The sequence below is a fragment of the Chenopodium quinoa genome, unplaced genomic scaffold (genome assembly GCF_001683475.1).
Source record: "Chenopodium quinoa cultivar QQ74 unplaced genomic scaffold, ASM168347v1, whole genome shotgun sequence".
Classification (NCBI taxonomy): Eukaryota; Viridiplantae; Streptophyta; class Magnoliopsida; order Caryophyllales; family Amaranthaceae; genus Chenopodium; species Chenopodium quinoa.
Window position 1 is genome coordinate 13,165,980 of NW_018743292.1, and position 144,179 is coordinate 13,310,158.

The 144,179-nt window shown below is 36.1% G+C and overlaps 4 protein-coding genes, 2 long non-coding RNA genes and 2 pseudogenes across 9 annotated transcripts; 3 read left to right on the forward strand and 5 right to left on the reverse strand.

Moving 5' to 3' along the window:
- Positions 1-11,238: 11,238 nt before the first annotated feature.
- LOC110736082 lies at positions 11,239-13,369 on the reverse strand. The gene is made up of 2 exons (XM_021916221.1): positions 12,290-13,369; positions 11,239-11,879 (listed from the first exon to the last, which is right to left on the reverse strand). The coding sequence occupies exons 1-2, from the start codon at positions 12,852-12,854 to the stop codon at positions 11,800-11,802; spliced, it is 645 nt and encodes a 214-aa protein (XP_021771913.1). The 5' UTR covers positions 12,855-13,369; the 3' UTR covers positions 11,239-11,799.
- Positions 13,370-19,410: 6,041 nt separating this feature from the next.
- Positions 19,411-32,451, forward strand: LOC110737128 (ankyrin-1-like). The gene is made up of 13 exons (XM_021917497.1): positions 19,411-19,601; positions 19,696-19,758; positions 19,844-20,014; positions 20,837-20,968; positions 21,156-21,295; positions 27,163-27,249; positions 27,729-27,854; positions 28,020-28,172; positions 29,108-29,179; positions 30,414-30,515; positions 31,509-31,679; positions 31,774-31,853; positions 31,984-32,451. The coding sequence occupies exons 1-13, from the start codon at positions 19,571-19,573 to the stop codon at positions 32,033-32,035; spliced, it is 1,380 nt and encodes a 459-aa protein (XP_021773189.1). The 5' UTR covers positions 19,411-19,570; the 3' UTR covers positions 32,036-32,451.
- Positions 32,452-40,383: 7,932 nt separating this feature from the next.
- Positions 40,384-41,973, reverse strand: LOC110735990 (annotated as a pseudogene).
- A 4,758-nt stretch (positions 41,974-46,731) lies between these two features.
- On the reverse strand, positions 46,732-66,624 carry LOC110737130 (renalase-like). 4 transcript variants are annotated; one of them, XM_021917501.1, is made up of 10 exons: positions 65,973-66,624; positions 65,267-65,536; positions 62,243-62,369; positions 61,502-61,563; positions 61,093-61,305; positions 59,316-59,437; positions 57,787-57,925; positions 56,848-56,973; positions 56,589-56,690; positions 46,732-47,535 (listed from the first exon to the last, which is right to left on the reverse strand). In XM_021917501.1, the coding sequence occupies exons 1-9, from the start codon at positions 66,318-66,320 to the stop codon at positions 56,658-56,660; spliced, it is 1,440 nt and encodes a 479-aa protein (XP_021773193.1). In that variant the 5' UTR covers positions 66,321-66,624; the 3' UTR covers positions 46,732-47,535; positions 56,589-56,657. The 4 variants fall into 4 exon arrangements, with proteins under 4 accessions (XP_021773193.1, XP_021773191.1, XP_021773192.1 ...); XM_021917499.1 differs by lacking the exon at positions 46,732-47,535 and adding an exon at positions 49,940-50,011; XM_021917500.1 differs by lacking the exon at positions 46,732-47,535 and adding an exon at positions 55,886-55,958.
- Positions 66,625-67,023: 399 nt separating this feature from the next.
- LOC110737129 lies at positions 67,024-72,807 on the reverse strand (annotated as a pseudogene).
- A 19,547-nt stretch (positions 72,808-92,354) lies between these two features.
- Positions 92,355-96,697, forward strand: LOC110737131. Its single transcript, XR_002514341.1, has 3 exons — positions 92,355-93,024; positions 94,282-94,343; positions 95,435-96,697. It is a non-coding gene; the product is annotated as an uncharacterized LOC110737131 (long non-coding RNA).
- Positions 96,698-110,992: 14,295 nt separating this feature from the next.
- Positions 110,993-117,239, reverse strand: LOC110737132 (protein WAVE-DAMPENED 2-like). Its single transcript, XM_021917502.1, has 7 exons — positions 116,942-117,239; positions 114,522-114,984; positions 113,583-113,650; positions 113,030-113,111; positions 112,872-112,943; positions 112,645-112,755; positions 110,993-111,675 (listed from the first exon to the last, which is right to left on the reverse strand). Exons 2-7 carry the CDS (start codon positions 114,978-114,980, stop codon positions 111,406-111,408), a joined length of 1,062 nt encoding a protein of 353 aa, XP_021773194.1. The 5' UTR covers positions 114,981-114,984; positions 116,942-117,239; the 3' UTR covers positions 110,993-111,405.
- Positions 117,240-120,949: 3,710 nt separating this feature from the next.
- Positions 120,950-122,917, forward strand: LOC110737133. The gene is made up of 2 exons (XR_002514342.1): positions 120,950-121,619; positions 122,532-122,917. It is a non-coding gene; the product is annotated as an uncharacterized LOC110737133 (long non-coding RNA).
- The last annotated feature ends 21,262 nt before the right edge of the window (positions 122,918-144,179 follow it).

Here is a 144,179-nt window from a genome sequence, read left to right on the forward strand (position 1 = left end):
TCATCGCGGACCAGATGGTCATTATATGAATCCCAATGGTGGTGCAATCATGGAGAATGCTAGTATTAGTGCATATCCCTTCATGGCCTAGTGTTGAACTGTTAATATATATAGTTATACACAGTCTTGGAAGTTATTAAGGTAAAGGTAGGTGTAATGGTTTTGAAGCCCTCTTCATTTGCTTAGATACTACCAAAAAGGTTGATTACTAGCTCATCTAAAATTATAGAATGCATGGTTGGTATGTCATCTTCCTGACCACCATTTCCGACCGTTCATGTATACAAGATTTGATTATAAGTTTTTGCTAGATTATACAATTTTTATTTACGGAGTTGTGTTATTTATTGAGTACTATTTCTTGTAAAGATAAATAGATAATGACCAATGAATTGTCAACCATCTGAGCTTAATGATCATTGCTTAATTACAGCTAGGATTTAAAGAATATAACAAGTTATCTGCTTTAAATTATGACCCATTGAAAACTAAGCCAAAGTATAAGTTTATAACCACATTCACATCCAAGACTACATCAATAGCCATCTGCATAAAATCCTATTGTCATATTAATAGCTGTTTGAACATGCAGAACAGATACGATAATTGCCAAACTCAAGTCCGAACTTGTGGTATTGGTGTTACATTGCCATCTTCACAGGAATAACGGGATGAACTAATAAGATCATTGATAAATATTAATCAATACACTCTCTAATTTACAAAAGAATAACAGCGCTAGGTTCTAGCCCTGCATCCAAATAGTAGTTAAGTAATCAATATCAACTTGTATGAAATATATGAGAAAATATAACAAGTACCTTATAAAGTAATGCTAGACTATCTAAGTACTGCTGATATGCCAATTAACCAGAAATCACCGAACTTACAATTTATCGAAATCTTGAACCAAGGCCAACAAAGGGCATACCGGATTGCCTTTGGGGCAGTTTCAAGCTTACCCTCAATACTATAATTATGACGCATAAGGAAACTTCACGAGCAGAACCTCTAACCACAGTAGCCTATGAAGGAAAGCTTCAGTTTTCGTGTTCACAATCCCTGCACTAAATGCCCTCTTATAAGTCTCCTCATGTCACTTATTACAAACATTGTTTGACTTGTGAAATTCTATACGTTGATAAATTAATGGATTCAATTATCTTTAGGAACTAGGCACAAAAGTGTGTAACAACTCTCAATAAAGATCTTCCTCCAAATGAGCAATTTGTTTCAGATTTTGAACGAGTTCTGAGGCAATTTGCTGTGAGTTTTAGCTAGGATTTATGATATAAGAATAGCTCACATAAGAGTTTCTTGCTAGACTTGACTTTATTTTAATGTTGTCAAATATTATTTCAGGATCTAAAGCAACTTCATCTGGTAATAGAAATTGTTCTGAATTTTCTAGTTCAGTGCAGTTAGCCATTCTCCATGAGCAGATTTAATTTCTTCTGTTTTCTTTGAGAACCTTGTGCCGTATAGAGCATAAATTGGATACTTTTTTTTTTACCATCCCTTCTCACTGCAGTGTCCTCTGCAGAGATGTCATTTGGTCAAGGTAGTCAAGCTACAACTGCTGCCGCTTCAACAAATGTATCTCAACCTGGTATGTTTTCATCGCAAACACTATATACATCATCATTAATCTCAGCTCAGGATATAGTATAGGATCCCCTGCTCAGTCTGCTAACAAACCATCATCTGGCCCTTATGTCGTCTCCAGTAAAACCGAATAAGTTCTCTAGCAAACTCTAACAGTCATCCTTAATGGTTAGCTCAGCAGTAAGGGATAGTGCCATAAGCAGTCTGCGCTAGCTCTGGTGTAAAATTAATTAATCTAATAAGTCTAGATTCCACTTCATAACTTGCTACAGGCTGAAATCTTATGTCACATGCAAACTCGGCTGGTCAATTGGGATGAAAGACATCAATTCAATGATGATTCTGATATCATAAAATCATGGGGACATGACAAGGCTCTCATTCACTGGCTTCATAGTTGTTTGGACGCTATTTGGTTGTAGGTCAGGAGGACAAATGCTGGATACCTGTTAATTAGTTAACTATTCAGCTGATTACAGTTTATTGAAAGCATACCAGATGTTGAGTCCTTGTTTACACTTATAAAGGAGATTCACCGAGGACATGGCATGATGGCTAGGTATATGCAAATGTTAAACCAACACCTATACTAGGCCAATTTTCGATTTTCACCCATCACATGAATTGTTTAGGGGAAGCTATTGCATGGTGAAGTGGTCATATCGAGCAATGCTATTGTAAACTAAATTTCTCTTTCAACACATTTTCTGTGTTAATTTATGAAAGTTTTGCATAAATTCCTGTTCCAACAGCTTAACTATTAGTTTATGTCATCAAGGACTGAGTTTTGTTTAGATTATCTTGTATGAAAAATTATCTCTGATTTGTTTATTCAATGGAAAATTAGCCTTAAGGGTAGCTCTTGTCATGTTCAGCTTTACTATCTTTACTCTATAATTTCCTGCTAGACCACTTGCCTGGTAAACTAACTTCTTTGTAAGTTGCATGTTATTTGGCCTTCGCAATTTTAATTTGATTTTTCATTTTTTTTCCTTCTGTTGCTATCGGCTAGCCTCACTGTTGTTAAGTCAGAAATATGCTGGAGTTTAATTTTTGGTGGATCACTAAATTCTTTTTAATGTTTCTATAGATTTTTTTTTTTTCGGATTTCTAACAACCGCACACACAAATATTATAAAGCAAAGTTATCTAGTGACAGTGATTTTATAAATTATAATGCTTTCTATCATAATAAAAAGCTATTATGGAAACAGGACACAAATGTGATAATAAGGAACTTACCAATTCATGCTAAGGATCTTAAATCTCCAACCTTTTGCATTGCCATGTGTATTGGGTATGTATGAATGTGTTAATGCATCTCTGATGCAAAGAGGAGGGTTTCCCTAAAGAATGAAGATATTTGACACGTATTCACTCTATCATGTAATTGCTGTACAAACTACAAATTCAATTCACGATGAAAATGGGTAATAACAGGCAGAATTGGTGTTTGTAATTTGTATATCAGATATAAAATTTTATCCTTCCCTGCACGGGTGAACAGATGCTGGATTACATGAATATAAATGACTGATCGATTGTAAATCTTTGGAGTTGTATCTTACACTGTGGCACGGCCTGCTTGTGAGATGGTGTTGAATTGGCTTAATGCTGCTGCCTGCTGGTACAGAATTACTTCCAGATTCTGGTGTACAATCCGAATCCGATTCGTTTAGTAATCGAACCCTAGACTCGAATCTGAATCTGAATCCGAAAAGTCTGAGTCCGATCCGACTTGTATTTTTTGGTAATGTATGATGCACCTGTAATTGCTTGTATTGTCTCTATTAAATTTTATTTCTTATATCACATTTGTGCATAATCAATTAGATAAAATTAAGGGTATAGTATAAAGTCTAAAAATAAAATAATTAAATTATGAATTAAGTTACGTAACAAAAATTTGATACAAACAAGCAAGCAATTGTCCCAACCTATAAAGCATATCCTCATACCTAGATTCGTACTCAGGTCGAATTCGGTCGGACATTGCACTGGGTCCAAGTCCAATCCGCCTCCTATTCGGATTCGAACATATGATATCATATCATTTATTTATATAATAATGTATTTTTGGTAGTTTTGTTTGTAAATAATCTATGTCATTAAAAACTTGAATTTTTTTATATTGAACTAAAATTATATTTTGCCAAGAATAACACAATGTTTCAACTGTCTTTCAAAAATGGGACTACCTTTGAACTATTTCAAAATGAAACGACCTTTGACACAAATCTGCCAAGAATGAAACGTGACCGGTTGGTAAACTATTTAATATGTTACATGTGACATGTGTCACAATGTCATTGGCTAGGTTTTTCAACAATTTTGCTTTTGAAAAAATCCTTAAAATTTATTTTATAAAAACTTAAGATTAAAAAAAAATGAAAGAAAACCCTCCTAACCAACCCCCCCCCCAAAAAAAAAAAACCACCACTAATCAGCCCCCCAACCCCACCAGACCACGTCCCCCATCGGAAACCACCCTTGCCCCTATCCCAGTTTCTGACCCCTCCCCTTCTCGTCCCTATTTCCGACCTCCCCGTCCTCAGCTCTATTCCGGCACCCTCCCCTTCATGCAAGGTGGGCTTCATTTTCCGGCATGTGAGGATTTGGTTTCGGGTTTGGGTATGATTTGGGTGTGGGTTTTAGGTACGATGAGCATCGAATCGTGGGAGGAAGGGGTGGGGGTTCGTTTCCGGGAGGAGGTCGTTCAAGGGTGTTGGGTGGGTGTCATCAGTGGGGGAGGGCCGGGGTACACGGCTCAGGGTGGGGAGGGGGAGGGATTGTGGCTGTCTAGGCAATGAGAGAAGGGGAGGGCTGGTAGCAGCCGGCAAGGGGGCTGGGTAAGGGAGTGGAACCAAGTACATGGTTGTGGAACTGGTTCTAATTTGTCATCTAAGACGGATTCCAAATATTTGGGAACCAGTTTAACCTGTTTGGTTCTTAGGTCCAAAGAACCCAACCGGTTACCCGGGTATGCTCACCTCTATAACATACTAATATAAGCTTAAATAAGGAGTCCCTATATACTAATGTATTACGATGAAAAGAATGCTTGATTACATTACACTATATCAATCACTATTTGGAAACCACCACTTTTAATTGTGAGAAAAGGGAGTGATTGACCTAATAATTTGTGAGATATTATTACATTATTATTTCTTATTATATATATATATGTATATGTATGTATGTATATGTGTGTGTGTGCGCGCGCGCGCGCGCATGGGCGGATATAGCGTGGGTTCAAGTGGGTTCATTGAACCCACTGAATTTTTGAAAAAAATTAAAAAGTTTTTTGTTTGTAAGAAAAAATGTGAAATAGGTTTAAATAGAATATTTGTGTATTAAATAGCAACAAGTGAAGCTGTAGCCCAATGGTATTTTTTACTTCCCATCACACAAGAGTTGTGGGTTCAAAACCCATAACTCACACTTTTTTTTTTCTTTTTGTTCCTGTTTTCGTCAAAACTTAGAATGCTTACTGGCTTCCCTCTTCCTCATTCCCCCAAATTGCAAACCCAAACTTATTCCTCCTTCTCTTCCCGACTTCCCGTGTTCCAGAGTACCGGACTTCCGGCTGTCCGCACTCCGCCGCAGCCGAGCAACGCAGCCTCGCAGTCGCAGCCCCTCAGCCTCGCAGAGCCCCTCAGTCTGGTAGTGTCGTACAGCCGTAGTGAGGTAAGGGATTAAGTGAATTTGGGGATTTTTTTTGCTAATGTAATTTACTCTCAATTTGTGGATTTTTTTGCTAAATCGTTAATTTCATATGCTAATATAGTAATATACATTACGAATTTACTTCTCAAGTTCTCAATTTGGGGATTTTTTTTTGCTAAATCGTTAATTTCATATTTTCATATGCTAATATAGTAATATACATTACGAATTTACTTCTCAAGTTCTCAATTTGGGGATTTGTTTTGCTAAATTGTAGAATTTCATATGCTATTTGACCGTATATTTGACTAATTTGAGTATATGAGCCGTAATGCCGTATAACAGTATAATTTCTGTTTAATTTATACTGATTTATTACTTGATTATTTCTGATATTCTTTTTCATTGATTATTTGATATTGTCATATTGATTATTGAATTTATCATTCATTCATTGATTTCATTCTGCAATCTGCATTTATCATGTGTGAGTAGGACTGTAGCAGACTAGCAGTATATGCCATTATACCATGAGTTTAGAGTCATTTTGGAAACGTGCCGGGAAGTCACAAAAGTCTTCAACTTGTTCTTCACCTACTTAATTACAATTTCAAACTTCCGAAGTTTCGAACCCACACTTCAAAAATCCTGGAGACGCCACTGTGTGTGTGTGTGTGCGTGTGTGTGTGTGTGTGTATACTCCTTGTACAGTACATATCACTTGTAACATTTTACATATACCTTCAATAATAGATTTTTCCCCTGTTTCTCTGTTTTCTCTCGTTCCTTCTTTTCTTCTTCTAAAGTTCATATGGTATCAGAGCCATTTTCAATCTGAGATTGCAATTTTTTGGTTTTGATCAATTGATTTTGTTGATTCTTGCCCCATTCCTTCCCAATTTAAGGTCGCGATTGAATTCGAAGTTTCTACTTCTTGATTTTCCAATCGATTGCTTGAAGATCTGATTAATTGAGGTGAATCAAATGGCTTCTGGAAATGTTAATGGAGGTGATATTGGCGGCATTCATGGCGGAAATAATGATGATCCTTACTTCATTTCTAATTCGGATAATCCGAATTCTTCTCTTGTACCTGTTGTGTTTACTGGCGTCAATTATATGCGTTGGCGATGGAATGTGTTGCGAGCACTTGGAGAGAAGAATAAGATTGGGTTTGTCGATGGATCGATTCCAGAACCTGCTGTGAATGATTCTTTGTTTCCTAAGTGGAAACGTTGTGATTACATGGTTATGAGTTGGTTGCTGAGCTCAATGAGTGCTGATATTGCTAATGATTTTGCGTATGTTGAGAGTGCTGCAGAGTTATGGAGTGAAATCAAGGAGCGATTTGGTCAATTAAATGGTCCTTTGATTTATCAGCTTAAGAAAGAGATTAACAATCTCAAACAGGATAATCTCTCAATTTTGGCTTATTATGGTAAAATGAAGAGATTATGGGATGAAATGCAGAGTTTGCGTTGTTTTCCGACTTGTAGTTGTGGTGCTTTGGCTGGATGTAGTTGTGAATTTCTCAAGAAACTTCAAGATTTAGAGAGTGAAGAGAAATTGATGCAGTTTTTGCTTGGATTAAATGGAGGTTATGATAATGCTATTACTAATATTCTGACACAAGATCCTCTTCCTTCTATAAATCGAGCATATTCGATTGCACGGCAAATTGAGAAGCAGAAGGAGGTGAGTGGGAGTAATGATGTTGCATAGAGCAGTGTTATGGAAGCTCAACGTTTTTTAAGGAGTTCTTCTCAGCATCACGGTTCTGGTGCGATGATCAAGATAGATTAGAAGAAGGAAAAATTCAATCGTGTGTGTAACCATTGTAAAGCTAAAGGTCATACTATGGACCAATGCTTTAAACTCATTGGTTATCCTGACTAGTATAATGCGGTTAAGGCTAACAAATCTGTTGGTTCAAGAATGGTAGCTAATGTTGCTGCTAAAGATGGTATGGTTGATAGTCCTTTCGATCAGGGTAACACTGGAGATTCTATCAATTCTGTTGTTGTGGCTTCGATATGTGAGGAGGTAATAAAAGCGATGAAGGATAAGTAAGGCTCAGATGGAGGATCTTGTTATGTTAATTTTGCTGCAAATGCTACAGGTATTACTTCTTATGCTCTTCATTGTGGTTCTGTTAAAGTTTTGAACAAGAATCTTTGGATCGTTGATTCTGGAGCTACTGATCATATGGTATTTGATGAGTCCATTCTGGTGAATAAGGTGGTTTTAGATAAATCTGTGAAAGTTGGATTGCCTGATGGTAGTGTTAAATATGTGAACATTATTGGCACAGTGCGTTTAACATATTCTATTGTGCTTCATAATGTGATGTTAGTAAAGGGTTTAAAGCATAACTTGTTGTCTATTGGGAAATTGATTGCTTAGAGTGGAGTTGGTGTTGTGTTTGATACTGGAGGTTGCAAATTTCAGGACCTTACTTCTGAAAAGTTGCTGGCTGTTGGACAAAAGTGTGGTGGTTTGTGCTATTTTTCTGTTGATCATCCTCAAGTTGATATTTCTTTTAAGCACAGTTATTTGGCATGTAAGAAAGCTACTCATGTGGTATTAGCAAATTCTATTTTGTCTGATAATGTGAATAATGAGAGTCAGACTAGGAGTTTTGACTTGGTTAAGGGTTAGAATAAGGCATTTATTGTCAACAATTGTAAGCTTGATTCCTTGAATATAATGCATGCAAGACTTGGGCATGTTTCTTTGTCAAAAATGAAACATATTTCTGCTTGTCAATGTTCTGGAGTGCATGATTATAAGTGTGAAACATGTGTGTTGGCTAAACATCATAAGTTGCCTTTTACCAGAAGTGAAAATAGAGTTGTGACTAGGTTTGATTTAATTTGGTACACATGGATTTATGGGGTCCTTATAAAATCACTGAAATTAGAGGTGCTAAATATTTTTTTACCATACTTAATTGATGACCATAGTAGAACTACTTGGACCTTCTTGATACAGAATAAAGAGCAAGTTGAGAGGGTTGTTGCAAATTTTCTTGTGATGGTGGAAACACAATTTGGTTTAAATGTGAAGTGCATACAGTCTGATAATGGGACAGAATTTTTAAAGTCTCAATGCACTCAGTTGCTTCAGGCTAAAGGGATTATACATCAAAGGAGTGTAGTTGGTGTACCTCAACAAAATGGTAGAGTAGAAAGAAAACATAGGCATTTGCTTGAAGTGGCTTGGGGAATTAGATTGCATGCTAATTTGCCTAAGAAGTTTTGGGGAGATTGTATCTTAACTGCTACTCACTTGATTAATAAATTAAACTTCCTACAAAAATTTTAGATTGGAAGAGTCCTTTTGAGGTTTTGTATGGAAAGGTGCCTGCTTGTGATGAGTTAAAGGTGTTTGGATGTCTTTGTAATGCCTATAACAGAGATAAAACAAGGGATAAATTTGACCCTAGAGCCAAGAAATGTATATTTCTAGGCTATCCTTTTGGACAGAAAGCTTATAAGGTTTATGACCTTGAATCTCATACTACATTTATTTCTAGAGATGTAATATTCCATGAAATCATTTTTCCCTTCAAAGAATCTTCATCTAATGATTCTCGTGTTCCTGTTATTCCTCCCCAAGTCATCTTTAGTAATGATAATCCAGAACACATACATATTCATTCTTCTCAACCTTCATTACAATCCACACCCTATTATATCTTCTTCTTCTTCTTCTTCTTCTTCTTCTTCTTCTTCTTCTTCTTCTTCTTCTTCTTCTTCTTCTTCTTCTTCTTCTTCTTCTTACTCTTCTCCTAATAATTACTTTTTCTCTGAAAATTCCTTGAATATAAATTCTACCATTGATTCCGTCATGCAGAATCTTTCAGACACTTTCATGGATTTTCACACTAGTTTTGAACCTGTAATTCCTATATAAACCAGAACTTCCACTAGAATTACAAAAATTCCCAACAAACTACAAAATTATGTTGTTCCTTATGCACCTCATAAGCAACATAATTCACTTCCTTCGTCTTCATCAGCCACCTCAGAATCCATGTCTTTTGCTGTTACTTCAGATATAACAGGGCTTAAGACTTATGCAAAGGCTGCAAAGCATATTGGATGGCAAGAGGCCATGCAAAAGGAGTTAGATGCTTTAGAGAAGAATGAAACTTGGATTGTTACTGATCTGCTTGAAGGTAAAAGAGCAATTAGGTCAAAATGGGTTTTTAAAACTAAGTTGAATCCAGATGGGAGTATATAACGATGAAAGGAAGGGTGGTAGAAATTGGTTATCAAAAAATTGAAGGAAAAGATTTCACACAAACCTTTTCCCCGGTTGCAAAACTTGCTACAGTGAGAATTGTCATTACTTTGACTGCTATATATAACTAGACTTTATGTCAGTTAGATGTGAATAACGCCTTTTTGCATGGTATGCTTGATGAAGAAGTCTACATGGTGCCTTCTGCTGGTTACACTAAAGCTAAATCCGGGTTGCAAGTTGCAAAAATCGGTATATGGCCTAAGAAAAGCTTCTAGATAGTGGAACAAAGAGCTGAAAAAATTTCTGCACTCGATTGGTTTCAATCGGTCTACTCAAGATTATTCAATGTTTACCAGGCTTCAAGATGGGGAGTTCTTGGTTATTCTTATTTATGTGGATGACATGCTAATAACTGGTTCTTCTATGACACAAATTACTCGAGTCAAGCAACAGTTAGATGATGCTTTTACCATCAAAGACTTGGGCGAACTGACTTATTTTTTGGGCATAGAGCTGCACAGGAATAAAAATGGTATTTTTCTATCTCAAAGGAAATATATCAGGGATATAGTAAAAGATTCGAATTTGGACGATTGTAATACTACCAATGCACCTTTACCTATTGGTCCGAAGTTGTCTATTGATTCAGGTGAGTTGCTAAGTGATCCCGAAGTTTACAGGAGGTTTAGTGGGAAGGTTGTTGTATCTTGGCATTACTCGTCCTGATCTTTCTTATGCAACTCAGCATCTTAGTCAGTTTTTGCATCAACCACGAGTACCACACCTCAGAGCTGCTCTACATGTTTTGAAGTATCTGAAAGGTACCTTAGATATGGGAATATTTTATTCCTGTAATTCTAAGTTGGAGGTTTCTGCATATTCAGATGCGGACTAGAGTGGTTGTCAATTCAGCAGTAGATCTTTGAGTTCTTATGCTGTATTTCTTGAAGATAATCTTGTATCTAGGAAAACAAAAAAGCAAGCAACAGTAAGCAAATCTTCCGCTGAAGTAGAGTATAGAAGCATGTCCTTTGCTGCTAGTGAGTTAGTTTGGGCAGAAGGATTATTGTAGGACTTGCAAGTTCAGGTGCCTCTACCCATCACTATGTATTGCGACAACAAGTCTGCAGAACATATGGCTCACAATCCTGTGTTTCATGACAAGACTAAACATTTGAAGAGAGACATGCATTATATAAGGGAGCAGGTTGAATTGGGATTTATTTCAACTGTTCATGTTGCAAGTCATGCTCAACTTGCAGATTTATTTACAAAAGCTCTTACTTCAACCCAGCATCAGGAATTATGTTCCTAGCTTAGACTGATTTCCCAGTCTCAGCTTGAGGGGGAATATGAGATATTATTACATTATTATTTCTTATTATACACACACACACTTATATATATATATATATATATATATATATATATATATATATATATATATATATATATATATATACTCTCCTTGTATAGTACATATCACTTGTACCATTTTACATATACCTTCAATAATAGATTTTTCCCTTTTTCTCTGTTTTCTCTCGTTCCTTCTTTTCTTCTTCTAAAGTTCATATAATTCATGCAAAAAATAATCGAAAGAAATAAGAGCAACCTTTATATATAGAAGCTATTATTAATTTCATATATCAAAGTCATCACTTGTGTACATTTGTGTCGTAATAAAATTATCTAGCATCTTGATTTATGGAGATAATGCAAACATCAAAATGAACAAATTAAAAATGCGGGAAAATGTATTTATCAATCCATTAATGACATAGTTGCAAATCTTTTACATGACTTTGGAAATTAAAGTAGCCTAATTAAACTACAAAACTGTTTTTTTACAAATGATACATGCAAGTTGATGCAACTACTACAAGAACAATCTTTTACATTGCAAATTACAAATTAATTAATTATGATTTGGAAAGATAAATATATCTACTCCTCGGAAAATTAATAAATAAATAATTAATAAATAAATAATCTTTTCCTTTGATCACTAATTAATTGTGCCCTCATAGTGATCAGAATAAATAGTAGAACTATAATAACCCCGGTTGTGCAAGAACATGCATACATGACCATTTAGATCATGTAGCTTAACCTACGTAGATGTTAAATTTCTTGTTATCCATCTCAGTTGTTATAATCATTCTATCAATCTTTCCCTCTCGGCTCTCCTTTCTCCTCTGTGGTTGTACTTGACAATTCATTCAATCTTGTTTGATCTTCTTTACTTAAAGTTTGTGAAGGTTGTTGATCAATTCATTAAGAGGATTGCATTACAGAACAAGCGACGGCTTGAGCCCAATGTCGCAACTTGGTCTTTACTTGTTGTGGATCATCTCCTGCGAATAATCATTACAATTTATCTAGTCGTATTATTATTAAATAGGCTCACACGTTTAAGGGAAAACATTTTTATAATTACAACGCCAAAATAATTGTTATATTTTCTATAGTAGAGCTATAAATGTATAAATTTTAAGTACTACACATAATTTTTTTTCATAGAGCAACCTTGTAAAGTTTTGATATAACGAATCATAGTAAGAGGGTGTTGTAATTTCGGACCTTAATATTATTAATATTTTAACTTGCATGCTTACAAGTAAATTTTCTAAATGATTGTTATCAAGCTTGTGAAATGCACTCAATATTCATTATAACAAGTTAGTATTAAAAAGTAGTAATGTATAATGTATTAATTGGTGATATATATTCGCATATGATAATTAAGAAAAGAGTAATGTCAAACCTGGACTGCATATTTTCCAAGAATCTTCACTTCTTGGACTATTTTCAAATGAGGAGGATCTTGCCCCCATGGAGCTAGTTGATGCTTGGCTATGGGGTGAAGACAATGGACTCGGCGACAATTGTCGATTAACGGCAAAGTACAAGTCCAAAGCTGGCAAGGTATTGCAGAGCTTTTGGCCTGCCTCTTCATTAAAGCCAAACCCAAGCTCAATAGATCCTTTTAACTCATGTAAATCCTCGTCTGTTAAATCATCCACTTCAAGAACCAAGCTCTTTTTCTTCTCTTGTCTTAATTTTTGACGACGTCTTTTCTCCCATGCAACATCCCTATGAGTTTCACACATGGACAATTGCTTAGACAACCTCTTTTTGCTCTTCCAAAATGGAGGAGCATGAACTAGTCGTTGTAGCTCCTCGGATTCTGACGACTCAAGTGAGGAGGTATCAATCTTCAATGATGAAAATCGAGAACGATTGGTGGGAGGTGGTGGTGGAGGAGGTGGTGGAGAAGATTTTAATTTCGAGTCCATGTAAAGCATGCTCATATTGTCCCAAGAATGCATGAAATTAATATTGCAGCTTGGTAATAAGGAGGCAGATGGAGAAGTTTGGTGTAGGGCCGTGGCAGCAAAAAGCTGCCGCGGCCTAATTAGAGAAGGAAAAAAAGTTGAAATGACTGTTATGCCTAAATTTTAATTGATAAATAATGATATCTCCGGGGAAATTGATTATACTACTATAATATTGTGTTGCTAGATTTATGTGAGAATAAAAAGGGGTGAGGGCACAACAACTATCCCAACTAACTTGGGAGGAGGAGGAGATAGATAGAAAGAAAGGGAATAATGGAGGGATTTGGAGTATTTGTAAGGAAAGCGTTAGTTGTGGTTATCCATTGAGATGTATAAGTGCTACTACCATTCATTTTGGTAGCAATTATAGACAATACATGTAAGGGAGTGTTAAATTTAGAGGGTGTTGGTGTTGGAAACTTAATTTTAGGAAAAACTTCATGTAAGTGCATATGTTATTCTTGGAATGTTGGTAATAAAACCTTCCTATATCTAACATATAGTTATTCTTGTGTGTGGTATAATTTTATTAGCATATACCTTTTTTTTATAGGCATGTGATTATATGAAAATGTAACCTTATAGAATACATGCACTCCTCTGTACAGAATTAACCAACTTAGAGTTTGTTCAACACACGAGATTATAAAATCAGTAATTTGACAATAACTTATATAAACACACAGTTCTAATAGTAATTTATTAAAAATATTAAACCGTATGATGAACATTAAAGATTCCATAGATTCAATGAACATACATAGTGTATGGAACAATATAACTTAGAGTTCTAATAGAATCCATAGATTCAATGAACATACATAGTGGAGACTTTAAAAGTAATCTTGTTGTATGAATAACCAATCGATTTTTTATTTGCTCGCAATTCTCACAAGTCTTTTCAGCGCCAAAATTTGATGATGTCTTATATTTTGTCACATACATTATTATAGAAGCAAAAGTATTAAATCAATATTATAAAGATGTCTCCCAAAAATGATACTACAATTGTAAAAAAAAAAAAAAAAAAAAAAAGCCAAAATACCCTTGCATCCAAGCACCATTTCGATAGAGTACTTATAGTTTAGACCTTTTAATGAAGGAACAATTCGTAATCTCAATACCCTATCTTGTTCATTCAAATATTTCTTTGGAATAGCTCAAGTTTGTGCCTTTTTCATTGTGTTTATAATTCATTAATATGTGTTTATTATTAAAAATTTTATAACAACTAAGTGGTACGATGATTTATTTTATGTTTTTTATGATAAGGAAATTAAAATATCTTGCGTCATTGTTTGGTGTTATGTTTGGATTTATACAAGTACAATATTTTGGTGAAAAATTGACAATATTTTGTCGAAAAGTTATATGGTGTATTCCTTTATAATCATAGAACTAACACCTTCTACAAAGAATAATTCCTCTATTTTTTTATTATGTTTTTCACATTTGCTTTTTGCACATTTCTAATTTATTTAATAAAAACTTTCAAGCTACGTATGAAAATATATGAAATTACAATATAGGGAAAAAAAAAATTCAAACAAGATCTATTTGACAATGTTTTTTGAAGTATAGAAAATCATTGAATTATTATAATAAACAATTTATCTATCATATATCATGGGACAACATTCCTTGAAAATATGTCATGACGTCATGTGTCAATTCTTCTTCTTAATACGTATTAGTGTTTAGGACAATATATGTCCAAATGTTGCACTTGTTTAAAAAAAAAAGAGGACATACAATTGTACATTTGTTGTGCAAATTTTTTGTATTTTTTATCTATATATATATCTATACTATATATTAAAAGGCGTTCCTACTCAAGGATACACGGCACGTGTCACCCCTCTCTTCACCAAGATGATGCCACGTCACTAAGGAGAATTGATACATGTCAATTAAAAATTGTTTATGTCAAGAATTGAACTTGGGTCCATTAAATTATAAATAAGAAGTCATACCATATTTGTTATCTAATATTTTTGTTTATTTATTCTTCTTAAATATACTTAGGGCCTGTTCTGATATATTGAGCTGAGCTGAATTGAACTGAACTGAACTGAACTGAATAGAGTTGAAATGAATTGTTTATGAGAGAAGGAAATTAGGAGCTGAGGTGAACTGAACTGAACTGATAGGAGTTGAACTAAACTGAACTGAACTGAAATTAAGCTGAAGAGAACAGGCCCTTAATGTAGGGCACGAGTCTTTTTTTTTTTTTTACAAATCATTTTCTTCAATTAGATCTATAATAAAAGTATTTAAGATTATTATAATACATGAAAACTATGATACGAAGTGAAGAATATTTAATTTATAGACCCGGGGCATCGCCCGAGCTAAACACTAGTTATCTTTAAAATTGTGCAACCTTCTCTAGCCATTAATAACTAGAAAGATTGAACACAATTTTTTGTATGTGGCTGGCCACATGGTTTGACCAGCTACAATGTAAGGCCCATGGCCATTCAGGCCCAATAAATTACGGATTCCAAATAAAAAATAACGGACCCAATTAAATATCTCGTTATCTTTAGAATTTCAACCGTTTTATTTGAACTTCCAACTTTGAAGAAACCCTTCTTTGAAATGTTGTCGTTTCCATCTCAAGAATCTTTCAAATGGTGGTGCAAAGCTTCTGCAACTAAGAGTAAGCCAAACTCCTCTGAAAAAGTTAAGAAAAACCATTAATCACTAATTAATGTCAATTTTAATGAAATGTTTAGGAATTGAAAGTTCGGGGTTACAGGAACAAATAACAATTGGAGGAGGAAAGCACATGGGACAACGACAGCATATGGATAGTGGAGGAGATCCAAAGCATCAATTATAGGATTGATTTTAGGGCTAAAGAAGAGTTAAGAAAAGAAGGGAAACTCAGAATTTGTTCCAGCAAAATTCTAGGTTTTGTACCAGGTCATAAGGTAGGAGACCTATTCGAGTTTCGAGTTGAACTCAATATTATTGCATTTTATGGTAGAGTTAAACATGGAATTGGTTACATGGAGTATTTGAATCGGTTTTGTTTTTAGTTTCTTTAATTTTTAGTTTCTTTTGTATTTGTTTTGTGAATTTTGACCTAAGTTTTGAATCGGTTTTATTTTTGTGTCATTTTGTTTCATGTTCTAAATTATTTATAAATGAGTTACTTGAAATCAGGGGTTACTTATAATATGGGTTAACTGTTGAGGGCCTACTAATAGTACTTGTTACTTTAAATTAAGGGAAATTTATAATATGGGTTACTTGTTTTTGTTTTATGTTTTGGGTATGTTATAATATGGGTTACTTGAAATTAAGGGTTACTTAAAATATGGGTTACTTGAAATTAGGGGTTACTAATTGAAAATATGGGTTACTTGAAATTAGGGGTTACTTATAATATGGATTACTTGAAATTAGGGGTTACCTGAAATTAGGAGTTACCTGAAAATTGCGCGTGAGTGTCAGACTCTGTTATGCGCGTCAGACTCCAATATTTTTGCTAAGTTGGCAGCAAGCCACACGGTGTGGCATGCTGCACCAAAAAGGCATTGTGACAAGAATAATGCGAAGTTTCACCAATCCACTAAAATATAACAACCTTCTAATTATCCTAAAAATAGGGTGGCTTGCGCAAACCATGGCTAGTAATGTCCGGGAAGCTCTTTTAGTTGGCAACATAGTGAGGTTTTTTTTAGGGATTAAATGTCCACACAATATTTCTAAGAATCTATTACATACTACTAAAAGCGAATAAAAAAAGACACTTGTCAATATTGCATTAAAAACTAGCTAAAATCCCGTGCCATGCACGGTTATCTTAAATTTTATATCGAAATATTATTTTTGTATATAATGTATTAACAAAAAAAAATTATTTTTTACCAATGCGAATCACTTAAATTAAATCTATATCCAATACCATAGACATCAAAGTTATTACCCTTCGTGTTTTTTTTTACATACTTCGTGTATGTTATCAAAATAATTTTTTTAATGAAATGAATTCTATAGCCAAAAAATAAAGTTTGAGAAAAAAGAATGATAATATAGCGTAGGTAAATTCTAATTATATAATAGTATATATAAAAATTTACCTAGTATATTATTGAAGATATGTACAAAAATTCTAGTTAATTGTATACAGATTAAATATGATTACCAAAATGAGAAGAAAATAATATAGATTATGAATTGAGATTTTTAATTTGATATACACTTTTGTAGGTTTTATTATTATTATTTTTTTCGGTGTTCCACCCGGTTTCTCCATTTTGGCTAATCTAGATTCAGATCGAAGATCAGTTCAGGGTGGTTAGGTTCTAATCCCCTCCCAATTGTTGTTACGGGGTATCGAACACGGGTCCTCCCATCCCTATCTACCAAGTGCAGTCCCAATCACCACTACACCAACAACCAATTGGTATATTATTGTAATATACGTTGTATGTATAAGTGAATCAATTGTAATTATTTAAAATTATTTTGTTTAATAGATTTTCCTTAATAACATAGAAGACATTGCATTTATTTTCTTTTAAAAAAATACAGTATCCGGTGAATAATTATATAGTATGTACTCGTATAATGTTAGTCAATGGTTTTCTGATTTGGTAAATATATACTCCCTCTATCCTTTTATTTTTGCCCCATTGTCATTTTTTGGGTCAAACTTTGTAAATTTTGACCGTAAATTACCGTTAATGTACAAAAGATAACACAGTCATGAGTGATCTTGTTAGATTTGGCACATTGCATATTTTATTAATATTACGTTTTTATAATTTTTACGTGTATGGAAATGAAGATATGTGCGTTCTAAGTAGCGTCTTGGAAATCGTGAAAAGTCAAATGGGGCAAAAGAATAGGGACAGAAGGAGTATATGGTAAATATTTTTTTTGAATAAATATATGGAAAATCTTGTGTATCAATGGATAATTAAAAAAAAATTAGATTTTATTTTTAAAGTTGGAGGGAAAAAATAGCACCAGGAATTGACACGTGTCATTCCTTATGTCTGTTTTAATATTATGTATTATTGATTTTCCCTCCAAAAGTACCTTCTTAAAATAAATCATTGTTACTTAGGGAAAAAAATCAATTACATACTATTACACGCTACTAAAAGCGAATAAAAAAAGACACTTGTCAATATTGCATTAAAAAATTTCACTCCAAAAGTACCTTCTTAAAATAAATCATTGTTACTTAGAGAAAAAAAATTGTATCTAAATTATGACATTTGTTTTATATAAAATATAATTCCTTTCCAAAAATATTAAACTGTCCATTATAACTGTTACATGTAATTTAAATATTTTCCCTTGCTTCTTTTTATTTTTAATACACAACATATTTTTAATACTCAAGTCATTCTATTTATATAATTTTTACAATATTATATTTAAAAGTATTTAACAACCGTGCATTGCACGTGATTTAACCTAGTTTTAAAAGAATAAGACAATTAACATTGATGATGGTAAATAAGTAAATAATTAAACATTTTTTAGCTTATAATTGTTTAACATTAAATCATACAAGGAAAAGAGACCATTAACATCATATCAATAATGATATATAGGTAAACAAACATTTTAATGATATAATAATCCTCACACTATTCATAGGTGTTCACTCATAATTTTTAAAAGGTAGGGATTAATATAAAATACTCCGTATCACATTGGGGGGGGGGGGTTGCTTTAGAAAAATCATGACCGACTGAAAACCGGTTTTAGCAAGTTATGTAACACATGTCACTATTTAATTGATTTGATATTTTAATTTTAATTTTTATGACTTAACTCCAAAATAAATTTATTAGAAAAAAATCTTTAACTCTCTCCTCCACCAGCATTCTTGCTTGCCATCCACAATCACCGGCCACCTCCGATCCTTTTCGGCCTTTACGACTGCACCTTCATCGATACATCTCGACCGGAGCACCATCCCTCAAACACTATTTTTTGATTTTACCACCCAACTCTATCTTGGCTGGCGACACAGTATGGCCGGGGTTATTTGATCGGTCAGGGTTACTCGGTCGGGGTTGTGTAGTCGAGGTTACTCAAATGGTCAGGGGTTACCAGATCACTGTTTTGATGTATATCAACTTGTCGCATGGTATAACTAACCAAAAAAAAAAAAATAGATTTCTCCGGCTAAAGCTGGGCACCGTGCCGTGCCGGCCATTTCCACAAGTCGGCCCACGGCACGGCACGGCCCACGTGCCTAGCGTACCGTGTCGTATCGGCCCCCTGTGCCGCCCATTTTTTTTTTATATTTGCTTTATTATTTTGTTAAAAAAATATTAATTTTATTATAAAAGTATCGTGCTTGGCGGGCCGTGCCAACGGGACGGTGTTCGTATCGCCCGCCGTGCTCATGCCAAATTTCAATTTTCTTGTTCATGGCACGGCCCACGGCCCACCGGCCGATCTCGTGCCGGACTGGGCCATCTGGCGTGCCGTGCCGGGCAGCCCATGTGCCAGCCCGGCCCATGCCCAGCTAATTCTCCCCTACGTAATGAGGATTCTAGGAGTCATTCGCTCATTCACCATCGCCGTTACATGTAGTTTGGTGTTACACATAGCTAGAAGCATCGTTTGAAATCATCTCTGTAAACTAAACTCAAAAAGTTGTTCTTCCCTCTTCTCTTCAAACTACTCTACTCTGCTCTGCTCAACTAGGGTTTTCTTCTTCTCCATCAATGGCTGCCGACGGTTCTGTAGCTCTCGCAGGTCCTCTTTCTCTTCCCCCTTTTTCTCTCTCCTCTTTTTGCTATTAATTCGACAAAATTATAATTTGTTTCCATTGTTTTTCTCTGATTAACAGTAAAGCAACAGGTGCAGGATTTCTTAAATGCTGCTCTTACTGGGAACCTTGATTTCTTCAAGAGTAAGTTTTTCTCAATTTGGTTAATTTCTTGGCTTATTCAATAAATTGATGGTGTGAATTTGAGCTTAAAGTTTGTTGATTGTAGAAATGGCGGAGAAATTGGATGATGGGCAAGGGTTGTCGAAGACAGTGGCGGATGTTAAGGATGCTAATGATCGAACCGCCCTTCATTTCGCGGCCAGAGAAGGGCAGACTGAAGTTTGCAAGTATTTGTTGGAGGAATTGAAACTTGATGTTAATGTGAAAGATGCAGATGGTATGGATGATTTGTATTCTCAATTCTAACAATTGCAATTCAGTGAATTAGAAATGTCTGTTCTTGAAAGTTATTGAATTTTTCGTTGTAGTTATTGTTGATGAGGGAAATTTTAGCATTTTAGTTTAGATTAGTTACTCAATGATTTTGTGTAGCTCTAGAATTGAATGCAGTTTATTTTGAGCATGTTGGGTTTTTTGGCGAATGATTTTTTAGTAGTTTGGCTTGTGTAAACTTAAACTTGTTTGATGGTGCGATTCCGTCTTCCTTAGATGCCTACCAATGTTAAATATATTGTAAATGGGGTGTAGATGTGTAGGTGACACTTTCGTTGGCTGAAATTGTTTTAAATTATTAGCTAGTTATTTTGAAATTATTACTCTAGAGATGTGCTGAATATGTAATGCTGTATAGGTTACCCTTTTGTCATTGCATGCAAATTTTTTTGTGTTCCTAAAAGATTGCTCCATATGCCAAAATTGAACGTCCCTAAAAGATTGCTCCATATGCCATTATTGGATGTCCCTAAAAGAATGCCCCTTACCTGTTTTGGTAAAATTTCCCATCCACTCTCTCAATCTCTTTCCTCACCAAAATTGTGCCCACCCATTTGCACAAATTTGTTTTGATTCTTAAGGAAGTAAAATTTGGGTTGGGGTCAATATTGTAGGGATGAAAATAGGTGTAAGTAATTAGAGAACTTGCAGGAGCATTTTAGCTAGAATAAAAAAAAAAAAAACCAAATTGAGGCCATTCTTTTAATAGTTAACAATGATTGGATTTGAAGTACTTAGAATTAATATTGTTCTCTTGATGGGGCAGGAGAGACTCCTCTAGTTCATGCAGCCAGACAAGGGCACATTGCTACTGTGAGTTATCTTCTTGATCATGGTGCAGATCCTGCAATTGCTAGTGATTTAGGGGCTACAGCTTTACACCATGCCGCTGGAATAGGTATGCTTTTGTAATATTTGTCAAACTATGTTTCACAGGTAGAATGATAGAGATTGCCTAGAAGTGTAAAGGATTCTGTAACTTGACTAATGATTCTTCTAAGAAGAACTATCCTGTCCACCGCCTCTTAAAGTTTCTTATGGCTCCATGCTTTCAGTTTGATGTGTTCATTGGAAAGCTAATGTAGGAAATATTGAATTGATGAAAGTACTACTTTCCAAGGGTGCTCCTGTTGATTCGCAAAGTGATTCTGGCACTCCGTTGATTTGGGCTGCTGGGCATGAACAAAAAGAGGCTGTAGAGGTTCTGTTAGAGCACCATGCTAATGTAAGTATGCAGCTGTTAGTAAATGTAAATGCCTTTAAGCTTACTAAAGCTGTATAAGGGCTTAGTTAATGTGTTGTCAGCTTTCTCCATTGGTTTGATATCTTGATTGTGCATGTTCGGCCTTTAAAGTCTTCTGATCATGCTTTCTGCCCAATTGTGTTGTTTTCTTGTTGTTGAGAATTGAGAGGCAACTTTGAAATTGCTCACTAACGATGAATTTAGCATGGCAACACTTAATATTGTGTAACTTAAGTGTAAAATGTTCTTTTATTATACTTAGCATTTTGATTACGTATATAATTATAATGGTATGTCAGTTTTGTAGCCCTAAACTAGAGTTTATCGCTAGACATAACATCTTCCATATCAAATCGTGTGACAACCCAGTAAAAGATTTAAAGAACGGATTTTTCAGCATATAACCATGAATGTTCAACTTGTTCACGTCCCCAACTTTCTAAAATCCATCATATTCCTCTCCATTTTGTGAATATGTACCCATCAGTAATGACTACATCTGCCAACTCTATTAGCTAAGCAATTTCTAATTAACTGTAATTCTTTCTTCTATCTTCCATTAACCCCTATTTAACCTGTTGCTCTATTAATTCACTCAATAAAGTCTAGTCAAACCAGAAAATAATTAAATTATGTGGGAAATTAATTAGGGTTTAAAGAGAGATAAGGCAGACCTAGAATTAACACCAGTAAATAATGGGAGAAAGTATGCCAATTTAGAGTTAATTAGTGTTAATAAGAGACGTTAGTGGTTGTTTGGAGAAGGAGGATTTGGATGTGGAAGGTGAACCCCTTTGCTCTTGGCATGACATGACTATATCTTGATGTAGGGATGAGATTAAAGGCAGTGATCACAATCATTAGATATTACATAAGGATAGGAGCTTTTAACATAAAATTTGTCTAACATGTTTCAATTCAATTCTTGTAGAGGTCCATTAGTGAGGCTTTTAAGACTATGAATCGAAAAGAGCATGTATACCATGTTCGTCACTTTGATCCCAAAAATGATCGGTTTAAGAGAGTGAGGGTATTTTGTTTCTTCTGATAATGTTGTTCCGTTATGTGTATAACTATGAAAGATGCTCGGAAATCTGGTTTAAGATGATTATTCCTAGTACTACTTTGAAGCAAAGTGGTTTTATTTTTGTGTTGCCAATAAGGTGGTGGAAGATGTTCAGAGGAGAGATGAGAAAGGTGTAACCTTCGAACTGAATTTTAGAGAAAGTTTGTGATAGGTTGAAGGTTAATAGATAAACGTTAAGAAGTATTAAGGGTTTGAAAGTCAATGGAGACAAAATCTTGGAGGACTTCAACGATTATTTGTGGAACAATACTTGGAGTTTGTTTTTCACGTATCATGAGTCCATGATTAGTGACTCCTTGTCTTCCATTTTTGTTTAGTTTGTGACCGACACGTTTGAATATAAAGTTATGAAGTGTGCCAACTGCCAAAGTGTAGTTATTCCAAGGCTTTGAGAAAGGTTAGAAGAGCTTGCAGTGATGGTTTCTTAATTAGAGTTTAGATAACCATGCTTAAGATTGTGCTTACTTTTCTACTCCCTCCGTTAATTTTTATTTGCAACTTTTGCCATTTTAGTCCGCTAACCATTATGTGCAACTTTCTATTTTATTTCTATTTTTAGTACATAAAAACCCTAAAAATTACAAATTTACCCTTAATTAAAAATTCTGATTTTAATAATTTTACTAGTGGGTGGGCCAACTTTCTCTCTCCAAATACTTTAATCACTTCCATTTGCTAGTGGGTGGGCCAACTTTCTCTCTCCAAACACTTTAATCACTTTCATTTACTCTCATTAATGTTTGCCCCTTAAATTTTGCCTCGTAAACCGCAAAACCCCCTAAAGTTGCAAATAAAAATTAACGGAGGCAGTATATATAATTTGCACTACTGCAAATATTTTCTCTATGAAAGGTTTGTTGATGCGGAAATTTTAGATATTGCTTACTATTATGTGAACAATAATTAATACTTCTTCCGTTCTCCTAATATTGCAACAAGGGGGGAAGACACGGAATTTAAGATGAGGAGAGGGATAGAGAGAAATTAAGATAGGGATCCATGTGATGAGAAGAGAGATAAAGAGAAAGCATGTTAGAATATTTGATTATTGTACTATTAGGGGAATAGAGGAAGCAACAATTAAGGAAAACTAAGCAATCAAACCAACCAACCATGAAGAAGAAAGTGCAATAGAGACACAAGACATGCCGTGGGAAACCCCATTTCAATAATCAATCTAAGCCTTAATCCCATAATTGGGTCGGCTACATGAACCATCAGTTCCGTAAAGTCATCCACAAAAATCTTCCTCCATCTCTTGCGATCAAATACCTCATTCTCATGCAAGCCTATTTACTTCATATCTTTCCTAACTCCTTCCAACTAAATTAATTTCGGTTTTCCTCTACCTCGTTTAAACTCTCCATGATCCCACTTTTTCACTCTTTGTACCTGTGCACCCTGTGTCTCAGTCTTACATGCTCGAAAACCTAAACTAACACAAATGATTTTCCCTTAGTTTGTCTGCAATGCCTGGAACACCCACTTTTTTGCAAATAACTTCCTTTCTGATTCTCTCTCTTAGAGTGTTCCCGTACATCTATCTTAACATGTGCATTTCCGCAACCTCCATCTTTTTAACGTGCTTCTCCCAACATTCTGTACCCTAAAGCAACATTGGTCTTATGGCAATCCTATAGAATTTCCCCTTCAATGCTTTGGTCACATGATACTTTCATGGGTATTGCTCGCTCTCCATTTAAGCCACCCCGACTTAATCCCATGAGCCAAGTCTTAATCAATGTCACCATTTTTCTGGATGATCCACCAAATATATTTAAAACACTCACTCATGGTTAAATCCTTTCTGTCTAAACTCATTATATCATTGCCTGCTTCATCTGTGTATCAAAACGGCATACTAAATATTCCGTCTTACTTCGACTTAGCTTAAACCTATAGATTCCAATCTTTGCCTTCATTGCTCCAATTTGGCATTAACCCCATCTTTAGTTTCATCCACCCGATATCATCCGCAAACAACATACACTATGGGACCTCATCTTGAATTGCCTTGTTACTTCATCTAGAACCCTAACTCTTGGTAAAAATCTACTGACATGCACTATGGAGTAAATTGATGAAATTTGCAAGCATTCAATTGGCCTTTAAATTCTCTCTTTATAAACTATACTTAAGTAGCCAAAACCGGCTAAAAAGGGGTATTTATACCAGGTTACGTAAAGCATTAATGAACAAAATCGACAGACATGCCAAGTTTCAAAACATCAAAGTGGAAACACAAGTTTGCACGGATGTGCAGCATCTGTGCACCAAATTCTGCATGGACGTGCTCTTGCTACTTCAATATTCCTTGCGTGCACCAAATTAAGTTCCCCTCGGAGCCAACTTCCATGGACATGCACATATCAGCATAACATGCTTTACATTCCATTGTTTCTTTTTTAAATCAAACCCAAACAATCTTCCACCTAAATATTAGTTTAAAGCTTTAAACAAGAGCCATCCATTGAACCTCATAAGTACCAAGCACATCATCATCCAACTTTGTACTTTAGCATATTGCGTTGCCCAACTTAGAATTTTCAGTGCAAAACTCTTGTGTGCCTCCTTCTTCACCTTGTTCATTATCAAATAAACATTCATCATAGAGACACTGAATTTCCCACCATGGTTCTCCTGCAATGACCAATATTTATAGCATTTCAACCAAACACTTTTTGTGAAGCTATAGCTCCCTCATGACCACCTTTGTTGCATTTCTTGTGGTGTACAATGTTCCACTTCTTGCCCATAAGCTACCATTGTAGTTCCCTTGGTAATTTCAAAGAATCACCATTAAACATAATCTTATAACTATGACTTGTCAAGTTGACTAACAAATCACTTGGCATCCTTCAAAGCCAACAAGTCTCATTCCATAAGTTTTGCACTCACATCACCCTTACCATTCTGTCTTATGACTAAGGCAAAGTTGACTACAAAATCAATGCTTTGTATCAACTAAAGATAATTGTTCGACAGTCAAATTAAACTTATTTATGTGTTCGGTGGCTTGAACTATCATCATTCTCCTCCTAATTAAACGAAAGACATTTCAAATATACCTTGGTCATTGCCAGAGGTTTCTCATACATATTTGATAAGGTTTTATCAAATCAGACATTGTTGCCTCATCCTTGACATTAAAATCCTCACTTTGGGCTAATCTCAACCTGACTACACCTATTGCTGGCTTATCTAACATAATCCAACCCTCCATATTATTTAATCTCTTTTGCTTAAGAGGTAAGTAGATATACTTTTGTTACAACTAATCCTCAATTTGCATTTTCCAAAGTTAAATAATATCTCCCAATCAAAGTTTCTCCCTCAATTTTTCCACTTTTGTTGTGTATAATTTATGTAACCACCAATGCTCACAACTTTGATTTCCAACACTTAAATTAAAACTTCAACACTAAAGATTCAACCTTTGACTTATCAACCACAAACAGCTAATATACCAACCATCTAACATTTCTAACCCAAACCTACACCAACTTAACCTTAGCTCTAATACACTTGTTAGGATTTAGAGAGTGCTAATTTGTAGTTACTTGCAATTAACTATAATTAAGGGAAACAAAGCAATTAAACTGACTATTTTGATGATAATGCAAGAGAGACATGGAAATTACAATAAAAACTACCAAAGTGCACTATGGAGTAATCTACGGATAATCAACGGTGATTTACAAGCATTTAATTGAGTGGAATGCTCCTAGTAATCTTTCTCCTCTCAAGAAACCCTAGCAAATTTGTTTAAGCATCTAAAATCCAACCAAAACCGGCTACTAGGGGTTATTTATACTAGGTTACATCAAGCATTAATGAACTGGTGGATATGTGATGCGTGTCCAATTATTCCAGGTGCGTGCCAAGTCTTAAAACGCCAACCAGTAGCTTCTTCGGATATCTGGAAACACAAGCTGCATGGACGTGCTACTTAGCACTGTCTCACCAAATTGTGCATGGACCAGGCTTGCTTTTGATCTTTTCTGTTCCCCTGGAGCCATCCAGCCTGCACTAACGCGATTTCAGGTTATAGGACACTTTTTTGCTTTCCATTGACTTAAACCCAAGCCAACCATCCTTACTTGCTCTGAACTATCTCTATTAATTATTAAACCCAATAGCTGACTAATATGGTACAATGGTAGATCCAAATACATATGATTCTCATTTTCAAAACAATAAGATTAGTGAACTTCAGATGATTTTGGGCTTTTGAAATTGAAGGAAAGTAGCATACTTTATATGTACACATTCAGTATTCCTGCTGTATATTAGCGTAGTGCACATGATTCATGATAGCTTGCCTGTTATGTCTTACTTGCTGCTTGTATATTTTTTTGTAGAGCTGATGTGTTAGCTTCTTATAGGAGTATGTATTGTATATAAGTCAGGCTAACCTAGGTTGTAAGGCATTGAGCCAAAAACACAGCAATCAAATATCGATTCTGTAAACAAATTGCGGCGCACTCAAAACACAAAATCAAAAAGCGAAAGTTTCAACCTTTCATTCAAAACCCAGATTTTCTCAGAAATTGTTTCAGAGTATTGTTGATGGCATTGCTGTTTATATGATGTGTAATCTTTTATCATTTCTTTGCCCTTTGTTTGCTAAGATATTGTAACTTCATTTCAGTACAATTTGTGATTTTGTTTTCCTTTCCATGCATCCATTGAGAGTGATTCATGAGGCCAACATTCATGGATATTTGGGCGGATCATAATAATCAGTGCATTCCTTTTGCAGCCAAATTCTGAAACTGATGAAGGTATAACACCATTGTTGTCATCTGTGGCGGCTGGTTCGCTGGAATGCTTAGAGCAATTAATTCAGGTCTGCTTGATATAGTTTGTGAAGTTTGCTTGTACAATGGTATTCTGTTAGTGTGTTCATTAATCATTATTATGGCGTGGGTCCCCCCCTCCCCCTACCCCACACACACCACCACCACCACCACCACAGGAAAACGATACTTGAATAGCTGAATTATAATCTGGTACCGCTAAACTCAGTAGAAATACTACTCCGCTGTTCTTTTATAGTTGACACATTTTGAATATTGACAGTATTCACAATTTGTAGTTTGACTAGCTTTTGTGATTTATAGCTACGATAAAACATAGTCATGTGGGATATTGTTTGAGGTATTCCAACTGTAAATTTTAGTACATCAACTTTTTATGATTTTACATTTTGATAATTAGAGATATCGTTAAAACTGTGCGTTGTCAAACGTGTCAACTAAAAAAGAATGAAGTACTGTTTTTTCATGCCATTATTGTTATTCTTCTGCTGACTTTTACTTTCTCCAGGCAGGTGCAAAGGCCAATATCTCTGCAGGTGGAACGACACCATTACATATTGCTTCTGATCTTGGTAGTATCGATCTTATCAATTGCTTATTGAAAGCTGGAGCTGATCCAAATGCTACAGACGAGGTGAAGCCAACATATCTTTTTAGATATATAATATAGCTGTGAATCTGTGATGTTATATTCTGTTTTTATTTATTTATTTATTTATTTTCCTTTTTTTGGTCTGGATCGTTCACTTGTCATATTTTCTGATGTACTTCATGCTTACTTTAATTGTTTCATAAACAGGATGGCCAGAAGCCAGTGCAGGTTGCTGCTACACGAGGGAATAGAAATGCAGTTGAGATACTACTTCCCTTGACTACACCAGTTCAATCTATTCCTAACTGGACAATTGATGGAATTATCCAATATATGCAGTCTGAAACTCAAAAACAAGAGGTACCCATCTTCTTCCTATCATGTCTGCTTTTCCTGCTGTGGATAGTTTGGAAACTAACCCTGTGTGATCTTAAGGGGGGTAAGGCAGTGAGGCTGTGTACATCTTATGCATACGCACATTAACCTGTCCAACGTCATGACCTGGAATTTTCAATGCTCCGTAGGTTCTAAAATTTAGGCTTCAGTTTATACCTAAGGTTCTGACAGGCATATACCCTTTCTTGGTTGTGGTGGTACAATATGATTATGTGGGTGCAAAAGGGGGCGGGAGGGAGGAATTGGTGTAGCAGAAAGGGAGTTATTGAGCGTTTCTTCCTCTCTCAGTTTTTTCATTTTGTGTGTGCTCAAGATGCTGGCTTTCCATTTTTGAAACAGTAAGTAGTTAGTTAGGGTTCTAGGTTTTGAAGCGTAACATGCCGGTAGGTGGCAACACTATGAAATTCTATAATGGTTTAGCTAGTATTGAAGATGGACCAAGATCAAGGGGGAGTGAATAATGAATTTGCTCATTCGTCAGACATTTCTGCTTATACTGTAGTATGGCTATAGGATTCTGCCCATATTGATTCAGGGTAAGCCTTGCCTTGTGGAAATTGAATGTGGCATGAAGAGGTTGACAGAATCATGGTAAATAATGTAGTTTAAGTTATTCTGCTTTTGCTTTAGTATATTGAAGTTAATTTTAAAAGGCATATCCTTGGTATTACTTGTGGAGTGTACTGTTGCATCACTTGCGTAGTTGCGTGGCACTGTCTAGTGCTCATGGTCTTATTTAATCCATCTGTTGCTTTTGTGTCTTTTTTTCATCCATCATTTGCCTAAGTCTTTATCTATTTTTCAAATATATACCATTGTAAACTGTTGTTAGTTGTATTGCTCTACTTGAACCTGCTATCACTTACTAGAGCAGGGATTGATTTGCACTGTTATTGTAGGAGCTTGCCCGAAGTTTCAAAGAACTTAATTCACAAAAGAATACCAACTTATCAAGGCAGGATTTGCCCGAGGTACATTACTCAGCTATCATTTCATGTTTAATTATTCCTAGTTCCTATTAGTATTAGTTCTTTTGTGATGGAACTTATGGTTCAGTGCCTCCTTAGCATAACATCAGAAACTGCCAGAGTGCCACTTATGCTCTTTCTTTGATTATTTTTCATCTTTAAGTTCCACGCGTGACATTTTTTGTATTTTACTATGACTCTTTAAGGTAAGCATACAAAATCAGTTTTTTTTTTTTTTTTTTTTTTTTTTTTTTTTTTTTTTTTTTTTAATAAATCTTTGCTGGTGAATGGTGTTGAAAGTGGTAAATGGAAAGAATTATGTCCATTTGTTTGCTGCGATTAAGCATAATCTAAAACAATCATGGTGCAAATTTTTATGCGATTATGTACTACCTCCTTTTCTTTTTATTTCACCCATTTTGACTTTTCACGCTTGTCGAGGCTTTAATTTGACCATTTGTATCTTAAATAGTTCCTCCATTCTAATATTGCACCACTTGCCTTTTAAGGAAGTTTCACAAGTATTGCACCATACCCATTTTTGGGAAAAAAATGTCTATTCAAAATGCAAATACCCACGATACCTTTACTTTTTAACACATGTTTCTTTAGTTTTTGCTTACAATAACATGGGCAATTTTGTATTTTTCCTCTCTTTCCTTCCACTACAAAAAAAATAAAAAAAAATAAAAAAAAAATGAATTGTGCCCTCCCCCCATGGTGCAATTTTAATAGAACAAAAGTATTAAATAAGAAAAAATTATTAAAGTTAATATTCAGAAACAATACATTGAGACGATTCTAACAAATTCCCTGGAAAAAATTGTTTTTTTTTTTTTTTTTCTTATACATGAATCAACACTGTTCAATAGTGTAAAAAGTCAAAATGGTAAACTATAAAAATTGGAGTATTTAACTACATAAGGAAGTTTTTTTTGTACATAGTGCAACTTAAGAGTTACAACTACATCGCTCTCTCAGTCTCATCTTTAAGTCTTACCACATTCATTTTTTAGGTGGGTGTACTGTGCTGCCATGCCTGCCAAACATCTGAGAATTAATTTTTTTTTTTTTTTTGGAAGTTGGAGTTTTCTCTTACGTCAGTCTGCCCTATATTTTCTCTCTGGAGTTTGCATATGTGGTGTTATGCTGATGTTACATGTTTACATGAGTTTGGGCAAGCTGTTTTGTACTTTGGTTTCATAATGCTACTGACATATTGTATTCAAATTAAAAGGTGACACCTGAGGCAAAGCAGAAAGCTGCAGAAGCAAAATCACGAGGTCATGAAGCTTTCAATAGGAAAGACTATGCATTGGCTACAGATGCGTACACACAGGTAAAGTCATGTCATTTCTTGTGTATGCGCATAAATTATAATTATTTTTTTATTTTTTTATTTAAATTTGATATACTATATCATAGACCAGCTTCTGCTATTGAATCTAGTACTTCGTAAGAATTTTATTGTGTCTGTGTCTTCATAATTATGCCTGTGTCTTCATAATGTACTCAGCTGCAGTTTTTAATCTTCTCTGACCTAAGATATACAGTTTAGGCTGCTTGTCTTGTAAACCTGTCTGATACTGTCATATGAATTATTTTTTAATCTTTATTCCTCAAGGAACATTTTTGGCATGTTTTTGAAAGCACACAGTTTACTTGTACTCGAGCCCCTTTCCATAACCAATTATTAAGGGTAATCAAAGTTGTAGATTGCTAGAAAAGGTTTTGTTTGAGGTTTCTGGTTCTCATTATGGAGCTGTTTCAAAGAAAAGGGAATTCGTGCAGGTCTATCACTTTATCCTAGGTAAAAAGGTTTTAAAGATCATTTATTGGGTCAAAGCCTTGAGGAAATAGTGCAAATGTTTGAGGTATGAAACACCTATTGAGGTTCGGTACTGGAGATGCCTTGAGGAAATAGTGCAAATGTTTGATGAGCTACTCAAGTTGGAGGAAATATATTCTGGGACAGCTTATGTGTAGATTCCTGAGTTTGATCCATTACTGCTTTTGTTTCAAACTACTTTTAATTTCAACTTAATAGGCCAAATTTGGTATTTATGGACAAATCATTTGACTTTGTCATTTGTTTTCTATTATGTATAGTTGAAACAGAAAAATTATCTCCAAAAACTAATTGCAAAAAATCTAGATGATGTTTTCACATCTATACATTTTTATAGAAACTTATGGTCAAGATTGGCGAGGTTTGGCTATCAGAGTCAGATACAAGCTATTTTTTAACCCAACTTGTAAAAGAATTCTTAGCATTTACTTGTATAAGTCCTGATGTGATAACATATTTGTTGGTCTCTGGTGATTTTGACAGGCTATTGATCTAGATCCTTCTGATGCCACATTCTACTCGAATAGAAGTCTCTGTTGGTTTCTCCAGGGACAAGCTGAGCAAGCACTGGCTGATGCTAAGGCATGCAGATCACTTAGACCAAACTGGGCCAAGGCTGCCTATCGTGAGGGTGCTGCACTACGTCTCTTGGAGGTATGTTCCTTAAATATTATTCCGTTCAAAATACATATGTTATGACGAAGCTTCTAATAAGATTAGATTTAATCCCTTCTCTATGCTATTTTAGAGGTTTGAGGACGCTGCCAATGCATTTTATGAAGGCGTGCAACTTGACCCAGAAAATAGGGAGTTAGTTACTGCTTTTAGGTAATTTCCAAGTTCCTATTTGATTTTCCTTTTATGTGGTTCTGAAGTTTATTGGTCTTTCTGATCTTGAAAGCGATTCTTAAGTCTAATCTATGTCATTGCCAATATCTTGAATTCGTGATCTTCACAGGGAGGCAATTGAGGCAGGGAGGAAATTTCATGAGAGTAATCAAGCAAAATAAGCGGTATTGCGGCATTAATGTACCACAATTTTGTTCATAGGGAGAGAAGCTGTGAATTATCCAATACTTTGCCTATGTATATCTGCGTTTTTTTTACCCTTGGTCCAGCTTCTCTCAGTATTGCTAGCAATTTTAATGTCCCAAGGTGTGGTTTTTCAACATTTTTCCAGATTATTATATTGATCATTTTTTAGTTCTTGAATCTTGCACAACTGAAAGAATGGGTTGGAGGTTGTCCAAAAATTGCCTCATTTAGGAAGTGTTAATTAATTGACCTTTAATAGTGTTTAGAATGAAAAGTTTGGATCTTATGTGGTCTAGAGTGAGTTGAGCTAATAAGTATGGGAACTACTAAATACATTCAGTTCAAGCTTATTCATTAAAAAATTGAATAGAGAGTGAGGGATTATTGTTAATTGATGATATTAAGAATCAAGTTTGAATGGTAAGATTTACATTATGTTCCGATCTATTAACAATAATCAATCAACAATAATTATTCTATGAATCAAGTTTGAATTGTGAGATATTATGAATCAAGTTTGGATTGTAAGATTCATAAGTAAATTATGTGTAAATGGGTTCTACTCATTATGTTCTATGTTCTCTTTCATAAAGTAAATGTTAACTTATTATGTTCTTAGGAGCCTAGGAGCCGTAGGAAGTACTGGTAGATTGTAACTTGTTGCTTTTTACTAATGCTTGTTTGCTATACTAAGCTTGTTCAAACCTCGTTCAATCTTGTGTTTGAAATGCATACGATCAAGCTCGAGCAAGTATTTGATCAAGTTAAATAGGTCAACTCGAACAAAAAAAAACACAAAAGAATGTTGGTTCAAGTTAGAGCGTAATACTCGAACATTAATAATCTTTAACAAGCTGAGCTCGAACATGCAACAAGTAATTTTTTTGATTGGCGTTGCACCTTTTGCTTGGGTTAAACGTTAAATACACACTGAAAACTTGTTATATTCGTAATTTCGTTATTAAATCATAGATATACGAAGTGATACTTCAAATTGTCCTATTCTTAACATTTGACTTTACTTATTTAGTACTTGAGTAGGTTATTTTAGGGTATGAAAAGAAGTGATAAGATATTGTGACTTAAAACATGTAGTTAGAGAGCGTGTAGGTTATTTTGAGGTATGAAATGAACTGTAAAAAGACTCTTCTTCCTCACCCCAGTCACTTCCTGTCTTCCTCCTAGATGCCACTGGTTTTATGCATCTATATATGGATGACTCCAAGATTGTGACTTAAAACAAACTATAAATAGAAAATGTGTAAGTAATTTTGAGGTATGAAATGAACTGTAAAGAGATTGTGACTTAAAAAAAAAATGTAAATAGAGAAAGTTTAAGTGATTTTGGGGTATGAAATGAAGTAAAAAGAGATTGTGACTTTAAACAATATACTACAAAGTATAAATAGAGAATGTGTAGGTTATTTCGAGGTATAAAATGAAGTAAAAAGAGATTGTGATTTAAAACAAGACTAGTTTTTAGCCCGGTGATGTCCCGAATCATTATATGTATATTGAAAATGAACTTTTATAATAAAAATTATGTGATCAAATATAAATTCAGATTAAATTAGTTACATTTATTTCAATACTCGTACTATTTAAAATATATTTTTCAAATCATTATTGAAAATTAAAATATATTATCAATATCTAGTATCCTAAAATTGTTGTTTCAAAAAAAAAAGTATCCTAAAATTGTTAGTTTAATTCATTTTATATAATAAAAATATAGGTTTATTTTATGTATGAGCAAACAAAAGAAATTAGATTAATTTTTGTTATTATAGATTGTTGTTAGAAAAACAAAAAAAATTGTTGTTAAATATACATGTATAAAATTGAATATGAATATGATTAACTCTTTTTTATAAAACGTTGTAGACATAAGACGTGCCGTTGTGGTTGAAGGTAAAGTATAATGAACTATGAACATGAGGTTATAGTTTCAAACATTAATGCTAACAATTGTTAATTTTTTGTTAATGAATAATAATAATCGTATGACATGGCGCCACATCATCTACATAGTAATGATGACACGTGGCGCGATAATGTCTTTCCATTGCCCGAGCAATGCTCGGATAATCACAAGAAAAAGTTATTTTTATAAATTACTATAAACTTGTACGAAGTATCTATTTATGTTATCAATTATTATAGATTAGATACGGTAATGTAGAGTACTTATCTCTAATAATTTTAGTTTACTGACAGTTATGAATTTAAAATTGAGTTAAAACCCTTTATTTAAGTAGAAAACGAACAATACATTTAATATATTAACGATGAAAGATTCAAGGGAATATAATATACATTTTATAGATTAACGATTTTATTTATTTAAGTTGTTATTATTGTTCTATTTTTTAGGTTGTTTAGGCTGCATGTTCTTTATTATTATTATTATTATTATTATTATTATTATTATTATTATTATTATTATTATTATTATTATTATTATTATTATTATTATTATTATTATAAAAAACCTACAAAGTCAAATGATTTATAAGAAATTAGTGGGGAGCCGAGATACAATCTGGGCCCCCACCCCTCTAGCTATAGCGAATCCAATCCTGTTGAAGATGTGAGCAGTCGCACGAATGCCAATATCTTGAGTCCTAGCGAACGCTTGAATCCGCTTCAGCAACACAACAACATCCTTCTCTAATTCCCCCAATGAAGAAAAGGAGAAAGGAAGGAAACCATAGCCAATAGCCCTGCAACGCGCCCCATACTTGTCTCGCTTCCGCTGAACCGCAACCGACACAACACGACTAGGAACAAAGTCAGACAACCTAGATTGTGTCAAAGGAGATGACCCCGTCAAGTCAACACATACATCTAGGCCTCTATCCCAGGAGTAAAGCAACACATCTGCTGGTCGAAGAGCCCCGTCGTTCCCACCAATTAACCCAACATTAACCTCCTTTCTTGCGGAAATCCCAGAGCGGAAACAAATATCAACAAGGGTATCACGAACAACGTTGTGCCGATGTTTAATACCCACCATCCCAGCACAAGACACTGCATGATCCTCAAAAATATCCCCATCAAAAACCCTTGAGCAAGCAGAACAAGGTGTCGAAACAGAGAACAAGGGAACACCCAACCGGTAGCAAAGAACACAACGGTAAGTCTTACCATTCATAGTCTGATCCAAACCTGATATCGGGACTGCTCGCAGCCAGGCAGAAGTGTGATCCCCCTGCTGGAATTTCCATAAGGCAACCTGACGCGGAGATAAGGAGAAAGTAAATTCTATAGATAATAAACTTTTTAATTTTATTTAAATTATTATGGGTGTGCATCATTCCATTCCCTAAATATAAGGCTAAAACTTAACAAACTTCTTTCAATAATAATAATAATAAAAAAAAAAGTAACAAACTTTTTAGCGGGAAATTTTTTATGAGGTAATGACACGTGTAGTTTGGCTATAATTATGGGGATTACTTTAGTACATAGTATAGATATATAGATATAGATGTAAATAAAGAACATGTAAGTCATTTAGGGGTATGAAATGAAGTGAAAAGAGATTGTAACTTAAAACAAAATATAAATAAAAAGGCAAATATAAATAAAGATTGGTTATTTATTTATTTATTTATTTATTTTGAAAAAATTCAATTCATTAATCAAAAGCCATATGGCCCTACAAATGAAATCTAAATCAACAAATACATAGAATTAAATCAAATAATGATTTCCTTCATCAAAGCTACAATCGTTAAATAGGTATTGCACTATGGTACATCTCTCGCACACATTGCTGGAATATATAGCCTTTTCGGAGAGAAGGTATAACGATTTGTTGTAACCGTAAGAATGATTTTCATCTAATTCACTTGAATGCCTTTGAAGATTTGACGACCATTGCGATCTCGGACAACTCTTTACCAACGAACTGATAATAGGGCAAAAGATGATTACCTTTTTAATAAACCTAACACACAAAAAACCCTAAATAAAAACAAACAACAAAACTAACAAAATCTAACGACTCCACCATAGGGACACACTCCACCATAGGGAGACGTACAAATATCTATACTACTCGTGTAGATTTATTGAAAACTAAATTGCAAAACTAAAAGAAATTAAGGGAAAAGGGTCGGAAATTAAATAATCTAATTTCCGGCCTAAACGACTAAAAATTTGGAGAAACCCTAGAAGAGAGGAGGAGAGAAGAAGATTGGTTCTTTATTTAAAACTTTTTTTTAAGTACAAGAAAGGAAAAGAGTGGTTTTTGTTATAAATGCTCAGAAAGAAAAGATTTTTTTTTTTTTTTACAAAAATAAAAAATCCTACCATATTGTGTGCACTTTTATTTTAATTTTACTATACTTATGTAAGAAATTGCAATATCTAGTAACCCCGTTTATATTCATATCTATTAAATAATCTATACTAATCTATTAAAAGGCGTTCTAAAGTAAGTCTACGTGTCATGTGGAACCAAGTCAAACACTAGAAACATGCCATGTCATTCCTGATGCAAAATTAAATAAGAACTATTTACCATCTTAGCTACTTAATAATTGTGATTTCTTATTCCATTGAAATATATTCAACTTGGATTGAATGAGTGTTAATTTATACAAATTCTTTAATTTGATTTTATATTGATTGATAGTTTCCACTATAGGTAGTGTTGGCTGATTGCAAGAAAATGTTAACTTTTGATTTAATATTATTTTAATCGATAGTTTCCACTATATGTCATAAAATACCATGTATTATGTTCAATAGTCAATAATTACTAAACAACTAAAATAAATGTAAATAAAAAGGATACAAAGTAAAATCATTTGATATAATCATCAAACAACTAAAAAAAATAGGTTGAACTCTTTTATGTAACATTATCATTACAATATGATGTTTAATGTAGAAATCGGGGACATTGTCTCTGGGCCACATACTAGTTACTATTTTAAAATATGAAAGTTTGCTTACAAAATGCTATATATATCCCTCCTATCTCATATGTTTTTATTTTAGCTATTATTCAGGCACCCATGTACAACTCTTAAATGGACCTGTTTTACACTAATTTATTTGTGAACCACTAACATTAGGTTACTATATTAATAAAAATAAAAAATAAAAAAAAAAGTTACTATATTAAAATAAATGTTATTATGTTGAAATAAAAGTCATTTTGATATTATAATGATGTAAGAGGTCAATTTTGTTTAATGAAATTTTTTATATACCGGTCAATATGAATAATAAATGTCACTATGTTAAAATTAGGGTCATTATGTTCAACATAACGTCGTATTTCAGGTTCACATTAATATTAAAGGTCATACAAGTTTTAATAAAGGTTATCCTTTTAAAAATAAGGTTATTAGGTTAAAAATAAGGTTACTATGTTAAAATTAGGGCTGCTATCAAAGTTATTAAAATCGGGATTCTACTTTGAATTGGAAGGGGCTATTAGAATTGAATCGTAGAATCGTAAGATTATACCGACATGCATAATTAAGACGTTATATCTAAATTTAATTAAATATATTTAAATTATGAGTTTGAAACCTAATTATTGATAGAATATAGTTGTTACCTATTAAGCAACCAACAATTGACAAAATATATATATATATATATATATATATTTGCAATAATTATAATGAATAAATGAATATGTAATTTATAGGAAAAATGGAATTGCAAGAGGATGCTTTGATAGAGATCCAAGCTCGATTACCTGTGAAGTCGTTAATTCGATTTACTTGTGTATGTATTGGCTTAACACCATCTCATCACCTGAATTTGCAACCGAACACTATGCTACTCGTCTTTTGCAAAATCTTGATGAAAATGATTCATTATTGATCGTATATTCCCCAGCTTGTTAAATTGCAATTTTATCTTACAAAAACCTCGCCTTTAAACTTAGACCCGCTCCTGATAATGAACGACCTCAGTTTGATATCTATCATCGCGATGTAATTTCTGATATCCGTATTTACGGCCCTTGTAATGGCCTCTTCCTTTAGATGAACTTGTGTTTATTTTGTGGAACCCTGCTACTAGAGAAGTATTTAGACTCCCTGCTATAGATAATAATTTTTGATTTTGGGTTCGATAACATAACAAATGATTACAAAGTTGTTCTTATTGGTTCTTCCTATATCAATTGTTCTAGCGAGGTGCTATTGTACTCCCTTGCTGCTAACTCTTTGAGGTACATTGATACCGGTTTTGACTCGGGCGTGGTTATATTGATGAGAATTCATCCTCATCCTCGAATTGTCGTATGCACAATTGGATATATGCTGAAATTACTGATGTACTTTTGTGTAATATTTACAGTATTATCTCTTTTGACATGGTGGATGAAGTATTTGTGCTCACCCCAAGCCTTATGACTTATGAGTCAAAATTTTGCTGAGTTTTTGGATCAAGGCTCGAATCATATGTACCCGACCGTGTTCTATTTGGAAGACGGGATTGATGGTACAACGGTTATGGATATTTGGGTTTTACAGGAGTATGGTCCAACAGGGTTTTGGAACAAACAACAATCTATCACATTTTCCAAACATTTTATACTTAATAACCTACTGTTGTGGAAGAACAAGGCTATTGTGTCTTACAGTTATGGAGATCGGGAAGCAATAGTTTTGTATGATTTGACTACGCGGAAATGGAACCACCTCAAATTTCTGGATGCAACACTATTAACTATACAGAGAGTCTAATTTCTATTGCAAAAATCGTAGGCTGTTCACCACCACCACCGGATCATTTATTATCAGTTCAAAATGCGCTAAGGGGAATACTTCAGGATCATTTATCATCGGGGGGATTTCTTGGGTATCATGTATCAGTTGAAATTGCACCTGGGGAATTGCTTCAGGATCATCAAGAGGATTCATCCATTGAATTACCCTTGTTACAGCAACAACCACAGTATGCACCACCAGGAGTGCAACATGAGCATCATCAAGAGGATTCATCCATTGAATTGCCCTTGTTACAGCAACAACAGTATGCGCCACCAGGAGTGCAACATGAGCATCATCAAGAGGATTCTTCAGTAGAAAATGTGCATCAACAACTGCTGCAGCTTGAAGGAGAACTAAAACGAGAAAATGATGAAGACAGTGATGATTCGTCCACTGACAGCGCGTTCCAGGTGCCTCTTGGAAAACCTTTTCTAGAATACGACACCGATATGGAGATAGAGTTATATCCTTACCCTCTCAGAAAAAAAGAGTGGGAAAAACTATCCAAGCTGCCATATTGTCTTCGTGAAGTCGATCAACCAATTAGTTCGAACTCCTGCATATTTTAAGATTTCAATTAGGTAATAAATATTGAAATGTTTTTATAAGTATTATGTTTGTGCTTTTAATTTGGCACAACTATTATGATATCTTGATGTAAGAGGTATAAGACAACTTGCCTCTTCCTAGCAATACTTATTAACTTAAATTCTAAAATACAAGTCCAAAAGAATACAGCCTTTTGCTCGTTCCATTTCATTATTGCTGTGGTAAAATTCTTTGATTCAACATATATAATTGTTGTATTCACAGTTGTAATTATGATGGTATTAAGTAATTGAAAGTGTGATTATAGTGGTGTTTTTCTAAGTTGATTGTCCCAAGGGCCAAGGCGTTTCTTTAACTTCAGTCTTGTTCGTATGAAAATTACAAAAGCAAATGGGCGAATACCACTTTTGTTTCAGGGAGGTTATACACCCAAGGGTTGGTGTTATTTGTTAAGAACAGAGGAAATGTACTGGAGTACATGTCGATAATTTTGCCATATAATCATTCTTATTAATTAGGGTATGATTCCACTGCACTTAACCCCAAGACCCCAACATAAATTCGTAGTGTTAGTTATGTCAAAAGAAACCTTGTGATGAGGCTGGTAGATGGTGCTAGATATTATCGATTGCTCCTGAATGGTGCTCCGGTTGGCCCGAGCAGCATACATGCTCTGAAATTGTGCTCCCACCACCGTGTGCAGCACACATGTGAGCACCAAAGGAGGGGCACATTATAAAAATTGATCTGAATTGCTGCACAGTTCCAGCAAACACACAATTAGAGTACAAATTGATTTACAAAACACTTGATCAAGCATTTGCATTTTAGAACATTTTGACATTTACTTCATAAAGTTTTATTAATAAATCTAGCAATTCAAACATCAAAAGATAAAGAACAAGTATAAAACCTCCAAAATCATGGATTTTTCTTAACAATTGAAAAATCCCATAAAAAATTACCAATTAAACATCAATTGTTTGAAACTCATTAAGAATGGAAAATGAAAAAAAATTAATTTTCTCCTTATAAAAATACTAAAATGTACAAGGCTTGGAACTAATTGGTTGGTTGACTTCACGTATACAATAAGGCAGCTTAGATAACCTCCTAATCTCCTCATAATATTTCTCAAAGTGCTTGATTTCATCTTCTGTATAATCAACCCAATAACTATGTGGCTCCTGATCTTCTCTATTATGCGGAAAGTACGCGCTGTCTGTGGATGACTTATTGTCATCCTCATCATCTTCATGCCGTAGCTCATCTTCTTGTGGTAACGATTGTTGGACCGCCATTTCTAGGGACAATGAATAATTCTCTTGATGTTCTTCTTCTTGATGTACTCCTCTAGGCACATCGTTCAATCTTTGAACTAAGGGAATTTCAAGGGATGCATTCTCTTTTTCTACTCCACTAAGTATGTCATTCTGTCACGGAATCAAGCTCATTCCAAGAGATGAATCTTCTTGCTGCAGTACTCCTCCTCTAGGTCCATGCTCTGGTTGTTGGCGCACACATTTTGTAATCGAAACTAGACTCTCTGTATAACCAATAATACCGTGGAATGCAGGAATATGGAGTGATTTATTTTCCTGTGTCCTCAAATTATACAAAGTTATTTCATCTTGATTTCGATACCACTTCATTATGTCAGGATCTTGACAATTGATATACAAAACTCCCTCGTTTTTCCATAACACTACTTCATGGCCTAAACTTACTCCGTGGGAAGACTGATATAATGTTGTTTAACCAATATCCTGTCGGACCATACTCCTTTAGAACCCAAATATTTATACCTTTTATACAACTGCCGTCATCAAAACTATATAAGGTAGGGTACTTATCGTTGGAGCTCTGTTGCAAGAAGGCACGACGAAGTTCACTTGTTTCATCAGGCAAAGGAGTCTCCACGAAGATCTCATCAGCCATGTCGAAAGAAAGAAGAGAACAACTAAGATCGTATCCAACTTCATAATTCAATATCCAGCTGTGCATACGACCATTAGAAGTAGGATCAGACACAGATGTTTCCGGCGGCTGACCACCAAAATAAAAACCGGCATCAACCTGCTTCCAAGAATTCTCAGCAAGGGAGTACAATTGTACGATGCTGGAATTCATTGTGTCATCAAAATTAACAACCTTGTAATTGTTAGTTATATCATCAAACCCAACCCCGGCACAGGAGCTTTCAATACCATCTGTATCAGGGAGTTTAAAGACTTCTCTAGTAGCCGGGTTCCATAGCAAAAACACGGTTTCACCTACTTGATCATCAGTATCAGCTCTCCTCAATGTTACAAAGAAGAGTCCATTACAAGGGCCGTAAATGAAGCAAGATGATATTATATCATAATAACAAATACGAAGATGTGATACGGGTTCAGGGACAGCAGGTCTAATCTTGAACACAGTTTTAAGGCTAAGGTTTTCATAAAAAACATGGTAAAAGAAAGACCAGGAAGAAAATCGGACAACAGAGAATCGTGATCATATTGATCTTTTCGACTATTTATATGAGTCGTGTAATGTTTCATTGCAAACTCAGGAGATCTAATGAGAGAAAACCAATACTTACAAACACAAATAAATCGAATATGTTGTTCGATTTTTTAATTTTATATGGGAAAGAGCACACATTAGAAATAGCAAAGATTAGTTTTTTTTGGCAGGATACTGTTATGTTTGTTTCTCTCCGTTTCATAGTTTTATTTTAATGGCTGATTTATTTATTAAAAACGGAGCCAATCAGAACGTGCCACATGGCCTTGGTGACTAGAATCCATTTTTTCTTAAGAGATTTGCTATATCATTAAATCAAGGTCATTCGTTTATTTTGAGACATTCACTGGTGGAGGTTATCTTAAATTAACCTTATATAGTTTGAAATGATCTGTTCTTATACTACCTCCGGTTTGTATTATATGCAACTTTGGTGTATTATTTGTGATATATAAAAAATTCGAAATTCCAAAGTTGCATATAATATAAACCGAAGATAATATTACCAATAACCATAACAATGCCACCCTTCTCCACAAATCTTGGATCAAACATTGGCCAAGGACAAGAAATAAGACTTAAAATATGCATAAGAGCTCAAAGAACCTTAATATTGCATGAATGATTAAAATGAGTAATATGCTTGCAAAGTTATTATATAGTGCCCGTCAAATATCTGCCATTCAATCATTGATTATCGATGAGGCGGATTGGGTGGTGCTAGAATTCAATATTGATTGCTCTAAAATAGTGCTTCTAGCCTTCTACCACCGCGTGCAGCACACATGTGCGGTTTAAAGGGGGGGTACACTACAAAAATTGACCTGAATTGTTGCACATTTCCAGCAAACCCAAAATTCGAGTACAAATTCATTTACAAAATACTTGATCAAACATTAGATCATTTCAACCAGTTCAGCATCAAATTCAGCTTCTCATATGCTCAATTTACAAATCAAAACAACTTTCTGATTAACTTCAGCCAGCTATAAAAATGAAAATCTGGAACTCACAAACTCAATTTCTCAAGTGCTTAACTTACAAATCAAAACAACTTACTGATTAACCTCGAGCTTCAGAACAAATTAAAAGGTTGTTGGTCATAAAATCACAGCAAAAGTTCTCAAAAAACATCAAAGGTCTGAAATGAACATGAAAATCTGTACAATATAAAGGTCCTGAAACTTTCAAAATACAATGCTCTTTAACAACAGATAACAAGCTTCGGAGTCTCAATGTCTCTATTAATGCTTGGGAGTGGAGATTCCCTTACCTTCCCCCTACTCCTAAGCGTCAACCCGTGTAGCCGGACTGCCAGCGCCGATTCTATAGAGAGATTTTCTCCTTTGACAGAAAAGCTACAGATTACAAGTGTATCATTTTTTCCACGAGTAAAAATGCAAGATCAAGATCAAAAACAAAATTTTTTGATAGCAACAACAAGGCCTTAGTCCCAAAATGATTTGGGCTCGGCTAACATGAATCTGTCATAAGGAACAATACAATAAAAAGAAAGGGACCAAAAACAAAACTTTTGAGAGAATTTGGACAATTAAAACCACCAACAATTCATAAATTTGCACTTTCATAGCAACACAAATTACTGCTCTAAAAATAGTACTGCCAATTCAGACCAATAATACAAGTCACCGACAGCATAAATCTGTCAAATTCTAATCCATAAATCTAGCAATTCAATCATCAAAAGATAAAAAACAAGTATAAAACCTCCAAAATCATGGATTTTTCATAACAATTGAGAAATCCCATAAAAATTCTACCAATTAAACATCAATTACTATAAAATTCTAAATCAAAATTGCATCTTTTACTTCTACCTTCATCTATACTACAGTAGAAACCTATTTTTTTCCATGGATTTTCAACAAAGAATAGTAAAATTCCAACACCCATCAAACTAAATCAAAGCTAAATTTGATTGATTAATACAATATATAAGTGATATATTATATAAACTAATAATACAACAAAAATACCCGATTATCACCAATGCATGATGATCTAATTAAAGATCAATTTTAAAAATTAAAAAAAAAAACCCAGATCACTAACCAGATCTTAACCCACAAAGATTCAATCATTTAATCGATCTTCTTCTTCGCCGATCCCTCGGTTTCAAAGCCTGTAGAACAGAGTCATTGTATTTCAAGGGTACAGCCTTTGATCTTCGCTTTTGCGGCTTCTTCTTGGCAGCATTACTATTCTTATTAATCTTCTTCGGAATTTCGATCAAATCAGTAGTTTTAAAATCAACAACATTCTCATCATCTTCAACTAAATCCCCAACATCATTTTGATCGGAATTGATGACAAGATTAGCAAATCGAAGGGCGGGCTTACGACGACGAATAACCCGCCTTTGAATATAGGGAACACCGATCACAGACCCGGCAACGTAGTAGACGGCCTTGACGAGTAGATCGAGGCCGTGGCAGCGGGGATTGGCAGCGGAAAGAGAAGGAGAGGAAGAAGAGGAGGTGGAGTTAGAGGAGGAAGAAAGAGAGTGAGTTGAGATAGTAGAGTGAGATGAGAAGCAAGAAGAAGAGGAAGAACATGAAGAAGGTGAAGGTGAAAGGGTTGGAGGAGAAGAAGGGGAAACAGAGGAAGTTAAAGATCTTCTGATTCTCATTTTAATGGTGGGAAATTGATGGGTTTTCAGGGAATTGATCTGGGATTTTGGTGAATTTGAGGATGAGATTGAGAATTTGAGGAAGAAGAAGAAGAAGTGAAAATGGTGGTGGCAGAGAGAGAAGGGAGATGGGCTAGATTTGGGCTAACCGTGTAATGAGGAGAAAAGGGGGTGGAGGTGGGTGGGATTGATATTTAAGAAATGGTAAATGGGAAATGGGAGAAGTGGTAATATTGAGCTTTTTTGAGGTGAGCTGTTTGAGACTACTATAGCCTTGTCCACTTGGGTAGTGAGAATGTGAGATCATTCAACTCAATCTTCGAAAAAAAATAAAAAATAAAAAAAAATATATATATATAAGAACTTTCCTTGGAAGAGGGATGATAAATCTATGTTTGAAATTGAATGGTTTGATATTTTTTGTGTGCTAGTGTTAGGGTGGTAAATATTACTCCACCTGTTATACAATAATGTTTCCTACTTTAATCAAATTTGTCTCATAAAAAAACTCTAAATTAGAACATTATTGTGGAACGGAGGGAGTATCAAATTAAAGTAGAGAACTAGTTAAATGGTGAATTGTGAGATATTTATTGAGTTGGATACGCTGATGTGCTCCATTTTCTCCTCTATATTTCATTGATGAACTAGTTCTCCAATTAGTCTTTTTATCATCAGCGTGTTTGTTCAATACTTAACTATACTATGTTTTATGTCTAAAATTAAAACTACCACTAAATGTTAAGGGTGTTAACGAGCCAAGCCTACTCGTGCATTGCTTGAGAATCGTCTCAGTATAGACTTGACTCGACTTGAATTCGGATTCGGCTCAAAAGCTTGTGAACAAGCTCAAATATATATATATATATATATATATATATATATATATATATATATATATTATATATATATATATATATATATATATATTATATATATATATATATATATATATATATATTATATATATATATATATATATATTATATATATATATATATATATATATATTATATATATATATATATATATTATTATTATTAATTTTTTTTTGTAATAAATCAATCAGTAACATAAACTTTTGTTTCATATTTAGGACTTAGGAACTAATAATAATTTCCAAAACTCTAGTTTGTGTCCTCTCTGAGTGTTAGAGCTTTCGTTCATGTTATGTAGAAGATGAACCAACAAAAGATAAGAAAAAAAAAATAGTCCCTCATCAAAAGTTTGGAGCAAGTGATAGAATGTAAGAGTTATAAAAGCAAAATTTAATTGTTATTGAAACTATGATTATGGGCACCATTTGGGTCTTGCTGATTTGGGCTTTTCAAGCCTTGATCGAGCCTCGAGCCTTCACTTGACGAGCTTCAAGCTCAAGCCAAGCCTACCCAGGCTTGGTCTTGACTCGGTTGGTTAACAATTATGATTATGCAAGAAGTTGTTTCAACAAGTAGTTCTTTTGAGATCAAATTCAACTATAGAAACTTTAAGGGTGAATATTTTCAATGCCATTCACACTACCCTTGATAAACTAATTTGGTAATTTGGGTTTAATTAACTTGCATGAGGATTGTTTGTCATGGCAATCACCTTACCACTAAAAAAAATTAAAGAATCACAAAATAAAACACAATAAAGAATCGCATGATGATTTAACTAGGCCCGACTATTAATGAGTTTAAGTCCATTTAATCAACCCAAACTAAGAAATTAGATTCACATTCAAGCATGTGAACTTTAATATCCTCACAACTAATTCTATTCATGTTTACAATGTAGAAATTTCAACCATTGAGTAAAGTGCTCATGCCCTAAAAGTGACTACTCACCCCAATAGTCATTAAATTATTACAAAAAAGAATACAAAATAAATAATTCCAACCAAAGTCAGATATATTAAATTTGAGTTAAATATGAAAGTATAGACAAAAGATGGTAAGACCTATAACTTAATTATGGTTGGCCATGAGTCCAAAAACTATAAAAACTATGAATGATGTGGCATATTTCTAGTGCATGAGAAAGGTTCCATATAACACATACTTTCTTAAAAACTCACTTTAATATAGATTATAAATTATAGATTGAAACATCCAATGAAAAAATGTCCCTTTAAGGTAGTTTATACTCTCCTACACTTTTTATTCCAAAAAAAAATAAAAAAAATAAAAATAAAAATAAAAAATAAAAAATCCTCTTACACTTTAGTACCAAATTTTTTTTTTTTGGGGGGGGGGGGTTGTGTTTCAAAAGAAGTGGTCATATTAACCAATTTGAAGTTTGTCAAGTTAATTTTACGTGAACCATTTTGTAAAAATACACCTAAAAGTTGGGATCGTTTTAAAGCAAACAGTCTATGACTGGAATTGCTTTTTTTTTCTTTTACAAGAAGAGCTGATAAACAAACTAACCAACCAAACAAAGACCAAATTAAAAGGACAGATACAGAAAACATCGGCGACGAGCTCCCACAGCCAGCCAAGGAGCAGGAGAAACCCAAGTACGCAGGACTTTACAAATACGACAAGTAGCTAGGGAAAGATAATAGGGATGAACTATGAAGCAACCAGAAATATGAGATGTCATTTCAACGCCGTTGACAAATCAAAGAAATTAAAACTGCGCCGTCTGTGTAGATTAGCAAACGAAGAAAGCCTTTACGGCGAGCTTCATGGAGAGCCCAAAAGCAAGCATGTAACGAAGGGCAGAAGGAGATATGACCAAATAGAAGCCCATCAATGAACCTCACAGAAGATCCACCGACACTTGCAGTATTATCCAAACAATTCCAACCTCCATAAAAAATCTGGCAAACATCAAGAGAGTCCACGGGGAAGAGTCCTAGGAGCCGAAGGAGAGGTTCGAGTAAAATCTTGAGCTTGAATTCCTCAGTGGAGCCATTCACTAGAGAGATTGAAGATCAACTCCGGAGTACTTACAACCACCCTAATTACGAGAGAGTCATATGGCCCATAATAAAGAAAGAAAGGTGTAGTGATCAAGCCGTTCCAGTTCTTCACTACAATAAAAACACCAATTAGATCAAAAACCACTCATGAAAGGCTTATCATCCAAAATATTCCCGAGGAAACCTAAACGGACCACAAACCAGAATACGAGTGAAAGGACAATCGCGAATTGCAAATGTCAGTTCTTCCAAAACTTTATCATGTCAATAATGTTCATATCTCAATTGTTACCAAGATATCCACCTCTAGCTAATAGATGATTGAGGGTTAAGCACTAAAATTTTTAATAGGTTGAACATTGAACGAAAACTCTATAAGATTCAAGATGATTGTGATCAGTAACGAAAACTCTGTAAGATTCAAGATGATTGTGATCAGTAAAACACTTTCTATTAATTGGTTACTTCACAATTTTGTAATACATTCTCTTTCAAAGTACAACATTACTAACATACAAAACATACATGAGTTACAAATAAAATATAAAAAATCTAGACTTAAACTCATGCAAAAAGTGAGTCTGCTTGAAAAAGCTTGTATATCCAAAATTGTTGAGCCTTTTGGTTTTGATGGACAAATTGACAAACTCGACTAATGAATGTTTTGAGTCTTTGGTGAATAAAGGATTCAAGCAAAGTTCGTTCCGGAGTAGGAACTTGGATGCGGAGTAGCATTCTCTAAAAAGCCTCGTGCAAATCTCACGTTCTAGTTTTAATTGTGAGCACTCAATATTATAAAGTCGGAAAGGAACTCAATGACTTATGTTAAAAAGACTACTGGAATAAAAGTTAGTTTTAAAAGATAATTTCTTAAAGAAAAGATAATTTGTAAAAGTTTTAATAAAGATAATTATCGAAGATAATTATCTAGTTGTTTTAATAAATAATAAATTTATCTTTTCAAATAAAATCTTTTTAAACAAACTTTTGATAATCTTTTTAAACAAATATTTGATAAGGATAGCAAGCGGTTTTTCTGTGTGAAAATCTTTATACGGCTAATGATTATCAAGTTGTTTAAGATAGTGGACTAATTAGATAAGGCTAGGAAACCTCTTCATGATTACCATCTGTCAAGATAACTCCACAAGTTGTTAGTGGGTTGTTGGCATGTGGACGTGATTATAGTGGAGGTTAATGACTAAGCCTTCTCTATAAATACTCATGCAAACTATCTCAGAAAGATATAACTCTTGAGCATAAAAATTCCAGTAGCCATCTAATAACATAAAGAGAGTTATTTTCCTTCATATATTCTTGAGTGCAATAGGTATTTGTAATCACAGATTGTATTCAAGTACTTAGGGGTTGGGATTGTGAGTTTGTAAAGTGAGGTCAAGGAAGCTTCGTTGCTGAAGTCTTCTGTGAGAGTTGGGAACAAGTTCCTAATTTGTGGAACTTGTTAACGGGTTTGAATCTTCACTTGTAAAGAGTTTGATTACTTAGTGGAAATTTAGAAAAGCCTATATCTTCTCTCGTCACTATTTCATTTAGTTAAATTCCGCAAAAAGTTTTTAGATTTCACCTCAAATACAATTCACCCCCCCTCTTGTATTAGCCAGTTAGACTTTCAGTTGGTATCAGAGCAGGAACTCAGAACACGCAGGCAACCCTGTTGAGTAAGTTCCTGGAAAATGGCTTACACAGAGGAAAAGGAATTCGGGAGTACATCCATTCAAAGGCCTCCATACTTCAACGGCAAATTTTATCCTTATTGGAAGGATAAGATGGAAATCTTTATCCAAGCAGAGAATTATCAGGTATGGCGAATTATACAAGTAGGAGATTACGAAATTACGAAAACGAATGCTAATAATGAGGTAATCCCTAAACCTATGGATGAGTATGAAAAAAACTGATTTTGAAAAACTTGAAATGAATGCTACTGCCAAAAAGTTTTTAATTTGGGGACTTGGACCCGATGAACATACTCGTGTCAAAGGGTGCAAGTCCGCAAAGGAAATTTGGGATCTTCTGGAAGTTACACATGAAGGAACGTCAGATGTTAAACGTTCCAAAATAGACATTCTTTTGTCTCAGTATGAGCGCTTTGAAATGGGAAACAAAGAATCCATTAAAGACATGTTTACTCGATTTAAAGGTATTACTAACGAACTAACGTGTCTTGGCAAGATAATTCCTATAGATGAGCAGGTCAGAAAAGTCTTAAGAAGTCTTCCAGACAATGACAGATGGAGAGCAAAGGTTGCAGCGGTGCAGGAATCAAAAGACTTCACCAAGTTCAATCTGGAACATCTTGCGGGTTCCCTCATTACTCACGAGATCCAGTCGAACAATCGGACTCAGGAGACTGTCAAAAGTCAAGGGCTAGCATTAAGAGCTAATGAAGAATCTGAAGAAGAAGCTGCAATGTTGGTGAGAAGGCTGAAAAAATTCTACCGTAACAACAAGTTTTTAGACAAGAAGAAAGGATACAGTAAAAGAAATCAGGAACCCAAAGCCAAGTCTTCTTGTCACAAATGTGGAAGCACCAACCACTTCATCAAAGAGTGTCCATTATGGGAATCTGAGAAAGGCAAGGGAAAAGAAACTGATCAAAGCAGAAATTCCAAGCCTAACTTTTCTAAAACAAATTTCAGGAAAGCAATGATTTCCACGTGGGGAGAATCGAGTTCCGAAGAAGAGGAACAGGAACACACAGACGATGAAGTAGCCAATCTCTGTCTAATGGCAAAGCATGATGATGAGGTAGTCATTCAACCTAGTTATTTGAAATCTCTCTCAAAGGATAAATTAATCTCTTTATTGTTAGAAACCTTAGATGAATATAAAGAATTATGTGCAAAACTAAGGCAAGCCGAAAAGGCAACTGGAATTTGTAGAGATCATGTTAAGTATCTGAATAGCTTAAGAAATGATGTTCAAGGCAGATTCTTTGAATTGTTAGATAAAAATATTATGCTAAAAGAATCCCTTGAAAGAGTCAAGAGTGAGAATATCATGCTGAATATTGAATTGACTCAATATAAAATGTTGTGTACTAACATTGATTCTTGCAGGTCTACTGAAGTTCCTTTAATCATGTTTAATAATGAACTAGAGCATGTTAAGAAAGAGATAAAGGAAACCAATGATAAAAATGAGAAACTAGAAAAGGACCTAGAAATTGCAAGAAAAAGTAAAAATACAGCAAGCACGGGTGTTCCCAAGTGGGTAAAGGAAGCTCAGACAAAAAGAACAGAAGGTCTAGGCTATGTTCATAAGAAGAAGTCCACTGGAAAGAAAAAGAAATATGTGAACTTACCTAGTGAGACCGTTTGTTCTTTTTGTGGTAAAAAGGAACATCGCAGTGAAGAATGTACTAAGAAAGCAAATCTGTACAATAAGAATGTGAACTATGTTTGGCAGAAGAAATCTGATTTAAATGTGTCAACACAGGAACCCATGAATGAAAGGGTTCCTGCTACTAACCCTTAATTTCTTTTGCAGGTCGCAGTGAGGGGGAACAACCAGTGGTACCTCGATAGCGGTTGTTCTAAGCACATGACAGGAGATGAATCCAGATTTCTCTCACTGACGGCCTATACAGGGGGAACAGTGACCTTTGGAGACAATAAGAAAGGCAACATTGTTGCTGTTGGCAAAGTAGGAAGGTCAAGTTCCCATGCAATTGACAATGTATTTTTAGTCGAGGGTTTGAAGCATAATCTACTCAGTATATCTCAGCTTTGTGATAAAGGAAACTCTGTAAGCTTTTCTTCTGAAAATTGCAAAATCATCAACAATAACACTGGAAAAATCGTTTTGGAAGGAACTCGTAAAGGGAACACGTATACCGTGGATCTTAACAAAGTTCCAAAATACAATCTATCCTGTTTAAGTGTTATTGAGGATGATCCACTTCTATGGCATAGACGTTTTGGACATGTTAGTCTTTCATTGCTTGACAAATTAAGGTCAAAGGACTTGGTAATCGGATTACCTTCTATCAAATTCCTAAATGACAAAATTTGTGAAGCTTGCATCAAAGGAAAGCATGTTCGATCATCATTTAAATCAAAGAAAATGGTAAGCACCACAAAACCTTTGGAACTCATTCATATGGATTTGTGTGGCCCCGTTAGAATTCAAAGTAGAAGTGGAAAAATATATGTCTTAGTTCTTGTAGATGATTATTCTAGATTTACATGGGTCATATTCTTACATAGTAAAGATGAAACTTTTGATATGTTTATGACTTTCTTGAAAAAGGGCTTAATTAAGCTAGATTTTATTTCTACTGAATTTCAAATTGCTGACATTTTAACTAAGCCTTTAAGCAGAGACAAGTTTGAAAAGATGCGTGTGGAATTGGGGATGCTACGGCTCAAGTGATTTTTGTTTGGAACCCCTAAGGTAAAATCGGATGTAACTAACGATGCTATGCTCAATCTTGTGTGCATAACACAGCTGAAATTACCCAGGGGAAAGATTTGTGAAGTATTGAAAAGTCACTTATACATACTTTTAATATGTTAAAAGTATTGAGCCATGTTGTTTCAAGTTCCTTTTTCATCATTCTTTACTCTCTGTATCATGATCACGTAAATTATCATCATAATTTACAATCAATCTGCTCTCATTTATCTTTTTCGTTTTTTTTTATTTTTCTTCTTGTTATTTTCTTTCTTATCTTTTATTTCTATCTTATTTTTTATTCTTATCTTCTTCCTTCCTTATTTTTTCATGATGAATTTTTCTATTCCTCATAGAATTCAAAAATACAAAAAGATCTTATTTGCTACGTAAGATAAGAAGCATGTATATCAACTTCTTAACTTACGATTTTATTTTATCAACATTGAATTAGATGAGTGCAATTATTTCACCAAATTAAATCCTACTACCTCTAAAACTACCCCACTACCTCACAGTTTAAACCGTCACTTTTCTTTCTCACTCCTCCCCATTAAACTCTTTTTCTTCTTTTCACTCCACCTTCACCTATCAAATCAATTAAATTCCCCATACACTCCCATAACCGGCCTCACTCTCTCTCCTTCCTATTCACACTATTCATCTTCTCCTTCCCTTCATTTTACCTTCAACACCATGAAAACCAACCGAAACACCACCCCAAAAACCCGATCACCACCATCCAAACCCTCCTCAAACACGGGGTCTCCACAACCGGTGCCAATTGCGATGGTGCATCCATCTGCTCAGCCAAAGAGGAAGGCTAAGGTTGTGAAGGGCGGCGACAGGAAACGGCGCGCAACCACCAAATTCCCATCATGGAATTACACTCTCGGATATCACATCAACTATGATTGGTGTGTGGCGAGTAAGTTCACTGAATTTACTTCTTTAATTGATTATCAAAAATGGACTCACTTGTTCCAGAATTGTTCTCATTACCCTGTTTATCCTAAACTTATTTATGAGTTCAAAAATACCTTTCAATGTGATAATGGTGTGTGCTCGGCCGTAGTTAATGATATTCCAATTTCGATTGATGCCAATTATCTTGGAAATCTATTTCAAGTTCCTGTTAAAGGCTATTGTTCTTATTTAAAGCACAAACAATCCGTAAATATTGGCCATAATGATGAATGCAAAATCCTTCAATTTATTGGAGGAAATCCGAAAGTGAAAACTACTCACCATCATGCCCTAACACCCCTTCATAAGCTACTGTTTACCTTCACCTGGAAGGGTATAGTACCCCGTTTACAAAAACGGAGTACCGTATCACTCTTGGATGCCTCCCTCATATTCTGTCTTGCATGCAAAATACAGATTAATTTCCCTGCTCTAATGATTGAACACTTGAATTTTTATGCTCAAAAGACCACAATTCCATATGGCTCTTTCCTTACTGTGTTGTTCAAATCTTTTGGTATTGATGTTGAATGTGAATCCCCAACATATCTCAAACCCGATAATATCCTCTCTGAACAATCATTACTTAGACTGAGTCTTAGGCTTACAAATGGCAAAGTATGTTTTGTGCCTCGGAAAGGAGGGGAGAAAAAGAAAGGGAAAGGGAAAGAAGCTAAGGAAGAATGTGATGCAAGCAGTGACCAGGGTAGTGAGGAGGCTAGTGAGGGTGCTACCACCTCCAGTGATTCTGAGGGAGATAAGGAAGAAGAAAAAAGTTCTAACAGAGAGAAAAACAAAGAAAAAATACTTGAGGGAGATGTGCAAGGAGAAAAACAGGAAGATTCTGAGGGGGAACATATGGAAGTTTCTGAGGGGGAAGCTCGACAATCTGACTGAGAGCACAGCTGGACCACCTGTCATTCCTGTGTTTACAGGGGGCCTTAGAAGGAGTAAGAGGAATGTGGTCAAGCCTGCCCTTTCTACTACACACCCTGTGACTGTAGAAACCATCAGCTCCTCAGACAAATCTGATTCCACCTTCAACCCTACCCAAGTTCCCTCTTCCACTGAACCCTCTTCTATTCCTGTCTCACCTACTAGGCAGCCTTCTCATTCACCTTCTCCTCCTCCATTTCAGCCTACTGGCTTTGCTGCTTTCTCTGGAACTCGTGTGTTTGTTTATGATTTTCAACAGGTTAAAGCAGATATGGAGAAGTTGACTACTCTGGTGAGCAAGAAACTGGAGGAAATGGCCTCGGAATTGCTTTCTCTTAAAGGCCAGGTGCAGGCTCTGGCAGAATCTCAAGCAACCGGATTTGCAGGCGTGGAGGCAAAGCTTGCACAGGCTGAAGGCAAGTTTAGTGAAGGCAACAAGGAGATCTTGGAAACTATCAACAAAGTAGCCTTTGAGGAAGTCGAGGAAGACTCTATTGATCCCACAAATCCAACCCTTGATCCTACCAATGCAGCCTCTTAAATCCTTGATTGCACTTATTCTAATTTCATATGTTGAACAATTTTATTTTGGTCTTGTTTAATCTCTCTGAACTTTGGTTTGTACGCCTTTATCCTTTGCTACATTCTCTATGTTCCTCTTCTATTTCCTAAATCGGAACTTGGCTCGTATTTTTCATATGATTGTGTGTGGTTGCTGATGATTTAGTACCTAACTTATTTTTGCCTTGCATTATTTGAGCTCACTATTCCCTACGTAGTCTAGTGGGAGTATAGCAAAATGTTTTTTTTCAATCTTTTGATAATGCCAAAAGGGGGAAAAGACAAACTTCATGGCGGCTAAAGTGTTTACCAAGGAACTCACACATCGAAGGTACAAACTTTTGCTAAGTTCAGTTTTTAAAGTCTTTGTTAATTTTTCTTTTGCTCAGTTTTTTTAAAAAAAAAAAAAAAAAAAAAAAAAAAAAAAAAAAAAAAAAACTTTTTAATATTTTTCTAAGTTCTTTAATTGTTTTTTTTTTTTTTTTTGTTTTCATGCCTTACTTTAAATTTTTGTTGCATGCCTGGATGATTTTATTTACCTAAGTTTGTCAATGTTTGTCATCATCAAAAAGGGGGAATTTGTTGAGCCTTTTGGTTTTGATGGACAAATTGACAAACTCGACTAATGAATGTTTTGAGTCTTTGGTGAATAAAGGATTCAAGCAAAGTTCGTTCCGGAGTAGGAACTTGGATGCGGAGTAGCATTCTCTAAAAAGCCTCGTGCAAATCTCACGTTCTAGTTTTAATTGTGAGCACTCAATATTATAAAGTCGGAAAGGAACTCAATGACTTATGTTAAAAAGACTACTGGAATAAAAGTTAGTTTTAAAAGATAATTTCTTAAAGAAAAGATAATTTGTAAAAGTTTTAATAAAGATAATTATCGAAGATAATTATCTAGTTGTTTTAATAAATAATAAATTTATCTTTTCAAATAAAATCTTTTTAAACAAACTTTTGATAATCTTTTTAAACAAATATTTGATAAGGATAGCAAGCGGTTTTTCTGTGTGAAAATCTTTATACGGCTAATGATTATCAAGTTGTTTAAGATAGTGGACTAATTAGATAAGGCTAGGAAACCTCTTCATGATTACCATCTGTCAAGATAACTCCACAAGTTGTTAGTGGGTTGTTGGCATGTGGACGTGATTATAGTGGAGGTTAATGACTAAGCCTTCTCTATAAATACTCATGCAAACTATCTCAGAAAGATATAACTCTTGAGCATAAAAATTCCAGTAGCCATCTAATAACATAAAGAGAGTTATTTTCCTTCATATATTCTTGAGTGCAATAGGTATTTGTAATCACAGATTGTATTCAAGTACTTAGGGGTTGGGATTGTGAGTTTGTAAAGTGAGGTCAAGGAAGCTTCGTTGCTGAAGTCTTCTGTGAGAGTTGGGAACAAGTTCCTAATTTGTGGAACTTGTTAACGGGTTTGAATCTTCACTTGTAAAGAGTTTGATTACTTAGTGGAAATTTAGAAAAGCCTATATCTTCTCTCGTCACTATTTCATTTAGTTAAATTCCGCAAAAAGTTTTTAGATTTCACCTCAAATACAATTCACCCCCCCTCTTGTATTAGCCAGTTAGACTTTCAAAAATTCACTGAAGTAGATCAATTTTTCATCAAGAAACATCCTCAAGGGACCCTGCAAGAAAGCATGCATGGGAAAGGCTGCCATTAGTGATATCAACATAACAATGAAGATCAGTGATGGAATATTGATATTGCCTCTGGTGGGTGAGAAAAATGGGTGTGGTGTACACCCTGATACTCATCTGCTGTTATGTTGTATCCTAGTACACACGTTTTGAGAAGCTGAAACGGAAAGAATACAACATCCTTAGTTTCTTAGATGGTACATAATTTCATAGTTCTCTTACAACTTTTCCTTGACACAGTTTGATGCAGTGTGTTTGAAATTTAATCGTATGAGTACCATTTCTTATGTCATGCTGGATTGCTAACTGGTTTCTCACAAAACTTGTGAAAGTAACTGATTAATAAAAAATTCCTGAGACATCTATCTCATGCTATAAAGGCAGAAAAACAAAAGATAAAACTTTCAAGCTAGACAATGACCTCTATGTGCCCAAAATAAGTTGGTTTAGCTGTTAAAACTTCTCAAATTGTCTTTAACATCTTGGTTTGCTGAATCTACTATAAAGATCATAGTTCGTATTTTCACAAGAAGCCCCTGTACCCCTGAAGTCTATATGATTTACATTCCTACTTCAGGTAAGCGAAACTTATCAAATTGCTTAGATATAGAACGTACCTCTTATGAGTCCATGCTTCAAAATGGAGTCTTGTAATAAATCAGACTGATCCTTCTAGACCAAGTTTGCTAACTATATGTTTGTACAAGTTCTCCCATCACCTACTCTCAGCAAATTAATATAAAGAATGCACAGCTATCATCAGTGTCAACAACAAAAACATGCAGCAGTAGCAAACACAACACAATAAATTCCAGGAATTCTGATCCTCTACAAGAATCACATAGATAATTTGGAACACGTATAAGATTAATTTACCAGGTCTTTAGGTTCTAAACCAGGAAACCGCCCAATGTCGTGTCCTTGTATCTGTTGAAATTCATTGTGCAAGCCAATTGCATAATCCTCTGCATGTGTTCCATCACTTTGAAAATAGTCTGCAATCTGTAAATTCAAAATTAAACCCAGGTGTAAGTCAAGATGGAAATAAAAAGCACAGCATGTCGTGAAGGTTTTCAGTTATATATATCTCATAGACCCCAGCAAATTCATTGTTTGATGTTCACATGCATTTAAACTTGAGCAGGATTGACATATAAGTTGCACTCCCTCCATCCCAAATAAAACATCGCAGAAAGGTTTGCACAATGTTTAGGTGATAAGATGTTTGCTTATCTATTTCACCCTCCGTTTTTTTATAAGTGACCCAAGCTCACAAGGAGTTTTAAGAAAAATATATAGGGTGTATAGGTAGGGCAGCTTTTTTTAGAGATTAAATAGTAGGATGTGAGATGCGAGAACTAATTAAGAATGTAGGAGTTGGGACAATGATGAGAGAGAAATAATTTAAAATATAGTAGTGTGACTGAAAGAGAAATGAATATAATTAAAAATAGTAGAATAGAATATTTCCAAAAAAAAAAAAAAAAAAAGTACGTCACTTTAAAAAAGACAGAGGAAGTACATTTTAATAGAAAAGTAGATGTGATGAGAGAGTGGCAGAATTTTTTTTATTTAACGAGATAGAGTGTGGGACCATAACTTTTAGTAGGGTAAGAGAGGTAATATAATATTAGTGGGTGCATTGAAGTGGGAAAATGTAATTAAAATGGACGAAAATGGCGAGTGTGAGAATCATATAGGGGCAGGGTGAGTAGTTGATACTCCGTAGCTTACACGCCTCCAAACTTAGTACTGATGTTAGACAAAATATCAAATGTCAAGTGAGAATGATTTAAGTGATGATTTTATGCTTACATGACTAGCCATTGACATGCCACTGAGAGCAGCGTCTTCTAGACTTGAACCCAGCAGCCAATCACCACAAATACCAACTCTTCCTTGAGGATCAAAGATGCATGGAGTGCCTGGAGTATTGGTTGGAAGAGCTGCACCCCTGCAGGTAACAGAAATAATTAATACTGCTTGTTCAATCAAGCTCCGAATTCCTATTAAAGAAAGTGAAAACTACAGTTTGAAAATGAAGCATGACCGCTAAGCCATAACTTGAAACTCATTCAATAAACATTATCATATTTTTGTGACAGATAATTGCATTGATCACATTTCTTTGCATGCTTAGTCTTAGAGAATATCAGCCAATTATTGCCTTTGCATATCCATCAATAAATAAGAACACAAAGTTTGTTTCAATCCTAATGAATTGAGTTTCTTCATAGCAAGTCTAAATTGTGATCAATTTCAAAACACCAGGGGGAAAATTATAAGTAAGCAAGACGAGGGAAAAAAAAAATTTAATGACAAGAAGGCCGGATAGATTAAGGCGCGCTACATCGTTGTACGTGTCAATGCTTCCAAAGAGGCTGCTGGGGTGGAGTATGATGGATGTAAGCAATCCTTATACCACAATAACAGAGAGGCCTTTTCCAATTGACTCTCAGCCTAATACACAATACAGTACGATCGTTTCCTATTTACATAGCAAAATAAAACCTCTGGCAACTGAGTCATTCACAAATAATTCGTAATAATTCAAATGTCAGAATATCCATGATTTCATTGAAATTAGACCATGTCATACCATTTTATAGAAGCAAAGTTTACGATTATATTTTTTGTGGGATGGCACTTCGTTGACTGGGCTTGGAAAATGGAGAATAACAATTTGTTGCAGTAAGAATAACAATTTCTTACCAGTAATCTGTCGACATAATAAGAAACATTGAAAACAAGTAATTCACATCCATTTTTCATCCGAAGCCACATAATAAGAAACATTGAAAACAAGTAATTCACATACCCTTTTCATCTGAAGCCAAGAAAACAAGGTTTTAGTATCAACTTTGATATATATATTTTTTTCCGTTCCATTTTATGCTCCAGTAATCTACCCCTCAGGCCCTCACCGCCCTCAAAATACAAATGATTTGTGTCATTTTTATTAGGTAATTCAGTTCATTCAAATGGATAAGAAAACAAAATAAATTCAGACAGTAAAATATGCAACATTTCACTATTTATGTTCTCCCATTTGATCAACTTTGTTGATTTATAAGTAAGGGAAAATATAATCATGTGGGATCTTGTTAGATTCAACCTGATTTATTTTTTGCACAATAACAAATTTTTATACAATTTATCCATAATTAGAGATGTAAAGGGTTGAAATTATGCACTGGCAAGCGTGAAAGTTAAAAAGTTGCAACTAAAAGAGAACGAAGGAAGTATGCTAGTTTCTAATATACTAAGGCTCTCATATAGCATTAGCAGCTGTCAATAAACATGCATGAACAAGGAATTTTTAATATTCTCTATTAGTTCCTTACCATAGTTGCACCTTGGTATAACTAGGTTTCTTCAGTGATCCTTTTGGGAGCCCTAATGCAATCTCAACACCCTCCAGCATCTGTGTTGTTACCTTCTCTGCGGTGACACTTGGAATGTTTTCCTAATAGTAGACAAATTATTATTCAGCAACAAAGACACAAAATGTGTGAAAAGGTGAGATGCAACATGCATGAGGAGCTAAGACACAAGGTGCAGTGAGTGATCATCTTTATAGCTCTATGCAAGGCCATATAGTGAAATGCAATTGAGGCATCAAAGAGCGCTTGGTCAAACTAATGTCCATTTCAGATTTTTGCATAACAATGTCACAAGTCCTATTCTTTTATTGTATGGAAGGGTCGATGGTGCTCTGAAGCATTATTATAGAAACATCAACAATTTAATAGCATGCATTTGTAATTCGTTGATTTGGGTAAGATATACTTCATATGAGTAACCATAATATACCTAGGAGCTTAGTACACTAATAACAATATTGGCATGCATTTTATATGTTGTATCTGAAAAAATATATTGATATCGTATATAAGACCCATCGCAAAATGTCACTATTCTTAACATAATAACATTATACTATCTGACTTCCCAACACTGTTATTAACTAAAGTAAAGATTACAAAATCAAGCACTGATAAGAATAAAAAGGATAATTTAATATGCTAGAAACCTTACACCTGCAATGGACATACCTATGACTTGATAACACACAAAAAGTAGGGGACATCTAGAGAGGAATTTAATTAAGCCTTTTCAACTACAACTGAAAAATATCTCAGTAGGAACTTTTCCAAATATACCAGTTCATTCAACTGGGCCAGAGAGATACTTTGTGAAGTTAAATTAACTGAACAATTCATACACTCTAGCATCATGCCCATGGCTTGGTAACTTCTCTACAAACCAAGAAGTCAGAAGACCATACAAAATTCTCAAAACTGGGTTCAAATAATGTAACTAAAAATTGACAATGATGGAAGTTGATGTAGAGTTTCTCACCCCTTGGCTTAGGATCAGTTAGTTCTAGATCTTAAAGGGGGCAGGCAAGGGATTTAACTCAGCGAGTCAGCGATAGAGCATTCCCTTGACAGCTTAAGGTTATTAACAATCAAATATAAATTAGATTGGACAGATTAGAGTATTAGACATATGTATACGGCAAGATAACTGATCAGGCTACAGTAAAAGATAACAGATATTGGAATAATAGAAATATAGCAGTTCTAATCTTAACCATCAAAGTTTTATTCAGTAACTGAGTGTTAAAAACACTAACTTCACTTAATACAAGTATTAAAAAAAGTTGCAGAAACATGAACATATTTTCTGGAGGAGAGGGGTGTTTTAGGCTCTGTTTGATAAATTTATTTTATCTGAACTTATCTGACATAGTGACATTATATGAACTTATTTTTGTCTGAAATTGTCTTATTTGAGTTCAAAATTATCAACAATTATTAAGTCTTAAAAAAAATCTTAAAAAAAAATTATTGTCTGAACTTAACAAAACTTACTAAACTTATTTCAACTTTATTTGTCTGAAGTAAGACAAAGAAAAAAGTTAAAATAAGTTGAACCAAACAAATCCTTAGTAACAAGCTGTCACATAAACCCATGTGTGTCTTTAGTTTGCTAATTTTTCAGAGCCTACACGAGAAGCGAATTCAAAGCTCTTAATATAAACTTTGAGCAGAGTCATAGATTTCCCAGAAAGTCAAATTTGTACTAACATGTTCCACAATTCAATGCATAACAAACCTGTGGAACCTTGTTCTGTTTTCCAAAAGCTGCTGTACTGAAGAAAGTCCAGCAATGAGGACCAATTTGGGTAGATGACAATTTTGCAGAGTTGTTGGCCATCCATGATAAAGCATCTATTCCATTTACAAATGCTCCTTCAAAGGTAGAAGTCAAAGGAAGAGGGTCATCAAATGCTGCAAGCAGGGCCCAAATAGAGCTCAAATCTAATCTCTGCAAAAATAAGTACTGCGTTATCAAATACAGGAAGTTGCTAGTCTACAGTACAAGTTTGATCTCATAATGTAGGTCCCAGAATAATGCAACATTTATCAGACAAACAATAAAAAATGAGCACCAACTGAAAAAAGTAAGCTACCAAAAAAAAAAAAAAAAAAAAAAAAAAAAAAACAAAGGAAATTCATCACACCTTCATTTGTTTAGCAATAAGTGGCAAGCCTGAATGGGCGAGTAAGCGATTTGCACATTTTCCTGATGACAAAGTAGAATATTGAAAAGATTCATTGCCAGCATATACCAAGAGCTAGTGAAGCCTAAAAAGAGCCATAAGAAAAATATCTCAAAGTTGTAATTTCAACCATTCCATCTACTAAACAATCTGAAGCCAAAGTTAATAAGCGTCAGGATAAATTATTAAATTGTTATTAATAGAAAATGTCCAATAATAGAAGGAAAAACAACAATCATCTATTAATAGAATTCTGGAAAAGACCTCCTTCAAAATAAGAATTCTGGAAACAGCCATAGCCGAAATTATTCGATATTGATCACCACAGGTCACAGGTTTGCAGTACAAAAATCAATATGACTTCAACAAACTACAAGCATATCAAGCAAAATGACCATAGACTTAACACGACAATTCAGAATTAACTGAACATTTTTTTCTACAGTTTATGGGTAAGCAATTAACAACAAGAATAAAAATAATTCAAGAAATGATTGTTTCTTTCATATTAACACCTCTTCCGCCTAAATCATAAGTCAAGATTGCCATTTATCTCTTCATGGACTTTTTCGTTCAGAATGTCAAGTGAACCTCAGATGGATGTTTTCTTTAAAAGTTACTTGGATATGATTGTAATTCGATATAGTGCTGAAGGGAAGTAAAAAATAAATAAACAAAAGAAACAAAGGCTGCAAAAGTCACCATTGTGTGCAATAACAATAGCATCGAATTTTCCACGTGGCTTTCCATTCTCACTCAAATGCCACATCCCATTAAATGGCTCTAGTGTACTGATCCAACATGGCCTAACAACTTCAACCATTTTTGCCTGCACAAGTTCAAGAATTAGTTAAATTAATTGAATAAGTAGAATGACTGAGTGAAGACATAAAATGAAAACAAAAGTCTGATTTGAATCTGACAACATGTAATACAATCTTTTGCAAACTATTCCATGCCAATCTAATGGAAAAGTAGAGAAGAAAGATAAGTATAAGGCCAGATGTTAACAGAGGCATAGAGCAACAGAAAAGATCATTGACAAATTTAATAGTAAACTTCATTTATCCTTCCTGGTGCCTTACTGTATATGGGTATGATCAATTTGATGAACTAGAGATGTGCATAGTATGAGATAGATTGATATGACTAAAATCATATAATTCTGTTTTTGTTGATGATGCATTAGTTTGCTGAAACAGGAAAGGATCTACTTAAGAGACTCCAATTAACATTATAATTTCCAACATGTTCTTGTAAGCATTACACCTAAAATATTTAAACACAAGGTTGGCTTATATTTTGTAAGAACATTGCATAACCACGACAGCATTGTGAAAAGGATCATTACACGTGGGAAGTGGTTCGCAATCAACATTATCACTCTTTCAAAGAATACTTTCAAATGCAGCACATAATATGTGATTTTTATGAGTGGTAACTTGAACTTGATCATCCAGCTTAAAATGATAAGAGCTAAAGATATTCTTTATAAGTACCTGAAAGGTTTCCATCAATAAATATTTAAAATTATTGAAGCCCTTCCAAAGATTAATCCAAGTATGTTCTTTCTCTTTCAAAATGAAGGGCTCTCATCTAATCCATTTCCATCCCTACAGTTGCAAAATGAATGATGAATCATTATAGCCTTTACAGAGAAAAGTAAAAGAGCAGCATAGAATTGCTTATACCAATAAGAAATTGGGGGGTCAATTTTTTGTAGTGTCACAACAAAGCAGGTAGATATTTTTACCAAAGGAAGTAGCAGTAAAACAGGGACAAGAATTGAATGAAGGTACTAATAAATAAAGAAAGAAAAAAAGAAGTAAGAATGGTGGGGTGGTTAACAATGGAAACTCAAGGTGGGTTGAATGATTGTACTATTTCCATCCATAAAAAATCTTTCTATATTCCTTTTTATGATGTCCACAAAAAAATCTTCATGTTACTTAACATAATTTATACACACAAACCATGTGATGGGCATCTCTCCACTTTCTTTCCATCACAATTTCACCTAAGCGTACTAAATTCCTTAATATGCAAGTCCAAAACTAACAGAAATATTATTTGTAAATGGAGGGAGTAGTTTTTTTCTCTTTCAATATGATGAGGCTAGTTATAGGCTTTGTCAGTGAAACATTTGTCTTGATACAATTTGACACCACTTAGATAGCATAACATTACCTAGATACTTTAGTCAAGATACTTGTATCAAATAAAATAAAATGAAAGTTATGGCCAAATGAAGTTAGACGGTCATTTCATTAATATTTGACTTACATCAATTAGTGTAAGCTATGGAAATGAGAGGAGTTATATATGTAAAGCTGTAAGCACCCTCTTGTAGATATGCACCTAAAGGTGGTATCTAAATCACTTTCGACACTTATCAAGACACATAGTTTCAGGTGGGATCATTATTTGGTTATCAGTTGTTATTTTATAGAAAAAAAAAGTGGATGTAGAGGAAGAAAGTGGAGAGTTTTCTCTGATAATAAAGTAGTTGAGATGGAAAAAAGCTTTTGTTTAAAAAAACAAAATAATAATTTAATGAGAGGGCGTAAGACCACAACTTTCTAGAAATGAGAAAAGATGTATTAAAATAATAGTATAACCTTTCTTTACTACAAGTGTAAAAACTAATTTGAGACAAATGTTATAGAAAATGTAAAAAATTTGGGATAAAGGGGGTTACATATACTCTGTATGTACAAATAGGAAAATTTGTCAACACACCTTTTAATCTACCATTTTTGCGAACTACCTTTTACTTTAAAGTTTGCGAACAACTACCTTATATTGAGTTTTCGTTTTGGTACCACTACCATTTGATGGATTCCGTCAAAATTTTTGTTAGTGAGACCCACATTCAACGATTTTAAACAAAATTAACTCTAATTACATAGATTAGACTCCATTAAAACCTATTTTAAGCACCTTAATGTTATATCTAGCTAATTTAAACCCCATATTAATGCTTTTCGGTTTTAATTTGCCTAATTTACACCCAAATTAGATCAGGGTTTTCAATTTGGGGCTAATATAATATAATTCCAACATGCATTTGTGGTTTCAATTTGCTTATTTTACTCCCAATTCACATCGAATTCTCTCCAAAACATTCCTCTTACTCTTCAATTATAAATTAGGGCTCTCAATTTGGAAGTAACAAAAATATTGACGAAATCCGTCATTGGTACCAAAATAAAAATTCAATATAAGGTAGTTATTCACAAATTCTAAAGTAAAAGGTAGTTGTTCGCAAAAGTGGTAACTTAAAATGTAGTTGTTGACAAAAAAAATCCGTACAAATAGATGTTACAATGTATTTGTCATTTCCTACATACACATACTCTAAGTCTTTGGTTAATGGGTCTACTAACTTCTATAAATAATTTGATATGCAAGAGTTCAATGATGACACAAATCGTCAACACTCAATCAACAGTGAATATAATGAAAAAGGTATTCAGGTGTAATCTTTGATCTAAGACTTAGGTGCTAACAAGCCTACCATCACCTGATGGAATTCAATACCCTCATCAGGAGACCTAATCCTTCAATTGAGAGCTATGTCACACATTACAAAAATATCAACGAGAATGGAAGAGATATACATATACTGACTATACTGACAAGTGACAACCAGCAATTAAAATGCATCTATTATAAGTAAATAGCATAGTAGGAAAAGAGTTGTAGTGAAACAGCAAACATAATCACCTCGGACAATATTGAATCAGCCAGTGTACGCATTCCATTGACACCTATATATCGTGGTGGAGAAGCAGGCAATGGAGAAAATCGACCCCCGGGTTCAATTTCTCCAACTGTACCCTGCCATTGCTGTACAAGCCCCTTCTCAATCCATCCATTGACCAACTCACCAAACCGCATATCGCTGACAGTAAAAAATTGAGCAGCATGGTCGAAAACATAGTGCTTAGGTTCAACTATTCTTGTTCCCATCCTCCCTCCCAAACCATGCATTCCCTATGACAGAAAACTAGCAAGATATCATTAATAATGCATCAATTTGTGTTCATTTTCATTTTCATTTTCCTAATAAGCCCAAAATGAAATATTGCCTATAGGTATGAATTTAAGTTCTACTTCTGTTTCAAATTATTTGCAACGATTAGACATTTTCTACTCACACTTTATGTCAAATTGTTGCAAATAATAAAATATCTAATTGTTGCAAATAATTTATAACGGAGGTAGTATAAATATCTTTTCCTGTATTATCAAAACGATACAATCAACGTATTTTACACCAAAATTAATTCAATTTAAAACATAACTAATTATTATCAATACCCAGAAACATTCCCCAAATCATCAAAAGAAAAAATACAATCAATTTTAAATCAGACCAAAATTAATTCAAATTAAGACATTATAAGATAGAAAATAGAAATTAACCAACCGTGTCGAAAACAGTGGAACGAATCCCTCTCTTCTCCAAATTTAGAGCGCACATAAGACCCGCCATTCCGCCACCAATTATCCCAACTTCCGGGTCATCGGAAATCGGAGCAGTAAAAACCACTTGTTCCTGAATGAATGTTTTCTTAATAACTGACCTTCTTGAGCTTCCATAAGACCTTTTTCTAGGGTTTTTGCGAATGGGTTTGTTCTGGGATTGAATAATTTTGGGGTTAATTTGAGAATTATGAGATTGGGGAAATTTGGAATTGAAAATTAGGGTTAGGGTTTTAGGGGTTTTGAGAGGTTGGTAAATGAAAGGAGAAAGAAATTGAGTGGATGTGCTCATTGTTTTTTACTACTGCTACTGCTGCTGAGACTGATACTCTTATCTAAATTTGGTACTTAACTGAATTTGTAGAGGCGCCAAATTCAGTTTTGACCGTTACTGAATAAAGATATAATCGGACAACTAGAAATTTTATTAGTGAATAGTGATGATATATATTTATCCTCCCTTCAAATATATACTTGTATAAAACCAAAAAATAAAAAAAATAAAAAAAAATTATATAAGCATTTTTAAAATTGTATTGATGTATGAATATATGAAATAATTACGTGTAAATTGGTGTAATTAACGTTTGATTTAATGTTACTCCATCTGTTCATTTTTTATCTTCCGATGTATATTATTCATGTGGTTGAATTTAGCTAATGAGAGGCCACTAGGCTCTCGAATGATACCATACAAACCAAGAGTAGAAGCTAATGGCTAAGTCCTAAAAAATCATTTTCCATTATCGATCTTACTAGAATTGGAAGAGAAGTTCATAAAATAGTTATCTTATTGGCTTATTGGCTTGTAACACCCCTTTTAATTTTTTTACCAAACAATGCAATAGCAGTTTTTAAATATTGTAGTTGATGTCCTTGATGATGGGCATATTTTAAATCTTTGAATTGAAATTCTTCCCCCTTTTTTTTTTGTAAAAAATGGTTTGCTACATATACTATCATTTGAGAAACTATTATTACATAGCAGAATTTAAAACCAAATTCAATATTTTCTTTGAAAAAGTGAACATTATTTGCAATCTTCATACATGAACTTCACTTTAAAGGAAATTAATCAAAGATGACTCTATTAACAAGTTGAAGAATCAAGATCTATAAAAACAAGCAAAGTAAGACTTAAACTGTCTCTTCTCCATCCCAATTCCTCTTCATCTTAGGACCAGTAGGCCCTTGTTCCCCCAGCAATTCGGCAGGCAAGCTCTTAATAAAGCTAAGAAATTTAACCTTAAGCTTCCCAGGCAACAATTTCGCGACCTTATTAATTTCATCGTTTATATTATAAGTAATCATAGGACCCCATTTTCTAGCGTAATTCAACCATGGTGGCTCAGTAACTGTCCCAAGATAATCCGCGGAGATGATCTTGTAATTAGCCCCGGTATCAAATACATTGTTGCTCTTGTCAGTATCATTCCTTATTCCGACAAATTTATCAGTCCCTTCTTCATTCCCGTCCTGTAGAACATCCCCTGCTTTCCGGTAATTAGCATGGCCGTGCAATGAAGCATACCCTTGAATTCTATTACCATCGCCGAATTCAAGGTCAGGAGGGTACACCCATTCACCCCCAGCATGTTGTGAAAAAAAACACCTTCATTAACAAACCATTAAAATTACTAATTCTTAAGGTTATATGTTCCCAATCTCCTACATGCTCCCCTATTTCCCCTAATGGTATGGTGAAAAACCCGACTTTAGCTCTTGACGGTCCATTAAATGGGTAAAACAGCCATATTGCTAAGTCAGTGTATGTTCCTGCAAGCATAGGCTTAATGTGGTAATACGCGCAGGCTGATCCCATGTCACCTTTCTTGACTCTCTCCCTTTCGTTTTTATCCCTTGGAAGGTCTATCCAATATTCTCCATCATTGGTGCCACCTTGGGGAGGTTAGACCCCGAGGGATCAATAGGGACCGGGTTTGACTCGTCGCCTTTCTTGTACAATAACGCTCCATTTTGGAAGAACCAGTCAACTGATGAAGGTAGGTACTCTTCTTTTGGGTGAATGTATACCTTAGGAGCGTAGGTCTTGATTAGTGCTTCAAGTTGTTGTAAATTGGGCATGTAAGTGTTGTTTTTTAGGGCATATTTTAAGCAGACTAAGAGAGGAGTTTCCACTGTTGTTCCTCCACCACTTTTAGCCAAGAATGTGCCTGCGCTCACTGCTGATGCCTGTTTATGTTTCAATCAAAATGTTAGCATTACAATTTAAGCTAGTTTATGACAATCAAGAGAAAATTTGAAACTTGAAAGGATTAGTGGTGCACTGGTGCAATATCACAATTGTCGAGGATTTTTACCATATAACCGGTTATTATTGTACTTTGCAGGGTAACAATCAAGGTAGCACATGCACATGATCAAAGAGATAATATCAAGTGTAATGTGCATAAAGTGCAACCGGTTGTACATAGAACATTTTTCAATTGTCTTAGTCATTGCACTGGATTTAAAATGATTTAAGTTTAAACTAAATTAAGATTTTGGCAAGTATTGTAGTGATAAGAATACTAATTAATCATTATTGTTTTGATACTACTATAACAAATTTAAATCTTTTGTTTCACTTATTATGTTTTACGTTTTTACCAATGTTTTTACTTGTTCTTAGGACAAAATATTTTGTTTCGACTAGCGTCACTAGCTAAAACATTTTTCAGCTCATTTATAAAGCAAAATTTTTGTCCAACATTTTTATGTGCCATTTATATACAAAAACATATTTTAAATTATTCTAACTGGATGATGGGATCTTAACAAATATTAACACAAATGTGAAACCAAAAGAATAGTGGAATTGGACTCCCTATTTACATGTGACTATATGAGCACAAATTATCACCTATAAATTGACGGTTATTGACTAACATGGAGTTTTAGATTAAGTTTGACTATTAATTTCAAATAGAAAATAGTTACACTATTAGAATAGAAAAAAGATAAAAAGTGTACACTACTAGTGATTATGAGTACCTGTTTTCCTTTCCTTACAGGTCTGGACTCAAAAATGTTAAACTCATCAGAATCAACACCACCAGTTTTGCCCCATACCCAATCGTCGGGTTCACACAACGTAGTAAAATCAGATCGAACGCATCGAACCTTCTCTAGCGGCGGCTTCTCGGGCGTGGAGGTAACAACAAGACCCACAGCTTGGTACCCATCTTTTGGTATAGGAGCCCAAATGTAGCCAGGAGTGTCTTCTTTAACATCTTGAGATTTGCTACTCCAAACAAGGGCATAGTCAACGGGCCACTTTAACGTTGGATTAGCAGGATTACTAGTATCTTTGCCTACTAGAACACGCCCATATAAAGGTCTATTGTTAGGTTGGGCGTAGTACCCTAACAAATAAAACCCTTCTGGTAGCCCAATTGGCTCGAAAAATGTAGCCCCTCCATCGTCTGGTCCTCCGTTATAAGTTGCCCATACTTTGGTGAAATTTGTCACCTCGGCTACTACTAGTCCTCCAAAATCGATTGTGCCCGTTGCAAACCCGCCACCTATTTGCCAAGAAAAATATATTAAAAAGCGTTCTTAAGAAAGTATATGTGTCACGTGACACCCTTCTCATGTCACAACTCGCAAGGTCTTAACTCAAGACCAACAACAAATGAGTTATTATTCTTACCATTTTGGCTTTGTTTTTTTTTAACATTTTATAGCTCAAATAATATATTATGATATTCAAACTACAATGCAGAAAATATATACCTTATGTATTATGTGCACATTTCATACATTAGACTTGTAGAAACAAATAAAACTAAACATCCTATAAGAACCACAAATGAAAATAATGACAATAATTTTTTTAACAAAATAATTATGAAATTGGGCATGCAAAATTTCTCACAAAAAGCGTATACAAATAAAATATATATAATACCTTGATTCAATTTTAAACATATAGATAAAATAGGATAACTAAATTGATTATTAAACAAGATGAGAGAAAGGGAGGTAAAGGAAATTTACCATTCGGCCATGAAGGTAATGGAGATGGGAAATTGAAAGATGATGAATCAATTCGGAAGTTTCTCCTTGAAACAACATTAAACTTGTGATGATAAACATCACCAAAACTTGAATCATTTGAGGAGTTTCTTGAAACAACATCAATGTTTGGAGGATTATTGGATTGTTTGTAACAAAAACAATTGCCTAGGATTAATGCTATTATCAATGAAAATAGCAACAAAATTTGAGAGTTTATGACACCCATTTAATTAATATTAATTAGAAAAATTAATATTAAGTTAATTTCTCATATTTAGGGAACAATGTAGTCCCCCTTTGGGAGACTTCTACCCTACCTATAGAAATAAGCTAATCATGGACATGATTATCCCCTTTAATAAAGAAAAATGGGAATAATAATGCTAATTAAGAATTTTTCCACCTTGTTTGTTTGGCTTTGTCCTAGATTAGCTCATCTAGCTAAATAACGGCTTTTCCTTATTTTTGTTGTGTTTGCCACTTTATTTTGTTGAAAGCTATTATTGCCTAACAGCACCCGTGACCCTAGATATTTGGCATCACCGACCAACACTATGTCTCCCACGGGAGCGTAATTATAAGCTCGACTAGCTACTCGAGTACGCGAAGATGAGGGATGATACACATATCTTTGAGGGTGTAGTTTCATTGTGGGATGATACACATATGAATGGTTTTTGAAGCAATTATTGTTTAATTTCAATTATTGATAAATATGATCTATCCTAAAAGGTAATTCATGATTCTTTTATATAATGCTCACATAAATGTTTGATATGAATCATATGATTCATTGTTTTTGATATGTCCAATTGTATTCCTCCTTTTCTAGCCTGATTTGATTCCTTTCTTATGGTTGTAGATAGGATAGACAGTTGGTACCTTTTTATTATTATCTTTACGCTCCTTCCCTTTTTTTTTTTTTTTTTTTTTTTTTTTTTTTTTTTTTTTTTTTTTTTTTTTTTTTTTTTTTTTAAGTGTCCTATTTTGACTTTAATTTTTGGCATTGTTCACACACACAATTTATTTTGACCAATATTAATGATTGATACATAAGAAAATAATGTAGTCATTTGGTATATATTGGAATCGTCTTAATGTATATTTTTGAATTTTAAATATTTACATTTTATTTATTGATGATTAAAGATATTACGGATTATAGGTCAAAATTGAAATACATTCGCAGTCAAACTGGAGCAATTAAATAATACAGAGAGTATTAGTGTATTACAGATTATTTTATCATACATACTATAAATGTTATGGATAGATTTGTTTAAAGTGGTGTTATATTCACCAGTGTAAGGTTTTTCATTGGGCTGAACCAAAGCAAATTGTAAACATAGAAAGTTAAAATTTAAGGCAAAAGAAGCCTGATCTTATACTAAACCGTAAACAGATCAAAACGATAAAATTGATCCAAAACCTACACCAGACTAGTTTGGAATTTTTGGACCAATTTTAGTATGGTTAATTTTTTATAAAAATACAGAAAAAATATTTAATAAATATAATTAAATTTCATCAAAAATTTGACTTTAGTAAAAATATGTATGACTGTAGTTTTGTTGTAGAGTGTTTTGTAACCTAGTGAAGGGATATTTACTATTCAAGGTAATTTAATTCTTCATGAAATTAAGTTATTCATTAGCGGACTTTTTAAAATATGTTAAAACCTTAGGTCAAACTCAATCTAAGCTCGAATCAAGTTTATACAAAGTAAATTAGCAAAGTCTAGTGTCATGAGTTGGGGACTTAATTGGAGTCCGTACATCTAGCACATGACATAAGGTTGAGTTTAATTCAATTTTAGCTGAGTTTGATGCATCAATTTATAGAGAAGAAATGAGAAACTTAGAAATAATCAATAGATTAATTTTGTTCAAATATATGCTAGCTGCCTAGCTTAGGTATTTGGTCCTTTGACTCCTATTGGCGACAATAATATAATATAATATAATATATACAATACAAAGTATAAAATAGTTATTAGTTAAGCATTCTAATATGAACTACTCCGATAATGAGTTGCTCCAAATTTTAATAATGTAATACGAAGAATGTAATTACTTAAAAATCTAAAGTCTCGATTATATTATGTGAAGAAAAGGTTTAATAATATACCATCATTTATTACCACCTTCTAAATAAGTCGTCAATTTGTGTATCAATCACATGATAGCGAAAAAAAATTAAAGAAGAGAGGAATATATAGCTTGCGGTTTTTGAGTTACCTGAAGGCCACTCTGGTAAGGGAGAAGGCAAACTGAAAGCCGTATCAATAGCTAAAATTTCACGCTCCTTTGCATCGGCATTGGCGTCGGCATCATCTTTAGGAGGATCAGAATCTCTAGTAATGCAGTTGCCCATAATAATATTTGCTACTCTTATCAACAATGCAAAGAGTAGCAAGTAATAACCTCACTTATAAAGAATGAAACAAACTAAACTAAAAGCTAAGGCAATGACATATTTTCATCATGTTACATTTAATAATTACCTTAACGACTATACCATTCAAATAATTGATGAGAAAGTTCACACTCAAAACGGCAAACAATATGAAAATGTGACGTGCAAGGTAATAATAAAACACGCAATAACAATAACTAACTAATTTGGAAATAAATTAAGCTTGAATTGTGTTACGAAAAATGGAGGAAAGATGTTCAAAGAAGCTAAGTTAATGGTGAAAGCTTTGCTTGTCGTGTATGAATCTCCAAGACAATAGGATAAAGCATAACTTTTGGACTTATAAAATAGTATAAATATAATGAGTGGATTATAATTCTTTCTAAATGATAAAGCAATATAATGATATCTACATTTTAACAACTTTTTTCATTTATTTTAATGTTCATTGCATAATTGTACTGTATTGAGAATTTGAGGCCTTGAAATTTTTGAGATTTTTTGCCTCCATAATAAATGGCAAATGCCAAATAATTCTAACCTATCACCACCAACTTAAATACTATGGGGCCAATGGTATTGGACTAAAATTAAGTTTAGTTGGTCGAAACTTGTTTTCTCACTTGAGAATGCTTTAGAGATTTATTCTCATTTTGATAATTGTTTTTCATTTAATCATCAAATGAATAGCAAAAGCTTACCTTGGATTAGTTGGATGTACGGTGCACCTGAGTGTATATAACAAATTCATGTCTCTCTTATAAATCGAGCTTATGTATTCTCTGTCTAAAATAAATACGAGTAGTCATATTATCCAATCTCTCATGATTCACGATTTGCTTTTATATTACTTGTATTCTTTATTTTCATCCTCTCTGCCCTCTATTTTTAATATATGGAGGACTCTGTATATGTTAGGCTAAAATATCTTAATGCATGTGTAAAATGTTTTTTTTTTCTACAAAATACAATAACTTTTATTAAATATCATTAATATTAGGTAAATGTTAATTCGAACAAAAAGAGTACGTACAAGATATATAATAGAGGAGTTTGTGGCATCCCAAATTACAATGCCATATTTCATTCTAAACATTGCATATTGTATGGCCGAGTAATAATTATTTTATTATTTATTTTTGTGGCATATGTTTAGGATATAACTCTCACATCAAATTGAAATATAATTTTGCTTGAACTTAACTTTAGAAAATGATTAATATTCGAAGCTAGAGCTGTATAATCTTGACTTGCTCAAAAAAGTTAAACTTCCTCGTTTAAAATTGCCTCCAATATTTGGGGTTACGTAGAATAACTAAGAACCAAAGACGTCCTACTCAAAATTTAACAATTGATGTGAATGTAGAAATGGGCCAATGCTAGACTCTTTTGCTTGTAAAAGTCCAGCAGAAATTAGGGGCCCAATAAAATAGTTCGGAACAAATATCAGAAATTGCGATGTTTTGTAACGAACCTTCATTTGCTACTTTGCTAATGCTAAATAATGTTGGGACCTGGGAGAACCAAGAAATTATGACTCTATTCCTTTTGTAATTTTGTTCAATGCTACATGCTACAACAAAAGAATTATCAGTAGGTTCTTTTAATTTTCCTCAAAAAAAAGTCGGTTCTTTTAATTTATTTTATTTTTTTATTGGAAAAGTACACCAATTTTTTTTATGTTGGGCTTAGAAATACCTTTTGCTATAAATATCAAGTTTTTGTTTGGGTTAACAATAACCATAAAAGAGGGTGAAATTCGTAAACCAAATTGTACGTGCTTATTAGGTTAGGGATGACAATGAGGCGGGTCGGATGCGGAGGATGATACCTTCATACCTATATCCGCCTAAAAATCTTATACTCATCCCTGCCCCATCACTCGTAGCGGGTACAATATCCACATCTATACCCGCCCCACCACCCTCTTGGATATCCATACCTGTTTCGGGGTTTTCTGATGTCCTGCGGGAGAGTTACAATTCCGAGACTGGAACCGGACGCCTATACCTGCAAAACAAACGGATGCTCCGGATGATTGGAGATCCGCCTCCGACGGTCAAGTTAGTACTTGATTAAGGAGTAATTAATGCGGAAATTAAAGTGATTGGGTCTATCTAGGTGAGAGAGTTTAATGTGTGTAATCTGCGTTTTTTTCCCTTAATGAGGATTAAGGGAGGTATTTATAACCTCGGGAAACGTGTCAATCTAGGTTTAGGTTAACCTTGGGCTGATTGGGCTTCCCTCGGAAGTTGGGCCTTGGTGACCGGTTATCCCAGGTGTCATGGGAAGGACACGTGTCGTGTCGTAATTGGTCCATAGTGGACGGATCATTGCTTGACACGTGGCAGACTCCTATTGGCCCATGTGACGGACACATGGCGGAACCTGATTGGTCCACTTGTCAGATGGTGATTGGTGGGGAAAAATCCCCTAATCATTTGCCCCTCACAGGTGGCACGTGACTGGTCGCGTGTTACCTGTGACAGGTATCACCCTGTAACAGGCGACGGCCTGCTACAGGTGTCACTCGGCGAGAGGCCGAGAGATTCTCCCGCCAAAATTTTGAATTCTGGAAGTGACCCTTCGCCTTCTCACTTCGCCTATATAAAGGAGTGTTGACTTCGGTCATTTTCACACTTGAAAACTTTGTGAGAGAACATTCGGATCCCTGAACTTGCTCTGACATTTTGGACCCTTTCTGCCTACCGCCTGCTCTGACAAGCCGACTGCAAAGGATTTTCAGAACTTCATCAATCGTCACTCGTTCAGGTAACCGTCGGTTCTCTTACTCTTAATTTTCTCTTTGCTTTATTCTTTTTTTGAAATGGCACCACGGAAGCACACGACACAACCTAGGTTAGTGATCAGCCGGTCACCGGGGACGGCTGAATCTAGGACTAGGAGTGCCGCCTGCCCTTTTCTGGACCCATCTTTTCCCTTTATACAAAGTCCGACTGTATCTGTGTCTATGCAGAGCATGATGGCCAGAACAAAAAAGACTGCCAGGATCTCAAACTCAGACGGCTCCTCCCACAGGGTGCCGATTAGTGAAACATCTGACCAGGCGCCAGATGTGGAAGTGAAACAAAGCGGCTTGAAAGCCGACAGTTCTGAGGGAGGAGTCAAAGTGACCCCTTCCCATTTTACAGTTGACAATTCTACATTCTCTCCTGCTCCTTTTAAAGGAGAGGAGGCGGGCCCCTCCGGGAGAGGGGAGGAGTCGTCCTCTTCGGACTCGTCAGAGGACGATTCCGAGTCTAGCTCTTCTGGCCATGCTTCTCTGGACACAGAAGAGAAAAACAGTCGCCTACAAGAGGCGAGGCTTTCTCACGCAGTTGAGAAGGGGGACGATTGGGCGGAGCCATCCGCCTCTCACCGAGAGCAAAATACCCCCTACTACTGCACGGTACCTCGGGGCCGGATCACAGCCATGCAAGAGAAAGTGGAGAGCTTTATCGCAAACCACACAATGGGCCCCGGCTTTTTAGTGTTCGTGCCGGATCCAGAAGACACAGTCGTCTGGCCGGCTGGTACCAGTTATGATGGCGCCTGCTTTGGCTGCTACGAGGCGGCCATCAAGGCTGGGCAGCGCTTCCCACTACATCCGGCTGTTCAGCGGATCTTAGATGGGTATGAGTTGGGGTTATGGCAATTAGCCCCGAACTCCTGGGTCAACGTACTCGGCTATGTGGCCGGGTGCGAACTGCACGGGGTGGAGCCGAACTTCGAGGCTTTCGCCCACATGAACTACCTCAGCCGGACCCCTAAGGCAGGCGGTACCGGCTGGTATCAATTGACGAGCCACAGGGGCTACCTCATGACGAGAGGTAAAGCAAACAAATGGAAGGACTGGCGGAGCACCTTCCTTATTATTGAGAGTTCAGACACAGAGCTGAACAAGCGCTTCAACAGGTGGAACAGGAATCCGCCCCTTCTTGCAGGCGGCCGCAGCATGCCGCCTGTTCCCCCCAAGGCTAAAAAAGAGTACTTTTTGGTCGCCTGTGTCCTCAGCAGTCGGTGCTCAAGAGGTAGCCGACCTGTCAAATACTCTGTTGTTCCATGCATTTCGTGTTATGAATTTTATTAACTTTGCTATTTGTTTTTGCAGCGGACGCCATGAGCAAATTTACCGCCTCCAAGACTGCGGCGGCCATGTTGCGGGCCTCCATCATGCAACAGTGTTCAACCGACTCCCCCAACAAGGGGGCACCCTTGGTGGGCTTCGAACCTTTCACCCTCTCTTTGGAGTTGTGTTTATGCATATACTGACTCTTTTCTTCTTTTATAGACGGGCGCTCCAAGAGCTTCTTCTTCCCAACAGCCGGACCCCAAGGCCCGGAGGACGAGTGTTGCGAGCTCTCCTGGTTCTGCCAGGAAACATGTGGCGGCTGAGAAGCAGCCGGCCACTTCTTCTAAAACTCCAGCTGGGCCACCTAGAAGTATGAAATTATCCTTGTAAATGTTAGACTTGCTCCCTTTTTTACTAGGTCTAATCCATTTGTTTATGCTTGATGCAGCCGGCCCTCAGGAGCCTGACTTGGTCGAGGTGGCCAAGTCTATGATCAAGGTCGTTCCTCCAGCTGAAAGGGAGGCGGTCAGGGGTGTCGGCACCCTTGACCTAGACGGGATTGCAGGGGTCCTTGCTGAGGTATACTTAGCATATTTTTTAGTATTTGAATTCCAGGACGCCTGTTTTCTTTTTTTTTGGAAACTGACGCATGTTCCCCTTTTTACTTAGGCCCTGCTCCGAGTGAACGGCCTTCGCAAGCCGCTTGACCGGAAGAACAAAGAGGTAAAGGCTGCAAAAGCTATGGCCGCCTCTGACTGTGATAAGGCAATGTTTCAAATTGCCCAACATGAAGTTCTGACCATTGATATTCTTTATTATCAGGCGCAGGCTACCGCCGCTATCCGGGCTCAGTTAGAGGCGGCCCAGAAGAGGAATAGCGAGCTGGAGGCGACCATCAACAACCTCAAGGCCGAGCTGAGACCTCTTTGCCAAAAGATGTCCTCATACGAAACCTTGGAGAAATCCTTGGCGAGCGTAAAGGTACGCCTGGTGACCCAGGAGAAGAGTCTTACTCAGGAGCTCTCGGAAAAGGCCGAGCAAGAAAAGAAAGAGCTGGTCCGGGAGATGATGGAAGACTCTGCTCAAATCCAGCTCATGGGAAAAAAACGTATCGCCAGTGTTCTGATACATATAATCAAGAGATCCTGGCGGCTGCTGAGGAAGAGGCGTTGGAGGAGGAGGAGCAGCCGGTAGTGGCGCTTGTGCCGCTTGGGGGTAATGCATCAAAGAAGGATGCAGCTGAAGCCGAGTCCAGCAGGAAGAGTGCTGACCAGGCGGCAGCTGCTAATATTGAAGATCTGCCCCCTTCTTAAGCTTTATGTCTTCTTTCCACGGCCTGCGTGCCGTTTGTTTGTATTTACCCGGCCAGGGGGCCGGGGCTCTGAATATTTTGCCGGTCTTTAATGACCGGCTTCTTTTTAATGAATTTTTTTTGTTTTGCTTCAAATTTGTTCAAGTATTGAATTATTCTGATATCCAATTGTACACTATACCGACTGTTTTACATGGCCGATAGTTGCAGACAGGTACGGATAGTTAGTCACGCCGCCTATGCCCCTGGACGACTGGTTGTCTGTTTCCAGGCTAGACGATCAGTCGGCCATTTATCCAATCGGTATTCGAACCATTTTAAAGACTGCATCCCCTTTAGGCAGGCGGTCCTGTCATTTGTAAAATTAACCAAGTAGGGAAATTGTTTCCTACTTGTCATGCTTTTAGGCTAGAGACTTTAGGCCGTCTAGGCCGACTGTATGAACACCTTTTTAGTTTCAAACTAAAATTTTTAGGAAGTGACCAAGTAAACATGATTGTTACCTAGTCGCCAAGTAACTGAGTAGTAGAGGTATCAAGCGGTGGGTACCGGTTGTCCCCCTTTATTCGCCAATGTTTGTTGGCTTTTAACTCATAGGTTGTTAACTTAGCAGGAGTAGTGGTTGAGAGCCCCTGTTTGCTAAAAACAGGCGGACGACTCATACCTTTTAGGCTCCATACTAAGTTTGAGAGAGTGACTATGATTTAACTTTGGTGTTACTCAGTCGCCGTCACTCCTGCTTGAGTAGTAAAGGTACCAGGCGGCGGAGGCCGGCTGAACCTTTTGATTCACCAATGTTTGTTGGCTATTAACTCAAGAGGTACCCCCTGCATTTATCCCAAGTAATACAGGCGGTCATCTGACTCAGATGCCAACTGCTACCACTGGTTTGGTTAGTGATAGAGTTATCCTTGTCTCAAAAACGGCTACGTGGTTGCCCTTGGGGTCAGTCGTATAGGTGTCGTGTAATTAGTTTATAGAGCAATGTTCCACCCAAAAGGGAGCTGCTCTCTGCGACGAATTTCATCCGGAGGGATTCCGCCGGACGCCTGCTATGATGTTGGGACAGGTCGTATTAGTTTTGAAGATTGGATCAGTTGGCTTGGCGCCTGGTCTGATCATTCGGCCTGTGGCCTTGGTTAGTTCTTGGTGAACGTAGGTGCTAAGTAAAAGGAGGGTAGCCGCCTGTTTAGGCACAGGGTCGGCCAGGCCCTGATCATTTTTAGTTAAGTATAAGGGGGGTGGCTGTGTGTTTGGAACCAGTCGGCCCTCTTCTATGGAGAGTAGCCGACTATATGTCCAGACGGCATGCCCCTATGGTAGAGTAAAATATTCAATGGAGAGTAGCCGACTGTAAAGGTACAGGCGGCATGCCCCTCTGAAGATAGAGTAAAATACTCAATGGAGAGTAGCCGACTGTAAAGGTACAGACAGCATGCCCCTCTTAAGTAAGAATAAAAACTGAGTATGGAGAGTAGCCGACCGTTTGTTAGTAGGCGTGCCCCTCTTAGTACAAAATTGAATATTAATTATGCAAACTTTTATTAAGTAGCCCTTGACTATTTACATCATTCAAAAGAAATATTTCTTAAGATTATCTACATTCCAAGTTCGAGGCAACGGTTGTCCGTCTGGTGTTCCCAGACGGTAGGTACCGTCCCTGACCTCTTCACAGATTTGGTAGGGTCCTTCCCAGTTGGGAGTTAGTTTGCCAGACTCATTAGCCCTTCCAACTGCTTCCATTTTTCTAAGTACAAAGTCCCCCACTTTGAGTGGACGCCTGTGTACTTTTTTGTTGTATGATCTAGTCATTCTCAGGCGGTAAATTTCATGGCGCAAGACAGCATTGCCCCTCCTTTCAGGAAGTGAGTCTAATGCCAGGCGCATGGCTTCCCAGTTTGCCTCTTCGTCATATAGCATTACTCGAAGAGTCGGCTCGTAGTGTTCTATTGGAAGAACAGCTTCCGCACCATAAGTTAGGAGGAATGGAGTTTCTCCAGTCGCCCCTTTTTCAGTCGTCCTAATGGCCCAGAGAACATGTGGTAATTCATCCGCCCATAGGCCGCCTGCTCGTTCAACCTTTTTCTTGAGACCGTCTGAGATGATTTTATTAAAGGCTTCTACCTGGTCGTTTGCTTGTGGACGGCCGACAGATGCAAAGTAGTGTGCAATTCCTTGGTCATCCAACCAGCTTTTGAGAACAGGCGTCTCAAACTGGGGACCATTATCAAAAACATAGACATGGGAACCCCGAACCGAGTGATGACATTTTTCCAAATGAATGAAATTACATCCTTCGTCTTGATTCTCTTTACAGCCTCCGCCTCTACCCATTTAGTGAAGTAGTCGACGGCAACAAGTATGTACCTCCTTCCGCCTGTAGCAGGCGTATATGGACCCAGAATATCCATGCCCCACTTAGCAAACGGTAGTGGGCTATGAATGGTAGTGAGGTCAGTAGCCGGACGGTGAATTAGCTTGCCAAACCTTTGGCACTTGTCACATTTTTTCACCATCTCCATTGCATCTGCTTCTAAAGTAGGCCAAAAGTAGCCCTGCCGCCTTGCCCGTTGAGCAAGCGTCCTACCGCCTATATGGGAAGCACAGTAACCAGAGTGAAGATCGTCTAGTATCTCTCGTCCCTTTTCTGGAGTAACACACTTTAAGAAGGGTTGAAGGTACCCCCTTTTGTGAAGTTCTCCCTTTATTATTTCAAAACTGGTTGCTCGTTTTTTCAGTGCTGCCGCCTGTTGATGATCATCCGGCAGGGTACCGTTTGTCAGATATGCCCTGATTGGATCCATCCAGGTTGAGCTTCTGTCTAGGATTCCAATAGGGTTTTCCTCGATGCTTCTCTTCTCCATTACTTCCCAAAAAACAGTTCGAGGAGTATCACAGGAGGCGGATGATGCTAATTTTGACAATGCATCCGCCTGGTTGTTTTCTGATCTCGGCACTTGAGTCAGATGGAAATCCTCAAGGGAGCCGACTGCTTGTCGGACCGCCTGTAAATACTTGATCATGGCCGGATGGGTTGCTTCGTATTCGCCATTGTACTGACTAACTATCAATTGTGAATCGGAACAGGCGTCTATTTTTCTTGCCCCTGCCGCCTTGCACATGCGGATTCCGGCTAGTAAAGCTTCATATTCTGCCTCATTGTTTGAGGCCTGAAAACTGAAGCGTAGAGCATACTCGTACCTGTTGCCCTCTGGCGACTGACATATGACGCCTGCTCCACAACCATTTGAAGTAGAGCTTCCGTCCACATATACCCTCCAGACTTGGTCTGTAACTTGAGAGTCAGGAGGACGAGTCATCTCAACAATAAAGTCAGCAAAGGCTTGCCCCTTCACTTCTTTTCTAGGCTCGAAAGTAACTTCGAGGCTCTGTATTTCTATGGCCCATTTGATCATTCGGCCTGACGACTCCATGATGGTCAGTGGCCGCTTGATAGGTTGGTCTGTATACACGGCGACTGCATGTGCCAAAAAGTAGGGCTTCAATTTTTTAACAGCCATGAAGAGTGTAAGACCAAATTTCTCCACTAAGGGATACCTCAACTCGGCATTTTTCAGTACATGACTGACAAAGTAGACCGGGAGCTGACAGCCGTCTCTTTCAGCAAGGAGAACAGCGCTTAACGCATGATCAGAGACGGCCAGGTACATGTAGAGTACTTCTTTGGGCAAAGGGCTGACCAGCCTCGGCAAGGAATGCAAGTGAACTTTCAATTTCTGGAAGGCCACCTCAGCATCCGGCCCCCATTCAAACCTTGCCTTTTTCTTAATTGCCTGGAAAAAGTATAGGCATTTGTCGCCTGATCGGCTTAGAAATCTTCCCAAGGACGCCAGACAACCTGTTAACTTCTGAACCTCTCGGATGGTACGAGGCGACTGCATGTCGATGACCGCCTACACCTTCTCAGGGTTCGCCTCTATTCCTCTCTGATTGATAAGGAATCCGAGAAATTTCCCAGACTCAACTCCAAAGACACATTTCTTGGGATTGAGCATGACATGGTGCCGCCTGAGTGTGGCGAAAGTTTCTCGGAGGTCCGACAGATGATCTTTCTGAAGTTTAGACTTGACAATCATATCATCAATATATGCCTCGACATTTCTCCCAATCTGATCAAAGAACACAGTGTTTATCATTCGCTGGAAAGTGGCCGGGGCATTCTTAAGACCAAACGGCATGACCGTGTAACAGTATAACCCCTGATCAGTGACGAAGGCTGTCTTCTCCTGATCTTTCTCCCATAAAGGAATTTGATGGAAACCAGAGTAGGCGTCCATAAAGCTCATCAAAGCATGGTCGGCTGTTGAGTCGACCAGGTTATCAATTTTAGGCAGAGGGTAACTGTCTTTGGGGCACGCCTTGTTTAAGTCTGTGTAGTCTACACACATTCGCCAGGTGCCATTCGGCTTTTTAACAAGCACCACATTTGCAACCCAGTCTGGGAAGTAACATTGCCGAATGAACCCTGCATCAAGTAATTTTTTAACTTCGGCGGCTGCCGCCTGACTTCTTTCTTTGCCATGGTTCCGCTTCTTCTGCCGTACCGGCTTCTTTTTCGGATCCACGGCCAGTTTATGTACCGCCAGATCAGGACTAATGCCTGGCATTTCATGGACTTCGAATGCAAAGATGTCCTTGTATTCTTTCAATAGTTTGTGAAAATCGTCACCCAGGTCCCTTAGAGCAGTCGTCCCAACCTTGATTGTTCTGTCAGGACGCGAGTCATCTAACATCAGGTCCGTATGATCACCAGCTGGCTGAGGGCGGAATTCATCCGACCGCTCCTCTGCCAATGATTGCTATTTTCTGTCTTTTCTTGCGGCCCCTGTCTGGGATGCCTTTCTCTTCTTGCCGCCTGCTTCTTGAACAGGCGCACTCTCCTTGACATTGTCAAGGTCTATTTTTCCACCGCTCGACATAGTGGCCATAACAATGGGCTTGACATCCGAGAGATAACACTCTCAGGCCATCCTCTGATCTCCCCTTAGGGACCCGACTGTTACATTATCCCTCTCAAACTTGAGCAACATAAGAGATGGGATTATAACAGCCTTAAAATTATTCAGGGTTGGTCGTCCCAGAATCATGTTGTAGGCCGAGAGTTCTTCTACTACCAGGAACCGGACTACCATGTGTCGTCCTTCCCCTTTTTCACCCAGGCGGATGGGTAAATCCACTCGTCCCACTGGATGGACGACTCCTCCTCCAAACCCTACTAAAGGGTGAGATGCCGGATGTATGCAATCAGTCTGATATTTTAGTTTCGACAGACATTTGCTACTGATGAGATCTGAGGAGCTTCCGGTATCTATGAGGATTCGGCCAACTCTCTGGTTGGCCACTTTACATTCAATAACGATAGGGTCGTCATGCGGCCCTCTTACCCCTCCTAGATCTTCTTCAGTGATGACAATCTCAGGAAATGAATATTTGGAGGGCCGTTCTTGGTGAACGGAATTTACATCTAACCGTCTGATATTGTCTTTGTTGCCCTTAATAGTGGGGCCGCCTCCTGAGAAGCCGCCTGCAATGGTGTAGACGACTGCATCATCTGTATCGGAACTGTCGGCCTGCTGATTCTTTTTGGCCGACTACTTTTTCGAGGAAGTGTTCCCCGTAGATTTCTTGACATAAGTGTCAAGATCACCTTGCTCAGCCAGGCGGTCCAGATACCGCATGAGACTGATGCATTCATTGGTGTGATGACCAACATCTTCATGATAATCACAAAATTTTTCTTGGTTCCGGTTGTTTGCAGAACCCTTCATGGGGACCGGCTTCTCAATTGAGATCCGTCCCTTGATTTCCTTTAGGATAAATTGGCTATCCTTGTTAAACGCATACTTTGGGGAGTATGGTTTGAATTCTTTTTTCTTTTTCTAAGCCGGCTGTTTAGAGGAATCAGCCGCCCAGACCTCTTTTCTCTTCTCGTCTTTGTTTGACGACTGTTTCTGTCGTCCTTCTCTTTTGTCGGACCTTCTCCCGTCTGACTGTTTTACCGTACTACAAAGATCAGTCGCCTGTATATAAGCTTCCGCTTCAATCAAGGCCTCTTGAAGAGTCGCCACCCTCTTTCGGACCAAATCAAATTTGAAGGTCGACCCGTCTTTGAGACCTCTGAAAAGGTCAGTATAGGCTACTTCATCCGGTAACCCTTGAATCTGTATTCTCATCAGGTTAAACCGCCTGATGTAAGAACGAAGCCCCTCCTTCTCGCCCTGCTGAACTGTTCCTAAATCAAGGGTCGTCTTCTTCGCAGGGATGTTCATGGCGAAGTTGGAGGTGAATAAGTAAGCAAGCGTCTTGAAGTTATTTACACAACCAGTCGGCAGGTTGCCGAACCATTGTTGTGCGATTCCTTTGAGAGTCGCTGGGAAACACTTGCACCAAGTGGGATCATCCAACCCTTGAAGGTACATCAGGTTGGTGAATGCCATCAGATGGTCTTCTGGGTTAGTAGTGCCGTCATAGGCGCCTACTAATACATTTTTCACTTTGGCCGGCTGAGCGGCTTCAGTAATTTCCTTGGAGAAGGCCGACGGCTGTTCGCCAAGTCTAAGCAACCGTAGCTGCCAGTCCATAGGTTGGACGTTTTTTGCTGCATGTCCACCAAACGGAGGTGGCTGTAAAAAATACTGTTGTTGCGGTACAAACGGTAAGTTTGGTACCGCCTGGTCGCTATGATAGCCGGACTGACGGGAGGTGCCGCCTGACTAACTCTCATGATACAACTGAGTATGCCTCATCGAGGTATTTCGCAGACTGTCTTGGAAGTTTGAAGTAGAGGCCGACTCTGACAATCGGTCACTCTTCTTCTGCTCTAGCAGTAGCCGAGCGTCTGTGTATGTTTTCCTCGACCCGTCCGCCTGAATATGACGAACAGGTTTCCTATTTCCTGGAGTAGGAAAACGGTATTTTGTGAAATCAAGGGCAGGTGGCTCCCGTTTCCTAGATTTAGGATGAGGGGTCGCCTCTTGCCCTTGAACTGGCTTCCTCTTCTGTGAAGTGGAGGGTTTCTTAGCCGACTGCTCCTTGTCCAGAGCAGGCGGCTTCTTGTTGATCAATTCTTGAATTTCTCCCTTGAAGTCCCTCATGAAGGTCATGAGTTCGTTCCTTGTGATGGGAGCAGACCCATCAGTCGGCTGTTGCCGAACAGGCGGTGCGCCTGCTGGCTCGCTTCCTGTATGAAGATGTTCCCGTTCCCTCCTTTCGGTATGACGGGTACGTCGGGCCCTTAGGGTCCCGTCTGAAGCTGTGTGAGCTTCAACTTCAAATTCATTCTCAGTATCGTGGTCCGACTGAACTAGAGGGTCGTCCCGGGGACGTCTCTCTTCAGGAGTCGGTACAAACGTGGATGCCATCTCAGAAGTACTCTCCCCACAGACGGCGCCAAGATGTTTCGGGGTTTTCTGATGTCCCGCGGGAGAGTTACAATTCCAAGACTGGAACCGGACGCCTGTACCTGCATAACAAACGGATGCTCCGGATGATTGGAGATCCACCTCCGACGGTCAAGTTAGTACTTGATTAAGGAGTAATTAATGCGGAAATTAAAGTGATTGGGTCTCTCTAGGTGAGAGAGTTTAATGTGTGTAATCTGCGTTTTTTTCCCTTAATGAGGATTAAGGGAGGTATTTATAACCTCGGGAAACGTGCCAATCTAGGTTTAGGTTAACCTTGGGCTGATTGGGCTTCCCTCGAAAGTTGGGCCTTGGTGACCGGTTATCCCAGGTGTCATGGGAAGGACACGTGTCGTGTCGTAATTGGTCCATAGTGGACGGATCATTGCTTGACACGTGGCAGGCTCCTATTGGCCCATGTGACGGACACATGGCGGAACCTGATTGGTCCACTTGTCAGATGGTGATTGGTGGAGAAAAATCCCCTAATCAATACCCACCCCATACCCGCCCCAAAACCGTCCTAAACCCACTGCCATGATGCTGTATTTTATCACATTAATGACAATTATATCACATTATTATCACTACTAAGTATGCCACCACCCACTTGGACTCTTACTGTTTAGGCGGATTGGGATTTGGGGATTAGGGGTTTTTAAGTTTGATAAATTCTAAACTATTCTAAAGGAAATATGAGGCGGGTATGGGACGGAGCGGTTTTAGGGCGCGTCTACTCTAAAAATCCATACCCGCCCCATCACCCGCCAAACCTCCCTCCATCCCCACCCTACTGAGACAGGGATGGGACGGGTCTCCCATTTAACCCGACCCACTACCATCCCTATATTAGACTGGTAAACAACTGAACATAACTCAATCTATTTGATATAATGAATAGGTACTAAACCTATATTAAACTATTCATGTTTCTATTTTGCTTGTTCTATTTGCTTTTTTGCAAAGTTTTTTATGCACACATTTGATTTATATTAAATTATGCATTGTTTAAAAAGATTATTAAAATTTGATATTTTCTCAGTTTTTTATTACTCGTAATCTTTCAATAATATTTAACATTCAATATTCACATATTTCAAGTTAAATTGTATTTTGTGATTTATAATTAATGAAAAATAATATAGTCATCTAGCATCTTGTTAGATTCGTTTCAATGTCTATTTTATTAAAATCTAACTAGATTAGTGCCCATGCGATGCACAGTAGTAATAATCTTTTTGCCATAATTAATTGTGATATAATATAAAAATGAGGCAACTCGTATGGAATAAAAAAATGCAATGCATATAGAATAATAATAATAATAATAATAATAATAACAATAATAATAATAATAATAATAATAATAATAATAAGAAAAAAAATTATTAAAATTACAATTGAGAAAAAAAAATGTATGGTTGATTAGTTGTGTTGAAAATATTTAAAAGTAGTATACATTATATTACATTAATGATGCATATTATTCCCAAAAACACTATACGATCTAGTGACTACATGACTAAAGATTTATTTATAAATGCCCTTTAATAAACTTGAAAATATTAATCAAACAACAGAATAAAATCTACAGTAAAACTATTAGCACAACATACATGTAAATATATAAATTACAAAAATATATCACCTTTATATCCAATAAAATAATTTCAATGGAAATAAATACTACTTGGACCATTAAAGGCAATAAAATCCACAATTAGGCAACACTAACCTATATTATTAATAGTACATTTTCTGTTTATTAATTGATACTCTACATGATATCGACGCTCTTTGTTATTATATAAAACTAGATGGAAGCCCGTGCGACGCACGGTTTTTTCATCTAAGATTTTTAATTATTTGATTTATTGTATTTAATAATTTCAGACAAAATTGCAAAAGTTTAATATATTTTTTTTTACTATAATTTATAATGAATTTATTAAATATAAATAAATTGTAAATATGATATTTTTTTCCGTTATATAAAATCTTTAATGTGAAATGATAAATTTTTAATAATTTAAATCCTAAATCATTATTCATTGTTTTACCATATCTTTTATTTCGATATAATCACCAACTTCATCCACGACCAACCTACTACATCAATGGATAAATTGAACTGTGAAATGTTAGCCAAACTGAAATTGAAATAAATCAAATCTTTACATTTATATAAAATAAATCAATATATTTACCAATAAATGAAAATTTGTTGCGATATAAAATCGAATCTATGCATTGGAATTTTTTCATCATCTCCAAAAATAACCAAAGCCATCCATAAATTATATATACAACATCTAATCGTATGCCATTACATAAACAAATAATCGTTAAGTATCCTAAATAAATACAATGTAACTAATAATTACAAATATAAATTTAAACATAAGATTTTAAAAATTACTCAGACATTGATGACCTAAAACTAACACTAAATTACTAACACAAAATTCTCTTGATGGGGTTTTTTTATTGATACGAAATTTATTTGTGTCGTATGATGTGTTAAATCTGCATGTAAAAAAAATTTAGTAAATAAAACATAAACATATAATCGTTGAGTATCCCATATTAATACAATGTAAGTAATAATTAGAAATACTAATTTAAACATAGGATTTTAAAAATTAAGCTAAAAATTACCCGGCCATTATGACCAAAAATTAACAGAAAATTCTCTTGATGGGGTTTTTTATTGATACGAAATTTTGTGTGTGTTGTATGATGTGTCAATTTATTATGGTAGGTATTATAAATTTTAAGTTAATTATAACTAACGAACAATTTGTATTTCTTATCATAAATACTATCAAAATTTATCTTATAATGATAGGTATCAAACTTTATTATAAGCGTTTATCATTTAAATATTTTTTTAGTATATTTTTTCTTGGATTTCTTATACTCGTAGTACTGAATTAATAAATTTATCATGGTTTTTTTCATCTAAGGTTTTTAATTATTTGATATATTGTATTTAATAATTTCAAACAAAATTAAAAAAGTTTAATTTTAATATTTTTTTTTTACTGTAATTTCTTCAGTGAGCAAACGATTTGCTGCTCTTCTAGTTAGAGAAGGACTTAAACCTACCGGTAATAATACAACTTTATTCATTACAATTGAATTTATTAAATATAAATAAATTGTAAGTATGATATTTCATCCGTTACCTAAATCTTTAATGTGAAAAGATAAATTTTTAATTTTTTAAATAATTTAAATCCTAAATCAATATACATTGTTTATGTTAGCAAAAATAAAATTGATATAAATTAAATCTTCACATTTATGTAAAGTAAATCAATATATTTACTAATAAATGAAAAATTGTTGCGAAATAGATTAAAAAATTGTAATTGTAAAAATCAAATCTATGCATTGGAATTTTTTCATCATCTCCAATAATAACGAAAGTCATCCATATAATAAGTATACAACATCAAATCGTGTGCCATTTGCCTTAACTTCTTCTTACAATTTTTAAAATTAATTTGAAATAGTTGCATTAAATATATGTATAAAAGCCAAAAAATTAACTTGAATAGTTGCATCAAATCAAGTACTTTACAAATTTCAACCACATATGCTCGACAATGCTCAATATAAAATTTCTTAGTAACTAAACTAAGCTAGTCAACAATTAGCTAGTTTCCGCATTGTTATATTTTGTCTACAATGTCGTGGAGAATATACATCCATTACATCTTTAATCAAAAGTAGTATGATATGAATTGCATCAATGAGATCAAGACCACTAATTGCAATGAAAATGCGGTTCATCCCTATGTTTATTCATGCATGGAACTTTTATTAAATCAATATAATGACAAAAATCAAGGCATTGGATTGGAACAATTGAAAAGTATCTAAAGAAGTAAACTTTTTCTTCAATCAATTTTGGATGAAAGTTTTGAACAAAGCTGGTGTTAATTGAGGCATGAACGTCACCCTATAATTAAAAATAAGAAATTAAGTTATTTTAATAACTTGATTAAGCCACTTAAATTACAAAAATTTTTTTTAATAAAATTAATTAATAAAAAACTAAAGAGGTTTATAGAAATTATAATAAATGTAAATTAAACAATTAAAAAAAAAATACCTCCTCTTCCATTAGGGCCATATCCAAACTTTTAAGCTATGTTGTTTACAGATATTTAGTATGTCAAATAGGCGAGAAACTTGTACTTTGATTTTCCAATCATTTTTGCTCGAATTTAATTCTCTAATTAAATTAGATCGAATTTAATCCGCACGGTTTTTTTTATAAATAAATCTCATGAAAAAGATTGTTTTCTTAATTTAACCCTATAATTTTTTTATTATTTTGCTTGTTAGAAAACGGATAATTTGTTTTATTTTTATACAACTTATAATGCGACCTTAATTTACTAATAGTAGTTATATGAAAATTATAAGCATGATAGATATATAATAAAATCATAATCATGTTCTTATTTTTTTTAAACCTATGATTCATTTGTAAAACGAAAACACGTTGTTCCACTATACATATATAGTTATAGAATCACTAATATTTTTCAAAAAGAATAACTTAGACCACCATTATTCTTTTACTCCGTATCAACTTTATACAATTAAAATTAATAAAGTAAAACCAAAACTATAGGGTTAAAATAAAGACGGTGGGAGTAATAATAAAATATATGACTTTATAAATTTTTAAATAGTTTAATGAAATATATATATACTACAAGAGTATTGCATTACTAAAATTAATCTAATTGAATAAAAATAAATCTTTATAATGAAATTTCATTATCATATGTCTTAATAATAATAAAACTGACACAAAATTAATGACACAAAATTTGCTTGGTTTGGTTTTGTATTGATACAAAATTTTGTTGGTGTCATATGATACATCAATTTATAATGGTCAATATCACAAATTTTAATTTAATTATAATTAAGGAATAGAAGTATAGAATTACATTCTTAAAAAAATGCAAATATCTAAGAAGAGTGATTGAATGCAGACAATTTTTCTCAACCTAATGAGACTCTCCCAATCCACCATAGCTTTCTAGCTTCTTGTGCTGCCACCCTGTGATCATGAGCCTGGTTATGGATGAACAGAGGATTAACAATATTATTACACCAATAAAAAAACTCATTCGACATCTCTGGTTAGAGAAGAATTACAATAGATTGTTTATTACCTTGTGGGTGAAGAAGAGGTTGAGTTTGATTTGTCCACGAAATTCTTGACCTTTGATGACATTGTATGAAGATCTAGGTTACCAGATGTATTTTTTTTATTTTGCTTCCGGCCTCCGTAACTCAGGATCACATATGGATCCATCTTATCTGCGTATTACTCCATCGTTAAACACATAATATAATAATAGCTAATAAGAGTGAAGAACTGCATATCGAATCTCTATGTAAATAAAAGTATAAATTTTATGCATAATCATGGGGTAATTATGATAGAGATCGATAATCACAACTTACTGATTATCACAAATTTTATAATGGTTAATATCACAAGTTTTATTTAATTATAATCCTATATCTAAAGATGATTTTTTAAAAGATAATTTTTAGTTTTTTAAACAAATTAAATCCACATAAATCAATATTCGTTGTTTTTACTTACGTGGCAAAATACTTAAATCTCATTCGTCACTTTTGTTTAGGTGGCATACGAATTTTTTAATTCCAAAATAAAATAGAAATCTAATTTTTAATTGGTCGAAAATATACCTTTGCTTATGTGGCGCGCCGATTGCTCTCCAAAAATGCCTATTTTATTTACATATATTAGATTGCGTTTGAAGCTATCTATCCAATAATTATTGTTTGTTTATTGCCTTAAAAGTTTATTTGTAGATAGGGGTGAAAATGATATGGATAAAAACCGAAAACCGAACCAAACCAAACTGAATTATCAATATAGATTGGATTTTTTTCTATTCGATTCGGTTTAGTTTGAAAAAATAAAAAAAATTTGGATTTCGGTTCGGTTTCGGTTTTGGGTTTGCAAAAACCGAAATCCCAAACTGAAGTATTGGCCCATTAGTAATAAGCCCATACCTTTTCATATGTAAGTATAAAAAAACCGTAATGTTCATTTTTTTCACTCTTTCTTCTTCGCGCCTCTTTCCTCCTTTCTCTCTCCTTCATCTCTCCTCATCTTTTCCTCTTAACTTTAATTTTTGAGTGAAAAATAATGGAATTACCATCATAATCATCATTGATTAATCTCTTCTCATATCATCAATCTATCCTCTCTCATAGTCTCATATTTCGATCTGATTTATATGAAGTTATTGTTGCTGCTGTTGTGAATGACTTTTCTAGGGTTCATTATTTCGGAATTCATTCATACCCAAATTTGAGAAAAGAAAGTTTTCAGAATTCATACCCAAATTTTCTGGGTTATCCTTGTATTTTTTTTTTCTTGATTATCTTTTATATACTTTGTAGTTGTAAATTTTAGTGTTGTAATCAATATAATTTATTAATTATTATTGCTGTGTTGGTGTATTACTTCTTTTTTATTATTTTTTTGTAGATCTATTCATTATAAATTTGGTTGTTTTTTTAAAAATTTATAATTTTTCAACAATCTGGAAAAAAAAATCCGTTGTAATTCGATTTTCAGTTTGGAACTGAATTAGGTTTTTAAATTTCGGTTTGGATTGGTTCGGTTTCAGATCTAGTTCGATTTGGATTCGGTTTGGAAATTCAAAAACAAATTATTTCGGTTTGGGTCAAAATCCAAACCGAATACCGAACTTTCACCCCTATTTGTAGATGATAGCTTTTTATCGAAAAAAGGTTACACAAGAAGACATCACTTATCCAATGCCCGACGTATCTTTTGCTATGCAACTTATTTATAATGTCGAATGTAATAAATTTATTATCTCAATCAAATATTTCAGCAAAAGGTAATAATTTTTTTTTGTATTTACTAAGATATTAATTTATTTAATTATGTAATAACAAAAAATTGATTGATATTTCACATTTTCCTAGAATTAGACATATTATATAGCTGTCAAACACAACATTTATTTTATACTCATATCTAATACTCCATTTGTCTAAGAAACAAAATATTAGAGGTATTTGAAAAAAAAAAAAATTAAAGTGATGTTTTAAAGTAATTTCTTTAATATCAATTATATGAATCAATTTTATTATTACTTTTTAGGCAAAATTCAATAATACTTCGTCTAAAAAATATCCAGGCGGTAATGATTGTATCTGGTATCTGAACCAGTGGCTCACTTTTTCTATAATTTGAAAAGAGTTGGAATAATATTTTATGTAATCCCCCATATTTTTCTTAGTAAATAATAATTATATATTTTTATGTATACGAATATTTTTAATAATTTTATAGATATTCTGGAAAGATTTGACAAAAAAAAAAAAAAAAACGATAACTTATATTCCAATAGCTTAATTACTCACCTTGGGCCCATGACTATCATTCTAATTCTACAAAAAAAAAAAAAAAAAGAGCCCATACCCTCATTTTTAATTAAGTAAAATTCTTTCAAAACCCTCCTATTGCCTTCTCCTTATTACTCCTCCTCTACTGCTTCCCCTTCATTCATGACTCATACACAAAAACAAAAAAAAAAAATCGTTGCTGCCCTACACCGCCACTGCTGCCGACCACCACCACCACCGGCGACCGTTCGCTACTGCCACGGCCGCCTGCCCTCAGCCGAAACCTGCAGCCACCGTCGCCCAGCCGGTTTCCTTCCCCTTCCCCTTCTCTTTCATCTTTCCCTCTTTCTTGTTTAATTTCTTTAAAGTTTCAATCTTTATATGAATTTTTCAATGTTTAATAATTATTATGGTTTGATTATGTTTATGAGTCATGAAAGATTGCAAATTTATGAATTATACTTTATTTGATTTATGAAATAAAATTTCAGATTTGGTTTATGAGGGAATTGGGGGTTTAAACGTTGATTTTTTCATGATTTTTGGGTTTAAAACGTGATGATTAAGTTACTCAATTGTAGTATGTGTAAATTATGTTTAAATTCAATTATCTTGATTATAAATGAAATTTCAGATTTGAATTATGTATATTTTAGGGTTTGAAATCGTGATTTTTCGTAAGTTTTGGGCTTAAGACATGAATAATTGATTTAACTACTTACTTTGTGTTTAAATATAATTCTATCTTTAATTTTTGATGGTTGTAAGTAATTTTCAGATTTCTAGAAAGCTGATTTTGGGTTTAAACTATTCATAGTATATTTTTTTTAGTTCTATTTACACTACTTGGCTATCATAAATAAATTATGTAATGGGTTGTTAAAATAGCATGTTTAAAGTATAGTGATGTCCTTAAATTTTATACATAACCTGAATTTTCATTTGTCTTAGTATCAAAAATAAAACTCCTGATGTTCCTAAGTGTTTGTAAGCCTACTATAACAATAATACAAGTATGGATTGTTGATTTCCAACTACTAATAAAATTAATTTTCAGATTTGAATTATATTTATTTTAAGGTTCAAGTTGTGGAATTTGAAGGTTCAATTGAGTTTTTATGAAACCAATTGAATTCTAATTATATATGTCAAGTTTAGATTGTTGTATTTCTACATTCTACTATTAAACTTAATTTTCAGATTTTAAACTTTGGCTTTAAAGGTTTTAAAGCACGGTTTTATGATGGATTTTTAAGTTCTTAACATACTAACCTACTATATAATGATTTTTTTAAGTAAAAATGTTTATGAGGTTGTTTTATATTCTTAAACTAAATTTCCAGATTATAATCCTTAATTTAAAGTTGTTGGAATTTTATGTTATAAGCTATATTTTCATGATTTTAACATATAGACTTATAGTTGGACTATTGAATTATTAACTTTGACTATTGTGAGTAATTTAAAAGCATTATTTCAATGGTTTAAGGGGTTTTAAAGTAAGTTAGTATTGCTGTAAATTATATTGCTTGGGTATTAATTGAGTTATTGTTGTTTTGTTTAGGAGAGGACTTCGTAGAAGGTGACTTCTAGCCTTAAAGTGGCCAATCAATTTGTGTACTCAAGGTACGTATAAGAATACGAAGAACCTTGATTTTAGGAGCATGCTTAGGGATTTGGAAAAAACCTAGAATCATGCTAGGGAACTTGTGGATTGGTTGAAATTGTTTGGTAATGAGTTGATTATTGATAAATGTGATGATTGGTATAATTTGTGCATGAGAAATTTGCATTGATTTTTCCTTATGAACATTATTTATGCAATAAATTGCAAAGTGAGCTTAGAGGCAAAGATGCAAGGATACTTGGAATGAATCATTTTAATTACTTATTCATTTGTATTGAAATAGAATGAGTAAAGGAAGAATTACAGTCTTATAAGACGAGGTTGAGGATTAAGGTGCCTTATGCACTTAAGGTGTTTATACACCGAGGTAGTTAAAGGATTCAATAATAATTGTTGTTTGTCACTAATAAATTAAGAGTTGAATTGGAAACTTGAATGGTTTGAATAATTGATGTATGATTGGTTGTGTTGTTTTACATTTGAGTCATCACCAAGTTTAAACTGGTAAATCACGTAAAGTGTAAGAAGGATGAGCAATAAAACTCTGGATTTGTGCACATCTAGAGTAATGACAAACAGGGGTTGGGGTTCACGGGGTATTAGCCGTGTACTTTTCAGAGGTCGTCTGACCTACGAGTCTCTTGTTTTCAAATACTTTTAAAATCATAATGAGTTAGATGAGATCTCATACTAGCTATGGCCACGGAGTTGCGCCCGTCTGCCATTGGATGTTTGTTAATGTCATCCGAAAGGAGGCATAGGGTTTTCTTTTATTAATGTTTCGAAATGGGGCATAGGGGGACAACCCGGTCAATTGCTTTATCCAATCAAATTAATGAAATGAACAATGCTATTTAGTGAAAACTTAGTAATGATCGACAATTGAGTCATGTGTCCGAGTCAATGATTATATTGTGTGTGTATAGAATGCTTGTTAGTATCATGCTAAGGCTCTTTACTATATTTCGTAGATTATATGTACACAGCGTTGCTGATTGCGTGCTTTTGTGTGTTTTCTCTCGGTCATGGTCTTCGCCCTTCAATGACCCTGTAATGATCCAATTCTTACACTTGTAATATTGGGGAGCAGACTAATCACAGGTTTTTGCATAAACTGAACTTGCATCAGGGTGATGGGATTTGAGTGGAGCGTTGGTTAATCACTTAGCTTATTTCATTTCATAAATTGATGTTATTTTGACTTTAACTCTACCAGCTTCCTATTTTACTGGGTTTTTAATAAGGGTCGTTATGGTTCCAACTTGTAAGTCTAAATTTGGTTTTGATTATTAGTTTTGAAACTTATATTTTCTTTTAAAACTAAATTAGTTTTTCGCTGTTGATATCTTAAACTAGCCTTAACGTTTGAACACGTGGCAATAGCACGCCAGTAATTCTCTCACAGGTTATTAAAAGTATTTACAGGTTACTACAAGTTATTACAGGTTAATACAGGTTTTAAAGAGAGAATTATTGGGGTGTTACATTTTAGGTAAATGTATGGAAAAATTAAGAACACGAAATAAAAAGAAATACATTTTATGTAAGGATAATGTATAAGATTTGGAACAATATTACAGTTGTATTATACAAATATTAAAATATTTTTTGCCAAAAGGGGAGGGGTTTTGGAGAGAAAAAACGCCACCAGGAAGTGTCATGTGTCATTGCTGGTGTCTGTTTTAGTATTATGTTATTGATTTTTATAATTTTTTACAAATGAGGATATAAACGATTAAAATTATGCATTGACAAACGTGAAAACAAGAAACGTTGCAAGCGACAGAGAAGGAGCGCGTTGTCAGTGGACGAATCATCACTGTCTTCATCATTTTTTTGTATTTGTATTCCTTCAAGGTGTAGTTGTCGAACACAGTTTCTACTGAAGAATCCTCTTGATGATGCTCATGTTGCACTCCTTCTGGTGGCGCATACTGTTGATGGATGAATCCCGTTGATAATCCTAACGTAATTCCCCAGGCGCAATTTCAACTGATAAATGAACCTGATGTAATTCCCCAGCAGAAGTTTCAACTGATAAATGATCTGAAGTAATCTTCCAGGCACAAGTTTAATTAATAAATTATCCTGAAGTAAACCCTCGGGTGCAATTTCAATTGACAAATGTCTTGGTGGTGGTGGTGGTGTACGATTTTTGCAATAGAAATTAAACTCTCTAAATAAATAATAATGTTGCATCCATGAATTTAGCATAGGTATGTTCTTACAACATTTATGCTTTATTTATAAGGTGATTTATTACAACATATTTTTACAAAGTGTCACAAAACCTGATTTTTATAAGGGGTTTCCCACAAATGTTCATCCAAGAATCACTATACAATTGTTCATAGAATTAAGGTTTCCCTAGCTCTTTGAGAATAGATCATTTAATAGGCGATTAGGCGTTACTCTGTTTAGTGTCGTGCTATTTTCTAGTCTCGATAAGTTTCAAGGCATTTTAGAGGACAACATTCGAAGTATATTTCTGCAGAGAATTTTGAGCAGATTAATATGCAGTCACGAAAATGCCAAAACAAAAGTTTTTGTTTAGTTTTTTCTTTCTTTTTTTCAAATGACAAAGTCCAAAATGCTCCAAACCAACTACATGCGTAGTTTTATACCATTTGAAATTTCCCCAACTATTTTTGACAAGTTATGAGACACACACGTAATATAGGATGTACAATATTTTTTTTCTTTTTAATAGATGTAGAGTTTTTTTTTTCTTTTGTAAAGAATAAACGTGGATATGATGATTTCTTTCAAAAAAAAAAAAAACGTGGATATGGTGATCATATGGGTATTAATATTTTTTTTTAAATAAAAAAATGTACGGTAATCTTTCAACAAAGTTAAACATGGTTCCTTTCAATAAAAAAATAAAAAAGTAAACGTGGGTAGTTTATGGGTAGTTTTTTTTTTTTTTTTTAAAAAAAGTAGATAATTATGGTTTGTGGATAGTTTTTTTTTTTTTTTTTTTTTTTTTTTTTATAATCTACTGAAGATCACAAATTTATCCTTTTCAAGAGTTATAAGATTTATATGGTAAATGTGGGTGGATGTGAGCTTTTTTTTTTTTTTTTTTTTTTTTCAAAAAAGTATTTATGTTTTATCATTGAATACGGAGTACATAGCAATGAAATACTGCCTCCGTTTTTTTTTTTTTTTTTTTTAAAGCTAGAGATGGGATTGCGCGGAGTTTTAGGAGGTTCAATAAAATAAGATGTTAGTAGGGTAAATAAGGTTATTATTTTATTGAAAAGTAAAGTGGTGTGAGAGAAAGGTGACCATTGGAGGAGTGAGAAATGATAAAGTAAAAAAGAGTGGGGAGATTAGTGGGTAAAGATATATTATTAAATTGTAAAAGATTTCCAAAAATTGAACTTTAGCTTTAAAAAAAAAAAAAAAAAAAAAAAAAAAAAAAAACCAGATAAAAATAGTAACTCTAGCTTATAAAAAGAATGGAGGGAGTAGTTTTTTTTTTAAATTTTTTTTATGTATAAACAGGTATTGACTTACACTGTAGACCTTTTTTTTTTTTTTTTTTTTTGGTTTGAGGATAACGGATGGCATGCCTTACATTATTAGATTATCCATCAATACATACAGGGAAACCTCACTAGGAGAATGGTTTTCCCAAACCTGTTCACAACAAAACGGCACTATACGGGCTAAATGATAAGCTACACTATTGCCCTCCCGCCTTACATGACACCAAGTGATAGAATTAAAATAACTACTAGATCTAAGTACATCGTCCAGCAAGCTATCCACATCAGTGAGGAAAATGGATCCTTTGCAAAGTCTACTTATCAAAGTTTGATTGTCCGACTCCACAATAATGTTGCTGCAGCCATATCGTCGCGCGAGCTTCATAGCCATATCAATAGCTTTGCACTTAGCTATGATAGGGGTCCAATATGCCTTGGTGCGTCTGGTAGCAGCAAATAAGTCCTCACCCTTCCAGTTTTTCACCATTACTCCGTACCAACCCATCCCTCATTGCACAAGGACGCATCACAATTCAGCTTGATGATCCCTTCCGGAGGAGCAACCCAAGTTTAGGGCTTCGACAACCCTTCGATCTCACAGACCCATAAATTTTCTTCGAAACAAAGATGCATTCGCTCGCAAGACATTGAATAGTATGATCGACATTTTTTATTTTTTTTTAAAAAAAAATCTACTGTAAACCATAAAAGAAATTTTTCATTTGTGAGCAGTTATGAACCTTTTTTTATTTTCCAAAAAATAGTAAATAAGTAATTTTGCAAATTGGAAAAAGACAAATTTATCAACCAAAAGTCCTTTCTCTTTATATAGTACTATAAACTAATACAAGCGCTAATTCAAAATAAATAATTTACATCAAGTATAGGAAAAGAAAAATGGGCTATATATATCCATATATCAAGAAAATACAAAATTTTCAAGTTTTCTTTTATCACAATCTAATATCATATCACTAATAAATAAAGCCGATCTCGTAGCCAAGCCATAAGACAGACACTTGGCGAAAACTAGGTACTATTGTGACACATGATTCTAAGTAAGCGAATTTTGGGTAGATTTTTTAAGATAAAATTGTTGTATAGAATTTTATTGTCGATATACTTCTAATATTTCATATATACAAACTAATCATAACATTTAATAAAAATCTAATAACTCAGTTCTACTTCCATCATAAAATTCGTTTTAAAAAGTTATTTAAAATAAGATCCATTTATAATATATTTAAAATAATAGAGAATTAGTAAAAATAAGTTTTAATCGGTAAAAATACTTTCAGTTTAATAAAAATAATTTAAGTATGATATTGCATATCTAAATATCCTACATTATCAAAAGTGATTATATAACCGTATTTAACATTCAAGCCAAAACATCCGTATATAACCGTGATTATATATATATATATTGTTTCGGGGTTTTCTGATGTCCTGCGGGAGAGTTACAATTTCGGGACTGGATCCGTGCGCCTGTACCTACAAAACAACGGAGACTCCGGGTGGTGGGAGCTCCGCCTCCGACGGTCAAGTTAGTACTTGTTTGAGGAGTAATAAATGCGGAAAAGGTAAAGGTTGGAAGATCTGGTTTCTCTAGGGGAGGAGTGATCAGTGAGTTTAGGTTCTCTAGGTGAGAGTAATTAATTGTCTCATCCTCCTTTAATGAGGATTAATTAGAGTATTTATAACCTTGGGGAAAGTGTCAAATCCTAGGTTTTGGTTAACCTAAGGCTGACTGGGCTTCCCTCGGAATTTGGGCCTAGGTGGCCTGCTTGGCATATGGAGGTCACGTGGCGTGACACAACTGGTCCATGGTGGACAGATCAACGCCTGACACGTGGCAGACTGCTATTAGCCCATGTGGCGGACACATGGCAGGCCCTGATTGGTCCACTTGTCAGATAATGATTGGTAGGGAAAAATCCCCTAATCATTTGCCCCTCACAGGTGGCACGTGACTATTCACATGTCACCTGTGACAGGTGTCGGCCTGTAACAGGCGACGGCCTGCTACAGGTGTCGCCCTATGACGAGCCGAGCATTTTTCCCGCTTATTTTTTTAATTTGGAGGCGACTCTTTGCATTCTCTTTTGCCCTATATAAAGGCATGTTGACCAAGTCTTTTGTTCACATTTGCGAACTTTTTCAAGAGAACTCTCGGACCCCTGAACTTGAGCTCTGACACTTTGCAACTTTTGACCTGCCAGGACGACTGTTTTACTAGGCGCCTACTCGATCAAGATCTTCAGAACTTAAGTTACAGGTAACCGTCTGTTCTTTTATTCTTTTTGCTTTTGCACTTTTTCTTTCTTTTTTGAAAACGAGACCTCAAAAGCATCCGGCACGGCCTAGGTTAGCAATCATCCGGTCACCGGGGACGGCTGAGTCTAGGACTAAGGGTGCCGACTGCCCTGCGGTACTTCAAACTTTGCGCAAGTCCCGGAATCCAACTGTCTTTGTATCTATGCAGGACAGTATGGCAAGAACAAAAAAGACCAAGAGAATAGAAAACTCTGATGGTTCCTCTTTCCGGGTTTCGATTAGTGAAACGTCAGACCAGCCACCTGATACCGCAGGGACCCAAGGCGGCCCTTCTGCCGAGAGCTCTAAGGAGGGAGCTAAGGTAGCCCCTTCCCACTTCACTGTTTACCTGGCCAGTCAGCAGACGGCCCCTGAAGAAGAAGAGGGGTCGGCCCCCTCAGGGAGAGGGGAGGAGTCGGACTCTTCTGATAGTGAGTCTGACTCTAGCTCTTCAAGCCGCCTCTCTATAAGCTCAGAGGAAAGGCATGCTCGCTTGCATGAGGCGAGAACTTCTCATGTTGCTGAAAAGAAGGACGGTTGGTCGGAACCATCCGCCTCTCATAGGGAGTTGAATACTCCTTATTACTGTCATGTACCAAAGGGCCGGATCAAGGCCATGAAAGAACGAATATACACTTTTCTTTCGGACCATACGATGGGTCCGAATTATCAAGTATTTGTGCTGGATGGCGAGGACACCGTCGTCTGGCCCGCAGGATCCAGCTACGGGGACGCCTGTTTTGGCTGCTACGAGGCGGCCATTAAGGCGGGGCTACGATTTCCCCTTCAACCAGTCGTTCAGCAAATCCTCGATGGATACGAGGTGGGGCTTTGGCAGTTAGCCCCTAATTCTTGGTTCAACATCCTTAGCTACGTAGCCGGATGTGAAATGCACGGGGTGGAGCCGAATTTTGAGGCGTTCACCCATATGAATTATCTCAGCCGGACCCCCAAGGCAAGTGGTACCGACTGGTTCCAAATAACGAGCCACAAGGGCTACCTAATGACCAGGGGCAAAGAAAATAAATGGAAGGATTGGAGAAACACCTTCCTCATCATTGCCAGCCCTGATCGTTTGCTGAACAAACGCTATAATAGGTGGAACAAGGATCCGCCTCTTCTAGCAGGCGGTCGCAGCATGCCGCTTGTTCCCCTCAAGGCCAGGGAAGAGATCCTAGACCGAGGGCTTTTTAAAGGAGAGATTAGGGCAAACTCTACTACTGGGGTACGAGAGCAAGTGCCCCTAAACTGCGTCCCAGAGTTTCAATGGCTCTATGACGAGTTTTTCCTGGCCGCTTGCGGCCTTAGCAGTCGGTCCTCCAGAGGTAGCCGGCCTCTTGAATATATGTACCCTTCTTTTTATTTATTTTCGAATTTTTTCAAACTCTTGTGGTTCATACTTGCAGTTGAAGCTATGTACCAAATCTCCGTATCTAAGAAGGCGGTTGCTTTGCTGCGAGCCTCCATCATGCAACAGAAGCGGACCTCTTCTGATTCTCCTGCCAAGGAGACGCCCATAGTGAGTTTCGAGCCTTAGAACTTGTCTTGAAAAACTGCTTATATCAGTGTTGACCACTCATCTTTTTCGCAGGCGGGCACTTCCAAACCCTCCTCCTCCCATCAACCGGACTCGACGGTTCGAAAGACGACTGGTGGGAGTACGCCTGGATCTGCCAGGAAACAATCGGCTGACAAGCAGCCAGTCATCCCACAAAGTGTGGGGAACCCACCACTAGTTCTCAGTCGGCCGCCGAGAGGTATAGACTGGTCTGCTAGACTTAACTTATTTTTTCATCACTTTCTTCACGTTTCTGATGTTTCTCTTTGTTTTTGATGCAGGCGGCCCTCAAGAATCGGACTTGGTCCAAATGGCCAAGTCAATGATTAAGGCCGTCCCTCAAGAAGAGAGGGATGCGGTCAAGGGAGTCGGCACCCTTGACCTAGACGGCATCATGGATCTCCTTTCTGAGGTAGACTTGGAATATTTTTAATTTGGTTACTTTGCATACCGCCTGCTATTCTCAAATCTGACGCCTGTTTTTCCTTTTTCCAGACCATGCTGAGAGTACACGGCCTCCGAAGGCCAATTAGCGCCAAGAATAAAGAGGTAAAGGCTGCTAAAGCTATGGCCGCCTCTGACGTTGATAAGGCAATGTTTCAAATTGCCCAAAATGAAATTTTGACAACTGATATTCTTTATTATCAGGCGCAGGCCACTTCCACTATTCGTACTGGGAGGCAGCCAAAAAGAAGAATAATGAGCTGGAGGCGACGGTCAAGAGTCTCCGAGATGAGCTGAGGCCGCTTAGGCAGAAGATGACCTAGTTCGAGACCATGGAGAAATCCTTGGCTGCTGTCAAAGAGCGCCTGCAACAGTAGGAGAAAAGCCTCACTGATGATCTCTCGACCAAGGTCGAAAAAGAAAAAATGGAGCTAGTCCAAGCCATGATGGACGACTCGGCTCAAATTATGAAGATGACTTGGACGGTTCTCTTCCCAAAAGCTCACTATACCGCCTGGGAGAAAAAATTCAATGCTTGTACTGAAAAGTACAACCAACAAATCATGAGGCAGGTGGTTGAGGATGACAAGGCGGTCGAGTCCAGCTCAGAAGAGGAAGAGGAGGAGGTGGCCCTGCGGCCAATTGAGGTGGATGCATCTAAAGAGGCTGCCCCTGATGCCGAGACAAGTAAGAAGGATGCCTCCCTTGCTGATCAGGCGGCAGTCAATACTGAAACCCTGCCTCAATCTTAAAGCTTTTATTTCTTTAACTTTTCTTCGGCCTATGCGCCGTTTATTCTTGTATCATTTTACCCGGCCAGGGGGCCGGGGTATTGAATATTTTTCCGGTCTTTATGGCCGGCTGTTTATATGAATTCAGCGACCATCTTTAGGTCATCTTTGCTCATTGAATTTTGTTTCATGCTTTATTTTTGCCAAGTGTGAAGGGTCCTTGATATCCGTTTGTATGCCATACCCCTGGACGACTGGTTGTAAGCCAAAATTGGTAAGCCAAAAGTTGCGAACAGGTACAATGTAACGACTGCCTATGCCCCTGGACGACTGGTTGTCTTGGTTCCAGGTTAGGCGATCAGTCGGCCATTTATCCAGTCGGACCCCCAACATATTTTAGGCGATACGTTAGGTTTGTTTAACTTTTTCAAGTTAGAAAGGAACAGGCCGCTTATAACTAGCCCGCCTGTTTGTTAAGATAGGAATAGTTCTTTGGTCCTTGCTTACCAAAAAGCAGTCGACCCACGAACCAGATTTTCAAACATGTTTGGTTTGAAAAGAAATCATCTTAGCAAGGTGAGCGTACGAGAGCTCTGGTTTGTCTTTAGGCAGGCGGACTCGTCATACCTTTTGAATCCTGACTAAATATGAAAGAGTGACTTATGGGCAATCTTTGAGGTTACCCATTCGTCATCTTTCATGCTTGAGTAGTAGAGGCACCAGATGGCGGAGGCCGGCTGGTTCCCTTGATTCACCAATGTTTGTTGGCTATTTACTCAAGAGGTACCGGCTGTACTTATCCCAAGTAATACAAACGGTTATCCGACTCGGATGTTAACTGCTAACGCTTGTTTGGTTTAGTGTTAGAGTATTCCTTGTCTCAAAAACGGCTACGCGGTTGTCCTTGGGGACAGTCATCTAGGTGCTGTGTAATTAGTTTATAGAACAATGTTCCACCCAAAAGGGAGCTTCTCTCTGCAACGAATTTCATCTGAATGGATGCCGCCGGATGCCTGCTATGATGTTGGGATAGGTCGTATTAGATTAAAGATTGGATCAGATGGCTGGGCGCCTAGTTTGATCATTTGACCATAGGCCTTAGGTAATTCATGGCGAATTAAGTTTTAGGAGAGTAGCCGACTGTATGGCTACAGGCGGCGTGCCCCTCTTAATTGAATGTATATTTAAGTGAAATGGAGAGTAGCCGACTGTTCTACCAGTTGGCATGCCCCTCAATTGATATAAAGGTGGAAAGTAGCCGACTGCAACAAGTATGTACTTCCTGCCGCCTGTAGCAGGCATATAGGGACCTAGGATATCCATGCCCCATTTAGCAAACGGTAGTGGGCTATGGATGGCAGTGAGATCAGTAGCCGGACGGTGAATTAATTTGCCAAACCTTTGACACTTGTCACATTTTTTCACCATCTCCATGGCGTCTGCTTCTAAGGTAGGCCAAAAGTAAACCTGCCGCCTTGCTCGTTGAGCAAGCGACCTGCCGCCTACATGAGAGTCGCAGTATCCAGAGTGCAGATCTTCTAAGACATCTCGTCCTTTTTCTAGGGTAACACATTTCAAGAAGGGTTGAAGGTACCCTTTCTTGAAGAGTTTCCCTTTTCTTATCTCAAAACTGGACGCTCGCTTTTTCAGTAAGGCCGCCTGGTAATGATCATCCGGCAAGGTGTCGTCTGTTAAGTATGCCCTAATTGGGTCCATCCAGGTTGAGCTTCGATCTAAGATTCCAATAGGATCTTCTTCAATACTTCTCTTCTCCATAACTTCCCAGAAGACAGTTCTTGGAGTATCACAGGAGGCCGAGGAGGCCAACTTTGACAGAGCATCCGCCTGGTTATTCTCAGATCTGGGCACCTGAGTCAGATGAAACTCTTCAAGGGACCCGACTGCTTGTCGTTCCGCCTGTAAATATTTAATCATGGCCGGATGGGTTGCTTTGTATTCGCCATTATACTGGCTCACTATCAATTGTGAGTCAGAGCAGGCGTCTATTCTTCTTGCCCCAGCCGCCTTGCACATGCGGATACCGGCTAGTAAAGCTTCATACCCTGCCTCATTGTTCGAGGCTTGGAAGTTAAAACGTAGAGCATACTCATACCTGTCGCCTTCTGGCGACTGACATATGACGCCTGCTCCACAACCATTTGAGGTGGAGCTCCCGTCCACATAGACCTTCCAGACTTGGTCTGGAATTTGAAAATCATAGGGCCGAGTCATTTCTACAATAAAATTAGCAAATGCTTGCCCTTTTACTGCTTTTCTTGGCTCGAATGTGATTTCAAGGCTCTGAATCTCTATCGCCCATTTGATCATCCGGCCTGACGACTCCATAGTTGTCAGTGGCCGCTTGATTGGCTGATCTGCGTATATGACGACTGAATGTGCCAAAAAATAAGGCTTCAATTTTCTAAAGGCCATGAAGAGAGCAAGACCGAATTTTTCCACTAAGGGGTACCTCAACTCAGCATTTTTCAACACATGGCTGACAAAGTAGACCGACAGATGGAAGCCGTCTCTTTCAGCAAGGAGGACGACACTTAGAGCATGGTCAGAGACTGCGAGATACATGTAGAGCAATTCTTTAGGCAAGGGACTGACCAGCCTTGGCAAGGAATGCAGATGAACTTTCAATTTTTGGAAGGCTGCCTCAGCATCCGACCCCCATTCAAACCTTGCCTTCTTCTTTATTGCCTGGAAAAAGTAAAGGCACTTGTCGCCTGACCGGCTGAGAAATCTTCTAAGAGAAGCCAGACAACCTGTTAACTTCTGTACCTCTTGGACGGTGCGAGGCGACTGCATGTCAATGACCGCCTGCACTTTCGCAGGGTTCGCCTCTATACCTCTTTGATTAATGAGGAATCCGAGAAACTTTCCAGACTCAACCCCAAAAACACACTTCTTGGGATTGAGCATGACATGGTGCCACCTGAATGTAGTGAATGTTTCTCGGAGGTCAGGCAAATGGTCCGTCTGCAGCTTGGACTTTACAATCATATCATCTATGTATGCCTCGACATTCCTTCCAATTTGGTCAAAGAAGACCGTGTTTATCATTCTTTGGAAGGTGACCGGGGCGTTCTTCAAACCAAACGGCATGACCGTGTAACAATACAGCCCTTGATCAGTGACGAAGGTCGTCTTCTCCTGATCTTTCTTCCACAAAGGAATCTGATGGAAGCCCGAGTAGGCGTCCATGAAGCTCATTAAAGCATGGCCGGCTGTTGAGTCGACCAGACTGTCAATTTTAGGCAAAGGATAGCTATCTTTAGGGCACGCCTTGTTCAAATCTGCATAGTCCACACACATTCGTCAGGTACCATTCGACTTCTTTACTAGTACCACATTTGCAACCCATTCCGGCAAATAAAATTGCCGAATGAACCCTGCATCAAGCAGCTTTTTAACCTCGGCAGCATCCGCCTGACTTCTTTCTTCACTATGATTCCGCTTCTTTTGCCTGACCGGCTTCTTTTTCGGATCCACGGCCAATTTATGTACAGCCAGGTCTGGGCTGATGCCTGGCATTTCATGAACTTCGAATGCAAAATATCTTTGAATTCTTTCAACAGTTGGTGAAAATCTTCACCTAAAACTTCAAGACCAGTCGTCCCAACCTTGACTGTTCGGTCAGGACGTGAGTCGTCCAAGACAACATTCGTGTGTTCGCCAGCCGGCTGAGGGCGGAATTCGTCCGACCCTCCTCTGCCAGTGATTGCTATCTTTTTTCTTTTCTCTCGGCCCCCAATTGGGTAGCCTTTCTTTTCTTGCCGCCTGCCACTTGAGCAGGCGCATCCTCCTTGATGAGTTCAAGGTCAGTTCTTTCACCACTTGGGCCAGCAGCCGCCACATTGGGTTTGATATCCGAGAGGTAACACTCTCGTGCCATCTTTTGATCTCCCCTTAGGGAGCCGACTGTTCCATCATCCCTCTCAAATTTTAGCAGCATAAGAGAGGGTATAATGACAGCTTTAGAGTTGTTCAGGGTGGGTCGTCCCAATATCATATTGTAGGCCGACAGTTCTTCAACTACCAAGAACCGAACCACCATGCGACGACCCTCCCCTTTCTCACCCAGGAGGATGGGCAGATCCACTCGTCCCACTGGGTGTACGACACTTCCTCCAAACCCCACTAAAACCGGGTCTATGCAATCAGTTTTGTACTTGAGCTTTGCCAAGCACTTGTTGCTGATGAGATCAGAAGAACTACCAGTATCTATGAGGATCCGGCCAACTCTTTGGTTGGCCACCTTACATTCAATGACAATGGGGTCATCATGCGACCCCTTAACACCTCCCAGATCCTCTTCTATGATGACAATTTCTGGCAATGAACTCTTGGCGGTCCGTCTTTGGTGAACGGAATTAACATCTAGCCGCCTGATATTGTCTTTGTTGCCCCTTAAAGTGGGGCCGCCTCCTGAGAAGCCGCCGGCTATAGTGTAGACAACTGCGTCATCAGTATCAGAACTGTCGGCCGGCCGGTGATTCCTCTTGGCCGACTGCTTGTTCTTTGGGAGAGCATTCCCCTTGGACTTCTTGACATAGGAGTCAAGGTCGCCTTTTTCAGTCAGGCGGTCCAGGTAGCGCATGAGGCTAATACATTCATTGGTTTCATGACCAACATCTTCATGAAAATGACAGAATTTATCCTGGTTCCGATTGCTTACAGAACCCTTCATGGGGGCCGGCTTCTCGATTGAATTCGGCTCTTGGTTACTTTGAGGATAGCTTGGCTATCCTTGTTGAACGCATACTTAGGAGAGTATGGTTTGAATTCTTTCTTCTTTTTCTAGGCCGGCTGTCCAGATGTGTCGGCCGCCCAGACTTCTTTCCTCTTTTTCTCATCTTTATTTGTCGACTGCTTTTGTCGGCTTTCTTTTTTTTTCGCAGATCTCCTTTCATCCGACTGTTTTCCAGTGTTACAGAGATCAGTCGCCTGTATATAGGCTTCAGCTTCAATCAATGCTTCCTGGAGAGTCGCAACCCTCTTTCGGACCAAATCGAACTTGAAGGTCGACCCATCCTTGAGACCTCTGAAAAAGTCAGTGTAGGCTACCTCATTCGGCAACCCTTGTATTTGAATCCTCATCAAGTTAAACCGCCTGATGTAGGAACGGAGTCCCTCCTTCTCACCCTGCTGAATGGTCCCTAAGTCAAGGGTCGTCTTCTTAGCAGGGATGTTCATAGCAAAATTGGAGGTGAACAAATAGGCAAGTGTTTTGAAGTTATTCACACAACCAGTCGGCAGGTTGTCGAACTATTGTTGTGCAATTCCCTTGAGAGTGGCTGGGAAGAACTTGCACCAAGTGGGATCATCCAACCCTTGGAGGTACATTAGGTTGGTGAACGCCATTAAATGATCTTATGGATTAGTGGTGCCATCATAGGCGCCTACTAAGACATTCTTCACCTTGGCCGGCTGGGCGGCCTCAATAATTTTTTTGGAGAAGGCGGACGGCTGTTCTCCAAGTCTGAGCAACCGTAGTTGCCAGTCCAATGGTTGGACATTTCTGGCCGCCTTCCCTCCAAACAAAGGAGGCTGCAAGAAGTATTGTTGTTGCGGTACGTATGGTACATTCGGTACCGACTGATTGTTATGAGTTCCGGACCGACGGGAGGTACCGCCTGTCTGACTCTCATAATTTGATTGAGTATACCTCATGGAAGTATTATGCAAACTATCTTGAAAATCTGAAGTAGGGGCCGACTTTGACAGTCGGTCATTCTTCTTCTGCTCTAGCAACAGTCGAGCATCTGAATAAGTTTTCTTTGACCCATCCGCTTGTACATGACGAATGGGCTTTCTCTTCCCTGGTGAGGGAAAGCGATACTTTGTTAAGTCAATCACAGGCGGCTCCCACTTCCAGACTGAGAAGGTTTTCTAGCCGACTGCTCTTTGGAGGGAGCAGTTGTCTTCTTATTAATCAAATCTTGGATCTCTCCCTTGAACCCCCTCATGAAAGTCATGAGTTCGTTCCCTGTAATGGGAGCGGATCCTTCAGCCGCCTGTTGTTTCTCAGGCGGTGGGTCGGCTGGATTGTTGGGTCCATCTTGGTAATCTACACGTTCTTTCCTTTCGGTGTGACGGGTGCGTCGGGCCCTTAGGGTCCCATCTGAGGCCGTGTGTGCTTCAAGCTCGACCTCATTTTCAGTATCTTGGTCTGAGTAGTAGACTTGAGGGTCGTCCATTGGACGCCTCTCTTCTGGATTCGGTACAGGCTGTGACTCCATCTCGAAAGTACTCTCCCCACAGACGGCGCCAAAATGTTTCGGGGTTTTCTGATGTCTTGCGGGAGAGTTACAATTCCGGGACTGGATCCGTGCGCCTGTACCTACAAAACAACGGAGACTCCGGGTGGTGGGAGCTCCGCCTCCGACGATCAAGTTAGTACTTGTTTGAGGAGTAATAAATGCGGAAAAGGTAAAGGTTGGGAGATCTGGTTTCTCTAGGGGAGGAGTGATCAGTGAGTTTAGGTTCCCTAGGTGAGAGTAATTAATTGTCTCATCCTCCTTTAATGAGGATTAATTAGAGTATTTATAACCTTGGGGAAAGTGTCAAATCCTAGGTTTTGGTTAACCTAGGGCTGACTGGGCTTCCCTCGGAATTTGGGCTTAGGTGGCCTGCTTGGCATATGGAGGTCACGTGGCGTGACACAACTGGTCCATGGTGGACAGATCAACGCCTGACACGTGGCAGACTGCTATTAGCCCATGTGGCGGACACATGGCAGGCCCTGATTGGTACACTTGTCAGATAATGATTGGTAGGGAAAAATCCCCTAATCATATATAAAGGGGAGTTTTTTCCCAAGATTTTAGAGAGCCACGTAGGATTTTAATTTTTTAAAAAGTATTAGAGCGCCATGTAGGTTTAGTATTTTTAGAGTGTTACGTATAGGATTATGCCACGTAGGATAATTATTTTAAAGCGCCACGTAGGATTAAAGGTTTAAATTTATTATAAAAATAAAATATTATCTTTTAAAATTGAAAATTTATCTAAGAGAAAAGAAATAATTTATTTTATTTCGTATATATACAAAAATACTATAACATAAAAAATGAAATTCAGCTTTAAAAAAAATAAAAAATGAAATTCACGTTCTATTGATTTTTTTTTAAAAAAAAAAATTGGATTAGATAATAAAATAATGAAATATGAGAAGCGATTATAATAAAATATTCTTTTAAAAAAATATTAATAAAAAAAATATGAAATCACGTTCAATTATAAAAAAAAATATCAGTTTTGAATTAGATACAAAAAATAAGAAAAAATCATTGAAACTAAAAATATATTCTTTCTCTTTTTCCAGCGAATAAAAAATGTTCATCATTTATCATTTATTCGGCTAAAAGATTAAGTTCTACGTTAATAAAATTTATCATATATAATAAACTTTACAACCACCCAAATAAACGTAAAAGTTTTGCAGGCATAGAAGCATATTTTAGAATTTGAACACCATGAAATTCTTGAATGCGATGAAGAGTGTGAACCTTAATTAAGATTAAAAAAAAAATTATGTATTTATATTTTGTTATTTCGATTAAATATTAAATGTTAAGTTTAACTATGAATAAAACCCGTACATCGCACGGGTTTAAATCTAGTAATCACTGATTTTAGAGTGTATATATATACTTTCTTCGTAAAAAAAATAAAAAAATAAATAAAATGAAATGAAACAAAGAATTGTAATTCTAGAAAAAAATTTAGTTAGATTTTACGAAAATAGTACAACATTTATAGATTTGAGAAGAGGTTAGAAGTTTAAAACAAGTTACAATGGAATGTCATTAGCTGATTCGGCCACGGTAACCTAATTTTTGTAGCAGAAGCTGTCCATGATATTAATGAAAATGCCTTTCAGTTTAAGATTTTCCCTTGTGAGACTGAGAAGGCTTCTTATTCTGAACCAAAAGAGGTAAAATCACATGTAACTTCGAATATACGGAATGAATATTGAGCTTACATAAGCATCATAAAGTAAAATTACACAACTTCAGTCAGAAAATCTGATGACAATGCCAACAGAATTAATGATTGCATAGAGTATTATACGTAAAATCAAGGACGGGATATTAATGCAGAACATGAAAGTACAAGGCAAAAAAGGCATACCAAAACAATAATTCTGTGTTAACAGATAGTTAGATCACATCCCCATTAATCCCACAATCAAACAAGTGAAAAATACAAGGACTTAATGACTTTTTAATGGTATACATTATGTACTAATATAAGTTACAGAGATATACAACACATGTCACACAAGAAAAAAGAAACACGGGAAACAAGTCAGTTGAAAAATAATCAAGGTTGAGAGAAAAGGAAAGGAATTTCTTTTCCCTGGTGAAGGTGTTTTCTTTTCCATCTTTCCCTTTCCGGTACCTATTCTTCAGGAAAAGAGCAAAAAAAAGGAATAAAAACGCTAAAAAGCCAAGAAATTCCAAAATCTCGACCCACACGATACCACAAGTAAGCCTACTGATCATTAAGAATGAACAGCAATATCCGGGCTGTTCTTCTCTGTAATTTTAGCAGGAGTGTTTTTGGTGGTCTCCTTCACTTGCTTCAACCGACTCTTAACTAGCGGATCCTTCTTCTTAGGAGTAGAGTTATTTGGGGAAGAGCTTTCTCTCAGGTTTCCTAGGCTGCGCCTTGATGCTCGTACATTATTCTTATCCTCAGATGGGGAGCTGATTGCATCACTGCAGCTCTTTCGGCGTCCAAATTTAGGTGACACAGCACGAGTTGTAGGAAGCTAGGATACCAATTGAAGATGCAAGTTAGTTAGTTGTACCCTCAAAAACTTTTGTACATTAACTCTGAAAATCAACTGTGTTATAGAAAGGCATGCATCTTGGTTTACTGTTTTTCAGCGGGGAGAAAGAAAAATAGAAAGGAGATCCTGCCATATGTTCCACTAACAACAATTTATTTACTGCCTAAAGATCAGATCTATAACCCTAAAGATGAAAAGAGAAGTTGGAGAGGTTTCTCTAACATCAAAGAGAAAAAAATTCCAAGGACAAATAACTTTGATTAGTATCTAAACACACCAATAAAAGATCAATGAAACAAAGGGCTGAATCAACAGATCAACAGTAATACAGAATTTAGCTTAGTTCCTAAATACAATCTCACATGTGATTGCATTTCAAAATCGAAAACCTTTCACTACTTGTACTTCTCAGAATACAGTTGATTTTCTTTTTTGTATCTTTGGTGCTAGGAATGTAGAATATACTAGGGTGCTAAGGCCATAATTAAACCAGAATATTCCACGAAATCGACATTGTAGAAAAATACAGGCCAAAACTTGTGATTCTAATTTGGACGGTCAAAGTCAAGACAATTCTTGATGCCATGATCAATATAAATGAAGAATTGCATTTCTCAATGCAACAAAAGGTTGAGATTATAAGTGAAGCGAAAGAATTAAAGCTAGTAGTGGACACAAAAAATTGAAGCCGAGGCATAAACACCCTAAATGCCAATTTCCTACTTCACAGTATGGCCCAGCCAATGAAGCATGAGAAATACAGACTTCAGACGATTTAGTGACAACAATGAAACACAACAAAAAAAAAATTCAAAATAAAATTAATTGGAGGACCCAGACCCAGCTGCACCATTGAACACAAAATAAAACAAGATTGCAGCTGAACCATCTAGCCTAGACTTGGATTCTAAGATATGATGAAAAAAAAATATATATATTGACATGTACCTTCTTAAGCTCTTTCTTAGGTGGAGGCTTCTCATAGTAGAAATTGGGAACTGGATTAGCCCTGAACATCATGTTCTTCCTAAGTTGCTTTATAGCTGCTTCTTCATCCTCCTGAATTTGACAGTAAACAAAAAACAAAATATTGACACACGGTTAATAATCCGTATCTACTATCTAGCCAGCTTAACACAACTCTTTAAACTTCATATAGGTAAATGGGAGTTTACCTTAGTCCTAGCTTCATACTCTCGTTTCTCTGCTTCTAAAGCTTTGCGTTTCTCCTCCAGTTTTGCATAGTACTAGAAAGGAGAAATCAAAATAACTGAGAAATATTTCTAAACCATAAAATTTTAATCAAATCAGATCTCAGTATCATCAAAAGTACCTCTTTTCGTTTCTCCAAACGATCAGTACAGGTGAATGTAGGAGCTACACCGACAGTAGTTCTGGATCTTGTAGTCCGTGCTCTATTAAAGGTTGGTCAAGGACTAGCAACAAAGTGAACAATTTCAAACTATAACAAGAAGACTACTTTTGAGACTCTCTCCTGAAGTAAAAGCCTACATAAGAATAGAAACTTCTTAATTTCTTATAGCCATATACTTAACATTCAGTCCCAAGAACAACTCCAAATGGGTCTTATTTGACTTTGTAAACTCAGCAAAAATAACTTGCTCTTTGACTAGATGACAGAAACTGAATAAAAAGGCAATTGCAACAAATGCAGAAGCATTGATGTTGCGGTAATAAGCTTTAAAATTCTAGATGGGGTCCAATTGGGAAAAAAAAAAAAAAAAAAAAAAAAAAACATGGAACAAGTTGACACAAATAAGATACTACAATCACAACCAATCCTCTCATGAGGTTCAACCGAGAAAGGACTTGAAACAGCTGGATAAATCTACAAAGATAACTGATTTAGTTAAAAGAAAGGATACGAAGATGCCACAGACCAATTGTCATCGTCATCTGCAAAAGACCTCCTTGCTACAAATGGGGTAGTCGGCTGCAAGATAAGCATCAACATTGCAACTGTAAGCAGGTTTCTAAAGTTGCAAAATGATCAAGTGCAATTTCACAAAATTTGGAAACGAAAATGAACAATGTACAAAATTTGGAAACTTGCATAATGAGCCTCTGACTAATCAATATACATCATAATCTGGTAACACTGACCCGCCCCAAAACCCTATCAAAAACTAACGTGACCCAAAACCCAGCATAAGGAAAGCCCAATCTACAATCTAGAAAGCCCATAAATAACGAAAAGTCACTTAAAAATGCACTTTGAGCCTGCACATTAACTTGTTCAGCTAGACCAACCAAAACCCAACCCAGCTAGCAGATAACAACGTAGATTTTTCTTTTAACTGAAACCTACCCGAACCAAACCAGCAAAAGTTCACTAATAGTTGGTAACAAAAAACATTTCAATTCCTTAATTCAATTCAAAACCTTTCAGGCTATATTCAACTAGCTGGAGGCTGAACTAGAACATTCAAGATGAAGCTGCCCCAACAGTATCGAAAGTTGATAATGCAGATGTGAAGTAACCTGGGCAAATATATAAAAATGTTCTACTATGTCACCATCATAACACTAACAACATGAACAGACTTCTTTATTGAGAAGCTTTCAGAGGGTGAAAAGAAGACTCCCTAATTTCTCCTCACCGATTCTAAAGTCTTGCTGCAAAAGGACATAACCAATCAAGGTGACAAGTTTGCAAATTATTATCTGATATAGAGCACGTGAGCAGCAGGACAGATTTATATAAATTTCTACTTCGACAAGATTAAATGATGAGTTGAGAAAAGCTCTACGAGAAATTTTTAAATAGATGATACCACCACTTAGCACTGAATTCCATTAGTCACCTGTGATTTTCGGGAAGAGCTAGGAGACTTTGGATTGCTTGGCGATGGAGAAACAGGAGTTTCAGCTGCTTTAGGACTCTCCCACACTTGTTTGTCAACTCTAACATTAGTAGGTTTCTGAGGAGTGTTCATCTTTAAGTTTCCAGCAGCTGTTGTTCCAGATGTGGCTTTATCGGGGGAGCTCATCTTCTGATCCTCAGCTATAGGAGACTTGATATCAAGCTTTTCAGTATCGAAATTGATGCTCTTGATGGCCAAAACCTCTTGATTTTCACAGCTGTTTTCAGCACGTGGGACCTCTGAGGTGCATTCCTTCACTTCACAATCCTTTAGTTCAATGTTTCCTTCAGGTGCTTTAGGATTTGCCTCCTGATCTGAATCAACAGAGACTTTTGGCTTTACCTTGGCAAAAGAGGACTTATTTTGCTCTATGCGTACACCTGTAACCTCTCTTCCCATTACACTGCACATTACACAATCAGAAAATTGTTACTGTTATATCTCCCGGTAAGAATGAGTATAATATTGGTAGCAGATTAGTAGAAACGTCACCACCAAATTATCATTGAATTTATCTAGTTCACTAGTATATTAACGAAAAAGTGTACAATACGTTGACCATTTTTATTTGTATAGGAACATATACTTAATGATAAATCACAAAGAAACAGAGATGCGAAAGCACATCCACGCACATCTTGAGCATCTTCCTATACTAGTAACTAACATAAGCGGAGTTACTCAGAATTCATCAATCCATTTTTTTCATCAATTAAGTCATGGTATACAAATACATTTAAAGAATGCTATTAGCAATGTCCCAAGTAAAGATCTCAGAAGAAATATCAACAATACAACTAAGCTTCTGCTCATAGTAACACACACATGTTAGATTTAAAATTTCTAAACACAACACACCATTCTCAAAATCAAATGCTCCCAAAATATCCTTGTCAATAACCCTCATAGCCTTCCTTTCTATATCCAATGATACACTTTCGTTGTAATTTTTCTAATGTATTATGGGAAGGGGCGAAGGGGAAATGAGATGGATATGAAATTAGAATTAGGTGTTTTGGGTTTATAACAAACAGTAAAAATCCAACGTTTAGCAACCAATTATTGGATGATCCACTGGTCGGGATTATGAATGTCGTGGTGGTGACTTTAGCCCACATAAATATATTTTTGCATTTTGCAAAATTATTGTTCAACAAACATATGGTAAAAACATACAAGTATTACTTTCTGTTTACCTAAAATTCATATTCTCAACCCCTTCACCTCCCTTTTCTCGCCAAACAGAATTTTTTATACTGTATTAAAAAAGAAGTATGAAATCTTCAAGTGCCATCATTTTTTTATTTTTTTTTTCTCGACGTGAATGCCATCAATTTCATTCAACAGTAATCATTCATTTTTAAAAAAAGTATGAAAGAATCGTTCCGGAATTCTATTAGGGTTTTACTTGGTCTAATTTGACTTTGAAAGGTAAAAAAAAATGTTTTAAAAAAATAAAAGGATAAGATTAATAGAAAATTAGACATCATAAACAGGAAAATTAGACATCATAAACAGGAAAGTTAGCACAATCTAATTAGCAATTAGATCAAACACAAAATCATCATAAACTTTAAAAAAAATTAAGCATTAGAAAAGAAATTAAATTATCCATGCCAAAAAAATACAAACAAATTATTTATGCCAAAACAAACAAATAAAACAAACAAAAATTGCCAACTCAATTATTTTAGGCAGACAATGAGAGGTTTTATTAGGACCCAATGAAAAATCTAACTCAATCCTTAAAAATTTAATAATATTATAAAAAAAAAAATCTGACAATAAAAAGGGGGAAAATGAAAATCCTTTAAAAAGATAAATGCATGAATATTCCATATATTTGTACCCTCTTCCCCTGCTTTCCCAGAATCACCACCTTTAATTTTAAATAAAATTAAAACATATACATCACCCAGATAATTTTGTACAAGAAAAACATGGTAAAAAGAATATAAATCCTAAAAAAATTCCCAGAAAAAACAAATATTTAAAAATAAAAAATTAAAATTAAAATTACAAAAAAAAAAAGAAAAAGAAGAGAGAGAGAGAAATTTTGAGCTTAAATTCTCATATTACATAACATTAATCTTCAAATTAATGGGAAAAAAAAAAGGGCAAATCAGAGCTTGAAAATATTACTCGTATTAATTTTTTTTTTATATAAAATAGAAAGAGAAAATTAGAAAATTCCAAGTAATGTAGAAGAGAAAGACAAAAACTTTATTACACCCAGAAAATTAAAAGATAAATCATGATAGATCAAGCAGCATTGCAAACAAAAACAAACAAAAATAAAATTATTAACAAAAACAAAAATGAAGAAAATAATAAATGAGAGAAGAGAAATTTGAACTTACGCTTTGGAGCTCGGATCTGAGAAAGATCTCGAACCTCAAGCTTAATTTTTTTTGGTTTAAACTTGTTTTCTCCTGTTTCTCTCTCTTGCTCAAATGAAAAAGAACCCAATAAATTGGTGAAAATATTTGATTTTTTTTTTTTGGGGTAAAAAGGAGTATTTTTCTGAGAGTGGTGGGATTTTGGAGGAGAGAGAAAGAAGAGAGAGAAAAAGGCTTAAACCTGTGGTTTGTCGTGCCGTTGTTTATTTATAGTCAATTCTTATTCTTTTTCTTTCTTTGTTTTTTTTTTTTAAGAATTTAACGCCGTTATCTAACTCCATTTTGTAAAAGTCTGTTAAACCCTCTTTATTTTTGGCCCTATTTTTAAAAAATTGTTTTCATACAACAATTGATATTTATTAATTTTATGCAGGCCTTTTACTTCAAAAAAAAAAAAAAGGGATCCATCTTCTTCTTGTCAAAAAAAAAAAAAAAAAAAAAAAAAACATCTTCTTACATAATGCTAAGAAATTTAAGTTTATGTGACATGGTATGAAACTTGCATTTTTATGATTCAACTATTTATTTTTATTAATTCTATGATAAACGCATATATTTTTATCTATGTATTTATACACGTGTATTTTTTATTAAAGCATTCTTTAATTATATTAAAATATTATCCATATTAAGCTACAATATTATATTTTTGAAAGACATATGCTACAATTTATTTTAAGAAATACAATTATTTTGCTCTCCTGATTGTTTTTTTTTCTTTTTTAATTTTATCCTTAACTATCCATAGCTTTGTATTATCATTATTGCATATGATATGTGCTTTTATAACTCACACTACTCTGTCTACTTCTTTGTGCATATCAATTTCTATTGTTTACAATCTTGGGATTAACGTGTTGGCTATCGATTAGTCTCCTGTTGATATGTGACAATAATTACGACATGATAATTTATTTAGGTGTCTTCTATCTACTCTCTAATTCTGATCTCCATTGTAAAATAATGTATGTTAAGCATATCAATACATGTTAATTCATTTATCTTCAATAGAAGAAGAGATTACAATTTGGACACAATATTATTAAAAATTATTCATGGGATACCTTTACTTTTGTTGTCATTCATGTATACTCGACTTGGAAATTTTAATTTTATAGCACAAGCCCTCAATAGTGTTGCACGAATTAATGATAGTCCTCCTATATATATAATGACCTTTAAAATGAATTTGAAAATGAAAAATATGCTTATTTCATTTACTTATAAGAAGTATTATTTTCCTTCATGTATATGTGTTTGGTGACGAATGAACAACAATAACACATTGACAAGGATTTTGATAAGAATGTTCCATGAACATTAGCCCAAATAGTTGATCAAAGATTTTGGAATCATTAATTGACATTGTAATAGTTTGCTTAATGTCGACAATGAAACCATGCATGTATCTATCGCATGGGCATGCATCTACGTCATGTGTGGTCTACATTTTAATTTGACATGCATGCTCAACATCTAAAATTATATTAGATCAATGGTACCATGACGGCATGATCTCCATCAAGAAGGGTCCAATAACTCCAATTATATATCATAGTTGCACTAATTTAACTATTGAAAAAAATCGATCAAATAATGTCAATTGTACAATCTTTAAACACATCTCACGTACAAAATATAATGTGGAATATTGTCTGAGACATTAACTAGTTTGGTATCTAATACTTTGTACTTAATTTATAATAATAATAATAATAATAATAATAATAATAATAATAATAATAATAATAATAATAAAAACTTAATTGCAAATGGGAACTCAGTTGTTATAATTTTAATTTTTTTTTTTAAAAAAAAAAATAAAAAATGAAGAGGATTATAGTGGGTGAGAATGAAATAGTTCAAATAAACAGACTAAACGGCTAGTACTTGGAAGTCGGAACCTAATTGATTCGAATAATTATGAATGCTAGCATCAACAAAAGAATGTGCAAGTATATACTTCTTCAATTACTCAATTTTTATTTAGTACAACGAACAATTCTAATTTCTACACTATTTATAAATTATATATTTTTTTAAAATCAAGAAATAATTTAGTCATTTGAGATCTTAATATATAGATTTGTCTTACAATATAGTTTCAAAGTATTAAATTTTTACAGTTTTTAAACTAAACATATTCGAAAGAAGTTATGCATTGACATGTGTGAAAAATAAATAAAGGTTCAGCTATAGGGGAAGTATTATAATTTACATGCATATACAGAGTATATAAATGGGGGAAAACATCTTTTCGCACCATCAAGGATGCCCTTAACCTTTATCATTCTTATAGAAGATAATAAAGTTCTAGTACTTTTTGTTTTACACATTCAAACACCTTTATATGAACATATATGTAAGAATAAGTTAATTTGTGAGAGTGTGTAACTTAACAACGGAAGGTAGGTGAGTAGGTCGGATAGAAACATATGCAATAAAGCATAAGCTTCATGTATAATGACAAAATTGATGATGGAAAAAAAAATGTTTTCACTCAAATCAATTCAAAAGTTGGAAGTTTCCAATACTAGAGATATACACTAGAGGGAAGGCGAAGGAAACTTCCAACTACGTGATCAAAATAGGGAAGAAGACTTACTAGTTGCTACTATACATTGCCCTTACGAAGAGCACCACCATGCACAACAAAATTGATTAGGTGAAATTAGGTGATATTGCTTTTATTTTGTTTTCGTTTAAATTGATTTCTACACTTGGCAATTCTTTTATGTCCTATTAGATCTTTTCATTGCTAGCTAACTAGTGGTAATGTCCTAAAGTTGCACTATTTCAACGACATAAAATGTTTGCACCTTTTTAGTACTATAGTCATGAAGCACCCGCCTTTTGCATTCAAATGATCATGACTTTTAGTTGACAAATTTAAATTTGGTTATTTTTTAAGAAAATTGTTTTGTTTAGTTGCAAGGATTATAAATAGTATGCACTCATTTATTTATAATATTGAAATACATAAGTTTTTGTGTTATAATTTTCACTTTAAAAATGCTTATACACAATTAAAAAAGTTGTGAAATAACAAATTTATTACCACAAACACTACAACTCTACATTTCTATAACAAGTTTAATTCTATAAACACAACGGCTCTACATTTTCATAACTTGAATTACATATGTAATATTAAAGATTATGAAAAATAGAATTTTGACAAATTAAAAAACACGGTTGCAATTTAGTTGAATTAGGAAATAAATTAGTAAATAAACTAGTTTAAGCATTTAAAAAATCAAAAGATTGTTGACTTCATCAAAAATCCATATAGTGGACTTTATAAATCCATGAAGAATATTTTGTAATATTATATTTATGTATTTAATTACAAAAAATAAAGAAAAATTGTTGTTGATGGGCAATCTTAATGATGTGATTTAGACTTGTAATGCGCCTACTAAGGACTTGGGATGAAAATTTAGCCAAAAAGTTATTATCATGTGTAGAATAGTCAGCAAAAATCCCTTAAACATGATTTTAATTAGTTTCAAATCACTATCAAAATTGCGTGTGGATTTCATTATTTGGTCTAATCCAATTGACAAGGTTGATAGTTATCTAGAAAATAATTCCAAAGTTGATTGTTAATTTGATGGTGGAAATTGCCTAAATTACAAATAAACACAAATAAAGCCATATTTCATCTTTAGATGTTGATTTAGATGCGCTTTTGCATCATTAGACATGTAATGCTAATAGTGTCAAAACTTAGTTGATTAATTAAGTATCATTATTTGTCTAATCCAACAAACAAATTTGATAGTTATATCTTCAAAATAATTTTGAAGTTGACTACAACTCTACAATTACAAGCACAAATAATGTATCTTTCATTTAAATTATCTTTACAGTATATTATTATTAGTAGTATACGTGTACTAGGTAGTGCAGGAAGGGGGTTAGGTGGTATGTGAGTCATGCTCGATTTTTAATAAAAACGTGATCAAGTTGGTGCTTGTATAATGCATTCATTAATTACACTAGCTCTAAAATACTTGTATGATTTAGCGTTTTCTATATTAGGTTTTGAATTATTTGGATAACTTAAACTACTTTGAAATTATAATAGTGATAAAAATTTGGCACACAACTTATCACAATTTTGATGAGAATTACAAGCACAAAAAAAATATTGCACGTGATCATATTCTTCCTTGCGTATAAATTTAAAAGATGATTAAAGTAGATTATTGTATATAAAGTCAGTGGCGGACCTGGGCTTGTGCCTGGTGGGTCAAGTGACTCACCAGGGCCCAAAAAAATTCTAAGTTTTTTTTTTTTTTAAAAAAATAAAAAATAAAAATAAAAAATAAAAAATTCTAACTTCAGCCTGTTCCCCTTTCACCTTCTCCTCGCCGCAGCTGCAACCACATTTCGCGTTCCCCTTTCATTCTCCCTCCTTATTCACTAATGGTCATGGTGGTCGTGAGAGATAACGACTGTGTGGTTTGATTTCTAGGATTTTTTTTGGTGTTCATGGTATGAGCTTCTTTAAACTTTCCCCTTTAAATTTCAAATTTAAGGTTTCTTTGCATAATTACTAGTTCAAATCTTTGATTTTTTTTCGATTTCTAGGGTTTGGATTTGTAACTGTTGGTGGTGGTGGAGAGCAGCGATGGTGAGGTTCGATTTGTGCATATAGATATGCAAAGTAGCTAGAATTTTGAATGTGTTTGGCTTCATGTGTGTTTTTCATTTGCTAATTGCCTAATTTAATTTACGATTTGGGGATTTTTGATGTAGGTTTTCTGTATTTGATTTAATTATGTCATTTTTGTTTAAATTTGTGTTTTGTGCCAGTTTTTGCTCGGAAAGTTGAAGGGGTTTTGTTATCTACTAATGGGTAGTCAGGATTAGCTGATTTTTGTGTGAATAAGGATTGTTTTGAAGTTTAATTAGCTTAATTTATGTGGAATTTGTGCTCAAATAAAGTACTTGCTATCTGTATAATCATTTTGTTTGCTTAAACTAAACAATTTCGTCTAAAAAAGTAGAAATTGAAGATTGGTTTTGAGTCTTTTGACTGTGTTTAGTTATAGTTTTGTCTAATTGTCTTCATTATAATTTTTAAGTCCCAAATGATTTATTTTAATATGATTAGCCGATTAGAAACTGAAGATTGGTTTTAATTAGCCGATTTGGGAATTTTTCCTCTAGAAACTGAAGTTGTGACCGGATATTTGACTATTTGAGTTGAGTAGTTGAGCCCTATAATTTTTGTTTAATTGATATTGATTATTATTTCTGATTTTCTGTTTAATTGATATTAATTATTGAATTTATTATCATTCATTCTGCATTTATCATGTATGTGTCGCAATAACTGATTTGGATGATCTTTGTAAATAATTTTTCTGGGGAATATTGCTTGATTTAGTTGAATATTGCTTGATTTAGTTGAATATGAACTGTCCAACCAATTATGAATAGGGGTAATTCGCTGTTGGGGTTATTTGCATATGATTCATACTTGTGATTTCATTTGTTTTGTTAACTTTGTGTTTGATTAGGTTGTTGAATTTATATGCAGGGAAGACTCAGCTTATCAATCATTTTCTAATCAACAAGAGTTGGTATATTGTTAATTTGCCTGGATATGGGTGAGTCTCTGTAATTTTGGTTTTAATTTGGGCAATTTCTGTAATTCTTGAGTCTATTTCATGCTGGGAATATTGTATACTTGTATTGTGAATCAATTGTTATTCGTGTTTATTCCTGATCATATGCTTGAATCATATTGAAGTGCCAAAAAAGGATTGCTTTTACGCCTTGAGGCATTGCTTCAAAATTATTGATCATCCTGTAAAACATGTTGTGCGGACTGATATGTATTTAGGCTACATCCGTTGTAGTTAATTTGGTCTCCAATCGTGTTGTTTATTTTCAAGTTTAGGAAGTAAATGTCTCCTTACATGTCATTGTGAAATTTTATTTTACATATTTGATTATCGATTGTGACTCACCAGTCGGAAATTCCTGAGTCCGCCACTGTATAAAGTGTCAATACGAATTATTGTAAACACATTTACACATTATTGAAAACAAAATGGAGGTATACTACCTTGAGTTTAATAATGTTTTGGTAATGATTTCTTACTAAGTATATTATGTAGTAGGTTTGTATTATGTATTATCATGTGAGATTTTGAATTAGATATATATAATGGTTCAATAAAATTATATTTAAAATATAACCATGTTAATATTTTTATCGATCTATATGCATAATTAATTATGTATATTATTCATCAAATTAAAGATATATTTTGATTCATGAAAAGTCTTAAGTTTCAAATATATAGGCTGGAAACGGAAAGATTAATTAAGTTAAAGTCGAACTTTTTCCATATTGGATGAACGGATTAAATAGACGAGCCAACAGCCAACAACTCACCTCGATCTATACTACTCCTAACAACTAATAGAACAACAAATGATTACTACAACTAACACATATATTAACGATTAATTTTGGCGAACATGCTTTTGAAATCAAAATTGAAGTGTCTAATAATGTTTTAATTGGAGTAACTATCATCATGTACTGTATATCATATATGGGTGGGTTGGTATAATTCATATGGTGTGCGTAGAAGATCAAACATAGGATAGATAGCAGTGATGCAAGCTTTGAAATTTTCTCTTTCTTTTTAGGCATATTTAATTTTGTTATACAGACACAAATTATTTATATAAATAACACTATTTAAAAATGAAGAATTTTATGAAGGTTAAGTTTTTTTTTTTTTTTTTTTTGGCGAAATGAAGGTTAAGAATCTTAAAAATTGATAGTTATGGTTTTGGGATCCATGTATTCCAAACTATTGTACGTTGAACTTTAAACAATCATTCTTGATTCAACTCATCATACTTCGTATTATGCTAAGTTTTGCTTTGACCTTAAGGCAAGTTTTCTTTAATTCATTATTCTATATTAATAATTATATATTGCATAATTATATATTATATTACGGAGTAATAATTGTGTTTCAAGTTTGATTAATCTTCGTAATAATAAATATGATACCACATAAGAATACTATATTATGTACAGGTTACTTCGTTATTAAATCGTATGACACCTGCGCTCTTTTCTCATAATTATGTTTAATGAGTATATCTCTTGCTTGAGTACGTACATATGTAAAGGTTATGGTTTTAATTTAGTTTCCAAATTGTTTCGGGTATAAACAATGAGTCCTTCGTCTGGACCTTTCCTGTGGGCTGAACACTAGACTCGACCCAAGTGATGACTGGGATGAGGGTTCCTGCAAAGCAAACACACGTAAAACTGGCCTCGGGGGTTGTGCCGAGTAAGGCCCCTCCGATGCCGAATATAGTACAGTGTTTCTAGAGAGAGAAAGTTATGCAAAAGAATTAATTGCTTGAGGCTTAATGTGAATGAATGTATAGAGAGAGAGAGAGAGAGAGAGAGAGAGAGAAGTGAAGGCTTTTATACCTTGCTCAAATAGATTAAATGGGCCTTGGAGCCAAATGAGCTTGTCATGTTGACTGGGCCTTTGACTGACTTGGCATGCTTTTGGAGGGTTGAACCTTCTTTGGACTTGTAATTGAATCATTTGTGAGCCAGCCCAATTAGAGTAAATTGGACCTAAACAACTTGCCCCCCAGACCCGGTTCGGAAGTTTGACAAATTGGGTTTTGACTTGCAAATTGGAGGGAAGTAAATGATTTAATTAGCATTTGAATATTTTGGAATTATTTTTGGATTTATTTGAGGCAATAACGGCTGTTGGAATTAATAGAGAATTTGGATAGTTTAGTGGGAGGTTATCGTGAGAGGCAGACAGAAAGGTGAAGCATTGAAGTGGAGTTAGTGGGGGCTTTAATGGCGCGAACTCCCAAAATTCTTGAGTTGACAGGTATATACACCACTCATCCCACTCTCTCTCCTCACTTCAATTTCCGCTAATTTCCAATTGCTTTTTGCTAATCACCGCCCTTAAAACCTTTTCCTTTTGTCGCTTATATTTAGCAATCCAAAGCCAAGAACCTAAATTCGTTGCTCCGAACTTATAGATCGGTGAATTCCGCATCTGAACAAGGTAATTTTCTTCGAAATCCCTTCATTTTTCTTACTTTTTCAAGTACCCCTCTTTTTCGCTCTTTTGCGCAACCACCTCTGACAATGACCGGCGATTCTGCGGCAGAGAAGATGAGGCTAAGCCGAGTGTAGAAGAAGAGGAGGAGGCTTCGCAGTTGATTCTATGGTAGAACCATCCTTTGGCGATGATGCCACCTCTCAGCGACCAGAATCCTAGGGTTAGGACTGGTTCCACTGCCACTCCTAGCGGCTCTGCCATTAATGTCGTCCCAATTAGCGTCTTGCCACCTAGGGCCTCTGGTTCGGCTAGCACCGCTGGCCGAAGCAGAGCTTCTGTATCTAGGCTGTTGGCTCCTGAGGAAAGGGAATGGCTGGACGAGGCTGCGAATGTGGGCATCATGAGTTTCCCCCCGTATGATTGGTGGGTTGGGAATGACGCCGAATACAACTTTGCCGGCAAATTGAGATTTGCTATGGAATTATAGAAGAAGTTGGGTATTGGTGTCGAATGCCCACTTCGTATGATAGGATTCATCACCTCCACGAGGTTATATCGGAGTTTATGTCTGTCAGCTGCAGTACGAGCTTCAGTTCCCACTCCATTCCTTTATAACCCACGTGCTGAATGGTTACAACATCTCGTTGTGCCAGTTGACGCCGGTGAGTATCCGAAGGTTGATGACATACCTTTAGGTATGTTAGTTTTTCGAATTTACGGCCAACGTTTATTGCTTCTGCTGTATCCACAAACTGGTTCCCAATGTTCAAGCAAACAAACATAAGGACCTCGGCTGGTGGAAAATTGAAGATGAGAAGGGCTATCACACAGTCTGGCCGAATGATACCTCCAACAAAGACTGGAGGGGGCAATGAATCTAGGTAAGGGCGCCCCAAGATCCAGAACACCCAAACTACTTCGGAACGTCGAGGTATCTGAGGCAGCCTAATGTTAACATGTCTAGCATCGGTCCTGATGAATTCACTCACCTGGACCGAAAGCAAATGAGCCATTTCGGCCGGTCTAAAGTGCTTGGGGCCATGGGCTGAAACGCGACCGTTCCCACTACTTGGCTACCTTGCTGCCATTATATCTTCAACAAGAAGATGCTTGCTGTCGTCGGCCTCAGCCGAAAGTACTAAGGCGGTAAGGAGCTCGGCTGGGGCCAAGGACTTCATTTATTCTCTTTTTTGTTTTTCACTGTTTGTTTTCCCTTGCGAGACTAATTGTTGTTTTGCCTTTTCAATGTTGTTTGAAGAGAACTCAGACATTAAGTACGAGGTGCTCGGGATCACTCAGGAGAGGGATCCGATCACAAATACGCCTCCTATCACCGATCCGAAGGATCGATTGATCTCTCTGCACGCTAAAAGGTTTGAAATAGTCAGCGCTGCCGAGTACCAGCAGCAGAAACATTGGTGGGAAAAGCGAGACCTGTTCTTCCTTTTGAACGCCGAAGAACAAGAAGTTGCACCTCGTGCTTCTTCAGCTGCTGGAACTTCCACTCCTGTTGCTGAGCGAGCTGCGTCAGCTGCTCCAGGAGTTGAAGAGGACAATGACAAAGACGAGTGTCTTCTCAAGACTTTGATAAGCTTCCAGCCTTGACTTGTCCTTTGATTACTTGTTGTTGTTGTTTCTGTTATTTTTAATTTTTATTTTTATTTTTTAATTTTTTTTATTGTTCTTCCTTTTACAGTCTGACGAAGAAGGGAGGGACAAAGGAAAAGATGCTGAAGTTCTCCAAGACCTTTCTTCGGACGAAGAGATAAATGGGCCGAAGAGGAAAGCCATCATAAGGCCGGGCCAATTTTAGGCGGCCCCTGTTCCCGCAAAGAAGCCTCGGCTTGTGGAGGAGAAGAAAGAAGAGCAGGTCCCTCCTCTTAGGCCAACTGAAAGAATTGTCGAGGAGAGGACCAAAGATCAGACTCCTCAGCCGTTATCAAAAGATCAAGAAGCTCAGTCCAAAGATAGGACTCCTCATGCATCTCCACCGCACCAGAATGGACCCTTCACTAAGGAGATTCAACATGAGGCTGATGCCTTGGAGGATTTGACGGACCTCCCCGAAGAAGAGGAGCAGATCTTGGATAGGAAGCCTAAGGGTTTTGAGGCTGAAACCTTGAAGGGTGTTGAGACTATGAAGGGAACTGACATGCCTTCGACTTTTGTGGATCTGAGAGGCGAAGATCTGGTCTCTTCGGGCTGCTGCTGGAGTGGTTGATCCCACTGTGAGGGTTCCAAATCCTTTCGCTGAGACTCGGAAGTTGCTGATGCTGGTAAAGTTTCTTACACTTAAGCATTATTTTTAAGCTCCTTTTGCCTCGCCTAACCCATTCCCTGCCTTACAGGCTGTGGAGAATCATGCCCTAGTCGTTGGGATGAATGACGAGCTTCGGTTCAAGCATGAGGAGGCTGAGATCAGGGCCAACCTTGCTGGACTCAGGGCCAAAGCTGCTGAGGAAAAGGCTGCTGCGGCCAAAGAAGGTGGGCTTGCGGTAATTGGTAGCTTAACAGTTCCATACACCGATCTCCTTGAATTATCATAGGCCCTAATGCTTTGTGTTGTTGCATGGAAATAATTTTCTGGGTTTAGGCCTAGATATTTTGCGGTTCACAATGGGCACACATTAACAGCAGACCCATTATCAACTAAAGTAAGTGGGATATTGTATCCCTTGCACCCCACAGTTAGATATAGCGCATTATTGTGAGTGGTGTCTTTTGATGGCAAATCATGATTAGTAAAGATGATTGATTTGTCGGATTTTTCGCTAGTAAGCAAGCTAACAAGATCCCCAGAAGTTGTGTCCGTACTTACAAAGTAGTTAAAGCATTCATTAGAGAATTCCTATGTTCCTTAGAGGTACTTAGGAGTTCCCAAATGCTAACATTCGCCTTATATTGGCGAAGTTGTTTGACTAATGGATCCTCTATCTCAGGAGGTGGTATTGGATTTTGTGTTTGACCTTGACTGGTCGAAGATCCATTTGATTGTGTTTGATAGACTCGCCCAGAAAGAGTTAGGTGATCGATCTCATTTGGATTAGTCTTGGTACTCGTGAACCAATTTTCTTCTAGAGGTGTTGAATACACCTCCATTTCTAAATGTTCCATGAGTTGTGCTTAATTGATGCCATTGTTCATCTAGGGAAAGGTTTGACAAATCTTGTGATTTTCCCAAAAAAAATTGATCCCAATCAAGCGCTCCACTTGTTTCAACTTAAAGACAAGGTGAAGGTGGGACGTCGGCATATTTTGAGTCATATAGGTCTTTAAAGTCGTCGTCCCATAATCCACACACTTCATTAGTTGTCCCTGGTTAGAGGTTTACCTATGGGAGTGATGTAATCCAAGGGATTGAACACATCATTCCTCACATGGTTCTCATCAAGGTGAAATATTCCCAATGGGGAAACATTATTATTAGGCTTAGGCGTGGGAATTTTCCCATCGTCTACTAGATCTTGAGCCTTGTGTTTCAAAACAAAGCAACGTTCAGTGTTATGCCCAACACCCCTATGATAAGTACAGTAAGCATTGTCATCCCATTGAGGATTCCTTCTTTCTACGGGGGGAGGAGGTGTTGGCCCCGTTGGTGAGAGCGAGTAACCCCTTTTCATTTAATTTTTCCAATAGTTCTTTATAAGTTAAAGGGAATTGTGTCAATCTTCTTTCTCTCGTCCACCTTTTTCGAGGATCGTTATTATTATATTGTCTAGACGTTGCAAAAACATTAATAGAGGATGAAGTGTTATCATTCCCCTTCTTGTAGTTGTTTTTAGGTTGATGATGATGAGGCTTGTTTGCCTTTTCTTTGGCGAGATCATCTTTAATTTTAGTGGCCACGGAATAGACCTTTTTAAAATTGTCTAGATCAAGGTAGCATAGATGCTTGTTGTACTTTTCATGACAATTGTCAATGAATTTTTATACCAACTCGAATTCGGGCAGCCTTAGGGCAAGGTGGGCTGCCTTTTCACGCCATCTACCATAGAAAGCAACTAAACCTTCATCGTCGCCTTGCTTAAGCATTTGAAGTTCACGCAAAGTTGATTTGAACTCTACGTTACTCTCATATTGGGTGATGAAAGCCGAAACTACATCTTCCCATGTACTTTTGAATTTGGCATCTAGCCCATAGTACCACTCTCTTACGGCTGGGTCTAGAGATAAAGGAAATGTCAAAACATAGAGCTTAGGATCAACTCCCTTTAGAGCCATGGTACCAGTAAAACTCATTAGATGATTTTTTGGATTATTGGTCACCTTAAACATTGGTAAGTCTGTGGCTACAAACTTTTCAGGTAAAGTAAGTCCCATAGGAGGAGCAAACTTTTCTGTGTCAAAGTACTTGTTCCCCATTGTAGAACGAAGAACAAGTTTCTCTAACGTCTATTCTCATTCAGCTAAAGCATCCATTTTTTGTTTTATAGCTAGAGCCTCGGCCTCTTTCTTTTCGGCCTTTTCAATTTTCTAAATCCTTCAAACCTGGCTTCTTGAGCCTTTTCCTCTCTCATGTGAATAATCTCTTCTTGGAGTTGTTCGATGGTTGACATTGTGGTACTAGGATGAGTTGACAAAGGGAGATGGTTTGAAAGGGGTGGATTGTTTCATGGGAAACGTAGAATGTGAGTGCCCGGTTGTTTTCGTTCCCAAGCTTGGTAACCAGCCCTAAAGGAAGTATGAGAAGTTAAGAAAACCGACACGCTTGATTTTGAAAAGAAAAGAAAAGAAAATAAAAGAAAGAGAAAGGAAGAAAAAAGACGCAAATTATGTTCAAAGAGATATCATCGCCTTTCAACAATTCATAAATAATGATATTGTTTGGACGAGCCAATAGTTCACGAAGAATCAAAATGGTCCCGCAGCAAAAGGGGCGCGCAAGTTACTGGGTCACGCGCGGTTGGCGCGCGTAGCCCTTGCACTTGGGCTGGGAGTGGTAGCGCAAGTCAATGAGTTGCGCACGCCACCTGTTCGAGCAGGATTTTTTTTTCGAATGGTGGTATTTTTTTTTTTTTTTTGAACATTTTTTTTTATCATATGGCATCCTTTGAATGTGATTCAAAACTATGAAAGGACAACTTCGTAGTTGGGAACCTAAATTAAGACTAAAAAAAGAGGAAAAAGCTATCCTATACACGTTGCAAATAGTCATACAATCACATAAGCATACCAGAAAAACCATTAAAGCATATAATGTCATTCTAAGGTCAAGGTTTAAGGTGTCCAAAGGTACCATATCTTAAGAAACGATGCACGAATCAATCACTCAACATGTTGACCCATGACATAGCGGTTCCAACATTTTGTTGGCGATATGGGTGGGATGATTGTTATTGATTTTGGGATAGAAGCCTGGTGTTGGCGACCCCTAGTCAATGAGCCAATCCCCAATGTTTAGAAGGTGCTTATGATTATGCATGATGCAATGTTGCTTGTTTGGCTTTTACGTTTGTGAAAAAGGAAGATATTATGCGTTCAAGTCTCGCTCTCTAAATAGAGATCATCCAAGTTAGCTCTCGTTACAACTCATTGGTAACCTAAGTTGGAAATCTTGAACCATAACTAAGAACTAATCATGTAACCTCTAAGTCCCAAGCGGAGTCGCCATTGTGAGGAGGGTGTGCCCATCGTAGGGGATCCTCTTCCTCTATTGCCATGACCCTTTAAAGCCTAGGACTTTACACTTTTTTTTTAAGGTGTATTAGGATTTAAATTCCTGACTATTTGGGGGACCTTGAATTAGAATTGATTCTATTATTACACTTTTTTGTAAGAAACTAATAAGGAGTCGCCAATGAGTTTTAGGAAAACTCATAAACCTCGTTCATGCCTTTCTCCCAAGTAGGGTTCAAGGGATATTTAGCATGAATCATAAGTTTACCCATGCCCAAATTGGTCTGCTTGTACCAGAAATGAGTTCGAGAGCGTACTAAAATAATGTTCCTTTTAGGGAGCAATCGCTATTCTAGCCCAAGTGCGGCCTCCACTAGCTCTTCCTTTTTCACAATTTCATTACCATACAGTACATGCAACGTGATACCTAAAACTAAGTTAGTTGATTTTATTTACAAACATTGATCACATAAAAATTACATTGCGACGAATGTCGTTATTCTTTATTATTCAAATTCGTGAAAAGAACAAGAAATAAAGAATATTCGCCTTGACTTAGGTGATAAAACAATCAATTAATTATTCAAATTCCAGTCTTGATTAACGCAAGAATACTATGTGAAATTAATTAATTAAATTTTAAGGTGATCAAATAATACTAATTAATTAATTAAAAGTTGTTTAAGCAAGAAAAGAAAGGTGATTTATCTAAGTGCTCGGGAATTCGCCAATTTTCCTTGCTAGATCTTCATTTAAAACACTTGTGGACTCCTTGTTCGGGAACCTCCACCGTAAGAACAAAACAATTAAAGGGTGAGTGTTTAGGACAAGAGGGATGATTATCGCATAAGTTCACAAAGTTACTGCTGACTTTTTAGGCTAAGATATGTGTGTTCAAAGCTTGTATTGAACCTCTATTTTATAGAGAATGGGTGAGTTTAGGATTTCGGACATTCTGCCACAAAAGGTAGTGCACGCAACTTTACAAGTGGCGCACGCAACTTTAGAGGTTGCGCGCGGCTGCTGCGTGCAAGTGATTTAGTCGCGCTGCTCTAGGCAACGCAACTTATGGTCTTGCACGTGGCTTTATGATAAGATTCGATTCAGTATATTAATGAAATTCTGAATCTTCAGCAAGCGCATCTCTGGAGTTTGCGCTGGGAGTCACACTCATCTTTGTGAGTTGCGCGCGGTTTTTCCTGTGGCAGCCCGAGATTTTAACCTAGGCGCTTCTAAATCCATCAAAATTAGGTTTAATCTCGTGATTATGCCTAATTTCTGATCGGGCTTAGTATTAACAAGCTTTGGTTAATTTCGTTTCGGTCAAGCTTGTTGGTTTTATGTGCTTAGGCCTTAATCAGTAGTCCATAAGTATTCCTTACTCCAATCTAGCACAAAGATGGAATTATTTATCGTCATAGCACTTTCGGCCAGGACAGGGGACCAAAAATAGATGTCTACAGCGGGATTGGCATCAATCCCCCTCTTGCTGACCATGAAGCCCATAAACTTGCCTGACTTCACGCAGAAGACACACTGCTTCAGATTCAGATTCATTTGATGTTTCCTTAAGGTGGCGAATGTCTCAGCCAGGTCCGCAACATTGTATTTGTCCTCTTTTCTCTTGACGATTGAATCGTCAACATAGACGTCCATGTTGCGGGCTTTCTGCTCGGCGAAGACTTGGTCGACCAGCCTTTGATATGTTTCCCCCGCATTTTTCAATCCGAAGGGCGTCATTTCATAATTGTACACCCCGGTGTTTGTAACGAATGACGTTTTTTCTTGGTCGTCGGGGTGCATGAAGATCTGATGATACCCCGAGAATGCGTCCATGAAACTAAGCAGAGCATGGCCACTTGTTGAGTCGACTAACTGATCGATCCTTGACAAGGGATAAAAGTCCTTCGGGCAGGTCCTACTTAGGTCCGTGAAATCAACGCACATTCTTCAGGTGCCATTAGCCTTCTGATCCATCGCCACATTAGCCAGCCATTCTGGATATTGGTAAGGTTCAATGAAGCCTATTTCCAGAAGTTTTTTTACTTTAGCTGCGATGTCGCGGTTCTTACTGGCGGAGTAATTCCGCTTCTTTTGCTTGAGAGGTCGACAGGTGGGGTTGACGTTCATCTTGTAAGAGATGAGGTTCGGATCAATCCCAGGCATGTCTGCGGTTGAGAAATCGAACACATCTCGGTTGTCCCGAAGGAGTTAGACAAGCTTGACTCGGATATTCGGATCAAGTTAAAGAGTTGGATAAGCTCGACTTGGATATTCGGATCAAGTCCGAGCCCGATTCTCACACATTTTTCTAGGTCTCCTTCGGTCAACTCAATTGACTCAATCTGTCGGTCCAATTCCATTAATTTGGAACCAGGTTCTTCGTTATCCGGCCTGCTATCAAAGTCAGCGGGCTTCCCAGACTTCGGCTGGCCTCCTGAATCTGTTGCTTTGGATGAGGAGCCAGCCTTTCCTTTCCCCTTTGTTTTTTCTTAGATGGGGGTCCACTAGGCCAAAGCACTTAAGCCTTTCTACTTCTTGGTGCTTCGGTCCTTCTCTCTTTATTTCTCCTCATCATCCTTGTCTTCACGACGAGACTTGGATGGCTTGAGGTAGTTGCATTCGCGGGCAGCTTGCTAGCTCCCTTAAATTCTTTTGGAGTGGCCTTCGTCCGACACAAACATCATCATTTGATGATATGTGGAGACCACTCCTTGGATTTGGTGAATCATGGGTCTCCCCATGATCACATTTCAGACAGATGGAACGTCCATGACCAAAAATTCGGCCATAACGTTCTGAGCTGCTCGGTCTCTGCCGATGGTGACGGGAAGGGTGATCTTCCCATCTGGATATGTTGCAGAACCGTTGAATCCAGACTGGGTAGGTTACCGGACTCAGTTCCTTAGTTTGCAGCTTCAGCTGGTCATAGGCATCCCGGAATATGATGTTTGCCCTGCTGCCACCGTCGACAAGGGTTCGCCAGACGTTGTGGTTTGCAATCCCAGTGATAATCACCAACGATTCTTCATGGGGGTATGCCACTCCCCGGCAGTCTTCAGCTGTGAACGTGATGTTCGGCAACGATGATTTTGGAACTCGGATGGAGGCGTGGTTGACTTGATGGGTCAGACCCCTCAAGTGGCGCTTGCGAGCGTAGCGGGAGCTTGTCCCCCCGGAGATGACAAGGATGTCAGGATTCTCCTTATCCTACGGCTTGTCTTTCTTCCGGCTGAAGTCTAACTGCTGCCGAGAGTCTTGCTCGGCTTTTTTCTCTTCACGGCGATCCGCGAGATATCTTTTCAAGTATCCTTTCCGGACCATATCCTCGATTTGGTCCCTTAGCTGGATACAATCTTCGGTGTGATGCCCAGGAGATTCGTGGAATTCACACCATTTGTCTTTATTTTTTGTTTTGGTGCCACAATGGTAGCGTCCTTAGTTTCTTCCATTTCTCCTCGTTCTTCGTTATGCTGTAGATTTTAGCACGTGGAAGAGCGAGAGGAGTGTAAGATTTTTATTTCCTTATGAATGGGGTCTTTTCTTTCTTCTGCTCAACAGTCGAGGGGGGTTCTGAGGCTTTCTCCTTCCCTTTCCTCTTGCTCTGGCCTTCGGACTGTTGCCCTTTGCCTTACCAGTCCCAGTTTGAGATTGAGACTTGGTTTTGTTCCATTCCTCGGCTCGGATGTACTTATCCGAAGCGTCGAGGGCTTCCCCCAAGGTCTGCAGGGTGTGCATGACCATAAAGTCAAGGAATTTTCCGGCTTGTAGCCCGTTCCGCAATTGCGAAAACGGCCAGCCCTTGGTCCAAACTTGTAGTTTTAAAAGACTCGTTGCTGAAGCGGGTCAGATAGTCTCGGAGGGTTTCGTCCTCCCCTTTCTGCAGGCCCATGAGCTCTGCAATTGTTAGCTCTCGGCGGTTTGCCGTAGAGAATTTGCTCTAGAACTTGTTGGAGAGGTCTTTCCAACCGGTTATCGAGCTTTCCTTTACCCCTTTGGTGATCCACGCTTACGCAACACCTTTGAGGGTGGTTGGGAAATATTTGCACCAGGTCACTTCGGACCTGGGGTTCAGATACATGTGCCCCTTGTAGGAGGCAATATGGTCCTTCGGGTTCGAAGTTCCGTAATATGTGATGTGTGTCGGAATTTTCACTGTTGGCACTCTTTCTTCTAGAATCCATTTTGGAATGGGGAACTACAGGGAACCACCACGGCCTTCCCTTTGGTCTCGGCCGTTGGGAGCTTGCTTCCTCCCCTGTGAGAGGCGGAAGTGGTTTTTGTCCTCGGTTCGGACCGTCAAGGGTAGGGTTGAATTTCGTCAGGGTAGGTGAAGCTGTTGTGGATGCTCACCTCCCTTGAGCCGATATGTTCCTGACATTTCGACGAGCAATTTCTTGCCGCACGGAAGCGATGCTGTTGCTTTTGAAACTTCAGGGCTCGGACTCCTCAAAGAAGTGGGGGTTTCTTTTTCTTTCCCGTTCAGTTCTCCATGTATCCTCCTCCCAATTTTCTCCGAGTTCCTTATGGGATGGAACTCGTTCTCCTCTCCTTGGCCGATCCTCCTTCTCAGGATTCTCGGTTGCTCAATGGTGTCAGCGTGCACCGAGGGAGCAAGAGGTGGGAACTGCTGGGTCACTTGGGCCTTCATGAAGTCCATGAAGACTGCAAGGGCTCTTTCCATCTCCTCCGTAGTGGGACCCATTTAGGGCGTCCCCCTTGGATGAGATTGAGAATGACGGCTAAGAGTTGGACTCTTAAGCGTATGATTGGCTCGGCCGACGAGAGCTTGACGGCTGACCAGAGTTGTGAGATGGTCTCTCCGACATGGCTTTCTCAGATGAGGCGGCCTCCGAATTAAAGATGAAGATGAAGAAGGATCTTTCTTTGAGGAAGAAGGGTTAGTTTTCTTCGCGCTCTTAGTCATGTTGCTAAGATGATTAATTTTTGACTTGTTTTTTATTGTCTTCCCCACAAACGGCGCCAAATTGTTTCGGGTATAAACAATGGGTCCTTCGTCTGGACCTTTCCTGTGAGATGAAGACTGGATTCGGCCCAAGTGATGACCGGGACAAGGGTTTCCTGCACAGCAAACACACGTAAATTGGCCTCGGGGGTTGTGCCGAGGAAGGTCCCTCCGATGCCGAAGTTAGTACAGTGTTTCTAGATAGAGAAAGCTATGCAAGAGAATTAATTGCTTGAGGCTTAATATGAATGAATGTAGAGAGAAAGAGAGAAGTGAAGGCTTTTATACCTTGCTCAAATAGATTAAATGGGCCTTGGAGCTAAATGGGCTTGCCATGTTGACTGAGCCTTTGACTGACTTGGCATGCTTTTGAAGGGTTGAACCTTCTTTGGACTTGTAATTGAATCATTGTGGGCCGGCGTAATTAGAGTAAATTGGACCCAAACACAAATTATACCATTTTGTTTTCTTGAACGTAATGTATATCACAAATTCTTACACGTTTATATATGCGGCCACCACACTATTAGTTGATGGTGTGGCCAATACTTTACATACAAATAATTAGTTGAGTAATGAAGGTTAATTACGACAATGATCAAAATAAATGAGGTTATCTTGATGAATGAGGAGTTGTTGCAATATAAAATGAGGTTACTCTTATAAACAAGTGATCGAAGTTATTCTTTTAATTGTCAAAACAAATAAATTAATCGAGTTACTCAAATGAACAAAAAGGCCACTCATATTTATAAATAGCATAGGTGAGATTAGGGGTGCTAATTGAGCAGAGCAAATCCATCGTGAGCAGCTCGAACTCAAGTCGGTTAAAGCTCGACTCGAGTTGGCTCGCTCGAATCAACTTAAAACTCGATAAGTGTACAAGAAATTCAATATTTTTATGTTCTTTTATCTTTTAAAACAAAAATTTACCTTAACGCTTAATAAGTTTAAATTAATACACTTTAGTAGGAAAAATTTATATAAAGAGAAAAAACTATAATTAACAAATGTTTGAAATTAAATAGACTAAAACTTTAAACGAGTAGCTCGTAATCGACTCAGCTCGACTTGAAACTTAACGAGCACAAGTCGAGAAACCCTCTGCTCATGATCGACTGGTTGAGATCCGGTGAGAAGATTCTTAAAATATAAGAAGGATGAGAACGACAAGCAACTATGCAATTTTTTTAATTATTAGGGCGGCTTATGTCAAATGCACGCCATAGCTAGCTATACCCGAGGTGCTCTTTTGGTTTAATCTTATGTCATAATTTTAATTGTTGTCAGCATTAATAAGTGAAAATAAGTAAACAAATATTTTAAGCGTTTAAATGTTTGCACACGTACTATTCTTAAAAGTTTTTGGGGGGAAAAAAAGCAATTAATAAAATGTTAAGACACATAGTTGTCTCAACACTATTCATAAAAATAAACATTTTAAGGGACCTCAACAATATTCATAAAATATACAAGTAATAAATATGAATTATAACATAAGGGTAAATATGTAATTAAATATTTTTAGGGGCATAATTATCACAACACTATTCATAATTAAGTGTTTAGTCATACTTTTGAAAAGGTAGGTATACATACATTTATTACTAAATGTGCAAATTTGATCGTCATCAATCTAATGGTGTTATTTTTTAGGTTTCTAAGGTAGGTATAGGGAAAGCACTATATTGATGGTAAGGCTCTTTAAGTATTACTGTAGTTCGTACAGTTTTACAATAAAATGATAAGGATAGAGTCCAACCTCTATTACTTATCTTTATGAACTAAAATGTACTCGGCTATTATATGACATATATAACTTGTAATATTGGGGTTTTTTATAAAAATAAAAAATAATTATTGTATAATGTAATAGAATAAGTAGTTTTGGTTTTTTTTTTTTTAAACAAAATAATGAAATAAATAAATAAAATATTGATGGGGAAGAATTGCAAGAATGGGTTTTAGAGTGTTGTGGAAAAAAAAAAAAAAAAAGCCTCTAAAATTAATGCACTGGCACAAAAAAATGATCCAATTAAACCACTATCAAAACAAGGAGGAGAGCCGAGGAAGGCTAAGGTTAAGAATTCCTATTCCATACATTGCTAATGCTTCTAATGAAGTTTTCTCTTATCATTCTTATGAGCTTAATGCCATAAGAGATAAATATATCATGATACATATATATAAATGTATGTATAGACCACAAATAAATATTAATGCAAATATATATAGACCGATAATGGAAAGGTGGTGGACGAGATCGAGAGTACAAAAAGTTGATAAAAGTTAGAGGAAATGACTGATAATATGTAAATAAATATTGTAGGATAAAGGCCATGGTGGTATATATAATGTTTACACCAATTATAAAATAATTCAAAGTATAAATGTGGCTGCAATGTGGTACATCAAATTAATAAAGAACACCTCAAAATAAAAAGTGAATACATATTGAAATAGATAAACTACCAAAAAATCCGTATCTATGTATAAATCGTAAAAATTAAATGTCTTAATTAGTAAGTCCGATCCTTTCTTTCCTTAAATTAATTACTTTTTATTTGTTATTTACATAACTTTCAATTTTTTGTTATAGGAAATCATTATAACTTTCAACTTTCAAATGACCAATAATTAGATTATATATGTTAACATTTTCAATTTGGATCATATTTTGTTTTACACAAAAAAAATTCCTCTTGTCGGTTTTGTACCTACTCGTATCTAAAAATTATGAATTAAAAAAAGGGTTTTTAGTAGTAGTGTGCGTGTAAACCATGAACAATATTTGTTTATTTATTTATTATTATTAGGAAAAGAAAGAAAGAAAAAAAAAATGTACTCCAAAATTGAAAGCACTAAATAGGAGTAAATTTGAAAACCACAAATGATTCAAAGTAAAGGGGGACCAAAAGGAAAATGGCCACTAATCTTTTTTAATTTTGAAACATAGGTACATTGTCGGCATGTCGGGAAAACAGTAAATAGTTTTTGCAAGATTCAGATCAGGTGGTACCAGATTCTTTGGAATATAATTGCAAAAACATAAAATTATAATTTCATAAGAAAAAAGAGGGAAGAAAATTTTGACTAAGTCTAATAATAATATGAGACAATTGAACATAGCTGGCCTCAATGCATGCTTTAAAACTATGGAGTACCATAAAGTATGAACTCTAACCTTTGAGATTTGACCTTAGAATTATTATTATTGATTATGAAATTCAAAGGCCGTCTTGCCGTCACAATAATCGTGGCTTCAGCTCACCTTCTTATATAGCCCTACATCTTCTTGCAAAGATTGTTTTTGTAAGATTTGGGACTACTATTGTATCAGCAAATTTGACATACATTAGGTCCGGGTGGGGCTAGGCACGATACAACATGACGAGCGAGCATGAAAAAAGCACGACACGATATGTTATTGTGCGTATTGAGATATGATTGAACATCTTTAAGAAGAAGTACGTGCGATATAGTATGTTCTTGACATGACAAAATAAGGTAATGACTGAAATTTAACATAAGTACGTATGTAGGAATGGAAATACTCTATATTGTAGACACATATGCTTTGTTTAGCAATGACAGGCCAGGTTAGTTGTTACTCGTAATTGTAAGTTGTTTGTGTGAGTAAGATTGACTAGTTGATTATATGAGCTGGTTTGACTAAGTGGCTCTATGTAGCTTGTGTAAAAGTGATTAATGAATGCTCGTTAACTACTTTATTGTGTAAGATCATATGACAATATATATGGATAATTTATTATTAGCTTGATCAAATAAGTTGGTAAATGTATTAAATTTGATCAACTTTTAGATCTTGAAAATCACTTTCTTATATCCTGTTTTCATATGTTCTGCTTATAAAATGTTAGATATCTTTTTAAACTTTAAACTATAATCATGATTCAGGAATTACAAGGTCCAATAAATTTGATATTGGAGACACTTAAATGACATTGGATCATTGATGACAATCTTTTGTGATTAGACAAGTAAAATTGATTAACGAATAACGCACGCATAGATCCTTCTAGTTTATTAACTATTACTACAACAAAATATGCTGACATCATTAAGGGATACATGTTAACTTCTCATAAAAAAATTTCCCGCCTAAACTATTTTTGACATAATTTTTTTTTCTCTATTTATTTCCTTCTAAATTTCAAGACTAAAAAAAAAAATACAATACTTCTTTCAAAATTAATTAATGAGATTTTGATTACACTATTTTCTAATAAAGAATATTGACAATCATTTTAAATAAATAATAGCTATTTAATCCGTGCAACGCACGATACTAAACTAGTTGTACGACTATCATGCAAAATTGTGGTTTAATTTTTAATCAAATAAAATCAATATTATTCATTAAGAAAAAAACAATATTATGATCGTAATAGGATTTTCAGGAATTCGAGGCAATTCTAACCTAGATTTAACTTACCGTACCAGTGTATATAGGCGTACAGGCCTATGTATTTTGCATGCATATAGGAGGGCAATTGGGAATTCGGTGGTACATTTTCTCTCTTTTAATGGTACAGTGGTACATTTTTGTGTACTATTATGCATGCAGTGATACTTTTTGTCATCATATTTTCTACCACCGATTTTTCTCAAATTCACATTATTTACAAAAATGTCATCCTATTTGCAAGTGAAATATATAGGGCCTATGCGCCAATACTTATTCGTGGATAGTGATTTTTTAGCTTGTAGATAAATGCCAAAAGAGTCTACTTACAATAATTACTTCGTACTTAATTGTAGAATAATACTTTGTATTCGTCAAAAAAAGAAGGGTTTTTCAATATAGTAACCCTATTAATTTCACTTTTCTACGTTGTGTCCCAACTTATATGACTTTCTACACTGTAACCCCAATATACATTTTGTTTCCATACGGTAACCTTGCCATTATCCCGCCGTTAAAAAATTCCATTAATGGGGCCCACTCTCTATTTATTAATATTTTTTATCGATTTGCGCGTTGAAAAACCTTCCGTTAAAGGTGTTGGGGGCTATTTTAGGCCTTAAGGAACCAATTTGAGCTCAGATTTTACAAAAAAAGTAACGTAAATGCCTCGTTTTGCTTATTAAAACGTGAACACGTAAATCGAGACATTTTTTAATAAGCAACACGAGGCATTTACGTTACTTTTTTGTGAAATCTGAGCTCAATTTGGTCCCTTAAGAACTAAAATAGCCCCCAAAACCTTTAACGGAAGGTTTTTCAACTCGCAAATCGATAAGAAAAATATTAATAAATGGAGAGTGGGCCCCATTAACGGAATTTTTTAACGGCGGGATAACGGTAAGGTTATCGTATGGAAACAAAATGTTTATTAGAATTACAGTGTAAAAAGTGATATAAATTAGGGCACAATGTAAAAAAGTGAAATTAACTGGGTTACTATATAGAAAAACCCAAAAATATTACTTTGTAAAACATCACTTTAAGAACAAATTTTCAAAATTAAAAAGAATTTCATTATTTATATAAACAATCTAAGTCAATAGTATTCGGTCTTTTCAATTAACCGAAAGTATTGGATGCAACCATTGCATGCTACGTATTGCTAACTTAAGCTACATACTCCTATAGTCCAGCTTTGCAAATATGTGACTTTTGAAAAAAAAAAAAAAAAAAAAAAAATTAAATTAAGTACGTACATTGAACTCTTTGGGCTTGTCTTTCCTCATGAATTGGCTCGTAGCCCAATTGCCCAAACACCTTCATAATTCTTCAATGTAAACTTTATTATGCGTTTATATCAAACTTTACGCTAGAGGAGAATGTAACCACATATAACTATGTAAGACAATAGGGTTTCAATTGTTGCTAATACAGTACCAGTTAGTGATAAATGGTGCAGCAGAGTAGCACATCAATCTTATATTTTAGTTGTTTTTTCTTGAATGTGGAACAATTAATCCAAACTCATGTACATGTGGATTACTTTTCTAACATACAGCGAGCTATATGATAGAGTATATAAACCGATCCTGAACTTCAACCATCAGGTTAAATTTTTGGTTGAGTTGGTCTACTTACATAATATCAAGCGCCAGCGTGATACAAAGGTCACAGGTTCAAATCTCATCCACCCCTCCTTTCAAGTAGAATTTATTTCGTGCTAGGTATGGGGAGGCCCAAGCCGCATCCACATTTCAAGCTCAACAGGATCCTATGTGAGGGAGCGTGATAGAATATATTAACCGATCCTAGGCTTCAACCATCAGCTTAACCTTTTGGTTGAATTGATCTTTTAACGTGGTACCTGACACAAAGGTCACATGTTCGAATCTCATCCACCCCTCATTTCAAAGTGGAATAATAACCAATGCGTATGGTAGGGCCCATGCTACATCCACACTTCAAGCCCAACGGGCTTTCATGTGAGGGGGCGCGATAGAGTATATAAACCGATCCTAGACTTTAACCATCAACTTTCGCTTAAACGGTTCTTGGTTGAGTTGGTCCTTTAACATAATAACTGACACAAAGGTCACAGGTTCGAATCTCATCCACCCCTCATTTTAAAGTGGAATATTAACCGTTGGGTTTATGTGAGAGGATGTGATAGAGTATATAAACCAATTTTGGGCTTCAACCATCAGTTTTCGCTTAAATTTTTAGTTGAGTTGGTTCTTTAACACTATTAATGACAATAATGTATAGTATAGTCAAGAATAATCAATCACACATCTTATCTATCCTCCATTATAATATAGTAGCTTTTTACCGGTTAAACTAATGGACATCTACAACGAACGTGACTAATAACGATGAATGAAGCTAAAAGTTGATGGGGCTTCGGGGTCGTAAAATGTAAGTACCACGAAAGAGTCCTAAATGTGAGACCACGCAAAGGATATATGTCACTGCTATAGGATGATACTTAACTAAACAATTGGCAGAAAGGGAAAGTAGTTTCTCTTTTGTGTTATTCTACGAAACTTGAAAGATAAGCATCTTTTAACTTGTTACCTAAAGGCTAAAGAATCTACAAACGTTGCGGTGCATTATGATTGCCAGTTATTAAATTTGTCACTATTTTTACGTTTGTAATTATAATCAATTATTATTTGTTGGTTTGTTAGTTAATTGATTAGATTTGTACAATTTTATGATTACAACTTACAAGCTTCCCATTCTTCCGACAATTGAACTAACTTTATGTAAGTTGCGCCGCTATCAATGGACGTGTTGTGATATATCAACGCATTGCTTAATTAGGGTATTGTACATTTGTATGTTTGACTCCCTTCATCTCGGAAAGATGACTCAACAATTAAAAAATTAAAATTTCTATATGTAAAGTAAGTGATACATTCAAAAAAGTTAGTGGACCATCTCAACCAAAAACTTAAGCTGATGGTTGAGGTTCAGAAATATATTTTATACTTTATCACGCTCCCTCATACGAGAGCGCGTTGGGTTACAAGTGTGGATGCAACATGGGCCCTCCTCATACCATGCGCTTAATATTCCACTTGAAAGTGGGGGGGTGGATGAGATTCGAACCCGTGACCTTTGTGTCATGCTTGCTCTGATACCATGTGAGATAATAAGAACTCTTTGATTAGAGTGATTTCCATTTATCAATATTTTATAGAGTTACAATGAGAGTCCTAATCATATTAGGTAACTAACAAGATATGTAAAGATATCATAAAGATATTCTTATACAAAATATATCCTAAACCTAGGATGAGAATATTATATGGATATTCTCTATCACACCCCCGCAGTCGGAGCAGGAGAAAAATCGGATGCTCAAACTGGATCTGAATCTTGCATCAAACAGTGAAGGATATTATAGTAACCCATGATCAAAAGAGAAGCAGCCAAAGAGTGCCAGTGACGACGAGGAGAAGCAATAGCCACAATCTACGCATAAGGGAGAGGAGTGCTGCTAGGCAAGGAGAAGTTGAAGGGCTGCGCACGGGTTGCAAATGTAGGCCATGTTGTAGATTTGGTGAAAAGAAGAGGATCAGACCACCGTCGAAAGGTAGAGCACTAATGCTGCAAGAAATCACAATTGAATAAAAGCAAATAAAATTGCTCGGGAATATAAAATCCCACAACTTAACCACTTGGAACAACTACCTCTAGAAAAAAAATTTGACCACACAAAGAGATAAATCCCACCAAAAACTAAAACAAAGCAGTGGCTGCATTTAGAGAATGACAAAGCCCACCGCATGCATTAGTTAGAAAATTAAAAAATAAATTAAAAGGTCAAAGTTTCATTGGCAATTTGAGCAAAAATTATCCAGCATCTTCCCTCTCTTTATGTTGTACGTGAACATGGCTCCAAAGAGGAAAGGTGGCCACTAACTAAATACCTCCTCTTGGAAGGGTGGCTTGGAGTGTTACAACAATTAATAAGGAGATGGAGGGAGACTGTGCTTTTGTTGCTGCCATTATTGAGGAAGGCATTGTTGCTGCTGATGCCGCTGCCGATGAAGTCAAGAGGAAAAAAATTAAAATAAATGAAGGGTGGTTCATCTTGTG

What these genes read in the sequence shown, in the direction of transcription:
- LOC110737130 (XM_021917501.1), bottom strand. Translation starts at nt 66,320, where the DNA reads ATGAGCACATCCACTCAATTTCTTTCTCCTTTCATTTACCAACCTCTC. An exon ending in GTTCCACTGTTTTCGACACG is followed by an intron (nt 65,537 to 65,972) that starts GTTGGTTAATTT and finishes TTTCTGTCATAG; the next exon opens with GGAATGCATGGTTTGGGAGG. An exon ending in GCATGTCAATGGCTAGTCAT is followed by an intron (nt 56,974 to 57,786) that starts GTAAGCATAAAA and finishes TTGAATTTACAG; the next exon opens with ATTGCAGACTATTTTCAAAG.
- LOC110737132 (XM_021917502.1), bottom strand. Translation starts at nt 114,980, where the DNA reads ATGGGAAGAGAGGTTACAGGTGTACGCATAGAGCAAAATAAGTCCTCT. An exon ending in AATTGGTCTGTGGCATCTTC is followed by an intron (nt 113,112 to 113,582) that starts GTATCCTTTCTT and finishes AACCTTTAATAG; the next exon opens with AGCACGGACTACAAGATCCA. An exon ending in AGTATGAAGCTAGGACTAAG is followed by an intron (nt 112,756 to 112,871) that starts GTAAACTCCCAT and finishes TGTCAAATTCAG; the next exon opens with GAGGATGAAGAAGCAGCTAT.
- LOC110736082 (XM_021916221.1), bottom strand. Translation starts at nt 12,854, where the DNA reads ATGCATTCTTGGGACAATATGAGCATGCTTTACATGGACTCGAAATTA. An exon ending in TTGGAAAATATGCAGTCCAG is followed by an intron (nt 11,880 to 12,289) that starts GTTTGACATTAC and finishes GATTATTCGCAG; the next exon opens with GAGATGATCCACAACAAGTA.
- LOC110737128 (XM_021917497.1), top strand. Translation starts at nt 19,571, where the DNA reads ATGGCTGCCGACGGTTCTGTAGCTCTCGCAG. An exon ending in CGGTTCTGTAGCTCTCGCAG is followed by an intron (nt 19,602 to 19,695) that starts GTCCTCTTTCTC and finishes TCTGATTAACAG; the next exon opens with TAAAGCAACAGGTGCAGGAT. An exon ending in GAACCTTGATTTCTTCAAGA is followed by an intron (nt 19,759 to 19,843) that starts GTAAGTTTTTCT and finishes TGTTGATTGTAG; the next exon opens with AAATGGCGGAGAAATTGGAT.